The sequence below is a fragment of the Polypterus senegalus genome, chromosome 1 (genome assembly GCF_016835505.1).
Source record: "Polypterus senegalus isolate Bchr_013 chromosome 1, ASM1683550v1, whole genome shotgun sequence".
Taxonomy (NCBI): domain Eukaryota; kingdom Metazoa; phylum Chordata; class Cladistia; order Polypteriformes; family Polypteridae; genus Polypterus; species Polypterus senegalus.
Genome location: NC_053154.1, coordinates 142,298,870 through 142,443,048, shown reverse-complemented (window position 1 = coordinate 142,443,048; position 144,179 = coordinate 142,298,870). Strand labels below are relative to the sequence as shown.

The window sequence follows — 144,179 nt, the reverse complement described above, 5'->3', positions numbered from 1 at the left end:
ATGCTAAATTAGTATTTTCACAGGAATTTCACTTAATTACAATTATGTATCAAATGCAAAGAGATTGGATCAGCCAAATGTTTCATTCTAAGTATGAAAAGAAAATCACAGGTGTGGGAATTTTAATACATAAGGTGATCTCATTTGTAGCATTAGACATATCCAACACTGAAGACCACTATGTCATGGTGTTGGGTAATTTATTCAGTTTTAATATAATTATAACATATTGGCATCTGTTCCTCATAAAATTATAATGACTGGAGATTTTAATTGTGTTTTATATTCAGACCTGGACAGATAGATAGATAAAACTATGGTGATGATGACATCTAATACAGCAACGACAATCACATATTGGGTCATAAATTATTGAACCCATGGATTTTCTTAAATCCAAATCAAAGAGAATATTCTTTCTTCTCCCCAGTACATTGTAGTCACTCAAGAATTGATCATTTCTTCAATAATCAATAATAATGTATTAACCACTATAATATCCTGTAAGTACAATGCTATTTTTATCTCCTATCATGTTTATCTTATCTTCGAACTCGAATCATTAGGCCCCACACACTCATCTCGTAACTGGTGTCTTAACCCACTTTCGTTAGCAGATGTGAATTTTACAGAATGTATCTCTAAACTGGTGATTCAATTTGATTTTTTAGGGGGCAATTCAAGAATTTAGGTACATTAAACAATTTATAAAATGAAAAAATAGAAATTCACTGTTAAAAATGATAGAAACAAATACACAAATAATTTTTATTTTTTACAGAGACATTTATATATTTATATAAACATAGAAGGGATGGTAAAGAACCCTTTAATTTATGATTTTACAACCGGCTTGGGTTTTTCTACCATTACCATTAAGATAATATGAATTGTAACAATGATTATAAAATTTTGCAATATAACAAAAATATAAAATGATCAAAATATTACAGAAAAAGCTGTCATTAAAGTTACTTAATATTTATGAATATGACATCTCTTATTAGATGTTTTCAAAACTGTATTTGCCCTATTTTCATATTGCTTCATATTATATACTAGCCAACCCACGGCGTACCATACGCCGCATAATCAGGCCGGTTTTTTAATGATTTTTAAGCACAGGGAGAAATTTAACATTTGAAAAATCAGTAATGTAATAAATCAGCAAGAAAAGCAACATTGTAACAATGCATGGAACAAACCAGCACACAATCGTCCGTGACTGAAAATTGGCGCACCGTCCTCGTGCCTTCTCCTGCCAGACGGAGTGATGGGGGTGCACGGCGCGGAGTGTGGAACGGGAGGAAAGGAGAATGACGTCCATTCAGCTCCGTCCGTCATGCTAGTCTGCTGATTTCTCGTTCAGTATGCACTGCCCGCTCATGTGCCTACCTCCAACTCGTCACTTGAGTCGCCGTCTTTACACAGTCCAGATGTACCTGTGAGTAACGTAGACTTTTCATTGCTCTGTGCAGTTTTGGCTGCTATTCTATATATAATCCACCAAGACACCCGACCACGGTAGTAGCGAGGTGGGAGAGGGGTGTGTACAAAGGGTTGGGATGCAACCAGTGGGAGCGTATGAGTCGCACTTAGTGGGAATTCCATGGTTTGCAGCCCGAATGGGGTTCAGCGGCTTACCCACGCTGGGTAGACACACGCTCAATGTCATGCATAACTATTTATTGAATGCTAAACACTTTGTCTACTAAACAAACGGTTGTCTAAAACGGGTTGGTGTGAGAATACAACAGTAAGCGAATGAAAAGATGGAACTCTGGAGAGAGCAAAATACAACACAATAGTGAACCCGCGGCATAACAAACAACGCATAATTATTTATTGATGTTTGAACACTTCTGGAAAGACACAGTTGTCTAAAATGGGAGGGTTTGAAGATACAACAGAAAGAGAATGAAAAGATGGAACTCTAGACTTTTCATTGCTCTGTGCGGTTTTGGCTGCCTTTCTATATATTAGTGATGGGTCGTTCTTGAACGATTCGTTCATTTTGAATCTTTAATGTGACTCGGGAAGAACGAGTTGTCTCGTGGGAGTGATTCGTTCAGTCGCGCATGCGCATTTGCGCAACTTCCTATAGTTTCTGTATTGGAATTGATTCACCTGTTTCGAGTCTTCGGGTTTTTCGAGTTGTTCGTTCATCACGTGACAGCGCCAGAAGCTTAACCAACTCAGTCTGAGCCAGAAACAAAATTGATTAGTTCATCTCTCGAGTCTTCGGGTTTGAGTCGTTCGTTCATCATGTGTCAGCCCCATAAGCTTAACCTATGCAGTCTGAGCCGGAAAGAGAATTGAACAAAATGACTCGAAAAATTATTCAGTCATTTTGCTGAACAAAACTCAAAGGTCCGAGTCGGTAAAATGATCCGAACTTCCCATCACTACTATATATAATCCAACCAAGACACCCGATCACAGTAGTAGCGAGGTGGGAGGGGGGTGTGAACAAAGTGCAGGAGCATCTAAGAAGACGCATATTTGTCGCGGAAGCGAATTGCTACATGTAGCGTGTAAAACAGTTTGTTATGGTGCATGTGGTCGTGCGTTGTAACCGAAAACTCGGTTTTTAAAGACTGCCTACTTCATTGTGTTTTAACCTCAGTTGTAAAGGAATGTTTATACAACAGTAAGTGAATGAAAAGATGGAACTCTGGAGAGAGCAAATTACAACACAATAGTGAACCCGTGGCATAACAAACGCTGCGTGGCTCAGACGTGCATGCGGACTCATACCACAGACGAAAGGGACTAATTGGGTGGTCGGTGAGTTTTTGCGTCCGGGCAAATGGGCAGACAGTGTGAATGCCTAGAGAGTGAGTGTAGACTCCGGACGGTGAAAAAGGAGCGTTAGTGGGCAGGAAAACGTCTTCTGTGTTCCTGCAGGAGCGTCTAAGAAGACGCATGTTTGTCGCGGAAGCGAATAGCTGTATGTAGCGTGTAGAACAGTTTGCTCTGGTGCACACGGTCATGCGTCATAACCGAAAAGTTGGTTTTTAAAGACTGCTTACTTCATTGTGCTTCAACCTCAGTTGTAAAGGCCCTTCCGGCGTGCTTTCCATGGTTGTCTTGCCTTAGTTTATTATATATATAGATTTTTTAACAATTTCTTAATGATTTCTTTGTCAGTACTTCAACTATCCTTTCCCTCTTTTGTTTCCATGTTCTTTGGAAGCTTGTTTAGACCAAATTAATGACATTATGGGCTTCCTCATCGTGAGTAGGAGTTCACTTTTTGAATAGGTAATAATAAGAATAAGGTATATGCTACAGTGGAGGACATCATGATTTTAGAGAGGCCTAGGTGGGGCATGGCCAAAAAAGTTTGGGAACCACTGCTCTAAACAAATCAGTTATTTTTCTAGAATTTAACACATTCTGATAGGTTTCCATAGGAACACTTGAAAAAACGTTGAAGGTGTTTTTAGGACACATTATTTCATATCCCTCTCAGAAAAATAAATTGGAGACTACAAAGTTGTCAGAGTTAATTATCAGCATTTCCAGAATAGGTCATGAATACGCCAGGTCTACAAAATCAGCACTTTACAGTAAAAGACAGGCACTGCAATCAAAATTTCCTGACAACAAAAGAAACTAAAGAACTTATCTGTAAATCTTGACATTATTAATATGAACACGGATAAAAGATTAATAAGAGTTCAACTAATTTATAAGCAGTAAATTACCAACTCAACTGGAGATAAAATCAGGGACCACAAAAACAAAAATCCCACATTCAAGGAAACTATAAGCCTCACATTCCTTGCCTTTAAAAAAGACAAGATGCAACCTAAGGGTTTTTTACTGCTATACAAAAAAACACAGCTGAATACTTTTATCAGAAAAACACTTTCTCAGAACTACAGGATATTAAAAACTCACCCCAAAGTGGAAAAGCAGTAGTCCCCAATGGCTACCTAGAATTTTATTAAACATTTTCAACTAAGTTAGATTCATTATTGTTAACAGCATTCAGATTGGGTAGACAACATTAAATATTACTTCAAACTTTCCATCAAGTATAATATCTCTAAAGAAAAGTAAGGACATACTACAATGAGCATCATAGAGACTAATTTCACATCTCAGTAATGATGTCAAGATACCCTCCAAAGCTAGAAGGACTGAGAAAGTGCTTTCTTCTTTAATACTGTATCATAAGACCAGGCAGAGTTTATTAAAGGCAGACCCTTAGACTCAAACTTTCAATGTCTGTTTAATGTAATATACAGACCAGAACTCTTATTATCCTTGGACACAGAAAAAAAAACATTGAAGGAGTCGAACAGGACTAATAAATATTGTGCAAAGAAAATATCCTCCACACCATTACATCATAAACTAGCTTGAACTGTTGATAAAAGGCTTTCAAGTAGTTGATGCCACATTTTTACGCTACCATCTGAATGTCACAGCAGAAATCGAGATTTATCAGTCCAGGCAAAGTTTTTCCAATCTTCTAATGTCAATTTCAAGATTCAAGATTCAAGATTCAATTTTGGTGAGCCCGTGCGAATTATAGCCTTGGTTGCCTGCTCTTAGCAGGACAGGAATGGCACTCGGTGTGGTCTACTGCTGTTGTAGCCCATCTGCTTCAAGATTCAAAGTGTTGTGTATTCAGAGGTGCTGTTCTGCATACCCTGGTTGTAACAAGTGATTATTTGAGTTACTGTTGCCTTTCTATGGTCACGATATACTCTGGCCATTGTCCTCTGACCTCTGGCATTAACAAGGTATTTTCACTCAGAGGACTGCCACTCACTGGATAGTTTCCCTTTTTGGACCATTCTCTCTAAACCCTTGAGATGGTTGTGTGTGAAAATCCCAGTATTTCTGCAGTTTCTGAAATACTCAGGGCAGCTCGTCTGGATGCAACAACTATACAATGTTCAAAATAACTTAAACCACCTTTCTTCCGCATTCTGATGTTTGGTTTGAACATCAGCAGGTCGTCATGACAATGTCTACATGCTACATGCATTGAGTTGTTGCCATGTGATTGGCTGATTGGGTATTTGTGTGAAGAAGCAGTTGAACAGGTGAACCTAATAAAGTGACTGGTGAGTGCAGAGCATCCCTTTATACATCAACAAATCATTGTTTATGAAACTACATTCAATTATAACCTCATTTATCTGAAATTTGAGATGACAATACATTCAAAAGGTGACTCTGCAAAGATCTAAAGCTCTTGGTATTACCTACCCTTCAATTTGATTACTGAGTGGCAAATGTGCACATTATAAAGACTGAAACTGCCACAAATTATTGAATTTACACTCACCTGTCCAGCAATGGAAATCCAGACTTGCTTCATTTCATCTTTTTATTCACTATTTTGTGCCCCAGTAAATACTAACTTTCATCAGTATACTAGTATTCCAGCCATCTACCAAACTATGGAACCAATGCAGGATACACTTCAAAGAAGAAAAAAACTTTTATCTGCTGATTCTCTACATGATAATCACCTTTTCAACGTGCATAGGGACAAAATGATTATAATACAGTAACCTATACCTAAACACTAGCATGTAGTCATCTTGTTTTACCTTTTGTAACTCAGTGAGTAACTGATATACTGCATTGTATCATTTGAAATTAGAAAAAAAAATCAAAATTGTGCTTAGAGGGTCTGTCCAATCTTTCTAACACAATGCATGACTTATTTAAAAAAAATAGATTAAGCATTCATGTGGGGGAAAACTGTGGGATTTTTTTTTCTTTTGACTCTCCTCAGTTTGTCTTTCTCTCATGTGGGTGTTGCATTCTTGTTTTGTTAGGTTTTGGTTTTTCTCTGTTTTTTTATTTTTCGTGTTCTTTCTAGAATGGGTTTGAAATAATTTGTTGTGTAAGTTCCACAAATTGTACCTGCTTGAATTGTACACTATGTCACTTTGTTGAAATACAATTAATAAAAAATAAAATGAAAATGATCTACATGTCTTTGGCCTAGGTTGCTATAGACTGAAGCCAATCTTAGACAGCAACAGCTGTGATATAAGAACAATCAATTTAAGGACTACTGATTCATACTTACATTCTGTCAATAATATTCTACAAACTGCTAGGCCAAAACTAGAGTCAGAAAAGAAAAAATAAAAATAAAAACAAAGTCTAGATTTTATAGATCCTAACCAGACACATGTCTTATGTGATGCTGACTCTGAAACTAAGAAAATTAGCAGTACATGTGTATGAAGTGGGAATTATTTGTAATACATTGATTGATAATTTTGTTAACTATTAATATAGACTCTGTTTTAATGGTTAAGCAGAGCTGTGCTTTGATCTTGTTATGGCCATCTGTGAAGTGTATTCTGGGTATCATGCAAAGATAAAAAATACTTTGAAAGAAAAAATGTGTTTTATACGGACATTCACCTTTAATAATGATTTGTTCTGTATTTCTGTTTTCAGTTCTGTTAGGACCAAGTTCTCCAAGAAGTATTATTTGTGTTACTATTTAACATTTTAAATGTTTAAATTAGCTGTACAGTAGAGTATAAATTTATATGTAAAGTTTAAAAAAGAACAAGCATAGCAAAGCACCAGTTTATTAAAATGGACACAATCCTACAATGGTAAGTCTGTCTATTTCAGTTGTGTTATGCATTTATGAACCTCTGTTCACGAGATGTGTTAGCCCTTACATCCCTCTTTTCTGTGCTTTTTTTCTTGCACTTGTTTGACAGGATCTAGCTGGCTGTCTAGATCTGGCTCTAAAGGAGTACCCAGGTTATCTGACTTTCCTTCCCAGGCTAAGAGGTGAGAGATGTGGTGACAATGGTGACCTTAAGGTGTTTGAAGATTCACCCTGTAGTCCCACATTTCTGATCCCTGCACCTGTTGTAGAGACTTTAACAAGTTTGTTTACCTGTTGCAGGCCATTTTTTTTTAAAAAAGCACTTAGTGTATTTATTAAAGCACAAAGATAAAACACAAAGCTTAAAAGACAAAATGAAAAATCTACTTAATAGAAAAATATATTTTACAGCATTTTAGCAGTGATGACACAGATTCAGACCTTCCTCTCTATCTCCAAAATGATTCTTCCTTATTACAAATCTCATTCTGTTCATATAAGAAATATTTTGTGCTGAGATCCTACCATTTCTTGATTCATTTTTCTTTCACCCTGAACTTCCCCTTCTGATATGGTGTAATACTTCCCCTTTAAAAATAAAGTTTCTTTATGAGTAATGTAATGTTTCCTTATTCTATTTTCCCTTATTTCTTTCTTAAAATTATTGAAACACATTATTGTAAGTAAATATTCAGTTAGTTATCTCATGTTACAGTTCAAGAGATTAGCTTCCAGCCCTGAATTTGTCGGAGGTAAAACAACAGTTCAAAAGGTCAATTCTCTGTGCTGTAGTGCACAACATGATGTGCCGTTTAACTGACATTGTAACCCTCATGTTCAGATGAATTACCAAGTTAACAGCCACATAATTATAATACAATTTTAGTATTTTGTTATCTTAGTTTCTCCAGTCAATCTCTGACCCTATCCAGTTTTTAGGCCGAGCTTTTGCTAGTGGGATAGGCTGGCCTGGTTTCACAACACGGCAAAACACCTGCAGTTGTGAGCGTTGAAATACAATTAATTGCAGGATACAGGATGGGGGCTGAATCTGGTGTAGGCAGAATTAGATAAGTAAGTAATTCCATATATGAAAAGTATGATATTAGAAGTGTATGTATTTATTCAATTCACTAATAATAATATTCTTTATTTGTTCAATATGACAGTAATGATATTTACTTATTCCTCACTGCACAAGGTAATTATCATCCCTTAATGTACAAAAGCTGGGACACTTCCACTATGTTGTGGAAGCCGGCCCGGACTCAGACAGGCGGACATGTTCAGATAACCCACAACACATTTATTATACTGTACATACTATTATTGCACAAGTGCACACAAACCCCAAAAGTCCCCAAAGTCCCAGCCAACTCAAATGCCTTTTTTCTCTTCAGGCCACCACCTTGCCTCCTCCAAGACCTTGTCCTTCCATCTCTCCTGACTCCAGCCATCGAATTTTATGCACACCCGGATGTGCTCCAGGTGCCTCCCAGCAATCTTCCACCGACACTCCCCAGTGTGGCGGAAGTACTGGCTCTGCATCCGGAAGCAACCTGGGTGTCCTTGATCCTCTTCCCCCCAACACTTCCGGGTGTGGCGGAAGTGCTGAGGTCCAGGGCTCCATAGGCATCATGACCACGGGCCCCTACAGGGCTAAGCTTCAAAGCTCTGTACCTGTGGTCCCCAAAGCCACCAGGGCGGTCGCCCCCTCATGGTCTGGAGGAGGCGCAACTCCTCCTCCGGTCCTCCTGGGCGTCCTGGCTGAGTAGCAGCTCCAGCCACTTGCCACAATGTTAACAGCCTGGCTCCTGCTCTTGTCTCATTTGCTGCAGTGGTATCTTGTGCAAGCCTCAGTCACAGTAACTCACTTCTTCTGCTACATGAAACCGAAGTGGATAAATGACATGATGTTCATGTTCATATCAATAAAAATAAAAATAAAAGCAACTTAACTTATGTGAAATGTATGGAAGATCGCTCAGGGACATTTTATGCTAAATGTGTACTCACTTTAATTGATCAGCAAAGAGCCACAAAGATGTGCCATCATGTTTGGATGCAGCCAACAATTTTAGCTTGAGACTAGCACAGATTTTAAACTTCCATTGGGTATATCTTTAAAAACTTTTATGTTTCATTAGATTGAACTACAATTTTCACAGACCATCCATAGCTAACTACTAGCAATAGCACATAAATCTTCACATCACTTGAATTGGAATCTGCTGTCTATGAAATTAATTTCAGCCACTTGATAATGTAAAATGGTATTGGAAACATTTTATGTACACTACTAGTACATGCATGTAAATTCTATTATCACCATTATTTTTAAATATAACTCACTGTTACAAAATATCTTTTCCATTCTTTGTTTTTCTGTTTCTCTTTGTGAGCCAGTGCCCACACCAAGCAAATAATTTATCCTGAATTGGAAGGAGTTTTTCCTGATGTGACCACTAGAAGTGAACAGGTGGATCTTCTTCCACCTCTGCCTATCATCCAGCCAAATGGGTAACATGGTTGGAGGAGATGGTCCTATTAGATTGTTCTGGTGACCACATGTGGGAGATCCTGTCTCCTTGACTTTCTTGGACATGGTTGTTTCCAGCATACTCCTGGCTCTGACTTGAAAAAGGAGACAACACTCATTAAACGGTATTCATAGCTCTTCAACTAGTGTGTAGTGGTGTTCCATGTCCTTCTATGTCAGGGTGTGATAAGTGGTCCGTGGCTTTGAGCTAATTTTAAATAAGTAATCGTGCTAATTACCCAAAAGTGCAAGGCTGAATCGGGTATAGGTGAGAGCATGAACACACTCTGCTCTGGGGATGGATGGGGTGCCCCCCAGATTGTGAAGTGCAAGTGTGTGCATCAGTCAGATGCCTCATTAATTCCTTGGAGGGCGTGGTGCGTTCACTATCAGTATAAGAGAAGAGAGAAGGGTTGGAACGGGAGAGAGCCAGTGTTTGAGCGAGTAAATGAGTGAGTGAGTGAGTGAGTGAGTGAGTGAGTGAGTGAGTGAGTGAGTGAGTGAGTGAGTGAGTGAGTGAGTGAATGAGTGAGTGAGAGATAGAGAAGGCAGACAGCCAGGAGGTTAACTCCTGAAGGGAGCATGTGGCAATTGCTCAGGGGCTGAAGAAGGCCACTCCAGATGAGCAGCTCAGGGAGCTGGAGTGACCCTACATTGTGCAAACAAGTCTCCATGGAATCCAGGAATTCATTGAGAGTCGGAGAGGGGAGGCTTGGATTGGAAGCCCTGCTGGAGGACCTTGGACAGTAGGGATCTGTGCCTGAGCTCGGATGGGGAGTCCTGCTGTTGAGCCATGAGCAGCAAGGACTCGGGCCATTTTAAGAAGGATGGCTGTGACAGTTGGTTGGTTGTCTCCTCCTTCTGCAGATCCGAACGGGATAAGGGGAGGAGATGCCGAGGTAAAAGGGATGTACCAGGGACACAAAATTAAAGGAGAGTTTCCTGTCTTAGGATTTTAACTTCACTTTTATTGATATTTATGTGAATTGTTTTTAACCTCCTTCATTTTATTAGATTATTTATTTATTGAAGACTTTTGAGCACTGCATTTTTGAACACTGTTATTGGATTAATTTTAATAAAAGCACTTGCTCACTTTTGCAACTACCCCTGGTCTGGATGTATGTGTCCTCATTTGAATGGCTCATCTTGGTTTCATGACTATCGACGATGGGGGGTTCAAGAGGCTCCTAAAGATGAGTGGCCAACCCGCACCATCAGACAGGGAGGCAGAATAAACTATAACATGATCAATTTAAATTTTTATAATTTCATATTTTTTAAATTTTTATTTACTAAGCCCATATAACATCACTTGGTACCTGTAAACAAAACCCTATAAAAACAATATACAATAAATAAGCAATATGGGGATGCAATGATACCACAAAATTAAACTAACAATAATAATAACAAATTATAATGCCAGAAAATTCATAAAACAACCATTTGTAATCTGGAACTCTTTTCCGATAGCTGCAGCCGAGGCTGCTCATATTGCTTATTTGGTATTTCTGTCAGTTGTTTTGATTAACTGTTCCTAAGCCTTTCCATTTCCCTCTTAATTTAAGTTTTTTTTATGGTAGACTCAATGTAATTTTTATCAAATGATCCTAATTGATGTTGCAGAAGTGGATATTTTGCCACGAAAGACATAAATTGTAATATCTTTTTTAGTATTATTGTAACTTAGCTGCATTGTGGTAGAGAAAGTGACCTAGGGCATGAAATCTGTGAAGAACTTTTGACACTTAAGAAAGCCTAGTTGTGTTTAAAAAAAAAAGATTTAACATACAAGTATATATTTTTCTCATAACATATTGCATGGTGTTTTTGTTAACATTGTATGTTTTAAGTTTTTAATGCTTTGTTCATAAGAGAATGGCGCAGTTGCATAGTTTTAGCGCTGCCTCCTCATGGATTTAGCATCCTGGGTTTAAATCCCTTGCCTGGTTGTTGACTGTGTCGCCCCATATAGGTTTGTAATAGTGTATTATTCACTGGGACGTGAAGTGGAAGAATACTTTATAACAATGTATTGATTTGAATTATTTTTTGTGTTGTGAGCATTATGAAAGTATTTACAAAGTAAATAATTAATTTACTAAATTGAATGGAATCTTTCAAAGTTAGTAAATTCAATAACCTTTATTATGGAAGCATTTCATAATGAACATTAATGCAAAGTGACTTCTGCAAAAATCACCTAACCACTCAGCCAGGTTTTATTTTTGCAAAATGCTTTTCATAGTGAGTTAATAACAATACCACAAATTTTTCATTTTTTCATCTTTCAGTTCCAGTTATTCTCATACATTGTCACAGGGAGTTGGTACCCAATTCAGGTAGCATCAGAATCAGCCTTAGAATGGGTGTCGGTGCCATCATGTGGCATACTCATTCCTATTTAGATTTGTTAACATACCTAAGAAATATTGTCCTGCGGTGGGTTGGCATCCTGCCCAGGATTGGTTCCTACTTTGTGCCCTGTGTTGGCTGGGATTGGCTCCAGCAGACCCCCGTGACCCTATGTTTGGATTCAGCGGGTTGGAAAATGGATGGATGAAGAAATATTGTCTGGAATGTGGGAGAAAGACTAGAATATTTTCTGGATTTAACTTATTTGTTACCTTTTGAGTGTTACCGAATTCTTCTGAGCATCCTCCTTTCTCAAAATGTGTGCAAATGCTTCATTAGGCATTCTGAATGATTTATCCATCTTGGAGTTTGTGTTATATTAGCTCATACCACAGTTCAGAAGCATTAGTTTTCTTTTGTACTGCATTCTTGGATGTTTAGCCTTTACAGAAATACATTTCAAATAAATTTTATATCAAAAGACAGCACAACTGCACCATGGTTAGTTCTATTGCCTCAAATTATCCTAATGGAAGATCTAAAGATAAGTAACAATCTCCTCTAGATTTTTCTAGGTGTCCTCTACTTGCCTTTATGTAATAGTAAAATATTAGTACTTACTGCATCTATACTAATAAAAGGCAAAGCCCTCACTCACTCACTCACTCATTCACTCACTCACTCACTCACTCACTCACTGACTCATCACTAATTCTCCAACTTCCCGTGTAGGTAGAAGGCTGAAATTTGGCAGGCTCATTCCTTACAGCTTACTTACAAAAGTTGGGCAGGTTTCATTTCGAAATTCTACGCCTAATGGTCATAACTGGAAGGTATTTTTCTCCATTAACTGTAATGGAGTTGAGCTGGAATGACGTGGGGGGGCGGAGTTGTGTGACATCATCACGCCTCCCACGTAATCACGTGAACTGACTGTCAACGCAGTGCGTAGAAAACCAGGAAGACCTCCAAAAAGCGCTTAAGAAAACATGCATTTTATAATTGAGAAGGCAGCGAAACAATAAGAAGTGAGCGAGTGACATACAGTGGTGTGAAAAACTATTTGCCCCCTTCCTGATTTCTTATTCTTTTGCATGTTTGTCACACAAAATGTTTCTGATCATCAAACACATTTAACCATTAGTCAAATATAACACAAGTAAAAACAAAATGCAGTTTTTAAATGATGGTTTTATTATTTAGGAGAAAAAAATCCAAACCTACATGGCCCTGTGTGAAAAAGTAATTGCCCCCTTGTTCAAAAGAACCTAACTGTGGTGTATCACACCTGAGTTCAATTTCCGTAGCCACCCCCAGGCCTGATTACTGCCACATCTGTTTCAATCAAGAAATCACTTAAATAGGAGCTGCCTGACACAGAGAAGTAGACCAAAAGCACCTCAAAAGCTAGACATCATGCCAAGATCCAAAGAAATTCAGGAACAAATGAGAACAGAAGTAATTGAGATCTATCAGTCTGGTAAAGGTTATAAAGCCATTTCTAAAGCTTTGGGACTCCAGCCAACCACAGTGAAAGCCATTATCCACAAATGGCAAAACATGGAACAGTGGTGAACCTTCCCAGGAGTGGCCGCCAACCAAAATTACCCCAAGAGCGCAGAGACGACTCATCTGAGAGGTCACAAAAGACCCCAGGACAACGCCTAAAGAACTGCAGGCCTCACTTGCCTCAATTAAGGTCAGTGTTAACGACTCCACCATAAGAAAGAAACTGGGCAAAAATGGCTTGCATGGCAGATTTCCAAGACGCAAACCACTGTTAAGCAAAAAGAACATTAGGGCATGTCTCAATTTTGCTAAGAAACATCTCAATGATTGCCAAGACTTTTGGGAAAATACCTTGTGGACTGATGAGACAAAAGTTGAACTTTTTGGAAGGCAAATGTCCCGTTACATCTGGCGTAAAAGGAACACCGCATTTCAGAAAAGAACATCATACAAACAGTAAAATATGGTGGTGGTAGTGTGATGGTCTGGGGTTGTTTTGCTGCTTCAGGACCTGGAAGGCTTGCTGTGATAGATGGAACCATGAATTCTGCTGTCTACCAAAAAATCCTGAAGGAGAATGTCCGGCCATCTGTTCGTCAACTCAAGCTGAAGCGATCTTGGGTACTGCAACAGTACAATGACCCAAAACACACCAGCAAATCCACCTCTGAATGGCTGAAGAAAAACAAAATGAAGACTTTGGAGTGGCCTAGTCAAATTCCTGACCTGAATCCAATTGAGATGCTATGGCGTGACCTTAAAAAGGTGGTTCATGCTAGAAAACCCTCAAATAAAGCTGAATTACAACAATTCTGCAAAGATGAGTGGGCCAAAAGTCCTCCAGAGCGCTGTAAAAGACTCATTGCAAGTTATCGCAAACGCTTGATTGCAGTTATTGCTGCCAAGGGTGGCCCAACCAGCTATTAGGTTCTGGGGGCAATTACTTTTTCACACAGGGCCATGTAGGTTTGGATTTTTTTTTCTCCCTAAATAATAAAAACCATAATTTAAAAACTGCATTTTGTGTTTACTTGTGTTATATTTGACTAATGGTTAAATGTGTTTGATTATCAGAAACATTTTGTGTGACAAACATGCAAAAGAATAAGAAATCAGGAAGGGGGCAAATAGTTTTTCACACCACTGTATACTACCATATTCATGAGTGTTGCCAGCTCGGAAAGAAAGCAAGGTGTAAACCTAAACTTTAAATTAAGTTCATAGACAGGCTACCGCTGGCATTTCACATACCCACAGGTAATGCGGGATACAAGTTTAATGAGAGGATGCAGGATATAAACGAGAGTTTTGATCACTTTGTAACTAAGTTAAAATTGTAGGTGAAGGGGTGTGCTTATGCAAATTCCGAGACTGTGTTTGTGGGGGATTGACAGTTAAGGCGGGTGGGGGAGTCACGTCATCATCACCCCTCCCATTCATCTCATTTTGCTCTGAGCTGAGCTCAGCTACGCCGTCTTCCGAAGCAACTTCGTCAGACTGCCACCAAATACTCACAGAAAAATCCACAAGTTAATACACACGCTCTCTCTAGAGTTTCTACACACTGAATCCTCCAGGCACTACTTACAAAAGGTCACATTGACAATCGTGTTACGTTATTTTTAAAATCTTTCCTTTTCTTAGCACAAGCACAGCCGAGAAGCTTCGATGCATGTGCTCCATAACGCTAAAAATAATGCATTTAATCACACTTTGCATTACAAGCAAAGGGAGCTTTTGTCAATGCATGATTTCCTGGTACACGGATTACATTGATCAGCGCATCACGATTCATTTTACCCTCGCACCACCTTAGTTTGAGAAGAAGTATGAAAAAATATGAGTTTAACACAGAAAAACAGATCACCAATTCAAGCTTTATGAATAATCGATTCGCCATCAATAATTGTTTTGGTAAAGCCATCCTCCTTCCATTTTATAATTTTTCCGCCACTAGCCATGATTAAATGAACGGTAAAAAGTAAGAGCAAAGCGAGGGTGACTTATTTAGGCAGGCATATATATGACAGCAACACTCATGACAATGTCAATCATGTTACGTTATTATTAAAATGTTTCCTTTTCTTTTCATTACTTCTTTAACACACTACTTCTCAGTGCGAGGCGCGGGTATTTTGCTATATATATATATGAATGACCTCCAAAGAGCGCTGAGACTTTTGATATCATGAACGTGTGTACAAAAGGGGTCTCCTGCCCAGCAAAAGTCGAGCAGCCAGCGCGCGTGCATAGCTGTGCCGGCCTTTGAGATGCTGACTGCGCTTCTGCCTTAAGTCAAAGTGAGCACTTTTAATTTTTTCATCCTCCCCCTGCGCTATAGCCCAGACAAGTGCAAACACGGGACCCCTTTTCTACACCACGGCAAAATAATATTAAGGCGATTCACACTTTCTTTTGCACGTATACGATTATCAGGTCCTCACCTCGAATTATGAAGACACGCACACGAGTGCAGGACTGACAGTGCCATCACAGCCGATTAATGGCGGGACGTCTCACCAGTCTACACAAGACCCACCGCGACTGTCCCCAAAAGGCGATCATAACGCCAGCAAACACATCTCTATACTATATAAAAGAAAAGGCAACTTTCCTTTCTTTACACCTTTTTCCTTTTATCCCAAACCAAAGCCTTTCTCTCTTAACACTGCAGAGGACACAAAACTAATTTTCTTTAAATGCCGGTAAGGCACATTACCAGAGGCACAAATTTGAACGTTCACATAGAAAATGTAATTTCAATGTACCTGTACTTCTTAAAACGTTAATGTTTTACTGTTTAATAACTTATAGACTATAATTTATTATTTTTCCCTTGCACTCAGTGACCAAACCTATACACACACATATAGACACATACAAACATACACACAAGTATATGTATGTGTATATATATATATACACACATACATACATACATACATACATACATACATACATACACACATATATATAATTTGTGTGTGTGTATGTATGTATGTGTGTGTATATATGATGTAGATAGGTATGTATGTATATATATATGTGTGTATATGTAGATATGTATATAGATATGTAGATATGTATGTGTATATATGTATATATATATATATATATGTATGTATGTATGTATGTATGTATGTATATATGTATGTATGTGTGTGTGTGTGTGTGTGTGTATATATATGACAGCAGCAATCCAAGCTGTGAGAAAACAGTAAAAAGGAGGCATGTCAGACGTCGTGGTACATTTTCTGATGCAGCTGCCGAAAACAACTTCGTGACGCTGCCGCCAAATACACAAAACAATTACTTTGACAATCATGTTACATTATTTTTAAAATGTTTCCTTTTCTTTTCATAACTTCTTTAACACATGACATCGCTGTGAAGCGCGGGTATTTTGCTATATAAATATATATCACAGCGACACTCATAACAGTGACAAAACAATTACATTGACAATCATGTTACGTTATTTTCAAAATGTTTCCTTTTCTTTCTCTTTTCTTCTTTAACACACTACTTCTCCGCTGCCAAGCGGGTATATATATATATATAGATAGATAGATATATATATATATAGATAGATATGAGAACAACATATATATATATATAGATACATAGATATATATATATATATATAGATAGATATGAGAACAACACTCATATCAATGACAAAACAATTACATTAACAACCATGTTACGTTATTTTAAAATTTTTCCTTTTCTTTTTCGTACCTTCTTTAACACACTACTTCTCCGCTGCGAAGCGCGGGTATTCTGCTAGTATATATATATATAGATAGATAGATATGAGAACAACACTCATATCAATGACAAAACAATTACATTAACAACCATGTTACGTTATTTTAAAAATTTTTCCTTTTCTTTTTCGTACCTTCTTTAACACACTACTTCTCCGCTGCGAAGCGTGGGTATTCTGCTAGTAATAAATATAAATAACATGCTTCTTGGTCAGTATTGTGATATGTTTAATGTGCTCTCTGCATATTTTCCAGGGGCCCCATGTATAAACGGTGCGTATGCACAGAAATGTTGCGTAAGAACTTTTCCACGTTCAAATCGCGATGTATAAAACCTACACTTGGCGTAAAGCCACGCACTTTTCCACGGTACCTCATGCCTTGTCGTACGCAAGTTCTCCGCTCAGTTTTGCAAACTGGCAGCACCCAGCGTCAAAGCAATGGTACTGTTCTTGTGTGATTACTCATTATTTTCATGACGCGGCTTTATAAATACACAGAAACTAACCGCATATTGTTTATTAGTGTAATGCATCTGATTGTAATTAACTCGTAACAATATAATGGTCCAGGGAACAGCCATAGTATTCCAAATACCATAACTGCTTTAGCGTTGTTACTCTCACTTCTTCTTCTTCTTCTTCTTCTTCTTCTTCTTCTTCTTCTTCTTCTTCTACTTCTTCTTTCAGCTCCTCCCGTTAGGAGTTGCCACAGCGGATCATCTTTTTTTTATTTCTCTCACTGCACGACTCGGAGTATTTATATCACTGTATCTGAGTGTGAATCACAGCAGCAGCTGATCGGAAAGAGAATTATCGGTAGACAGCTTTAAGGACACGCTGTCTCAGCCACTGCAAACCGTTTTAAAGCCTTTCCTGTACAGACCTCGTGGTTCAGAAACAGTTTAATCCCAAGAACTTTAAATGCACTCAATCAATTGCTCCTTGTAGAACGGTTTGTACTTATAAGTACAATCACCCCACTGTAAACTTGCACTACAGTTATAATATCTCACAACCTGAGCCACTTTATAAAGCACGAATTTACATATGATGATGATATCATTTTTAAAGTGAAATGCGGCAAAATATGTTTGTTAAATTATACACATAAAACTTTAACTTCATTTAAATAATCTATATTCTTCACTGGGAGTGTCGTGAAGGATAGAATAATTAAACATGTACTACGAAGATATTTCAATGTTCTTTAAACGTTTTGAAGAATCGGCGCTAAGCTTACAGATGGCTTAACGTCTATTACAGAGCTGATTGTGTGGCGATCGGTTACTTGGGGAAAGAAAAGCACTGACTGCAGTGACGGCTACGCCAATATATATTGAATATAAAACAGAAAGATAAAATAACAACACAGCTAAAAACGCAGCGACAAATTTCGACAATAAATTATTTCATCGAAGTGAAACACATGTTTAATAACGTGCTTTAACTCCTATCATCATGAAAATGACATCACGTATACATCTCAGTATTTTAGTTATTCAGAGAGCTGTAATATCACGAATGTAATGGATTCTGTGTCCAGTTGGAAGAAGAGAGCCAGTTTAAGAAGCAAGTAGTGATTCACACACATAGAGCACATACGAGTAGAAGATCAAATACAAAACAAAGCATTTATTGTGCTACTTTAATTACGATGTGATTTGAGAAACTGGTTAAACGATTTTAAGATGAAGTTTATAATGTTCTACTAAATGACAAAATAAACTACGTGATTAAAGTGGAAATGTCGAGATTGAAGTTGACATTTCGTGCTTTTTCCCCACCGTGTGCCTTTTTTCTCTGTACCCTAATAAACTTTCATATGACACTCAGACAGTGGGCTTACAACTCTTCTTTTCACGGCAACTTTGATATGTGACTTCTTTTTTATTTCCGGCACTGTGCGATTTTGTGAATGTGAGCTTTCAAGTTTCTCCAACACGCTATGTCACTCGATCAGCTTCCTTTTGTTGATTATACCACGGTTCAAATAAACAAATAATATGTTTTTCCTTTGCCTCCACTTGGTATTCGCTGAAATTCTTATATTTTCCCTGTGCTTTTCCCATTGTCTTTTCACAGAAGGCTGCGCTTAAGGGCGATTTATATTGATTTGCATATTCAAATAGGCGTAATTCTGGGAGGATTTGGGGTGTTACATAATGCGCGTGCACGAGCGTTAGTTTTCACGCTGATCGGGATTTATGTAGCGGAAGAACGTGGAAATTGGAGTACGCACAGATTCCTGCATCTGGATTTTTCTGTGCGTAAGCACATTTCGGCTTTTGTGCTTACGCCATGTTATAGTGCGAGTTCTACGCACGGCGTTATACATGAGGCCCCAGGTGTTCTTGAAAGTTTCCTCTGTTAGGGTCAAAATAGGAAATATTAGGTCCAAAGGAATTTGGTTTAAAAACCTGGAAAATAATCCATTCATCAAGGGAAAAAGAAGATAACACCTGCAAATAGATAGGGATCACTAATAACAAGAAAAACTTGAAACTCTGAGTGTCAAAGTTTAAAACAAAAGCTAAAGCTCATTCTAAAAAAGAGAAGTGCCAAAATTTCCTAATCTATCTGTTATCCTTTCCCTAACTAATCTTTCATCAGGGAATATTGTATTTAAACTGATCCAAAATCAGGATATGAGTTGAAACAAGCCTCCATTTCTTACATAGTATGGGACGTGCAATGAAATCAGGTATCGCTAACTGTTCAACTGGCGATGGGGTCATTACTACAAATAATATGGCAGCACCCATAAAAACACAACACAAAATGGTGATACACAAACAAAAACAGTAAATAACATGATGACACAATAACATAACAAATAACGGTAAAATTTAATAAGAATGCAAATAATAACATTAAAAGAGGAAAAACATTATATTGTCTCCTCCTCATAATTCAAAACAAATAAAAATGAATTACTAAATAGAGAAGTGCTTTGTCCTTAAAACCACCAAATTTATTTTTTTCCTAATTTTCTCTGTGCAATTAAGCCTATTTTTTCTGCTTCTTCTGAAGTCTAAGTGTCTAAGTGGCTGTATCTAGTTTTGTATTCTCTGGAACTTCTTGGTTTGTGTATTTTTATTCATAATGAACAGCAGCAATTATAAAACTGAGCTTTGTGTTATGCCACATTTTACATCATTGTTGAAAACAGTGATAATCATTTTTATTTAAAACCTAAATGTGTATCCACTTACACACTTGCCTTTGTACTCTCAATGATTTGGGCTTTAAAATTATTCTTTCTTAAGACGCTTTGCGAATGCCTTTTGAAAATCTTTGTCAATGATGTCAAAGGCTTTTCTGCAGTCTAATTGAACCATTACTTATTCAAAAAGTTAATTAAAGTACTAAGACACAAGTGTTCTTTAGAAATGCCACAGTTTCAGTCCTTTCGAATATTGGTGCCTTATAAAAACATCTTGACTTCACCCATAATTAATGTGTCTGTTATCTTGCATGAAATGCAACTAAGACTAATTAGTCTGCAACAGCCTGCGTCCATTTTCTCTTCCTTGTGAAACGAAGGATAACGTTTGCAATTTGCTGGGATGTTAAACAGCACTGCCTTTACTGAATTATTATTTGGAATATTAACATTGCTTTGGATTTTCTTAATAAGAGGAAACTCCCGTTAAAAGTATTAAGTCGTTCAGAGAGCTAATTTCTGACCTTACTTTGCTCTAAGTGATGCAAAACATTTTTAATTAATATACCCTGTCATGCAGTCAACAGGTGCACTTATATCTTTCCCCTCGTAAGTGGACAGGTTCAGTTAAATTAAACATTTGCTAATAAAAACATTTTACTTAGTAGGGATAAAAAGAAAAATGCAATGGCATTCCTCCTCTTTGGTAAGCCCTTCACCAAGGACAAGGTCAAAGTGTGCTCTAGAAATAGTGGCCAATGCTACAACTTGAGTCCATCATTGAGCATTGACATGTGCAGAAAATGTAAAATTCTTCCTAAGAAAAATATGTTAAAATTTACAGTCACCAATGAAATACACACATTTCAAAATGTAATAAAAAATCATTATGATTGCAGGAATAATTCAGCTAGAGGGCAACAAGCTCCTGCTTTTCAGCTCCTGGGATCAGGATAGAATTGCTAGACCAGTCATTGTCACTTTGGAGATTGCATTTTCTCCCCATGCTGTTTTCCATCCCTAAAATATGTGCATTAGGTGTCAAATATGTGCAAGTAGTAAGTAGCTACAGAGTTTGTTTATGGGTGGGAGTAAATCCAGTTCAGTGACCTCAACACTGAATTTCTGCTTTTTGCAATTGATATGATCCTGTTGACTCTATTGGGTAGTGACCTCAAGAGTGCACTGGGATGGTTTGTGGCCTAAATATGAAGTGGTTGGGATCTGGGGTCATGGTTTTCATCCAGGAAAAGCTGGAGTGGCTTCTCCAGGTTGGGAAATAGGTGCTACCTCAATTGGAAGAGTTTAAGTATCTCAGGGTCTTGTTTACAAGTGAGGGAAAAAGGGACTGAGAGACCCACACATGCTTTGAAATGGTACTGGTCAGTAATGGTAAAGAGAGAACTCTGAAAATCTCAGAGTTTTGGGTAGTGACCAAAAGAACTAGATTGCAGATATAAGCAGAAGAAATTAGGTTCCTTTGTAGGGTGTCTGGGTTCAGACTTAGAGATTAGATGAGGAGCACAGATATTCATCAAGAACTAAAATATTGAAAAGAGCCAGTTGAGGTAGATTGGACACCTGATTAGAATGCCTCCTGAATGCCTCCCTGAGGAGGTGTTTTGAGCATGTCTAAACAGGATAAGACTTTGAGACAGAACCAAAAAATGCTGGGGAGATTATATATTTCAGCTGCCATGAGAATACATCATTATCCCCCAGAGGTTTTGGAGAAGGTAGTAAGAAAAAGGGAGGTTTTGGCATCTTTGCTTAGACTGCTTCCTCTGTGACTGGGGCCTGGATAAACTGTAGAAAATGGAAGAATGGATGGATGGATGAACTGTAACTACCTCACTTCAGAAATTCTCAATACCTTATCTGAATTGCCTAACTTACTTCAAAACAAAAATCTCACTTTCCATTTCCCGAACCACAAAGTCCATTACAAGGTCATGAAGATCTGAAGCCTGTTTTGACATCATTGTCCACAAGACAGAAAATTATCATGGGTGAGACACAAGTCTATCATGTGGTATACTGACACACTTAATCAAGGTGGACCTAATAAGAATTACCAATTCACTCTACATAAACATCATATATGGAAGGAAAATGGAATAACTGAAGAAATGCTACCTGGACACATCCACTCAGACAGTGAGCCAGTCAAGTATTAAACCCATGTCCTTAAAGTTTTGAGCCTGCAGTTTTAACTAATGTAGCACCATGTTACCTTAAACAATGAAAAGTTTCAAAGCCAGAAGACAAACACAAAGCTGCAAAACATGTATCTGCTACAATGTCAGACCCTGCAAGAAAAAATTCTTCCACAAAACAAAAGAGCCTCTACACCGATTGTCACAGACGGTATACATTTTAGCAAAACATATTTATCAGTTTTTTTCTTTGTTAACAATGCCATAGGCAACATTACCATAACAATAATGAATGTTTTTAAAGAAACCTTGAAAAATAAAAGAATTGCCGAGTTACATCTTGTAAAAATACAGACAAACAATGCTGGACACTTTTGTCAATAAAGATGTAAAAATACTTTTTAAGCCTGGGGACAATCTGGTATTACATTGGTACAAGAATGAAGTTATACTAATGAGGAAAAAAGAAACAGATGAAAGTGAACCTAAACATGAACAAATACACACACATATAAGAGAGTATATACCTCTGTGAATGCAAACTCTTATTAAATAAAATCAGGACAATAAATTTTAATATGTCACCAAATAAATCCGACAACCCTGACTCTAATAAGTTATTTAATCCAAAAAGGTATTGCAGGATAAACATAATCAGCTAATTTATGTTTAAAGATTCTATACCTGGTTGACATCTCTTCAAAAGAAGATAAAAAGATTACAAACAAGAGTAGACAATTAAGTTGGCTTATCTTATCCAAAAGCTCAATTAATATTCATGCATCTCATTGACTTTTTTAAAAGCAAAAGGGCAGTTTGATCGACTAAAGAAAACAGAATAATTCTCTACTCTGCACTACATCAGTGCTTTTGTGTTCATGGTTCACTGATGAGTTGGAAGAAGTAAGCATCTACAGATTTTGTTTGGGTCAATTTCATAAGCAATAACAGATTATACTTTGTACATGATCATAATACCTAGCTTATTAGGAAGATCATTCTAGAATAAGGCCATATCTTCAATTTACTAAAACCCTAAGAAATGTAATCTCAATGCTGAGGTTTCCAACTTACACTCAGTCAGAGTTCACAATCATATCCTATTTTAAATCCTTATTATCTGAAACCATGCAGAAAAATATCAGAATTTGAACTGCATTAATATTATTAGGTTATTAATTAAACAAATAACTCCAAATATATCTTTTGTGATTAACCTTGAACTTACTGGTGCTTGTGAAAATTACAGTATTGTACATAAATAACTCCGTCACAAAGTACAGTCAGAATGAGAACAAATTTAGCCAGGTGGCACTAGATTTTCACATCTGACAAAAGATTACAATGCAAAAAAGCCAACTTTATTTTTGATTATAATAAACATGCCACTTCAGTGGGCTGGCGCTCTGCCTGGGGCTTTGTTCCTGCCTTGCGCCCTGTGTTGGCTGGGATTGGCTCCGGCAGTGAACATAGACAGGTAAGATGGCATGAGCAAGCACTTGTGTTTGAGCTCATAGACACAGAAAACCAAAAGACAAACCTGAATATACAGTTCTGTGCAACTAAAGATCATAAAATTCAAATAAAGAAAAAGAACATATAAAAATTAAAGATTGTCTCTCCTGTAGCTTATTATACCATCCAATGCATGGTTAATACCAGCTAAAGTTAAAAAAAAAACTTGATGGAAAGGTTGGTAGTCACAATGATTAAGTCAAGTGTAAAATGTTTAGCAATTTGATGTGTACCTTTCTCTGTTCATGTTTCACAAAGGCAACTTTATGTGCTCTGTCTGATATTGTGTTCAATGTGACACTTACATACAGTACTTATGCAAGGAAATTATTACCACAAAATTGAAAGAAAACATACAAGACTACATCAGATTAAATAGTTATTGCTTTTCATGTGCTTATTTTAATATTTGTTACAATTTCCTTTGTAATTTTACTCCCTCTACTGAATAAGGTCTTAACTGGCACAACCAGCATCTACAGTAACGCTTTCCTTATCTTCTTTTCTTCCACTTTTAAATCAGAGTATAGCATCAAGTCAATGAAACTTCTGGGATATTGATCTAGTCAGTTAAGTAGCAGAGGGGGTTGTTAATCAGTTTCAGCTGCTTTGTTGTTAATGAAATTAACAACAGGTGCACTAGAGGGGCAACAATGAGATGACCCCCAAAACAGGAATGGTTTAAAAGATGGAGGCCACTAACATTTTTCCCTCCTCGTCTTTTCTGAATGTTTTTTTCACTAGTTTTGCATTTGGCTATGGTCAGTTTCACTGCTGGTAGCATGAGGTGATACCCAGACCCTACAGAGGTTTCGCAGGTAGTTCAACTTCTCCAGGATGGCACATCACTACGTACCATTGCCAGAAGGTTTGCTGTGTCTCTCAGCACAGTTTCAAGGACATGGAGGAGATTCCAGGAAACAGGCAGTTACTCTAGGAAAGCTGGGCATGGCCATAGAAGGTCCTTAACCCATCAGCAGTAACAGGATGAGCTCTGTCAGAGCCCTACAAAATGACCTCCAGCAGGTTACTGGAGTGAATGTCTCTGACCAAACAATCAGAAAAAGACTACATGAGGGTGACCTGAGGGCATGAGGGCCCAACGTCCTCTAGTGGGCCCTGTGCTCACTGCCCAGCACCGTGGAGCTTGATTGACATTTGCCATAGAATACCGGAATTGGCAAGTCCACCACTGGCGCCCTGTGCTTTTCACAGATCACCCTGAGCACATGTGACAGACATGAAACGGTCTGGAGAAGCTGTGGAGAACGTTATGCTGCCTATAACATCGTTTAGCATGACCGGTTTGGTGGTGGGTCAGTGATGGTCTGAGGACACACAAACCTGTACATGCTGGACAACAGCAGCTTGACTGCCATTAGGTATCGGGATGAAATCCTTGGACCCATTGTAATACCCTATGCTGGTGCAGTGGGTCCTGGGCTCCTCCTGGTGCATGACAATGCCCAGCCTCATGTGGCGAGAGTATGTAGGCAGTTCCTGGAGGATGAAGGAATTGAAACCATTGACTGGCCCCCATGCTCGCCTGACTTAAAACCAATAGAACACCTCTGGGACATTATGTTTCGGTACATCCGATGCCGCCAGGTTGCACCTCAGACTGTCAAGGAGCTCAGTGATGCCTTGGTCCAGATCTGGGAGGAGATTCCCCCGGACACCATCCATTGTTTCATTAGGTGCATGCCCCAATGCTGTCAGGCATGCAAACAAGCAGATGGGGCCCATACAAACTACTGAGTATGATTTTGAGTTGTTGCAATGAAATTTTGACAAAACAGACTCGCCTGCCGTATCAGTTTTTCACTTTGATTTTCAGCCCTTTGTAGGTTGATAATTTTCATTTCCATCAAACGATGTGGCATCCTTTCATTCCTAACACATTACCCAGTCCATATCAGTATGGATATCCAGCATGATTTTTTCCCATTGAGATCTGATGTGTGTTAAAAGTGTTCCTTTAATTTTTAGGACCTGTGGCTGTGAGCTAAAGTGTTGCTTTACTAGAAGAAGCGAAAAGGTAGGGAGAGAGAAGTGGTGTCCTCAGAACCAAGACAAGCCAGGACCAATGGTATTAGTTTAAACTTAACAAGTACCTCCACAAGTTACTCCATTGTGATATACATTCACTTCTATGGACTTTGAAAGGGGACCCCCACCCCACCCTCCAAAATCATTTAATATACATTTGTATCTGCAGACTTTAAAGGGGAATCACATACAACTAATGAAAAATACAAACAGAAATACTTGAGTGAATGGTGTAAACAAATTAAAATCATAAACATCTAACAATGATAATAACGTATACTCACATTATTATTCACATTATCCCTACTAAATACCCATTTTGATTCAAAAGAATACATTTTTCTGTAAAACTGTGATTTGCAATCAGGAAAAGACAACTCACTAGACAAAGTAGGAACTGATTTAACGCAGGAATGTTCATTGACAATTGTATGTAGCATGTTCAAGATGAAGCTGCTCCCATGACCTAATAACATTTTTACTTGTAATACTGTAAGAGCCATTTGCTAGTTATTAAGGTTATATTAAGCTGATAGAAGTATTTTCTTAGTTATGTTAAATGTTTGCCTATAAATTAATGCAAGTATATGGGAGGTTCTAATAACCCCCATAAGCTGAATTGAATTGGTATATTCTAACTATTTCCTGTCCCGCTGACTACAGATTACTCTCAGTTAGTGACCTGCCTTGCCACAAGTAAGGCATGGAGGGCACACTATTTGAAACCGTGCCTTAACGTGCCCAGTTGTATGTAGCGCAATATGCTCTATTGAATGTGCAGCGCCGTATGTTCAAAATGTACTGAAAGTGAAGTAAAGCATAGCAAAATAACTCATGTTTAAGTATAGAAAACAACACAAGTTTAACAAGAAAAAGTTAAGTTTAAAGAAGAAACTTTTTTTCCTTTTTTGCTTTTTATTCAGTGTATTAATAACTTTTCTCCATTTTTGTATGAACTGTTTGCTTTGAATTTTAATTAAAACTTTTTAAAACAAACTTTTTTGGACTGAGAATTTTCTTTTGGTGTGTGTTTGACTCATGCTTGATCCTGCCTTACCTACAAGCAGCTACAAACACCTTTATCCAAGGCAATTTACAACATATGAAATACAATTAGTTACATTTCTTTTGTTTTTCCATTTAGAGCACAAGGCAGGTGCTCTAAATATACTGTGGAATAGCTGGCTCACGGCTCAACATTTTAGTGATCCCATTTTTAAATAAATAGCTAATTAAATTGCTGACTAAGTCTCCGTAGGTAGGCATGCTTGTGCATCTGCAGTAGGTTGGTGAGGATATTGGGGTAAGATGCACCTGCAACTGAGGGTGCAGTCTGTCTCATTTGCTTCATTGGCCTTCTGTGGTATGAGATTGAGGTGCTGTGCCCACGGAGGCATATGAGGGGAAGCCATCACAAGAAAGAGAATATCAGAAAAAAAATGTCAAGGGGAAAAAAGAGGAGGTTAAAGGAAGGAGAGAAGAAGGCAGGAGGTGGAGGAAGCTTGTGTGGGTGAACAAGAGAGAGAGAAGGCAGGCCCGGGTGGAAGTCCCTTGGGGAGCATGCAGCTGATTCTGAGGGGCTGAAAGAGCTCATGCTGGCTGTGCAATCTGGGAGCTGCTCAGTTGGAGGGACCAAAAAGAGACCATACTGCTGCAGGGGAACTGGAAGGCTCAATAAAGCATCCTGCAGGGGAGCCATGGACTGCAGGGGTGCGAACCTGGCAGCGGGAGTCACAGGCTTGGCATAGTGCCCTGCCAGAAACACAGACAGCAGCAGGGGTCCGAGTCTATGGGCAGGTGCAGAAGGTGGGCCATTTCCACCAATAACAGATCTTATTTAATATCACAGCTTATTAGTGTTTTAGTTCTACTGTGTCAATTCATTCTTAAATCATAGACTTTTTTCAGTTCTAATGATACATGTATCATCCAAGTGATTTGAAGCCTAAACCAGAGGAATAATTTTCAGTTCTTCACTTTCTTGTTTTCCTTCTGAGTTCTTAATTAAACTAAATAGTGAATGATGAATGGACATGGGTGGACATGGAGACATGCTCGATATCGAAATGCTGTTTTTTTGTCATTTTCCATTTATAACTAATAAGGAGCAGTTAAAAAAATGAATACAGCTGTTTAAGACTAAAATGAGAAATTAAGAGTTCAAAATCTTAACAAGCGAGACAACTAAAATGAAGTAGAAAAATACTACTTGAGCAATAACTGATTCCTCAGCAAAGATGGACAAAATCCTGAAGCCACTGTGATCCTCCAGGACTGATGTTCAGCCTTGATATAAAGAGTCTGAGTCTTAAATAGGCACTAAACTGAATTAAGCTAATTAGTAGCAAAACTAGTCAATAATTAGATATTAGATATAATGGTTAGAATGAAAATCTGTAGCCACTGTGGCTCTCTAGGGTTGGAGTTGGCCACAAATTGGAAATGGGAAGAAATCCTGATAGGAAAAGATCTGGCAGATCCTAAGTCACAACCCAATCAGAAGATAAGTTTCTGAAGGTCACAAAGGAAGGGAGCTCTATTTCGTCAGGCTCCAGCCTTTCCCAGAAGTGCTGTTGGGACACAGCTTTGGGACACCAGAAGCACTTCTGGGCTTTATATACGAGGGTAGCCAAGCTAAAGTTAGAAAATGGGGTTTATTAGAAAATAAAACGAGCCTTAACAAAACTGTTAATGTAATTTCCCAATGTAGTCTCCACCCTTCTCAATGCCCTTGCACCACCTGTCTGGAAGTGCCTGGATTCCAGCAGAATAAAAGGTTTTGTCTTGTCCTTGTAACCACTTGTGCACTGCTTTCTTAATGTCGTCATCTGTCTTGAATCGATGACCACTCAGATGTTTTTTTTAGTGGTCCAAAAAGGTGGAAATCACACGGTGCCAAATCTGGCAAAAAAGGAGGCTGTAACAATACTTCAAACTCCAGTTTCTCCTGACAAGCCTTGGTGTTCTTAGCAGTATGTGGGCGAGCAGGCGGGCATTGTCTTGCAGCAAAAGGACTCCTTGAAACAGCAGTCCCTGGCACTTAGATCGAATAGCAGGCTTCATATTAGCCTCCACCAAGTCACAGTAACTTACGCTAGTGACTGTAGTACTCCTCAGTATGCAGTGTTCAGCAATAACTTGGGTGCACGAGTGGTTGTGAGGGCAAGACAAAACCTTTTATTCTGCTGGAATCCAGGCACCTCCAGGCAGGTGGTGCAAGTGCATTGAGAAGGGTGGAGACTACACTGAGAAACAACATTATCAGTTTTGTTTAGGTTCATTCCATTTTCTAAAAGATTACATTTTCTAACTTTAGCTTGACTACCCCTCATGAAAGAAGCTGCCTGGCTCAACTTGGAATGCCAGAGTCAGGTGGAAGGAGGACAAAGCTTGCAACAGGAGTGGAGGAGGAGACACAGTGCTTAAGAAAGCGAGAATTGCAGAGCAGAGTTGTGGGATGTTAAACTATTATTTGTAAGAGTTTCTCTCAATAAAACCCTTTGCTAACAGAGGAACTTGTGTCCCAGCCTTTGTGCCAGGCGTTTGGGAAGCTGCATCGCACCCTGGTGACCACTATATATATATATATATATATATATGTATATATATATATATATATGTGTGTGTGTGTGTGTGTATGTGTATATATGTATGTATGTATGTACTGTATATATAGTGCCCTCCATGATGTTTGGGACTAAGAAACATTTTTCCTTGATTTACCCCTCTGCTCTGTAGTTTAAAATTACAAATCTTCAATTCAGATGTGATTAAAGTGCACATTGCATATTTTAATTTATGGGTATTTGCATATATTTCATGTAGAAATGACATGGGATTTTTTGGATTACAAAAAGTATGGCACCACAGAAAAATGCCTGGAAAACACCGCTCTGACAACACATTTGCTCCTGGCATGCTAAAAAAGAACTCTGTAGATGCTGTCTCACTAAAAAACTGACACTGTGCATTACATGGGTAGTTCTATTTTGTTCTTTGCATAAATTAACCTCCTCCTTGAACCGTCACCTTATCATGGTGGAGGGGTTTGTGTGTCCCAATGATCCTAGGAGCTATGTTGTCCGGGGCTTTATGCCCCTGGTAGGGCCACCCAAGGCAAACTGGTCCTAGGTGAGGGATGAGACAAAGAGCGGTTCAATAAACCTCTAATGAAGAATAAAAACCTTGGACAACGCTTTCCCTTGCCGACGCTGGTCACGGGGCCCCTCTGGAGCCAGGCCTGGAGGTGGGGCTCGATTGCGAGCGCCTGGTGGCCGGGCCTGCACCCATGGGGCTCGGCCGGGCACAGCCCGAAGAGGTAACGTGGATCCTCCTCCCCATGGGCTCACCACCTATGGGAGGGGCCAAGGAGGTTGGGTGCAGTGTGAGTTAGGACGTGGAATGTCACCTCTCTGAAGGGGAAGGAGCCTGAGCTAGTGCGCGAGGTCGAGAGGTTCCGGCTAGATATAGTCGGACTCACCTCGACGCACAGCTTGGACTCTGGAACCAATCTTCTTGAGAGGGGCTGGACTCTCTACCACTCTGGAGTTGCCCCGGTGAGAGGCGCCGAGCAGGTGTGGGCATACTTATTGCCCCCACTGGAGCCTGTGCATTGGGGTTTACCCCGGTGGATGAGAGGGTGGCCTCCCTCCGCCTTCGGGTGGGGGGAAGGGTCCTGACTGTTGTTTGTGCGTATGCGCAACAGCAGTTTGGAGTATCCACCCTTTTGGAGTCTCTGGAGGGGTTGCTAGAGGGCATACCTTCTGGGGATTCCCTCGTTTTGCTGGGAGACTTCAATGCTCACGTGGGCAATGACAGTGAGACCTGGAAGGGCGTGATTGGGAGGAATGGCCCCCCCGATCTGAACCCGAGCGGTGTTTTGTTATTGGACTTCTGTGCTCGCCATGGATTGTCCATAACGAACACCATGTTCAAGCATAAGGGTGTTCATATGTGCACTTGGCACCAGGACACCCTAGGCCTCAGGTCATGATCGACTTTGTGGTCGTGTCCGGACTTGCGCCATATGTCTTGGACACTCGGGTGAAGAGAGGGGCGGAGCTGTCAACTGATCACCACCTGGTGGTGAGTTGGCTTCGATGGTGGGGGAAGATGCCGTTCAGACCTGGTAGGCCCAAACGTGTTGTGAGGGTCTGCTGGGAACGGCTGGCAGAGTCCCCTGTCAGAAGTAGCTTCAACTCCCACCTCCGCAGAACTTCAACCACGCCCCGAGGGAGGTGGGGACATTGAGTCGCATGGGCCATGTTCCGTGCCTCTATTGTTGAGGCGGCTGACCGGAGCTGTGGCCACAAGGTGGTCGGTGCCTGTCGTGGCGGCAATCCCCAACCCGCTGGTGGACACCGCGTGAGGGATGCCGTCAAGCTGAAGAAGGAGTCCTATAGGACTTTTTGTCCTGTGGGTCTCTGGAGGCAGCTGATAGGTACCGCAGGCCAAGCGAACGCTGCTTCGTTGTTGCTGAGGCAAAAACTCGGGCATGGGAGGAGTTTGGAGAGGCCATGGAGAACGACTTTGGACGGCTTCGAGGAGATTCTGGTCCACCGTCCGGCGTCTCAGGAGGGAAGCAGTGCAGTGTCAACACCGTATATAGTGGGATGGTGCGCTGCTGACCTCACTCGACGCTAGGGTCGGTGGGAGGAGTACTTCGAAGACCTCCTCAATCCCACTAACATGCCTTCCAATGAGGAAGCAGAGCCTGGGGACTCTGAGGTGGGCTCTCCCATCTCTGGGACTGAAGTCACCGAGGTGGTCAAAAAACTCCTTGGTGGCAGGGCCCCGGGGTGGATGAGATACCGAGTTCCTTAAGGCTCTGGATGTTGTAGGACTGTCTTGGTTGACACGTCTCTGCAACATCGCATGGACATCGGGGACAGTGCCTCTGGATTGGCAGACCAGGGTGGTGGTCCCCCTCTTTAAAAAGGGGGACCGGAGGGTGTGTTCCAACTATAGAGGGATCACACTCCTCAGCCTCCCTGGAAAAGTCTATTCGGGGGTTCTGGAGAGGAGGGTCCGTCGGATAGTCGAACCTCGGATTCAGGAGGAACAGTGTGGTTTTCGTCCTGGTCGTGGAACAGTGGACCAGCTCTTCACCCTTAGCAGAGTCCTGGAGGGTGCATGGGAGTTTGCCCGACCGGTCTACATGTGTTTTGTGGACTTGGAAAAGGCATTCGACCGTGTCCCTCGGGGAATCCTGTGGGGGGTGCTCCGGGAGTATGGGGTACCGGACCCCCTGATAAGAGCTGTTCGGTCTCTGTACAACCGGTGTCAGAGCTTGGTCCGCATTGCCGGCAGTAAGTCGAGCCCGTTTCCAGTGAAAGTTGGACTCCGCCAGGGCTGCCCTTTGTCACCGATTCTGTTCATAACTTTTATGGACTGGTTTCTAGTTATGTGTATCGAGTTACATATTTCAGTAATTTCTGTTTATCCTGGCACTGAAGAATGACAATGTTACATGCTTAGACATGCAAGTAAACGTTTCACTGTACATATAACAATAAATATACATTTTATTTGTATCACACCTTTCTCATGCTCAACACTCTTCACAGAAATTCAGAAAGAACAGGGAAACATCGAATACAAATAATATCTGAATAAAACATTAAATAATGATAAATAAAGGATATACAATGCACTGAAATAGTATAAGAGACAATAAACGGGAACAAAAAAGAAATACTACAAGAAAACCCTGAACAGTTTGTCATACAAACACAAATTTTCCTGGACATCTGGAAAAAGATCTTAAAGTCAGTATGTTATACAAATGAGTTTTAAGTTGTTTGTTGAAGGACTAGTACTAGTACTAGTACTGCATGGGTTAAGATTTTGGTGGAAGTTATTTGGCACCCACATGTGTATCCATTAAAAAAATGTAACCTTATTTTTATATAATTATTAATCTCATCTATGTATGTCAATTATTTCCTGTAGATACTATTTGAAATGTAAAGTGATTTTATAACTAGCAGCTTAATGTGTCATACAAACAGGATGGTAATCAACAGCACCAAATAAGGACGCACTGTACAATAGTTAAATTCCAACGTGGCCACAAGAGACCGGTTTCAATTTTAAAATACCCCTAATGTACAATACATTCACACGTCTAATTTCCAATGGGGAAAAGTAATGCCTCTCGGTTATTCATAGAGACAATACATCGGAACAGACGTCTGTAATATTCCAAAACCAGCACTCGCATATCGCTAGACTGTATGCTTTAGTTTTTAAGAAACAACCACGACGAAAAAATATGTGTGACTAAGTTGCACTGCGCTCTAACGCACCCGCTGATCTCTTTTCTGTAACTTTCCAGAACCTCTTCCCAGCGTCCCCTGCGCGCCCAACATGGAGGAACTGACGGTGGAGGTTCGTAGCTCTAACGGAGCATATTACAAGGTATATACATCATACATGCTGGTAACAGATAATTTACAAAACCAGACGCTTAGAAGAAGTTTAATTCTGTTATAACACATATTTCTTTACTCATAGGATCGTACTTGTAGGATCTTAACTTTAAATGTTTTACCGGAAAATGTATCCTTGCTGGAATGCTTAGAACGATTTGTTTTGTTTGTTTGAGGAAGCAATCATTATTTGCGCATAATAAGTCTTGTGTTTCTTTTCTGTGCTGTCCAATAAATATATCCTTGAGCCAGTAACCTATTTATGTGGACCAGTGATAGCGTGCTGCTTAGATTTCGGCCTGGTGCCTTTCTGAGTGTGTTTTGTTTTGATCACACGCACCTTTCCCGCGGGCTTAAACAAAACGTCATTTCCAGTTCATATTAGAAGTTACTGTAAAAAATACAAGATTATATTAAATATAAAATGTGTGACTGTGTGTTTTGTTCCCTAATGGTCATAACATGAGTTAGAATTACTCCTAGTGTTGATATAAAGAACGAACCACGGAGCAGACTTTTCAAATGGGGTGCATTTACATTCTTTAATGTGATATTGATGTTTCAAGGAACTTTGGTTCGAAATAACGGACTTTTTTTGCATAAAAGATTATATATATTCTGTATATAACATAATTACATTATATTATATAATTATAGTTACGCACTTGATTTTATTACCCGCACATCAGGTATTTCACTATTAAGCAACCCACTTGCTTTATTTTTTGTATTACATTTATGTCTCTGTTAAGGATAGGAATATAAAATTGACTTGGATTTTGAAATTAGCTGATAAAATTTAATTTTTTTCTCCGTGAAACAATTTTTTTTTTATAAGGACACATTTACATTGTCATGTCACTTTTATTGAAGTTGTGCATAATATTTGAAAGTAGCAAGGCCATTGCAATATAAAAAATTAAGTGGAGACTTATACAACCTCAAGTAAAGATTTCTACTTTACAGTGCCACGATATTTCTACCCACAATTTACTGAAACAAAATGCTGTACCGATTTAAGAGGCAACCAACATTATTTTTGATTAATTGTAGACATTAGAGACCCCTTTAATTGACAGTATACAATACTCACAGGACGTCTTTTATCCAGATAAACAAATTGACCACAACAAGAAAGCATTTTTACCACACAATGTTTCATGAAGAATTACACTCAGATTTTGAGACCTGAAAAGTTATAAAATCAGTGAATAAATATCAGTCTGTTAAAATGTTAACCTAGGTGTTTTGGGTGAAAATAACTTTTTAACACATACAATCAATCATCCAATTAAAGTGTTGCTTATCTGTAATTTGTATGAGAATGAAATTAAGTTCTCTGTTACACTATTGGTCATCATAGTTAAAATATTTATTGAATGCGTCATATCTTAAGAGGGCATACAGTGCATAGCTGTCTCTTGTCAATTTCAAATTGTTGGCAGGTTCAAAGGATAGTGTTACTCTCTTAGTTTTATTTTTAACTCACTTCGGGCATGTGGGCAGTAAAATGAAAGAGAAGTCCTTTGTTTTTTTTAAAAGAAATATTTTGGCAAATGAGTTCAAAGTATAACTACATGAATCTCAGATATTTATTTCAGTTATCATTTTTCATTCAGTCATTAATTTTGTTTTTTCAGTTTTTTATTTATCTTGTTAGTTTACTCATACCACATATATTATGCACATTTTCTATTTATGATTTTTACATAGGGTTGTCACAGTTGTACTGCAATTTATGCTGCTGCTACAGTGCCTAGGCTGGACTTCTAGCTTGGTCACTGTTTGAGGAGTTTACTTGATTTTCATGTATCTAGGGTGTTTATTTTCTTTAGGGAGGTTTTATTTTTCTTCCATGTCTTAAAGGATTCAGGTTAAGTTAACTAGCAAATCAAAATTTTCTTGGTTAAGTTTGTATAATGTGTATAATGTATAATGGTGCTGGCTGAATATGATCTGGCATTCTGTGGTTTTTGGATTGGCTTAAAAGGGAACATAGTCGATGGAAGGACAGATTGATTTTACATAAAATATTTGTCTTTGCATTTTGGAGTTTTCTCTCTTATCCAACTTAATGTTTAAAGTAGAAAGTTCACATAAAGATTACCCATTGTTATGGGGTGACATCTGCATTTATTTATTGACTTAAACTTTTTTCATTTAATTCATATATACGTGTATGGACATCATTGATTTTTTAATATGTGTGTACCTTTTCTTTTAACAATATAATTAAAGATACAAAGAAAAGCCACTTTGAAAAATGTTAGTTTTGAAAACTGAAAGTAAAACATTAATATGATGTCCGCTTAGTGATAGCGTGTGTTGCTATTCATCATCTGTCCATCCATTCATTTTTGCAGCCTTTTTACAAAGTATATGCACAGTTGAAAGCCTCCTTTCAATTTTCTGCACTCACTTATGTAGCATCCATGTCTTATTTGAAACATGGAATATATTTATCACAAAATACATAAGTCATATTATTTGAGGACTTGCATGTACATTCCATAACCATACTCTGAAACTGTTTATAAAGAAAAAATGGAGGTGTTGATGTGTTGGTGTTGTTTATATAGCACTGAAGAAGAAAGATGTAAAGCAAACCTTGTGATTTGAGTGGTCACTGTTGAAAAGAACCTGTTATAGCTTACTGATAACTGTATTGAAAGGGATGGTTACCTTGGTGGTTGTTGCATTTAATTATATTGCCTGCTTGTCCTAGCTTTTTCTTTAAGTGTGTAGATCCATTGCTAAATCAAAATGTTATAAAGGGAAAGTAAACATACTATACTGTGCCTTCATTGACATTCCTGTACCAGCACTGACTAAAACAGATGAGAATTTTTTTTTTTTTTTAATAGAATGCTGTAGTTCAGACTAATAGACTGTAATTTTCTTTTCAGGAACATTTATTTATCCGGTTTGGGGATAGGGTGTGCTAAATATGTTTTCTTTAAGAGGTTGGAATTTTGTAGCAAAAAACTGAAATTCTTAAATATTTCTGGATTCAATATAAATTGCTGATTAGTTATTTGAAGACTGACAGATTCATAATCAGTTTATCATCTGTCAAAGAAATCAGAGATCTGAATTAGGTATATAAATGACAATTGGAACACTTAAGTTTCTGTCCTGCTAATAGGTTATGTATTCTATTTACATCCTGGGGTTGTGTAGAGGGGGATGTCTTTTGAAATCCACAACCATTTCAGCAGTTTTCATATATAATTTCCCCATTGCTCTGGACTGGCAGAGTTATCTGCACCCATGCATTATGGCATCTCATGTTTGTCGGTGAAATAGTCAGTCAATATGGTGTCCACAGTTTTACATACATATCACTCGAGGTTCAGTCATTAATGTGGAGTGGAGATTGAGTACAAAGATGATCTAGGAATATGTTCTGATTTGGGGGTTTGGTGGCATCTGTTTGACTGATATTTAACTGTACATCTGATATCAGTTCCACAGAAAGTCAGGCATTTAGGAGCTTGTAGTATTTTTCATGTTTTTATGCAGCTCTTATAATTCTTTTAATTGTTGAACTAACGTCCATGAACACAATCTTGACTTTAAAGTCTAAATTCTGTAAAATTAGTAGCATTTCCTAGTGATGTTTTGGTGATATGCAACTGAACAGGATAAGGAAGACAATAAATAACAAACATTAGATCTTATTTGTACTGAGGCAAAGGGCAACTTGTAAGTAAACGCTAGGGCATGAAAGTATTTTTAGGTATTTTGTCATAGAATCACACCACAATCCATCACAGTTTCATCATTTCCACTGCGATAACTGCAGATGGCTGGGCATTAACCTTTGACTTCTTTGGTAAGTAGGATCTAGGAAACTTTTAAAGGTTAATTTAACGATTTTAATTGATTTTAAGCATAGTATAATGGCTTACCTCACAGTGATGAAACATGAGCACATAAATGTGTGCACTTGCTTAGTATATTAATTACCAGTTAAGCAGCAGTGTATAGTTAGCGACAGCAATTGGAATAAAGATAAATAAAAGGGAGCGGGTTAGTTCTGGTAGAGAGAATTGTGAATTTCCCCTTGGGATTAATAAAGCTATCTATCTATCTATCTATCTATCTATCTATCTATCTATCTATCTATCTATCTATCTATCTATCTATCTATCTATCTATCTATCTATCTATCTATCTATCTATCTATCTATCTATCTATCTATCTATCTATCTATCTGAGAGGTATCTGAAGTAGAGACAGAGCGGACTGTATTGGGCAATATTGGCTCTATTGACCAGTTTAAGAGAGCAGAACTGAGGGCCATGGGAGAAGTTCTATGTTGTGGTTGGGATCGACTCTGTTGAATACATAGGAGCTTATTGAAGACAGGATGATCCAAGCTGTGGCAAATCCAATTGCTAATGGTAGTGCAGCAGAGTGAGCTGCAGTCACCAATTGAGGTGGCAGTTCAGGTCTACAGGGCATTCATTGGCTGTTGTGGCTGACCAGGATGCAGTGGGCTACATACTTTGGATTCCTGGTGTCCTGATTTGAATGAAAAAATGAGAATACCTCTCTATCACTTGATGAAATTTGCAGAGATTTTTAATATATTTAATTATTTATTGGAGCAAGTTAACACTGTTTCAGCGGCACAATTTGTTTTTAAAGAAGAATGATATTGTGATTGCAATTTTAGACACTTTCATTTTTTGTTTATAATGAATGTCTTCATTACTTAGGCAAAAAAATGCTTGTCTGTCTACTCTCTTGCCCTGGTCCACCTTGGTACATGACTACTACTGATGACTGTGTTAAGGTTGGTGCCTGTTGTCTCTGGGCACAAGACATTTCAGTGTCTAGATTACAAAGGCCCTCATAAAAGTTATTTACAGAGTAAGCTAATAGAACTCTTCTGCTTGTGTGCGCAGGGGTTACCTCTAAGCACTGCAAGCAGAGTGCTTCCTGGTTGACGTCAGCTGAGTTCTCTGTTATTCCCCCCCCCATCCTTTTACTAGGCACCAACATTACAGGTGCATCTCAATAAATTAGAATATCATCGAAAAGTTAATTTATTTCAGTAATTCAATTCAAAAAGTCAAACTCATATATAGATGCATTACACACAGAATGATATATTTCAAGCGTTTCTTTTCATTTTGCTGATTATGGCTTGCAGGTAAAGAAAACACCAATTCAGTATCTCCGAAAATTAGGATATTACAAAAGACAAATAAAAAAATGATTTTAATACAGAAATGTTGGCTTACTGAAAAGTATGTCCATGTACGCATTCAATACTTGGTCAGGACTCCTTTTGCATTAATTACTGCATCAATGCAGCGTGGCATGGTGGCGATTAGCCTGTGGCACTGCTGAAGAGTTGTGGAAGCTCAGGATGCTTTGATAGCGGGGTTCAGCTCGTCTACATTGTTGGGTCTGTAGTGTTCTCCCCAGAAATTTTTTCCGGCAGGGTGGCATGAAAAAGTAGCTGGGAGGGATGGGGAAATTTGGTGCTGGGGAAAATTAAATGTGCACTATTTTTATAAGTTAATTATTAATTATTATTATTATTAATTATTTTTCAATGCTCAATATGACTTCCCTTTTTTAAGGTTTGACACTTGTGCCAGAATATTGTTTATTAAATTTAAGAAGTATCCAATTCAGGATGCTGCAATCCTAATAAAAATTTTAAATAACAATTGTTATGACATAAACCAAGTGGCACAAGTATTGTCGCTGTTGGGAAAAAAAGTGAAAACAATGAAAAAAAGTATGGGAAACCTAATGAAGAAAAATGAAAAAATATTCTTCAAAGCCAACTTGCATATGCAGAAGGTGTCTTCAGTTAAATACTTATTCTTCTCTTCTTCCTAGAGGCCCAGTTGTCTGCAGCTTTCCCATAATCAAAGTCCTCGGGATCTGGGCTCTCCAAGGAGATCAGCATGAGATTATTTAGCGTGCTTTGATTCATGCATGCAATCTCTCAAACATGTCTTGATTCTTTTAAGGGCAAAAAAACCCCTTTCACATTAAGCTGTGCTCACTGGGATCACTAGCCCAATATGAGCTAGTCTGGCTAAATTTGGAAACAACTCTTTGAGCTCTAATGTTGTTGCCATTTTTAGTAAAATCTATTTTGGACCGAAGTCTTTGTATGCTTGACTTCTGAGCATTTTTCACACAACTGTCCATTCTTGCCTGCTACTTTCATATTTTAAAATTGGAAGGCTACCATTTTTGGAGTAACGATCAAAAATAATTTCAGCAGACTCACTTGAATCATGAGTTTCTGCATTGAAAACTTTTGAAAAGCTGGAAATAATTGGCATGTCAGGGAATCTTTCATCTAGGTGCTTGACAACTGTCTCTAGATATTTATCATTTATTGCAGTTTTGAATGACATTACTGTGTATAAACAATGTGGAGATCTGACCATTCTTCTGCCAGATGATGAAGGCTTTGAAAATATCTTTCAGGAGTGTCTTCCAACTCTATGATGGACAATTTTGCGGCAAGCAAAATTGGCTCAATTTCGGTAAGATTGACATCTTGCCTTTGCCAAGCCTTAGATAAGTTGGACAACAAAGGTAATACATCTGAAAGCATTATTAGAGAGAAAACAAAACTGTACATTTTAATACATCTGCTTAATCCTTCAGCTGTGATGTCATTTCGTTCAGTGGCCTCTCTTTCCAGCGTAGCTACGACACTCATCATACACTGTCGTAGTGACTGTACTGCAAAGTCATGAGGCAGCCATCTAGTGTCACTGGCCATTTTCAGCTTAATCTGGGAAATGTTCAGAATATTTTGAATTTCCAATACACCAGCCATCCTAACTGAAGAATTTTGGAAGAAATAGAACAGCTGCCTTAAGATGTCATTGTTTTGTTAAATAAGGTACAGCAGCTGCTGCTTGGGCACATGCAAGGGCCAATCGGTGGTTTACACAGTGGCAGTTGACCAAGAGTCCAGATGTTTTATCTTTAACCAGTTTTGCCACACCTTTCTGTTTCCCAATCATAACAGCCGCTCCATCTGACCCTAGTACAACCAGATTAGCAGTTTTCAAGCCTAGAGTGTCCATAGTATCACTCAGTGTGTTGGTTATAATCTCCGCTTTGCCATCAATCATATTGCGGGTTGATGCAAAATTAATTCTGACCTCTTTAGTGACCAGGCAAACATTTAATGTAAATAATTAACAAATAAATAATTGTGGTTTCATCACACAGAATACTGAAAACAATTTCAACGTGTACAGGTGTTGGTCATAAAATTAGAATATCATGACAAAGTTGATTTATTTCAGTAATTACATTCAAATAGTGAAACTTGTGTATTAGATTCATTCATTGCACATAGACTGATGTATTTCAAATGTTTATTTCTTTTAATTTTGATGATTATAACTGACAACTAATGAAAGACCCAAATTCAGTATCTCGGAAAATTAGAATATTGTGAAAAGGTTCAATATTGAAGACACCTGGTGCCACACTCTAATCAGCTAATTAACTCAAAACACTTTAAATGGTCTCTCAGTCTAGTTCTGTAGGCTACACAATCATGGGGAAGACTACTGACTTGACAGTTGTCCAAAAGACGACCATTGACACCTTGCACAAGGAGGGCAAGACACAAAAGGTCATTGCTAAAGAGGCTGGCTGTTCACAGAGCTCTGTGTCCAAGCACATTAATAGAGAGGTGAAGGGAAGGACAAGATGTGGTAGAAAAAATGTACAAGCAATAGGGAAACTGCACCCTGGAGAGGATTGCGAAACAAAACCCATTCAAAACTGTGGGGGAGATTCACAAAGAGTGGACTGCAGCTGGAGTCAGTGCTTCAAGAACCACCATGCACAGACGTATGCAAGACATGGGTTTCAGCTGTCGCAATCCTTGTGTCAAGCCACTGTTGAACAAGAGGCAGCGTCAGAAGCGTCTCGCCAGGGCTAACGACAAAACTGCTGCTGAGTGGTCCAAAGTTATGTTCTCTGATGGAAGTAAATTTTGCATTTTTCTGGAGGAAGAGAGGAGAGGCACAGAATCCACGTTGCTTGAGGTCCAATGTAAAGTTTCCACAGTCAGTGATGGTTTGGGGTGCCATGTCATCTGCTGGTGTTGGTCCATTGTGTTTTCTGAGGTCCAAGGTCAACGCAGCCGTCTACCAGGAAGTTTTAGAGCACTTCATGCTTCCTGCTGCTGACGAACTTTATGAAGATGCAGATTTCATTTTCCAACAGGACCTGGCACCTGAACAAAGTGCCAAAACTACCAGTACCTGGTTTAAAGACCATGGTATCCCTGTTCTTGATTGGCCAGCAAACTCGCCTGACCTTAACCCCATAGAAAATCTATTGGGTATTGTGAAGAGGAAGATGCAATATGCCAGACCCAACAATTCAGAAGAGCTGAAGGCCACTATCAGAGCAACATGGGCTCTCATAACACCCGAGCAGTGCCACAGTTTGATCGACTCCATACCACGCCGCATTGCTGCAGTAATCCATGCCAAAGGAGTCCCAACTAAATATTGAGTGCTGTACTTGCTCATACTTTTCATGTTAATACCTTTCAGTTGGCCAACATTTCTAAAAATCCTTTTTTTGCATTGGTCTTAATTGATATTCTAATTTTCCGAGATACTGAATTTGGGACTTTCATTAGTTGTCAGTTATAATCATCAAAATTAAAAGAAATAAACATTTGAAATACATCAGTCTGTGTGTAATGAATGAATCTAATATACAAGTTTCACTTTTTGAATGGAATTACTAAAATAAATCAACTTTGTCATGATATTCTAATTTTATGACCGGCACCTGTATATTTTTCAGTATGTTAGATTTTATTTCAGATGCTAAGCCATCCAGCAGCTCTTTCATTACTCTTTCAGAGGTGTAACGTGCATTTTTAACAACATTGAGATGTTGTATAAAGGAACAACCCATTTCTTTACAGTGTTCCAACAGCTTTTCAAACAATATTGTATGTGGTAACTCATTTTTTGCCAACCAATACATGGATCTTAAAGCTCCCACAAAGGCATCTCTCTGTAAGTTATTTAACACAGATGCAGATCTTTCAATTTGACAGATTCCAGTTTGCTCTAGTATACGTTTTCCTAAAAGGTCAGCAGAAGATTCAATGTGCGTTTTACTTTTTTCATGGTCCAGCAAGCTTTCTTTTCGAATTCTTGTGCATGGCATGTTTACCCAAGGTAGCTCCCCCCTTGGGGGATGTTTGTTTGAATATTTCACGCACAGTGAGCACCACATACCATTTTCTTTGACCATTAGCTAATCAAAATCTTTAAACCATTCTTTGTTTATGCCGGATAAGCAGTGCTTAGATTTATCAATTGGCAGAGTGTTAGCTGAAGAGATTTCCCTTGATGGACCAGTCTCTGCAATGTCTTTGTCTGAAATTGCCACATGAGGAGTTGACGATGCACATTCATTAGTTTGTGGCATCTCTTTTCTGAAATAACTGAGCAGTGTTGTATTCTGAACACTTTTTTTACTCATGTTGGTAAAACATTTGGAAAAAATTAAAAGTACCTATGAATAAGACTTTTGAGTGGGAAAGTGAGAGCCTGTTGGATATTCAGTGCACGCTTGCACTACAGCAGGGCAAGATATGAACAAAAAAGGAATGGCAGATAGGTCACTTTAACAAAACTACGGAAATGTATTAGGGCCCTGGTGAAAAAAAAAATACAGGCACAGTGAAGAAAAAAAAAAAAACTATATTTCAACATGCCGACTTTATTCTCAACATTTCCACTTTATTCTCATAGTTTATTTTGTCATTAAAGTAAAATGTAAACTAAACTTCATCTTAAAATCAATGTTTAATTTACTAGATTTTCTCAAACCCCGTCATAAGGTAATGTAGTACATTAAATGCTTTGTGTTGAGTGTTCCCCGACCAAGTTGTTAATCACTACACGCTTCTTAAACAGACTTCCTCTTACACTGAGGAGGCACTGGGAGGGATCACCGCACAGAATGCAGTCACTTGATGTTATTCCTGCTCTCTGAACATTTACAATGCTAAGATAAATAATTGATATCATTTTCATGATAAAATGCATTAAAGCATGTATTAAACATGCACGGTAGTGTGGCTGTTGAGCTGCTTCCTCGCATTAAGGGGTCCCCAGGTGTATGTTCAGTTTAGAGAACTTTATGGCAGGTGTGACAAAAACTGGATGTATGACTTATGTATGGTTTAACTTAAATATTGTGTAAATGTTGGGTTTGTGATCTAGTGGTCGGAGACACAAACACAGAATTCAGTGGATGTTCTTCTGAGCGGGCTTTCTTTATTGCATGTTTTCTGTCTCTATCTGACGTACCAAATTCATATCCTTACTTTTTCTTTTCCACATAACCATTCACCACATGATAACACAAAGCTTTTCATGCGCTACATAATTTATGACGAGGTTTGAGAAAATCTAGTAAATTAAATATTCATTTTAAGATGAAGTTTAGTTTACGATGTTCTACTTTAATGACAAACTACGAGAATAAAGTCAACATGTCGACTTTAATCTCGAGATTAACGGTGAGAATAAAGTAGAAATGTCAAGAATAAAGTGGAAATGTCGACTTTATTCTCGACATAAGCTTAGCTCCACTACACAGACTGCACTGACACTGAGAACAGAGATGTCGCTTCCTGACACCCTTTTTCTGATATCTGACAGGCTGGTTCCACTAGACTTTTTTTAATTTTATTAATCCTCCTCTTGCCCACCCACCTCCACATCTCTGTTTGTGAAGTGCCGCTGCGCTCCCGCTATTAGCATGTACAGCCTCCTCTCCCCCACCCACCTCTCCACTCCATATTCCTTGTTACTGTAATTAAGCTGCTCCGCCCCCGATATTAGCATGTACACCCCCCTCTCAAAAGCCCACCTACCCATACTTTTTGCTTGTGAACTCCGCTCCGCCTCGCCTCCGCTATTAGCTTTAGCATCGAGTGATCGGCAACATCCCGTCCCAAGCCTCTCCCCTCGCAACTTGCGATCCTGCTTCTAAAATATTTGCCCACCTGCCCGCTTGTCCCCAGCCATCTCTGCAGATTATTAGATCTCTCACAATCTCATGCGAGATGACAGTTGGGTGCTCAACTAAATTAGCGGAGCGCCCAGAGATAAAAGATGCTAGGGAGAACACTGGGTCTGGTGTCTCTCTTGACAATACCCCTTAGATTCTCTATGGGGTTTAGGTCAGGCGAGTTTGCTGGCCAGTCAAGCAACTTGGATTCTGTGCCTCTCCACTGTTCCTCCAGACTCTGGAACCTTGATTTCCAAATAAAATGCAAAATTTACTTTCATCTAAAAAGAGGACTTTGGACCACTGAGCAACAATCCAGTTTGTTTTCTCCTTAGCCCATGTATGATGGTTCTGACGTTGTCTCTGCTTCAGGAGTAGCTTGACACAAGGAATGCGACAGTTGTAGCCCAAGTCCCAGATATGTCTGTCTGTGGTGGCTCTTGAAGCACTGACTCCAGCCACAGTCCACTCCTTGTGAATCTCCCCCAAATTCTTGAATAGGCTGTGCTTCATAATCCTCTCAAGGCTCTGGTTATCCCTGTTGCTTGTGCACCTTTTTCTGCTACATTTCTTCCTTCCTCTGAACTTTCCATTAATATGCTTGGATACAGCACTCTGTGAACAGCCAGCTTCTTTAGCAGTGACTTTTTATGACTGTTTTTTGGACAACTGTCAAGTTAGTAGCCTTTCCCATGATTTTGCGACCTACTGAACCAGACTGAGAGACCATTTAAAGACTCAAGACACCTACAATATTGAACTTTTTCACAATTTTCTAATTTCCTGAGATACTGAGTTTTGGGTTTTCATTAGCTACATATAAGCCATAATCAGCAAAATGAAAAGAAATAAACACTTGAAATATATCACTCTGTGTGTAATGAATCTATATAATATGAGTTTCACTTTTTGAATTGAATTACTGAAATAAATTAACTTTTCAATGATATTCTAATTTATTAATATGCACCTGTACATTGGAGATAAGTGCTGAAAATCTTAAAACGGAAATGGCAGAAAGGTTGTACAACCTGTAACCTTTTACCTTTCTCAATGTCCATATTATGTACCCTGCGTATTCAATTTTTGGACTGTCTATCATCAGGCTGCTCGCTCACTGGGACTGTATTTTATTTTCTCTACATTACCTCAGTCCAGTGTTCCACCAATAGAGGACTTTACAAAACATCCTTAGTACCTTTAAGCAACTGCATGTAGTCAAGGAACGATCAATCATAGCATTTGGCAATGCTGATAGCATCAGACAGACACTTTGAAATTAAGCTTTTACTTAAAATTATATTTATTTGTATAATAGCCAGTAGCGGTAAATATAAGCAATAGAAAGAATAGGGGTGGGCAATATTGGCAAAAAATTACATCTTGATATTTTCTGGGACTTTGACAATAAAGATAATTAGATGATATTTTGCATCCTGTAAAAACATGTTTATAAAAGTCTTACTGATGTAGCTTGTTCTTGATAATAGGATATTAATTATGGCTTACTTATGAAATTAATGGAAACAACAGTTAAGGAAACCAGGTCTTACATATTTACTTAAAACTAAAGTAAAAAACACAAAAGCATTACAATCACCATTCAATGTAGTACTGAGTCAAATAGTGCAAGTATGAGTAAATCATTTCAAAGTGGCCTACATGATTTACAAAACAAAATTACACTAAGACAAACAGAACTATTATTATGAGAGCATTTTTAACAGACATTTGATAAGAATCCAAAGGAAATAAAATACTAATCATAAGGTCAATTGGGCAGCATACAAGCAAAAACAAAAATCAAGCATACTATACTATAGTGTAAAAATCCGGAGTTCTGCCAAACACTGTACAGGAAAAAATATCTATTGCGTTTGTAAACAAGCTCTGTCCAATATTGCACAAAGATATCAGAAAAAAATAAAACATTTGTAAAATTCTGTTGTGGAAACTTCAAGTTGTATGACAGAAACACCAGTCTGTGCATAGCATCTGGCTTCAGAGCAGCACGGTTACTGGTGCTGAAAGCCCTCTCAGAATGGCTGCTTGAGATAGGCATGCAGAGGCACTTTTTTTTGCAAATTTCCCCAATTAGGGGAGATGTACTTTTTATGTTTTCCACCAGTCAAGTGGATTTACATTACTGTCCACCTCAGGTATCATCAAGTAGCTCTTTCAATGGCAGTGTGCAGAGACTTGCCTCCTCTGAATTCCTGTGTTTTATTGTTTTTTTTTAAATAGCTGCTAAAATACTTTTTTTTTTTTTTCCTTCTTACTCCCTCCCATGTGTCATCACATGTGTCACACAATGGACACAGGAATTTGTATGAGTGTTTTACATAATGAAAGAAAAAAATGTGCTTTGGAATCGATGACCCCCACCCTAGCCAAGACGGCTCGCAAAATAAAATGTGGACAATAGGTATATGCTTCTTAACGTAAATATAATTAATCTGTTTGAAGGAATTACACAATTTGGTTGAATGGATTAACAACTTGTTGGAATTTAATTTTTTCCCTGACACCTACAAGGCTCTTTGCTAGATCACTTTCACTTTTCAGATGGTGAAACAAGTTAAATGTTGAGATGTCTTTAATGGTAAACAGTTTCAATCTGTTCAAAATCGAACCATCGCCATGCGAATGAGAATGAGCAGTGTCTTCCAGTTAAATCTAATGATATAGATTATGAGGCTGTTTATCCCCTGATGCTGTTTGGTCAATCAGTTTTAGGCAGCTACGCTAGTTTCACTTTCGGTGTGCTGACCATGCACACATGCACAGTAGTCTATCCTTTTAGGTTACATGTGACAGTGAATACATGGACTCTCAATGTGTGTTTTGGAATGTGTTTATAAAGTGTATGACATACTCAATTTAACCTCTCCCGTCTTTAACATTTAAGATATTATTAGATGATCCATATCGGACACTCCTAAGGAATAATTGTACTGACTGGGTTCATGCAGTGTTCATTCTGTCCCAAATGCCATTTGCTAGATGTTCCAGTTCCTTAATTTCAAATTATTTGTCCTTAATCGAAAAATAAAAGAAGTTTTTGCTGGAGACAAAGCTTAATGGAAAGTGTCCAACGGTAAACAATTTCCATTTAAATGACCATGTTTGCAACTGAGCTGAAATCTTTTCTGAAAAGCATCTGAACAGTATGCTTCATTTTTGCAACAAAGCAACAACTAAGTTAAAAATGGATCTGAAAAAAGACAACCACTTACTCTTTCTCCTTCTAACCCAAATTAAATGCATGCACCTGTGGCCTCATGCATAATACCATGCGTAGAATTCACACTAAAACATGGCATGTGGACAAAAGCAGAAATGTGTGTACGCACAAAAAAATCCATATACATAAAGCTGTGTTTATGCCAATTTCCAAGTTCTTCGTCGTGAAATGCAATGCACGTGCACTTGCCTGCCACCCCACCCCAACTCCTCCCAGAATTACGCCTCTTTGAATTTGGAAATCAATATAAACAGCCCCTTATGTTTTGCATTCTGTGAAAAGACAATGGCAAAAGCATGTGGGAAATACCAAGTAGAGGCAAGGAAAAACATACTATTTGTTTGTTTAAGCAATGGTATAAACAACAAAAGGAAGTTGATGGAGTGACAGAGAGTGGTGGAGAAACTTGGAAGTTCAAGCTTAGAAAGTCGCACAGTGCTCAAAATAAAAAGAAGTGGTCAGATATTACAAAGTCGGCGTGAAAATGTGAGTTGTAGCCCACTGAGGCACAGTGGCTTATTATTGACGAGCTGGCGCCCCTTCCAGACATTGTTCCTGCCTCCCGCAAGATTCTTGCTGCACAGTATACAACCCTCAATAAAATAATTTATTGCAGCAGTACTGTCTCTTTCAAACATATTAACCCCTAATTCCTGCCTTTCCTTTCTCCAAGTAACCAATCGCCACACAATCAGCTCTTTAATAGATATCAAGCCATCTGTAAATTTAGAATGGCGATTCTTCAAAACTTTTAAGGAACATTGAAATATCTTCATAGTACACGTTTAATTATTCTATCCATCCATGGTTGCCCCTGTCCCAACAAACATCATACAGCACGGGGCGCCAGTTCAGTACCACTACTACTGTCCACCGTGTTCATACATTTAATTATTAACAGTATACATTATTTAAATGAGTTAAAAATGTATCTGTAAAATGTAATATATATTTTTCACTGCATTTCATCTTTAAAATGATATCAAGAGCTCCTAGAAGATAGCACCTGGAAATCTAAATCGACTTAGAAACCAGTCGTCGTCATCTGTAAATACACGTTCTCTTTTGTTGAATTGAGTTTCTTTATTGTTGTTGTATGGTACAATGAGATTCAATATGCAAATCTATACTAATAAAAGGCAAAGCCCTCACTCACTCACTTACTCACTGACTCATCACTAATTCTCCAACTTCCCGTGTAGGTAGAAGGCTGAAATTTGGCAGGCTCATTCCTTACAGCTTACTTACAAAAGTTGGGCAGGTTTCATTTCAAATTCTACGCCTAATGGTCATAACTGGAAGGTATTTTTCTCCATTAACTGTAATGGAGTTGAGCTGGAATGACGTGGGGGGCGGAGTTGTGTGACATCATCACGCCTCCCACGTAATCACGTGAACTGACTGTCAACGCAGTGCGTAGAAAACCAGGAAGACCTCCAAAAAGCGCTTAAGAAAACATGCATTTTATACAGTAATTGAGAAGGCAGTGAAACAATAAGAAGTGAGCGAGTGACATATACTACCATATTCATGAGTGTTGCCAGCTCGGAAAGAAAGCAAGGTGTAAACCTAAACTTTAAATTAAGTTCATAGACAGGCTACCGCTGGCGTTTCACATACCCACAGGTAATGCGGGATACAAGTTTAATGAGAGGACGCAGGATATAAACGAGAGTTTTGATCACTTTGTAACTAAGTTAAAATTGTAGGTGAAGGGGTGTGCTTATGCAAATTCCGAGACTGTGTTTGTGGGGATTGACAGTTAAGGCGGGTGGGGAGTCACGTCATCATCTCCCTCCCACCTCATTTTGCTCTGAGCTGAGCTCATGCTAACGCTGTCTTCCGAAGCAACTTCGTCAGACTGCCACCAAATACTCACAGAAAAATCCACAAGTTAATACACACGCTGTCTCTAGAGTTTCTACACACTGAATCCTCCAGGCACTACTTACAAAAGGTCACATTGACAATCGTGTTACGTTATTTTTAAAATCTTTCTTTTCTTAGCACAAGCACAGCTGAGAAGCTTGATGCATGTGCTCCATAACGCGTTAAAAATAATGCATTTAATCACACTTTGCATTACAAGCAAAGGGGAGCTTTTGTCAATGCATGATTTCCTGGTACACGATTACATTGATCAGCGCATCCGATTCATTTTACCCTCGCACCACCTTAGTTTGAGAAGAAGTATGAAAAATATGAGGTTAACACAGAAAAACAGATCACCAATTCAAGCTTTATGAATAATCGATTCGCCATCAATAATTGTTTTGGTAAAGCCATCCTCCTTCCATTTTATAATTTTTCCGCCACTAGCCATGATTAAATGAACGGTAAAAAGTAAGAGCAAAGCAGGGTGACTTATTTAGGCAGGCATATATATGACAGCAACACTCATGACAATGTCAATCATGTTACGTTATTATTAAAATGTTTCCTTTTCTTTTCATTACTTCTTTAACACACTACTTCTCCAGTGCGGTGGCGGGTATTTTGCTATATATATATATATATGAATGACCTCCAAAGAGCGCTGAGACTTTTGATATCATGAACGTGTCTGCAAACTGGGGTCTCCTGCCCAGCAAAGTCGAGCAGCCAGCGCGCGCATAGCTGTGCCGCCTTTGAGACGCTGACTGCGCTTCTGCCTTAAGTCAAAGTGAGCACTTTTAATTTTTTTCATCCTCCCCCTGCGCTATAGCCCAGACAAGTGCAAACACGGGACCCCTTTTCTACACCACGGCAAAATAATATTAAGGCGATTCACACTTTCTTTTGCACGATATCGATTATCAGGTCCTCACCTCGAATTATGAAGACACGCACGAGTGCAGGACTGACAGTGCCATCACAGCCGATTAATGGGGGGACGCCTCACCAGTCTACACAAGACCCACCGCGACTGTCGCCAAAAGGCGATCATAACGTCAGCCAACACATCTCTCTATACTATATAAAAGAAAAGGCAACTTTCCTTTCTTTACACCTTTTTTCCTTTTATCCCAAACCAAAGCCTTTCTCTCTTAACACTGCAGAGGACACAAAACTAATTTTCTTTAAATGCCGGTAAGGCACATTACCAGAGGCACAAATTTGAGCGTTCACATAGAAAATGTAATTTCAATGTACCTGTACTTCTTAAAACGTTAATGTTTTACTGTTTAATAACTTATAGACTATAATTTATTATTTTTCCCTTGCACTCAGTGACCAAACCTATACACACACATATAGACACATACAAACATACACACAAGTATATGTATGTGTATATATATATATATATATATATATATATATATATATACACATACATACATACATACATACATACACACATATATATAATTTGTGTGTGTGTATGTATGTGTGTGTATATATGATGTAGATAGGTATGTATGTATATATATATATATATATGTATGTATGTATGTTTGTATGTATGTATGTATGTATGTATGTGTGTGTGTATATGACAGCAGCAATCCAAGCTGTGAGAAAACAGTCAAAAGGAGGCGTGTCAGACGTCGTGGTACATTTTCTGATGCAGCTGCCGAAAACAACTTTGTGACGCTGCCACCAAATACACAAAACAATTACTTTGACAATCATGTTACATTATTTTTAAAATGTTTCCTTTTCTTTTCATAACTTCTTTAACACATGACATCGCTGTGAAGCGCGGGTATTTTGCTATATATATATATATCACAGCGACACTCATAACAGTGACAAAACAATTACATTGACAATCATGTTACGTTATTTTCAAAATGTTTCCTTTTCTTTCTCTTTTCTTCTTTAACACACTACTTCTCCGCTGCCAAGCGCGGGTATATATATATACTAGCAAAATACCCACGCTTCGCAGCGGAGAAGTAGTGTGTTAAAGAAGCAATGAAAAAGAAAAGGAAACATTTTGAAAATAACGTAACATGATTGTCAATGTTATTGTTTTGTCACTGTTGTGAGTGATGAGTGTTGTTGTCATATATATATATATATATACTGTATATTTACACACACACAAACATATATATATATATACATATCTATACATATACACATACATATACATACACACATACATACACACACATATATACAAACAAATACATATATATATATACATACACACATACATACATACACACACATATACAGTGGTGTGCAAAACTATTTGCCCCCTTCCTGATTTCTTAGTCTTTTGCATTTTTGTCACACAAAATGTTTCTGATCATCAAACACATTTAACCATTAGTCAAATATAACACAAGTAAACACAAAATGCAGTTTTTAAATGATGGTTTTTATTATTTAGGGAGAAAAAATCCAAACCTACATGGCCCTGTGTGAAAAAGTAATTGCCCCTTGTTAAAAATAACCTAACTGTGGTGTATCACACCTGAGTTAAATTTCCATAGCCACCCCCAGGCCTGATTACTGCCACACCTGTTTCAATCAAGAAATCACTTAAATAGGAGCTGCCTGACACAGAGAAGTAGACCAAAAGCACCTCAAAAGCTAGACATCATGCCAAGATCCAAAGAAATTCAGGAACATGAATGAGAACAGAAGTAATTGAGATCTATCAGTCTGGTAAAGGTTATAAAGCCATTTCTAAAGCTTTGGGACTCCAGTGAACCACAGTGAGAGCCATTATTCACAAATCGCAAAAACATGGAACAGTGGTGAACCTTCCCAGGAGTGGCTTGCCGACCAAAATTACCCCAAGAGCGCAGAGACGACTCATCCGAGAGGTCACAAAGACCCCAGGACAACGTCTAAAGAACTGCAGGCCTCACTTGCCTCAATTAAGGTCAGTGTTCACGACTCCACCATAAGAAAGAGACTGGGCAAAACGGCCTGCATGGCAGATTTCCAAGACGCAAAACCACTGTTAAGCAAAAGAACATTAGGGCTCGTCTCAGTTTTGCTAAGAAATATCTCAATGATTGCCAAGACTTTTGGGAAAATACCTTGTGGACTGATGAGACAAAAGTTGAACTTTTTAGAAAGCAAATGTCCCTTTACATCTGGCGTAAAAGGAACACAGCATTTCAGAAAAAGAACATCATACCAACAGTAAAATATGGTGGTGGTAGTGTGATGGTCTGGGGTTGTTTTGGTGCTACCGGACCTGGAAGGCTTGCTGTGATAGATGGAACCATGAATTCTACTGTCTACCAAAAAATCCTGAAGGAGAATGTCCGCCATCTGTTCGTCAACTCAAGCTGAAGCGATCTTGGGTGCTGCAACAGGACAATGACCCAAAACACACCAGCAAATCCACCTCTGAATGGCTGAAGAAAAACAAAATGAAGACTTTGGAGTGGCCTAGTCAAAGTCCTGACCTGAATCCAATTGAGATGCTATGGCATGACCTTAAAAAGGCGGTTCATGCTAGAAAACCCTCAAATAAAGCTGAATTACAACAATTCTGCAAAGATGAGTGGGCCAAAATTCCTCCAGAGCTGTAAAGACTCATTGCAAGTTATCGCAAACGCTTGATTGCAGTTATTGCTGCTAAGGGTGGCCCAACCAGTTATTAGGTTCAGGGGGCAATTACTTTTTCACACAGGGCCATGTAGGTTTGGATTTTTTTTTCACCCTAAATAATAAATACCATCATTTAAAAACTGCATTTTGTGTTTACTTGTGTTATATTTGACTAATGGTTAAATGTGTTTGATGATCAGAAACATTTTGTGTGACAAACATGCAAAAGAATAAGAAATCAGGAAGGGGGCAAATAGTTTTGCACACCACTGTATACACACAAATACATATATATATATATACATACACACACACACACATATATAAACATATATATACATATACATACATATCTACATATATACACACACAGCTATTTCGTATCAGTGCAATACGCTGTTTGTTAAAACGGATGACACCCGCTCTTACGTGCAAGTCTGCGTGGATATTATGAACTATCGTATTTGTTCAAGTTCTATTTAAATTTTAAATAGAAGGAATTTTTATTTAGTTGACAGAAATATCTTTGGTAGGAATGGTAAAACAGACAGGAATATTATTCCTGAATAAATCAACTCAAACCTTAAACAACTTATAATATTTTGCTCTCCATAAAAATATATCCTGTCTAAATTATACAAGTTAGAAATAAAGTAAACATTAAAAGAACAAACATTCAAATTTCTTTACTCTTATGTAATTTTATATTTTATAAAAAATAAACTTAGATTTTAAATATCCCAAAAGATTTTGCTCTCCATAAAAATATATCCTGTGAAAATTATACAAATTCAAATATGAACATGCTGCATAACAAAACCTAGAAATATAAATTAAATGTGTTCCTTTCAGCAATAACAAATCAATACATACATATGTATACATACATACACACACACATATATAAACATATATATACATATACATACATATCTACATATATACACACACAGCTATTTCGTATCAGTGCAATACGCTGTTTGTTAAAACGGTTGACTCCGCCTTACGTGCAATAACAAATCAAATCATTCAGTTGTCTTTGCTCATATGTCATTTTAGAGCTGGACGCCTGGCATCTTTTTTTGGCAACAGGTTCGTTTATGTTTGGTGTGAGGTTCTGTGTTGTGGAGATTCTCAGGATGGATTGCAGGTGCTCATAAGTGAGGCGACTCCTGTGTGCTGTTTTGTTAGTCTTTATCACTGAGAAGAGCTTCTCACACAGATATGTGCTACCAAACATGCACAAGGTTCGAGCCGCATGTAGACGGACTTTTTTTGTTCTTCAAAGTCACCAAAGCGCCGTGCAAACTCAGTGCGCTCAGTTTATCAGCAAAGTGCGATTTGGGAACACCGTAGTGACGACTTGGTTTAACATTACTTGGTAATAGGGAAAGTGGGGCAAGTGGTTGTGTCTCCCATAAAAGCAGCCTCAATTGAAATCACTTTGTGATTGTGCACGGGTAAAACGTCCGCTGAAGTGTCAGATTCTTATTTAATTCTTCTGCTTTCTGTATCTTCTGCATTGCATTCAGGTCTTTCAGGTTACCCTGATGTTTTGTTTTATAGTGCCGTCTTAGATTAAATTCTGTAATTACAGCCACATTAGCTCCACAAATGAGACACACGGGTTCAGTAAACATATACTCAGCCTCCCATCGGTTTTAAAGGCTCTATTTTCAGAATCAACTTTTCTCTTCAGCATCGTGTGAGCTAGCTTCGCAATAACTTGCAGCATCTTAAGGTAGACTTGATTAACGCGTAACTGTTCGGCAAGGCAGCTGAAGCGCTGCATTATGGGATCTGTAGTTTATTGTGTTACCAGCGCTTCATATACCCGGCTTTAATAACAATAATACAGTATATAAAATGATCTCGCGGGCGGATATAATTACACGCCGGGCGGATGTGGCCCGCCCCCTTGAGTTTGACACATATGGACTAAATAGAACTTGAAAAGATATATTTTTTCAAATGTGATCGCAATTCAGATAGAGTTGACGCACTACAGCCTGCATGCCTCAATAAGTCATCCTCCCTTGCCCTTACTTTTTACCGCTCATCTAATGAATACACTGAGTATGGCTTTACCAAAACAATCACTGATGGCTAATAAAGTATCCATTATTCGAGTATGTAGATCGGGTTATATATATATACATATATATATATACCGCGTCGCAGCGGAGAAGTAGTGTGTTAAAAAGCTAGAAAAGAAAAGGGAACATTTTAAAACTAACGTAACATGACTGTCAATATACAGTATTTGTTTTGTGAGTGTTACTGAGTGTTGCTGTCATCAAGGATTTGATTATCATTATTTCTTTCAATCAGGTTCGTATTTGTAGGATGTGTTGTGTTCAAGTTACATTCCGTGTTTGTCAATCGCTGTAAAGATGACAGGTTTCATTCATCGATTCGCTTCTTACTGCATCAATAAACAGCTCGTCTTCTTCTTTATCTGAGACCTGACACACTGCATGCACGGGTTTTTTACACTGTCTTCCTTTAGCGGACATTGACTTTTTCCACGTGTGCTTTGTTTCCACAGTAGCTGGATTTATGAATATGCTTATCAGACGCTTCATATTTTTGCTGCCTTTTCAATTGTGTAATTCGGTTTTGTTCAGCTCTTTGGAACTGTTGCTTTTATCTGTGCACTGCGCCAGTTCACGTGAGCCACTCGTGTACATGCATCGAAGGTTCCCAGCTGTGCTGGTGCCATCTCGTGCTATGTCCATGGCTGTATTTAATGTTACCTTAGTCCTGGCACTTAAAACTTTCTCTCGCAGTTTCGCTGAGTTTGTGTCAAACACCACCCTGACCATCTCATCTTCCTCTCCATAAGCACAGTCCTTCACCCGTGAATATTTACCCGTGGCAGTTTGCTATTGGATTGCCGCTGACGGACGGCCTTATATGGGCAGGCACTAAATTACAAACGCCAGCGCAGCCTGTCTATGAACTTAATTTAAAGTGTAGGTTTACATCGTGCTTTGTTTCCTAAGTAGCAGAACTCATGAATATGGTTGTATATGTCACTCGCCGCTTCTTATTGTTTAGCTGCCTTCTCAATTATATAATGCATGTTTTCTTCAGCGCTTTTTGAGGTCTTCCTGGTTTTCTATGTACTGCGTGATTACGTGGGAGGCGTGATGATGTCACACTAAACTCCGCCCCACGGCGTTGAAGCTCATCTCCATTACAGTAAATGGAGAAAACTGCTTCCAGTTATGACCATTACGCGTAGAATTTCGATATAAAACCTGCCCAACTTTTGTAAGGAAGCTGTAAGGAATGAACCTGCCAAATTTCAGCCTTCCACCCACACGGGAAGTTGGAGAATTAGTGATGAGTCAGTGAGTGAGTGAGTGAGGGCTTTGCCTTTTATTAGTATATATATATATATATATATATATATATATATATATATATATATATATATATATATATATATATATATATATATATATATATATATAGATAGATAGATATATATATATATATATATATAGAGATAGATAGATATGAGAACAACACTCATATCAATGACAAAACAATTACATTAACAACCATGTTACGTTATTTTTAAAATTTTTCCTTTTCTTTTCGTACCTTCTTTAACACACTACTTCTCCACTGCGAAGCGCGGGTATTCTGCTAGTTATTTATAATCATTAAAATGGCTTCTGCTCAACCACATTTGGCTCGCTATCTGATCCTTTGTTTTACAGTCAACAGTATTAAATACCACATTACTTTTTTTTCTGGAATAAATTTAACCAATCTATAATTTTAAAAAACAGAAAAGCGTACTAGAGTAAAGAAATAAATAACCGTTTTTCTGGAGGGTTATCATTATTTTCTATTTTTTAAGCATGATGGGGAGGTTTTTCTTAACAAACAAGAGCATCTCTGCCTTGTTGCAGGAAATTCTGTTTCTCTTTTGTTGATCACATTAGAAGCCAAACTGAATAATCTCTCGCTGTCCACGACTTCGACTGGAAATTTTCTTTTGTCAATTGTTCAAATGGAGTAAGGAGTGTGATTATAGTCTCGATTAAACCCCACTGATTAGGCATTAGAGTTGCAGGTAACTCAAAATCGGAGGCATAAGCCCCAAGGGCTCTTTTCTGCTCCAGCAAGCTTTGCAGCATATAGAATGTGCTGTTCCATATAGTCGAAATGTCTTGCCGAAACATTTTCGGCTGCATACCAAGTTTAGTTTGTATAGTTTTGAGACGCGAGTTGGCCGATTGTGAATGCTTAAAGTGACTGACTATTTTTCTGCCGATCGCTATTGTATCTGAGATGCTGCGCTGGGATAGTAAGCCATCGTTCACGGCAAGCTGTAAAGTATGAGCTGTACATGGCAAACTTGAGATCCCACATTCCTCCATAGCCTTTGCAACGTTGCGTGCATTGTCTCGTAATACTACATGAACATTCTCTTTGGGTATTTTTCATGTTTAAAATATTATTTTAAACGCCACAGAGAGTGCAGCACCCGTGTGTGATCCAGAGCATTCTTGGGATTGCAAGATTGCTTTTTGCAATTGAAACTTGCAGTTGATCTACTGAGCAGTTAAACTAAGCATACTAATAGCACTTATATAAGATGTCCATATATTAGTGGTAAAGCTTATAGCTGTGACATCTTCAGCAAGGAGTTTGTGCATATGACTTTCCAAAATCTTATGTAACTCTGGAAGAGCTATGTCAGAAAAATAACGGCGACTGGGTATCTGTTAACAGGGCTCAAGATGCTCAAGCAGCCTTCGAAATCCAATATTTTCTACAACAGAAAATGGCTGATCGTCCAGAGCAATAAATTGCATCACCTTTGCAGTAATTGTTTGAGCTTTAGGGTTATATTTATCAAATTTCTTTGATTTTTCAAGTAACTGATCAACACGTTGTGCAACTGTGGTGCAGGATTCTCCTCTTTTGCTCTGAGGAATTCTGTGTATTTGTCAGGATGGCATGTCTTCAAGTGTGTAATTAAGTTGGTGGTATTGAAATTTCACACTTTGTTCCCTCCGTGCAAAACATTAGTTGAACAATTGTTGCAAATGGCATATTTTATGTTGCTCTCACTCAGACATTTCCGCACAGTAACCCAGCCTCGTCTAAACGTCTGGCACATCCGGAACACAGTGAATGCGTCATCAATATCGGTTCGAATTATCGGTTCAATTTAGTCATCGGTCCGATGCTGATAAAATTATTTTAACCCATTATCTGCCGATACAAATATAAATCTGATTTTATTGTGCATCCCTAATTTGATCTTCTATGTTCTCTATGTGTGTGAATCAGTATGTGCTTCTGGGCTTTCTCTTCCTCCGACAGGACACAGAATCCATTACATTCGTGATATTACAGCTCTCTGAATAATTAAAATACGTAATTTTAAGTATTTAAGATGTATACTTGATATAATTTTCATGATGATAGGAGTTAAGGCATGTTATTAAACATTGCAACACAGTGATTGTTCATCCCACACGCAAGATGCTTGCTGCTCCGTGTGCGACCTTCGATGAAATAATTTACTGCAGCAGTACTGTCTCTTTCAAACGAACTAACCCCCAATTCCTGTTCTTATTTTTCTTTCTCCAAATACCCAATCGCCACACAATCAGCTCTGTAATAGACGTTAAGCCATCTGTAAGCTTAGAACACCGATTCTTCAAAACTTTTAAGCAACATTGAAATCTCTTTGTAGTACATGTTTAATTATTCTATCCATCTATCCATGTGTCGCGCCAGTCCCAGCAAGAATACAGCGTGAGGCAGGAACAATCCGTGAACGAAGCGGCAGCTCCTTATCAGCGCTGCGGCACCGTGTCCTCACATGTTTAATCATTAACAATATGGATTATTTAAATTAAGTTAGTTTCATCTGTATAATGTAATAAACATATTTTGCTGCATTTCATCTTAAAAATGATATCGTCATCATATGTAAATACGCTCTTTATAAAGTGGCTCAGGTTGTGTAATATAACTGTATCGCAAGTTTACAGTGAGGTAATTGTACTTATAAGTACAAAGCTTTCTACAAGGAGCACTTGATGGACTGATTGAGTGCGTTTATAGTTGGATGGGATGAAACTGTTTCTGAACCACTATGTCCCTAGAGGAAAGGCTCTGAAGCGTTTGCCATATGAGAGTAGTTCAATAGACAGCATGGCTGTGGCAGCGTGTGCTAGATGCTGTATACCGATAATTCTCTTTCCAGTCAGCTGCTGTAGAGCAGTGATTCCCCCCTCGGATACAGTGATATAAAAACTCCAAGTGGTGCAGTGAGAGTAGTATGGAAAAAGATGATCCTTTGTGGCAGCACCTAACGGGAGCAGCTGAAAGACGAAGAAGGAGGTGCAGTGAGAGTAACAACGCAAAAACAGCTATAGAATTTAGAATAGTTTGACCAATCTTTGGACCATTATATTGTTACAGGTTAATTACAATCAGATGCATTAAACTAATAAACAGTATGCGTTTAAAAAGTGTATTTATAAAGCTGCGTCAGGGATGTGGATCTAAAAAAGAAAGGGAAACCGCACTGGAACAGTAGCACTACTTTGACGCTGGGTGCTGCCAGTTTGCAAAACCGAGTGGAGAACCTGCGTATGCAAGGGTTGGAGCTACCGTGAAAATGTGCGTGGCTTTATGCCAAGTTTAGGTTTTATACATTGCGATTTGAGCGTGAAAACGTTTGTACGCAACATTTTTGTGCATACACACTGTTTATACATGAGGCCCCTGTTCTGCCACAGTGATGATTCTGAGTCACTGGTGCTCTTCTAATCTGAAGATGTATGCGACAGCAGGATGATTGCCTGTGTCGAAGCTCCAGTCTTGCGCTGCAGCAACAGCTTCTATCTTGAGGCCATACCTATACAGTAATAAAGTACATGTATTTTCCTTGGAAACCTAGACTCGCATTTGTGTCTCTCATGGAACTTTTTTTTTTAATACAAGTATGAATCCAGAACAGTACAGTATCCACACACGACACAACTACCCACGTGGATACTTGGTGAAGCACTGACTAAGAACTCGACTATTAGTATATTGCGCTTAAACTCCAGCTGAGACTGAGCAAGACTAGAAATTTCGCAAAAGGCTGTCACTTTCTTTTTGTCTAAGAGATAGCCGTTGTAGGGTCCTCAAGAATCCGCGAAAAGAGAAGGAGTAGCATAGAAGAAGTAGTATTGCCTTCTTTACTTGGAAAAAAGTTTGTTATACTGAAATTTATATTTGTATTAAAGAAAATTTGTTAAACATGATGTTAATAATAATAATACTTCTTTGCATTTATGTAGCGCTTTTCTCACTTCTCAAAGCACTTCGCAATTGCAGGTTAAGGGCCTTGCTCAAGGGCCCAACAGAGCAGAGTCCCTTTTGCCATTTACGGGGTTCGATCCGGCAACCTTCCGATTGCCAGTGCAGATTCCTAGCCTCAGAGCCACTTATGTTTGTCCGGGAGATCAAAAAGTATTAATTATTCTGAAAATTTTGTTACTTCAGTATTCATTATAACGGGATTGATCTGTATTTTGTTATGAATAGTGATGATGTTGATCAAAATACATACTGTGAAAACTGTTGCAGGATTGCAGTGAATTGTTTGTACAATCATCTAAAATTTAACCACATCATCCAGTATATCAGTGAAAGCTAAGCATGCAGCACCAATGTGACACATTGTGATAGTGAAAATGTTATATAATTGATTGGAACGGAGGAAAATGGGATGCCATTGTCAGTTAAGAATAGTTACTTTAGGTATAGTCAGTCCACCTCAGTGGCTAATTCTGGATTAGTCTAAGCAAAAACAAACAGTCCAAGAAACAATAAATTTCAAATTAGTTCTGTCACATAATCAATATGTCAGGTATCCAGCTATATGCTCTAGGGAATTTTTTTTTTTTTAAGGGTGATACCTTACTGGATGTGATGATTCTGATACTGATTTTTTTTTTGTCTAGCTTTAAAGTGTAAAGTTTGTTATTTTTTTATGATTAAACTATAGACCACTGGTGTTAAACTGATCATATTTTATTAACAAAATGGTATTATGCAGGCTTATTAATAGGGCTGCAGTGATTAGTCGATGACATCGACTACATTAAATCGTCAACGCGGATTTTTTTATTGTCGACGCGTCATAAACAGAACCTTCAATAAAGGCTCCAGTTACAAAGAACCACATTGGTTTTTGTAACTGCAATGCACTACATGAACGTCTGGTGGCAGTATCGTTTGTTATTGTTTGTCAAGACTGCACACAGTCTTACTGAAGAAGAAGAATGTAGAGGAAAATAAACGTGGTTGCAATGGCGAGTCGGATAGAGTAAGGAGAAGGAGATGTAAAAAAACTGACAAAGAAACTTTCTAAGGTGTGGGAGCTCTTCACCGAAAAAGAAAAAAAGTTGAATGCAGATTATGCAAAGCGGAGCTTTCTTTTCGTGGCAGCATCATCGTGATGCATGAGCATCTGAAACAAAAGCATCCTGGAGATGTGATGCAGCCGTCTCTTGAGAATTTATGCTGGCGCTGTTAGTTAGTTAGGGTCAGATCAGGAGGGGAGGGAAGCGTGAATGAGACTGAGAAAATAAAAGTATAAAAAGCTTTTTCCCCCGGTGCTGTGCACTGACACCAGAAGGCGTGAGCTTATTCAATGCTAGCAGCAGCACACAGGTGGCCGGTTGCTTGTGCTTCATAACAAGCTTGACCTGTTGGTGATCAAAACACACATGCAAGGCATGTAAGCGGTCCACTGTGAAAAGAAGAGTGTTCATGGCTCACCTTGCCGAGGAACATTCTTTCCTCTGCATGTCCTGGAGTCCTGTGCAGACTGGGCAAAATCGGTTGGAACGCGGTCATTGATTACAACCGCAAAAAGGTACGCATATGAATAATGTTGCATCCGTGCCACAATGTTTTCTGAAATGTACTATAAGGTCAAAACATGAATAATTCCAAATATCAAATATACCTATGTCTCTGTTTTTTTGTCAGTGCGGCTTTGACATCACGGGCCTTAAGGTGAATACTAATTCAGCGTAAGCAGGAACACTCAATAAAACTGAATTAAAAAAAAATCCATCCAGATCCGAGAATTTCCAGTTTGATTGTCTCAAAACACCACTACAGTTATTCCCAGTTTCAGATAAAAAGTAACAGCATCAGATCCCTGGGGTAAGGCAGTAGTATGTATCGTGATCGTGACTGAGAGAATAAAAGTGAGAAAAAAAAGTTAACTTTTACAAGTATTATACATTTAATACAATGGCTGTTATAGACACAAATCAAATGTATGTGTTTATTGTGTAATATTAACAACTCAATACTCAAAACGGTAAATATACGAGGCAGTCAGGATCGAACCGAGGGACTCTTAATTAATTATAAGTCAGCAATTCCTACCACTGCACCACGGAAGCTATTGTATCATCCTTGAACCTTTTGTGAAAATGTTTATTTGATCTTTACACTTCAGGCTTTACACATTATATAGTTTGTCTACATTTTGTCATTTATTACTAAAATATGAAAAACATTTCAGTTTTAACAATGTAAATGCAATGTTAAATGCACTTTTTTTATTTAAAGACTGTGCACTTTAGTTTGCATTGTTTAATGTATTTCTTTTTTATTGTTATGGTCACACTAATATAAAAACATCTGATTATTTTCAAATTCATATGTTTCACTGGTTACTTTAGTTGATTATTATTTTTATCATGTTAATGCAGAGACATCAGAGTGACATTCACAGGTTGACAGACGTAAGTAGATGAGGTAAGACACACTGGCGCCCAGAACAGGATGTGCAACCACAGGTCGCAGGCATCAAAATAGTCAGGCATGAAATAATCATGACTGATCGAAAATAAATTGAACGATTTGTCGACTACCAAAATAATCATTAGTTGCAGCCCTGCTTGTTAATACAGCGACCATAAAAATACTACAATAAGTAAAATTGCCTTAAAGTAATACTTGAACTAATAAAATATGTACACACATATTTATCAATTTTACATATAGCATAAAGAAAATGTTTCTTATAATTCCAGTATTGTGGAATTTTGTCTGTAATGTACCTATCTGATAAAAAGCTTAATTAAAAAAAAAGTAGTTTTCACCATTCTCTAACAAATTGTATGTATATATATATACCCTTCCTTTCCCCTTTCATTTTCCCCTTCAACTTTTGAGCTCAGTATGTTTGAACTAGTCTGCTCACCACCGCTGCTGTGCACACTCATTTATCGCCCTCCAAAATACAATAAGAACTTTTTAGATGAATTTGCAGCTTTCCTGGCTGATATTACCTGCAGATATGATCGCTTCCTTTGTTTGGGTGATTTTAATGTCCATGTCTGCTGTCCCCTTAATCCTCTAGCAAAAGACTTTCTGGACATTATTGACTCCTTTGGTCTCTCTCAACTAGTGAACAGACCAACACATGGACAGGTTCACACACTGGACCTGGTTCTTTCTCGCGGTCTCAGAATCAGTGACTTGGACATTCTACCTCCCAGCTTTTCTGATCACTCGCCTGTTCTGTTTAATCTGGATTTGGTCTCTGTTGAGCATGGTAAATCCACCACCACTCGTCCCTCCCGTGTCATTCCCCCCTCTGCTGCTGAAGATTTTACAGCTGCTTTTTCACCAATCTCCACATCATGTGAATCCACGGATGCTGATGTTTTATTGCAAACTTTCCACACTTCCTGCTGTTCTGTGATGGATGTCGTAGCCCCACTCAAACGGAGACAATCCAAAGTCAAGCATGACCCATGGCTAAATGAACAAACTCGCTCCATCAGGCAAAACTGTAGGCGGCTAGAACGTAAATGGAGGAAAGATGGTCTCACTGTTACCTTCGACTGCATGAGTGACGCGTGGTCCCAATACCAGAGAGCGGTCAGAGGTGCAAGGAACCGTTTTTTCGCTGACATCATCTCAAAAAACTCTGGCGATCAACGTGTCTTATACAAAACACTAAATGCTGTCCTCTCTCCAGCCGTAACTGTTTTCTCTGCTGCCTCCACTGCTCTTTGTAATCAGATCCTCACGTTTTTTCTGGATAAGGTCACGAACATTAGATCCCAGATCTCCATTTCTTCTTCTGGCTCTGTTGATTTAGCCGCTCCTGCGCACGGTTCCCTCACCAGATTTGAACCTATTTCGCTCCCCCATCTGGAAAAAATCGTTGCCTCAATGAAGCCTTCGGGCTCTCCGGACGATGTGGTGCCGTCCAGACTGCTGAAAGATGTGTTTCCTGTGATTCGATATGATGTCCTAAAGATCATAACTAGTAGTCTATCCTCGGCTATAGTTCCTCATGCTTTCAAACACGCAGTTGTACATCCAATTGTGAAAAAACCTGATCTTGACCCTGCCATTCTTTCCAATCTTCGTCCAATCTCCAAGCTACCTTTCTTGTCAAAATACTAGAAAAGTAGTTTATGAGCAATTAACTCATCACCTACAGGACCATCAGGTAATGGATCTTTTTCAGTCAGGCTTTAGGCCCCAACACAGCACAGAAACCGCGCATTTACGTGTCCTAAATGACGTCCTTTTGGCATTGGACTCAGGATTCCACGTGGTTATGGTTCTTCTCGACTTATCTGCTGCTTTCGACACAATCGACCACGACATCATGATCTCCGACTCAATCCTGGGCTGGTGTATCTGGCTTAGCCCTCGACTGGTTCAGGTCATATTTCTGCAACAGGACTCTCAGAGTCATGCTAGACGATTTTTCATCTGAATCAGTCCCACTCCCATGTGGGTTCCCCAGGGTTCCATTTTAGGGCCACTACTTTTTCAATCTACATCCTGCCTTTAGGTGCAATTTTTAGAAAGCATGCAATTTCATATCACCTATATGCTGACGACTGCCAAATTTATTTCTCCCTCAAGCCAACTGACTCCACCAAACCTCTCCTCGACTGCCTATCTGACATTAAGGACTGGCTGGCTGTAAACTTCCTTCACCTGAACGATTCAAAAACCGAGGTCATTGTTTTAGTCCCGACTGCAAACAGGCTCCACCCCTTGGCCTCGTTTCTCTTCCCATTCCAGTAACTTCGTCTGTCTCCAATCTTGGAATCAAAATGGATACGTTCCTGAAAATGGATGCTCAAGTCAACAGCACAGTAAAATCCTGCTTTTTCCATCTAAGGCGAATCGCCAAACTCAAGCCTATTCTTTCTAACCACCTCCTGGAATCAGTAATTCATGCATTCATTACGTCCCGGCTTGACTACTCTAATTCCTGCCTTTTTGGTATCAGTAAAGCCACACTTTCTAGACTCCAACTGGCTCAAAATGCGGCTGCAAGGCTTCTAACTGGAAGTAGCAGAATCCAACACATTTCACCAATTTTGAAAACCCTTCACTGGCTGCCGGTTAGATTCAGAATCGATTTTAAGATTCTCCTCCTAACCTATAAGGCATTAAACGGTCTAGCCCCCGCCTATTTGAGTGTCTTGCTCCATTGTCACAATCCCCCTCGTGTTCTTAGATCCACAGATCAGCTGCTCCTAACCGTTCCCAAGGCACGTTTTAAAGCTCGTGGTGAAAGGGCTTTCTCCGTCTGTGCACCCAGGCTCTGGAACTCCCTGCCCTTAGTGGTTAGGCAAGCCGCTTCAGTCGCCACATTCAAATCTCTAAAACGCACTTCTTCACATTGGCTTTTAATTCTTAACCTGTTTCATTTTCCACTTGTCTTTTGCTATTTTCTCTATTTTATTTGGTCCCTTGACCTGTTTTTAGTATCTCTGTTTTAATTCTCTCTTAATGTTTATTTTTAATATTTTGCTTTTAGTCCTGCTTGTTGTAACTGTACAGCGCTTTGGTCAGTTGTAATGCTGTGTTTTTAAGCGCTCAACAAATAAATATGGTATGGTATGGTATATATACACACACACAGTGGTGTGAAAAACTATTTGCCCCCTTCCTGGTTTCTTTACACAGCGAAGCATGTTGATGCTGAATGAGCGAGACAAGACTACCTGGTTAACACCGCATTCAGCACACAGGAACTTAACTGCATGCTCTGATTGGTTAGATTCTCAGTCATCCGCCAATAGCGTCCCTTGTATGAAATCAACTGGGCAAACCAACTGAGGAAGCATGCAGGAAGTAAAAAGACCCATTGTTCGCAGAACCCGCGAAGCAGCGAAAAATCCGCGTTATATATTTAGTTATGCTTACATATAAAATCCACGATAGAGTGAAGCCGCGAAAGTTGAAGCGCGATATATTGAGAGATTACTGTATACATGTAGTTATAAGTTTTAGTAATTTTTAATCATTAATTGCACTGCAGCTATTTGCTGTTAAAATGTACGTTTACTATATTTATACAGGGTTTTTTTTCTCTTCAGTGTACTATCTAGACAACAATTCTTGAGGTGTATTTATAATTTTGGATTACCATTTTAATAATGCAGTGTTTGTTTCTTACCATAACTTATGCTGTATGACACAGATAAACAAATAATAAGCACAGTATAACTCTTTAAAAAACACAAATGTATCAAATGTTCATAAGATGTTTATCAAGAACTATCTGTCTGGCAAACTGCACTTTGTGAGACTCAAGAATTGTGTTTCTAATACCGATGTGAGCAACACTGGAGCACCACAAGCAGCAGCCTCTCTCCCTTTCTCTTTATTCTGTACACCTCCGACTATGAAAATAACATCAGGTCATGTCACTTTAGGGCTGTGCGATATGACCAAAATCTTATATCCCGATATTTCATTTCATATCCCGATATCACGATATAGTACATTTTCTTTGTATTCAGTGAATAGTTTATATAATCACCACTCCTTTTTTCATTTAAATTAAAAAATCAAAAATGAGAAGTACTCAACTTGTAATTATTTCTGTTCTTTTATTTAGAACATTTGAGCAAATGTTTGACTTAGAATGTAAACATAAAATGTTAATGTATCAAATATAAAACACTTTTCAAAAACAAATTACTAAAGGCCCAATATAAAATACTGCTATATAAAATGCCTGACAAAATGTGAACTGTAGCAGCAATAACTCTCACAACATATATTAAATATGAAAGGATCAAAGCACTAACAACTAAACTATATAAGGCCAATAAACCCTTTAAACAAAATAAATACAAGTCTAACATTAACTGTCAAAACCAAATGTAAACATTGTACTTCAAACTGTAGCAGCAATAAGGCTTACGACAAAAATATATTAAATATATAATATTAAATATAATATTTTTTAGGCTACATTCTAGTAAAATGTTAATTTGCACATCGTAGTGTGGCAAATCTCCGTTAATGAGTTACAGCTGATCGCCCGTGCGTGGGACTGGACGGTGCTAGCGTGTTGATGCCGTCCAGCCCCAAGCAGGGGCGATCCGCTGTAACTCATTAACGGAGATTTGCCGTGTTAATGCAGTTGTGGCGTAAACGTAATGTAGCGTTCTGTTCTTTATTGTAGAGTTCTGTTCTGCAGTTTGTGTTCTGTGATTTACATCCCTCTCAGTTATTTATTCTGTTGTCCCTGTTATTTCTGATGGACTGTAATAGAGTGGAAGGTAAAGGAGGTTCCGGGGTAAATGGAGGTTCCCTTAGGGGGTGAGCGCTGTGAAAAAGGAGGAGTTGACGACGATCTTGTCGCCCCTAGCTAAGAGAGTTTGTTTTTGGATTGCAGTCTGTTCGGCGTGGTTGTGGCCAACAGCAACCATTTTTTTTTGTTTGTGTTTAATAAAGAGGGAACTAACCAAGTGACCATCTCGGATCGTCATTACGTCTGGAAGACGCTACAGTAATTTTAACAAGATTAACGCTGACAGCAAACGCTGCAGGGAAAATTATGCCTTAAGCAAATTGTTTTGGTAGCAATTAATCTTCCAAGCTTTTAACATGCTCGTTTAAATAGTACCTTTACAACTGTAATATCCTATGTGGCCTGCCTCTCAGTTGTAAACTCTCTGCATGCTCGCTCACGTGCTTTTTGCGGAGGTGGTAGAAGAGGTTTGTCGTGTTGGAGTCTGTGGTAGTGATCGGTTTGCAGCATAATTTGCACAGTACCGTTTTCTGGTCCGTGTCAGACTCCTCTTCAAATCCAAACCATCTCCATACTACAGAGGTAGCCCCTCGTTTAGGAACAAGGTCCTTCTGTGTGGAGCTACCTGGTGTTGCCTCGTCTTCATCAGCCATGCTAGTGTGTCTGCATCCACGTGGTGGCCATCAAAACAATGAAAAAAATATTGCCGTAAACAGTTTATTTTTGCGACACCACGAAACAAACGATAGCGTAATGTGCAGCGATAGACGTTTTCATATTGTCATCCGATATATATCGTTATATCGAACAGCCCTATGTCACTTGCAGAAATTCTGAGATGATTCTGCACGTATGGAGTACAGACGTTAGATGGAGAGTTTTGTTTCTTGGTTTAAAGGGAATTTTCTGCATCTTAACATAAGCAAATATACCTCTATAATAACTCACTGTGACTGTAAATTCAGAAGTTTTGTTTGTTTTTAATTTTTTCTTCCTTTTTAGTCATCCTGGTGTATGCTCAGACTGTAGTGTATGTGTATATATTTATCTGTTTATGTATATATTTAAACAGCTTCTGTAAAAAAACAAATTTCATTTTGGGGGCAAATAAAGATCTGTCTCTCTGTCTGTGACACAAGGTTAACATGCTTAATAAGTTTATAAGTAAAAGATGGATTTTGCTGTTTCACTAACAAGCCTGTTGTTTACTAAACATATTAACAAATTCAGATAAACAGTGTTGGTTTTGATTAAAGGACAAAATAAAAAGGTCTGAATTTATTGAAGTATCTTTTCTTTCTATTTGTGTAATTGCACAGGGATGACTTCTCAGATTCATTTTTCTCAGTTTATTACTCCACTTTCTTTAACATAAAGGGTAATATTCCAATCTTCTCTTGCTCATTGGTAAAACATGCATTGACTTACTGCTGTTTGTTTGCACCACTGGAAATTTGCTGCAAATAAAAGGACACCTGCTGGCTCAACTACCATAGCACCTTAAGCAAAGGAGGACTGTAACTAATTTACCTTAAAGCTTAGAAAAACAAGGGCTCAAAAGATATTTTTTGTGATCATGCAATTTACAGAACACAAATTGAGTCTTTTGTAGTGAAAATCAACCGATTTAGATCGGTGACCAATCGAACACAGCATCCCTAGTATGTTCGCAACATCCCAGATATTTTTGTAAAAATATTGTTCAGTTTCCCACTTCTTTAAAATCTTCCTGTGAACAAAAGTGGAGCACCCTCAAAAGAGAACAACTTTTTGAATTGCAGACCCACTTCCTCCCTCATTCATTGGTCAAGAATCCTGCCCTATAATAGCTCATTCATTTCCTACCATTATGCTTCTTTTGATACCTACATTTAAAAGCAGTGTCTTAGAATATAGTTTTACATTAAAAGTGAAAGAAAACCAAAGCAAACCACTTTTCTTTACCAGAAGATTTTCTTTCCAAACATGGTTTATTTACCGATTGTTTAGTTTGGGTCTTTTTTTGTTTATAGTTTTCAGCATTGAATGACACTGGATTTAATTTGCATTTTTTGACACTGATAATCAGAAAAAGAGTTTTAAATGTCAAAGTGAAAACAAATTTCTTCCTAATGATCTAAATACACTATAATTACTATATTAAACACAAAATAATTTATTGCTTGAGTTTTAATTTTCTGCTATAGCACACCCAAAACATCACTGGTGCATCCAGTTGGTTTTAGATGTCACATAATTAGTTAAATGGAGGTTACCTGTTCATAATTTTATTATAAATATATCTGGTTAGTCACTTTCCTTGTTAAAATATGAGTATGAAAACAAAAGAGCACTCCAGACTATTCTGTGACAAATACTAGTCAGGGGATGGATAAAAGAAAATTTCCAAGTTACTGAGTAGCCTTCAGAGTACAATTTAGTCAGTTATTAAAAAATGTAAAGAATATGGCACAGATGAAAACATGCCTAGAGCAGGCCATTTTCAAACTTGAGTGACTGTGCAAGAAAGGCATTAATCAGGGCAGCCTCCAGGAAAGCTATGACAGATCTGAAGGAGTTACAGGCTTCCAAGGCTGAGATGGGGGAGACTGCATACAGTTTGACCAGGTGCTGTACCAGTTTCAGCTTTATGGGAGAGTGCCAAGGAGAATGCTACTGTTGGGAAGAAAACTCACATGATATTGGCAGGAGTTTACCAGAAAGTGTATGGTAGACTGTCAAATTATGCATAAGACAAAAATTGAGTCATCATAGTAAACTGCTTACACCATACACCACATATCGTCAAAAACACACCATCCTTACTGTCGAGCATAGTTGTGACAACATTATGCTGTTGGTGTTCTATACAGCAGCTCCTGGGCATATTGTGAAGGTAGAGTAAATAGAGGGAAATCCTGGAGGAAAACCTGCTGCATTCTACAATAGAAATGTGACTTGAGAGAGGATTTCATTTTCTAGCAAGTCAACAACCCTAAATGTAAAACCAGAGCTACACAAAAATGTTTTAAAACAACAGTGTTAATATTCTAGACTGCCTATGTCAGAGCTGAGGCCACAATACAAAAGAGAATATGTGACAGGACTGTAAAATAACTGGTTACTCATGGACTCCATACAATTTGACAGAGCTGGAAAATTTTTGCAAGGGAGATTAAAGAAAGAATGCAGATCTGTAAAGCAGAGTAACCTATCCACAAAGACTCAAGGCTGTAGTTTCTGACAGATCTGCCTACCTGGATGAATGCTTAACCAGTTAATTATATTGTGTAGTAATTGTAATAAACTTACATCAATTTATATCAACTTTGTTTTCATTTCACTGTTTAAGTCTCTTTTCTGATGAACGGCATTGAAGAATCCTCAATAAATTCATTGTAGTACAGTATTGGAAAATAATCAAGCATCAAAATGTGTGGGGGTTGTGATATTAAGTAATATTTGTAGGAATTGTACGTGTTTTTGGGATGTTAATAGCATGTAACTAACTTGAGTTTTTTCCATGACACATTTTGATGTTATTGGCGGTGTTTCAGCTGTGGCTCCTGTTGAAGCCCACTGTATCAGGAAGTTTGTAATCTCCATTTTCCATGAATATGTAATATTAAAAAACAAAAAAAAATCATCTTCTCCACTTTGGATTTAGATTTATTTTATAAAGTGTTAAGTGGTAAATCTTTAAAAAATACATTTTTGAATGTTGTTGTCATTATACAACCATACATTGTACAATCTTTCTGTATGACCAAATTTTGATATATTTTTTTCTTGCATGTACAGAATTTATATATCCTGTTCTTTTCCTCCTAGGGATTTGTTAAAGATGTCCATGAAGATTCCCTCACCATTGTTTTTGAAAACAAGTAAGTATACTCTATTATCTTATTTCAGACAGAACCTGTTATTATTTGTAGCTATTCTGTCAAGTTAAATTACTCATTTTAATATTAAGAAAATACCTAGAGATTATATAATAATACATTTACTTTCTCCTTTCTGCTACTGACCATTTCATTCAAAGGTCTGTATCTGATCTGTAATTGCTTTAGGTGGACTTTTAGGCATGAGAAGGTAAACTAGGCTTGGCATTAATAATGTTCAAATACAAAGTGTTTAGAGCAGCAGAATCAACAAGTACCAGTTACATATTAAATGAAAGAGCTATTAATACAAAACAATTTTTTCTTTAATTAATAAGCATCTCCTGAAAAATAATCGGTGTGTTTATTAAATATATTATACTGTCAGTATATTTTGGTATTAATTTTTACAGTATTAGAGAATTGTATATTTGATTTACTATGATAAACCTTTCTAAAACTAGTTTAGTTTGAATTAGTGCCACGAGAATATCCTACAATAGAGGGAGCCACATTGTTACCCATTAAAATGAGATTTTGCATCAGTTGTAGCCTTTGGTTTTTAGGGTGTAGGGATTCCCTCTTGGGAAAATGTCTGGGTTTTTTTTGGGTCACATGACCATTCCTGTTAATTTTTTTTGTCTCCACAATGACAGATTTGGTAGGTTAATTCTTACATATAGACTATTTTAAATAATTGACCAATTGCTTAATTTTTTATGATTATTACTATTATTTATAGTGCTAATCTGGATAGTAAAAAACAGAATTGAAGTGACTAATTTTATTTAACTGTTGTTTATTAATATTAAGTTAAATAAATAAATTCAAAAAGGAATTTAAGTGCTGTGAATAAATAATGATGAAATTAAAAATTTAAATATGACACTTAAAGATGAACATATTAACAAATAGATTATATACCAATAATAAATGAAATGTTTCTGCCACTACATGATACATAACACAGTTTTAATCTTTGGGTAACATCCAGGATTAAAACACTTGGAGAACTCTCCATTAATAATATATTTGCATCTTATGAACAATTACAACTCAGATTTAAGATCCCAGCATTTAAGTTTTTCCACTACTTTCCGCTACTTTCAAATCAGAAATGATGCTATAAAGGACTTAGTCAAGATCCTAGGGTACCGTGGGGAAAGGACATTTCACTTCATATCTCAGAGGAAAGGATGACAGCCGTGCATAGAATACACCCTAGCTCCATTTGCACAAAACATTCAATTATTCAACTTAAAATATTTAATGAATCACATTTATTTAGTTTAAAATTGTTAAAAATGTATAGCAGGGCAAGATCCAACCTGTGACCATTGCAGTCTAGCTCTATCACTACATGGACTTATCCTGCTTAACTGTAGGTCAGTGAGTAAATGATGTTCTATACTTTTTGAAATTGGAAAAAATCTAATTCTTTCTTAAGAGCATCTTTTCAAAACATTTTTAAAATATGGCAAAGACTAGTTAATAAAATTTTAAAATTTATAAAATAAGCATGTATATTGGGGGAAAAGGATATTCTCTCTTACCTGTTGTGTTTTTCATTTTTGCTCATGCTGTTGGCTCTTCTCTTTATCTGTCAGGTTGGGGGTGAATTCTATTTTGTTAAGTTTGACTTGATTGTATGGAATGTTTTTTCTTCAATAAATAAAACAAAATAAAAGGGAACAAATAAATGTAAACAAAAATTACAAGTCAAAAATAAATAAATAGATAAATAAGTGCAATTGTCTTCTGAGTCACTTCTCGTCACTCCTCACTGCTTTTCACTGGTGTCATTGCTTTTGTTTTGTTTTATTTTATCTCGTCAGATTTTTTTCTCCTTCATCTTCTGATTTGACTGCTCATTTCGAATTTAACTTGCTATTAGTGATTGCCCAGATATTGGCAGTGTCCACTGGTGTCTGGATAATTGTAGCCCTTTCTGTCTCTAGCTTGGAGTTGGGCTATGTGTTATTATTTCTACTTTTTTGGCAATGAAGCTCATATATTCTCCATCTGAACTTAAACATCTTAACTGTCGTCCACAATTGGTCTCCCTGACTTATAGTTTTTGCCAGTCGCTTGGAATTACATGGCGTCCTCGCTGTATTCACTGGTCTTAAAGAGACGATTTATGGCTTGGATATGTCCATTCCAACTATGTGAGCGTCTTACTGTGTTCACTGGTATAATGCTAGGGCCGTCCGAGGAATAAACATGGACCATCTTCGTCCTGTATGTGCCCTGCTCTCCTGACTGTTCCAACTTTAGGCTCACCCTACTGAATGCTTGTTAACAAACCTCGCTGATTAACAACCACATCTCCCAGAAGGAAGTGGACATATTTCTTCTTACAGAAACTTGGTGACTACAATGACTTACAATGACTTGGTGACTATTTACATTTAAAATTGCTGTCTCCTCCGGACTACAGCTACATATCTAATCCCAGGTTAACAAAAAAAGGGGGTGGCCTGGCTGTGGTTTATAGATGTACCTTAACAACGAAGGAACTCCTTTTTTGAAATCAGATCTTTTGAATATATTACTGTGAAACTGGTTTCCTCCCCTCCTGTTCTGCTGTTGTTAGTTTATCACCCTCCCAAATCTGTGGTGAACTTTCTGTCTGAATTTAATGAACTTCTAACTGTAATCTCATCACCCTGCTGTAATTGTACTTGGTAATTTTAATATTCATGTTGATGTCAACTGCTCTCTCGCAGCTGGATTAATCTCAAATTTGTGATGTTTTCGCTTGGCACAGCATGTTGATTTCCTCAGTCATACTCATGGTCGTATTCTTGATTTGTTTTGTTCAGATGGCTTGAATAATGTCTCTGTCTCAGGTTCACTCTCTACTTATGTTGAGAAAAAATCTGTCTCTTATCAACAACATTAGCTCTGTTAATTCTGATTTGTTTGCTGCTTCCCTTCTGTCCATGCGATCCTGTCCCTGGTACACCCATGTGCTTAGAGCTATGAAAGCCACTAGCCAGCATATTGAGTGGCTTTATAAGAAAACAGGCCTCATAGTTCATCTACAGCTTTACACTGAGCACATACAGTACTTAAATATTGGGATGCCCATAACACTGCTCGCTCCAACTATTATTCCTCTCTCATAAACGGTGCTAAGTCTAGGCCTAGAACTCTTTGTAGGTCTGTTGATAAACTCCTCCAGCACCCTCCTAACATGCCTCATCACAACTGAACAGTTTCAGGCTTTCTTACATTTTTTTGATACCAAAATTGATCAAATCTGTCACTGTTTTCCCTCCACTCCTCAATCACTCACTCATTCCGACCTGCCATCATCAAAACTCACTTGTTTCTCACCTGTTGACTGTCTTGCCATCTCTGAACTTATTAATAATAAGTTTAACTCCTCCTCCTGTCTGCTTGATCCTGCCCCCACTTATCTGCTTCAGACATGCTCATCCATAATTAGTATTCCTGTTGCCTCATTGATAAATGCATGTCTTGTTTCAGGTTCTGTCCCTACCGCCTTCAAAACTGCTGAAGTTACCCCAGTCCTTAAAAAACCTGACCTGGATCCTCCTCCTCTCTCCAGTTGCAAGCCTATCTCTAATCTCCCTTTTTTGGCTAAGGTGATGCAACGTGTGGTTGCTACATAACTCCATGCTTTTCTTCTAGACAATACACACTATGAGCCTTTTCAGTCTGGCTTTTATACACAGAACTTCTCCATGTAGTTAATGATCTTCTCCTGTCTGCAGATTGCGGTTCACTTAATATTCTCCTCCTTCTTGACTTAAGTGCAGCATTTGACACTGAATCCTCCTGTCACATCTATCCACTGTAGGGATCTCTGGCTTAGCCCTTCAGTGGTTCACATCATATCTTTCTTATTGGCAACAGTTTGTCACACTCAGGGGATATAAATCCTTCACCTCACCTGTTTCATGTTGTGTACCTCAGGGTTCAGTACTTGAACCATTACTCTTTCTACTTCATGTCCTTCCTTTGGGTCAGATTGTCCACAGACATGGCCTTAACTTCCACTGTTATGCAGACGATATACAATTATATCTTGGTACACACTTCCCTACAGACTCACTGATCTTAAGCTATGGATGGAAAATAAGTTTCTCAAACTTAATGGAAACTAAAATGTTACTGGTAGGCCCATACCCCCTACATTCTAAGGTATCCAACTTCTCTGTTTCTATTGATGGCACACTTGTCAAACTTGCCCCTGTTGTCAGAAATCTTGGTATTTTATTTGGTTCATCACTTAACATTGAGCTACACATTAGGTCTCTTTCCAAAATTTCATTCTATCATCTCCGTAACATTGCTCGCCTCTGTCCTTTATTGATGCTTAAACTCAGGTTCTTTATTTCATAATGTCTCGTATTGATTACTGTAATTCCCTCTTTATCAGCCTCCCTGCAAAATCTATGCAGAAGCTACAGTACATTCAGAACTCCGCAGCTAGAGTCCTTACCCACACAAAGTGTTTTGCTCATATATTCCCTGTTCTCTCCCAACTTCACTGGTTACCAGTTCCATCAAAGATTAAATTCAAGATTCAGCTTCTCACAACAACAAAAACAACAATTATTTTTATGGCACATTTTCATATAAACAATTTAGCTTAAAATGCTTTAAATGATGAAGAAAAAGAAAAAAGACAAAATAAATAAGAATTAAAATTAGGGAACACTAATTAACATAGAATAAAAGTAAGATCCGATGGCCAGGGAGGACAGGGGAAAAAAAAAAAACTCCAGACGAGTGGAGAAAAAAATAAAATCTGCAGGGGTTCCAGGCCACGAGACTTCCCAGCCTCCTCTAGACATTCTACCTAACATAAATTACCTCAATCAGTCCTCATTGTGTTCAGGGTTCTCATGGAAGAATTTGATGATGACAGTCATGTGGACTTATGGCCTTTAATCCATCAATGTACGGACATCACAAGTGCTCCACCGTAGTGCTGGGTGGTATGACCAAAATTCTATATCACAGTTTTTTCAAAATTGTACCGGTTTCATGGTATTCAACAGTATTTTTTTTTTCCATGCATGAGTTAATCACATTTTCCACTGCAATTACTGCAGTAGACTGGCTAAGAATAACCTATTCCACTGTCATGAGAATTGTACATTGTACAAAAAAACATTTTAATGTGCACACAAGTATTAAAACAGGTTTGCATGGCCCCATAAAGTGATTGTTTTCAAGGAGGGGGGCACTAATGAGGCACTAATGAAGAGAAGGAATCACATTGCATGACAGTTGCAGTCAAAATTTAGAACCTTTTTATTGAACAAATTTTGCAAACAACTTAAACTAAAATTTTGACAACATGTTGTCAACCATCCAAAGAGACATTTAGACTTACAAAAATATCCTTTGAACATGTCTTAGAAAAAGAATAAATAGTAAATATTTTTGTAAACCAACTACACTTAATGTTAACAATCTCTGTCCACTGACATGTTAAAGTGACTTTTTAAACAACTTTACCATCATTAAACTGCATAATATTTAAACTAATAAATAATAACAATAAAATAAATAATAGTGCAACTTCCAGTAATACTACTATTACATCAAAATGCATTTGCACGACCTAAAGGAGTTGATGAGGTGATTAGGGCAAGTTGCACCCAAACCTTCTCTGTTGCTTCATCAGCTTACTGTGGCATGTGAATAAGGCGCTGCACCCACGGAGATGTATATTTATGGTCCAGCAGGATAGGGGTAAGCAATGAAGAAAGATAGAACACAAGGAGGTTAAAGAAGGGAAAAGGCAGTCATGGGAGACGATACAGACACCAGGAAGGTGAAGGCAGCATGAGCTGGGGCTCCGTGAGGGAGCGCAGGCTGAGGCGATCTAGGGCTGGTTCATCCCACTGACTAAGCGTGTAGAGTGAGGCAAGCAAAATGTAAGAGCTCCCAATAGATCTGAGGAACGACGGAGTGAGCACGAAGGAAGACATGGAGGTGTGCTGACCTTTGATGGTCTGGCTGCGCGGTGTGGCTGCAGCCAAGACAGGAGTTGTCAGAAAGCAGTTTGTGCTGCAAATGCTCCGCCAGCAACGCCCGTAAAGGGTGAGCTGTGGAGACAGAAGGTAATGTGCTGCGATTGGGTGAGGAGAGAGACTGCATTTCAACCTCTATTTTAACGGATTTATTTATTATGGATTTTATCCCCACATTTCACTGGTTTTATGGATTTTCTATTTATTTGGGTACTTTATTTTTCTGAACTCTGCACAATGGACACTTTTGGTTTTACTTTTGACTGTTTTTAACAAAAGCACATGAGCACTTTCCACCATCCCCTGACTTCAATGAGATTTCTCAGCGCATCTTGGTCATAGCTACCAACGGTGTTGGTTCAACAGACTTCCATGTGAGAAGAGGGAGTCTGTAGGGGACCGGCATCGTCACACTATTACACAGTAACCAGGTACATTACACAGTATTGAAAAAAAAAAAATAAAACAAGTACATCTTGGCTTGCAGTATTATCCAGTAGTATAGAAACAGTATTCACACATTTGAACATAATGGTCCGCATCCAGATTTTTAAAACCAAAGTATCTTCAGACAACAGACACGACACCTTTTTTTCTTCAAAATTTCTTCTGTGTCATCATGTTCAACTTTATTGTCTAATACAGCTTCCATTTAGGAATGTTCTCTGTCCATTTTCACTACTCAATACCTCCACTAACGCATGTACTCTGTTGTATGCCTGTTTAGTGGTGCGGCAGTGAAAAAGGTCCCCCCTTAAACAATTTCCCGCTGCGCCACATTCCAAATGTTGTTTAGGCTATTTAAACTGGTGTTCCGGTATAAGAAAAATCCATATCATAACAAAAATAAAAAACGTTTTTTGGTATGAACCGGTATACCTCCCAGCACTACTCCACCGTATTAGCCAGGTTTTAGGTGCATAACAGCAGAAGGCCGCCTCACCACTTTTGAGTTTAGCTCTTGGAATTCTAAGTAGACACTCATTTGAAGATCTAAGTTTACGATTTGTAGTGTAAGGTGTAAGACATTCCGAAATATAAGATGGAGCGAGATTATTTAAGCCTTTGTAAACCATAAGCAATAGTTTAAAGTCAATTCTAAATGACACAGGTAACCAGTGTAGTGACATCAAAACTGGGGTGATGTGCTCGGATTTTCTTTTCTGATTAAGATTCTAGTAGCTGCATTCTGCACTAGTTGCCATCGATTGATGTCTTTTTTGGTTAGTCCTGAGAGGATTACGTTACAGTAATCTAGCCGACTGATGATAAAAGCGTGAACTAATTTTTCAGCATCTTGCAATGTTATAAGAGGTCTAACTTTTGGTATATTTCTTAAGTGAAAAAAATGCTGTTCTAGTAATCTGATTAATATGTTATTTAAAATTTAGGTCAGAGTCAATAGCTATCCCTAAATTATTTTCCTCCGTCTTGACTTTTAATCCTAATGCATCAATTTTATTTCTAATAACATCATTATATCCATTATTGCCAATCACTAAAATTTCTGTTTTCTCTTTATTTAGTTTGAAAAAAATTACTACTCTTCAATTTGGAAACACAAGTGAGACATTGTGTCAGTGAATCAAGAGTGTTGGGGTCGTCAGGTGCTATTGATAAATACAAAATACATCCACATTGAAGTATCAAAGGTTTCAAGTTAAGAAAATGTGCTTACTGCATTCTTAAAGGCATGCTTGTGACAACTGGAAATAATACATTTTATCAGAGGTTCTTGGTTCTGTTTCCTTGAGATAAGGATATGTTTCTTGCTCATTTATGTGCTTGCTCTGGCTGTTGTGTGTGAAGTTATGAGGAACTGGCCCAAATGTCTGTATGGTGCTTACCATCTGATAAATTTAGTGCCCTTTTCAGGTGGTGTTCCTGCCTTGCACCTGATGTTTGCTAGTGCAGGCTGCAGTTGCCCGTGCAATCCTGCAATACATAAGTGGGTTAGGAAGATGAATGGATAGATTATTATTATTAATAATAATGTGTCTGTAGTGGAGAAAACTATATAAATAGATTAATGGATTAAAAATATTAAGGACAGCAATTATGACGATGTAATGAGAACTTTAGAACATTTAATATATGTTAGAATGTTATTTAGGGCATCCACAAATTATTTTTTGTAAATGATTAATTGTTTAATGTCTCATTTTATGTACAGAATTTGAATCATTTTGTATACAGAATTTAAAAGCATCAGGTTATAAAAAAAAATAATAAAAACTTCAATAAGATAAAGTAGACACTACTGTTAACAGTAAAATACTTGGGTTAAAGTCTAAAAGTATAAAAAATAAAATTTGAATTAATAATGGACTTATTAACATTATTTGATTTCAGCAGTCCAGCATGAAACAAAACCAAATAATTGGGCTTTGGGCATGTTTTAGATCACAAAGTTACAATTCATCTGCTCTGTGACTCATTTCACATGTATTTATAAATATCCATCAATAATTTGAGATAGGTGTTAGCTGCTAGGCATATTTGGCATAAAGTGGCTTAATAATGTTTGTAAGGTATAAATGATACCAGCTGAAATCATAGTGCAAGAGACCGGCAACTAGAATCCTATGAAAAGTTAAGTAAAACCAATAATTTATAATTTTGCAGCCAAACAACATTAAATGATTATAAGTTCAACTTTTCAACACAGTTCATTTTTTCATATATATATATATATATATATATATATATATATATATATATATATATATATATATAAAATCCGTGAAATGCTTACTGTTGTATTTACATTGCTATTATAAAGAGCATGTTAGAACATGTTCAGAAATCTACAATAATTTCTTGCAGGTGGTCTAGCATGATTTCCACACATACATTCTCATGGCACTACAAACGTCATTTCCAGTGAAGCTCAGTGTCTGTGGGAGTAAATGGGGCAGTGGGCTGCCCAGAACACTGAACTGTTCCATGGTAATTGGAGGAACTGTCAAAGTGGCTGGACCTCTTTATGATTGACAGTGTTTTGGCATCAGAGCATATCAAATTCAGTCCCATATGAACTTTTGGCAAGTGAAGGTGTGAGACGAGCTGCTTCTCGTAGTGAGTTATTTGTTCACGGTTTTCATTTGTACATATCCTACTTTAAATTAAAACATAAATACTGCGTTCTTGAGTTTACTTCTTGTTTCAGTTTAGGAAAGTTTGTTTATTTTTTTTCAAACTAGGGTGCTTGGTGGGGAAAATTAGCCAGCCAGCCATCTAGTTAGTTAGCTAGCTGTGCATAGTGGCAGCCAGTGCTGATATTGCTGACTTGCTTTTAGTGCAGCCATTTAATAATCTTCCTCATGGGTGATATTCAGAATTAAACACCAGGACAGATCAGTACCCAAGACTGATTTGGTTCAAAAGTCAGGGAAAAATAACCCGTCTTTTCAGCTCTCTTAGTATGACAAGGTGAACTGGCTGAGTGGAAGTGCTGTGACAAAGAGAATGTCCTGTTGACCATGCCTCTTAATTAAACTCATTAATTAATCTCAGGTTGTTTGGTCAAAACTGGGTTTTGGGGATCTGGATAACTTTGACAGTGCATACAAAAGACATGAGAAAAACAATGAACATTCGAGTCGTGCACAGTTAAATTATCTTGGCAGGGTCAGACTAGATCAAGCGATTAATGATAACGATCATATGCTGGTGGCAAAATATGAAGAAACAATTAAAGAAAAACACGTCCTTTCTTAACTGCCTAATTCTTGTCCCTTTACTGCTTGATCGTCAACAACTGGCATTCAGAAGGCATGATGAGGGTAGTGAATCTGCTAACAAGGGGAATTAAAGAGAATTCATGAAAACATTATCCAAATGTGATTCTGTCTAAGCCACACACTTCCAGTTATCTTTTGTGTTTTCTGGTGTGTCCCATTCCATTCAAAATTATTTGATTTCTGCTATTGCAGTTACTGTTATTGATGAAGTCAGAGGTCAAGTTCAGACTGCTCCCTTTTGTTTATGTATATGTGTATTTTACCCCAATGGTATGATACGCTGAAGTGCAACTGCAGGCTCCCAGTGCTGTAGCAGCTCGCCGTAAAAGCAAATACGAAAAGATTGCAGTCCTGCTATATGTGCCGGTCGTCGATGGGTGTTGCAAGGAACAGTATTACTTGGCCACTAACCTGGCCACATCCCTGCCTGATTGCTGTGTCTTTTATAGGAGAGTGGTAGATCCTGCTACAATAAATAACCGCGTTGCTCCTGTTTCAATCTGACTAAAACCTGGTTTTGCTAAAGTACTGAGACTCCACCTTCTTTCATACTGTTGATTGTGGAGTCCAGAATCTTTTAAGATAGACTTGCAGTGCATCTAAGAAATTTTTTTCTCCACCCTTACTTAAGAATTGATTTATTTATAAAATGTGTTTTTTTCTTTGTGTTTGGGTTTTAAATATTTCTGCACTTTATATTTTATCTGAAGCTGGCAGCCAGAACGTCAGGTTCCATTCAGTGATGTACGATTGCCATCTCCACAAGATGCTAAAAAGGACATTGGTGAAGGAGAAGAAGTTGAGGTAAGATCTTCTTATATTGTACAATTCTAAATAAGGAAAGTTAATATTTGGAGGCAGGTCAGTGAGTGATGGTAATGTTTTATCTGTAACTGCATAATGTTAGTGGCTGAATTCATGTAGTTGACTGGTCCATAAGCATGTGTCACTGACAAGGAATTAACTGAGGGCGATTCGAGTCAGAAACGAATACTCCTTTGTTCAGTAGAAGAAGTGGGTCTGTTGCTTTTATCACAACAGAAAGAGTATAATATAACTCAATTACTGTCTCTTTGTCTCTCAGCCTTGCAGTTGCCTCCCTTCAGCATGTGTTTGTTCTGTAATAATAGAAGTATAGTTGGTATAACTTAATTGCCATGTTCTGCATATCCTTGTTTTTAAGTAATATAAACTGCAGTTAATAAACTGGAATGCATACATTATCTTGCAAACCTGCTATTGATCCTGTGCATCTGCAGTAAAATTTTAACAATATGCATAGATGGAGTGGCATAATAACGCAGTGGTTAGTGCTGCTGCTTTATAAATTTGTGAGTAATGGTCTTGGTTTAAATTCACCTCCAGGTATAGTTTGCACATTCTCCTAATTTCTGTTGGTAGAAAATTCTACCGACAGGGTTCCTTCTGTTCTTTTGGTTTTGGATACGGAGGTATGAAAAAGATCGAGGCAGACTTCTCACATACTGTATAGCCTGTTCTTCTCAGTCATTAAGTATGCTATGTATTAATAAGGATAAATCTTGCTTGGATGTGATTTTTGTGAAACAACACTCTAATTTTGACTGTACTGAATTTCTACAAGGTCCTGTGATTTTTCTCTATTAAAATCCCTAATTCAGAACCAGAGTTGCTCAAATACAGTAGTAAAGAAAAGCGTATACAGGTAGTCCCAGAGTTACGGACATTAGACATACAAACAACTCATACTTGCGAACGGGGCCGCAGCTGCTCCTTCATCTGTCTGGGGAACGCAACGCAGGTTGCTCAGTAACTGCCGCTCTGTCATCTTCAGCCTGGGGATGCTGCAAGTGGTGGCTGAAGGGTGGCGGTGTCACTGCTCACACTGTGTAGCGTCCCTCAGGTGGCTCCGGTTGATGGATGGAGCGGTGGGGTCCGCATCCCATTCATTCTAAGTGGGCGGCTGGGTGCGCGGCTACCACTTTGCCACCCCATATGTGTAACTATTAACAGTATTCATTATTTAAACAAATTTAATGATTTATGTGTAAAGTACAACATACATATTTAATGCATTTCATCATGAAAATGATATCAAGTATAAATCTAAGATTTTTAAATGTGCAAAGAGCTGGAATATCATAAATTTAGTGTGTTCTATGTGGCGAGCAGCTTTCTGCTGCTGTCAGGTCAGGAGGAAAAACCAGAAGCGAGTAGCGATTAACAACTGAGTCAGTTTTAAGATTACGTTTACGAGGTTAAAGTGGACATTTCGGGTTTAAAGCCGAAATATACACTTTAATCACAAAATAGACATTTTCATTATGTCCTTATTTTTTTTTTCTCTGTGGCTCAAATACGCTGCCGTACATTCTGATGGTACAAGGTGCAAAAAAAGACGGCACAGAAGATGGTATGTGAGACTTTTAAAATATATAGTGTCATTTCTTTGGGGAATATGTGACGCTTGAATATACCAGCACCACAAATGCATTTGTATGTTGGCATTTTGCTTCACCACATCGAACCATTCATCAAACATTGATGCACGCACATCGATCCTGTGGGATCCTAAAAGCGGCTGGGGTAGCAAGAAATTCAGGCTTGAATTCAGGGTTTGAATGTGGAGAGTTATGACGATATTCCAGAAGAATATTGTTGTACATGAATAAATATAAGATATCCTCTGAAAATAAGCCCTAGTGCAACTTTTGGAGCAAAAATGAGTATAAGACCGGGTCTTGTTTTTGGGGAAACACGGTACCGCTCATGTGCAGGAAGGAGGCTTGTTTGGGCGGTTCGCTGCCCGCCCACCACACCGCCGCAGCTACTGCTCCTGACTGGATGGATGCTGGATGGGGTAGTGGGGGGCGTTTCACTGCCAGCCCACCACACAGCCTTACAGTGTCCCTTGAATGGCTGCCCCGTTCGTTCTCGGTGGGCAGCTGGTGATGCTGCCAGCAGTGACCCGGTTGTGGCTGAATGGAGTCCATGGTGGGTGAATGGGGCTGCAGGGGGCAGCATTGTAGTGTGCCTTGGGTGGCTACCTGTTGAATGGGGGTGGCGATGGGCAATTCACTACCTGCCTTTGGCCGCACCCTGTTCGTTCTCAGTGGGCGGACGCTACAGGCAGCATACTGTATGCAAGTGGAAGTAAATGTGTAGTGGGCGGGTGGTGAACCGCCCCTCGTCACCCCCATTCATTCTCAATAGCAAGCCTGCTTGTACTATTATGTACATAGCAAAGATCTAACCAATGAAGACCTTATGGAACTAGAACAGCAGATGATGGCATTCAACGAAGAAAACCAGAACCTAGGGAATCCAACAAAAACGTTTTCTACAAAAGAGTTACGCTGATGCATTTTGTCTCATCGAAGCAGGAATGTCAAAATTAAAGGAGGAAGATCCTGATACAGAGGGGTTTACCGAACAGTCACAGAAGGCCTGAGTTGCTATAAAGATATTTATGATGAGAAAAAGAAAAGCTCCGTGCAAACCTCCTTTAATGCCATCTTTGAGACCAGTCCTGTCCTCTTCATCAAGTCTATCAAGTTCTACCAACATTGTTTAAGGCTGTACTGTATTTGAAAATGTTTAAGCATTTACTGTACCTGCACAGAAAGGTAAATATAAATAATATGTTGAGACAAACATATTTCCAAATTGCATTTATTAAAATAATGTACCTGTTCCAACTTACATACAACTTCAACTTAAGAACAAACCTATAGTTCCTATTTTGTATGTAACCCAGGGACTGCCTGTACATTGCATTGTAGATAAAAAATGGGTAAAATACTACATTGCTTTCTTATATGGTGTATGTTACTTTAGCATGGATGTCATTAAAATTGTGTTTTTTATTTTCATTTCTAACCCTTTCTGATTTTTAACATAATCATGCATTTCTCTCATTTCTCATCCCTGCAGGAACTCGCTTGTTATGAACAAGGGCAGAGCTCTTTATCCAACAGGGTGGCATTACACATTCTTTACACACTCAGAAATAAAATTAAAAATACATAGAGGATGGTTAAATATAAGAAAGTAAATAAGTAAAGACTGATAAACTTACAAAGTATTTGCATATCACGAGCGATTTAAATTGCAGCCATTGACATAGAAATGACACTGGGAAAGAAGACATTTTTCTGTTCATTGTTGCTTGAAAAAATTATTTCTGGATCTGTTACTGTTGTGAAAGAATTCTTCCAGTAATTTTGTACTGCAGTAATTAGAAATTAATAACAATAATTTGCCCTGAACAAGCATATAGCCAAAACATAGCACTAAAACAGGCACTCTAGGCATGCTAGGTGTTAGTGCTCCAGGCTCAGCTCCAAATATTACTTTTGCATCTGGATGGCTGAGGAACAGTATTCCATCTTCTTACTTGCTTACAAACACCCATTGAATAGCCTCTACTGACATACAAGAGCTTGCTCAAAACTTCAGGGCCATTCAGTGCACATGCTTTTATATGGAATTCGAGCCAAATTTATATATTAAACCAGTGTATCATAAATAAATGTTCTGCAGTTCAGTGACAGACTAAAAAGGACAGTGACATCAATAGAGCTCTCCCAGTGACATGACATACGCAAAGGAGTTAAATGTCTTAAAAAGTGCAGGTTCAGCATTTTCATATGAAGCTGAAACATCTTAATACCTACAATCAACTTGTAATAACTAAAGCCAGAAACAATTGTGTGCATCTGTAAAGTAATAAATTGCAAGGAAATGAATAGCTCTACTTTATAACATACAATTCTCTGCTGTGACACCGCACATACACAGGTGTGATATGTTGTTAGAAATAGTAAATTCTGTACTTTTTCATAGTTAAAGTGTCTTGACACAGTAATCTGTTTATAATGAAAAAAATTCAAAAGCGTTGTAAACATGGTGGCAGTGTTGGACTTTATACTCTCGATCAGATAGGTTTAAATGGTGTAATGCAGTTATTAGACAGAGACACTAATTTGCAAAAAGTATTGAACATTGTTGTTTCCCATTGTGGTGGAAAGATCCGCTTTAATCATAGGGGAGAGAAAAATAATTACATTATACGCCACTTTATGCATATATAAATGTTTGCCTCTTGCACTGTTTTCAGCCTTGAGATGAATGTGTCATGTACCACTTGAAAATATACCTTTTACTATAAAGATTTTTTTTAACTTATGCTACAATGTGCTGACAACAAATTTGTTTGGAGGCAGTCACCAAAAAAACATTTTTTTGATAGCCTAAGGTTTTTCATGATGCTATTATGCTTGATGTCATCATAGGTATACTTCTTCCTGTTATAGCAAACCCACCCAGAAAAACAGATTCAGACATCAGTTCTTCTATCATAAGTGGGAGCTGCATTTTCTCACCTAAGCAAATGAATAACCCCATTTTCTTATCTGTTGTGGCAACTGCTATCTCACAGGTCTGTCATTGTGGGTTCACATTCTGGTCTGGGGCCATTCTTTGGGTAATTTGTACATTCTGCCCATGTCTGATAAGTTTACATGGGGTGCTGTAGTATTCTTCCACATTCATTAGAGGTGTAAGATTGGTTTGTTTGTTTAGATTGGGCTGGAGTAGGTGTGCTGTGAAGTGTCCAGTGTAAGATCCTGTTTTGCATATGATGCCTTAAAATTCCCTTAATTTACAGTGCCAATAACAGCATAAGGAATGAATTTAAAAATAAATAAATACCCCAAGTCTATTGTTTTTATATTAGAGACACTGTTATTAACAGCATCAAAAACTGCAACATGTTCTAATACCTCATCATGGGCAGGGTAGAAACTAGATGGGTCTACAAAATACACACAGCATGATTATGAAAGATAGGGATGTGTTAGTGCCAAATTAAACAGATATGCCTCTCTGTTTTCTAGAATATACAAAAGCAAGAGATGCAGACTTAAACATTAAGGCATTTTAACCATGTTTTTCTTTCTGTGGTAGTACAACTTTGCTTAGCTTTTTGAAAAATTATTGAAATTAAATGTTTAGTTAAATTGTTTTTGTGAAATTATCAGATATTTTTAAGTAATAGAAGAAGCCCGACACACCACCTCTATATTAGTGATGCCTTGATCAGTTTTTTTTTTTTTGGGCTGATACTGATTACCTATTTCTTGGTACTGAATTGACTGATTCTGATACTTTTTTTTTTTTTAATATCCTTTTAAATACTTTTTACTTTAAACACTGTTAACTTTGGTATTTTTAAACTATAGACCACAGGTTACCTGTTCATTTTTTATTGACACAGTTACATTCTGTAGGCTTGATATTTAGTGACAGTATAAATACTGAAATAAATAAAATTACCTTAAAATACATAGTTTCACTATTTAAATGTGTACAGAAAATAATATATTTGCATAATATTTGACATAGGGCAGCACGGTGGCGCAGTGTTAGCGCTGCTGCCTCGCAGTTAGGAGACCTAGGTTCGCTTCCTGGGTCCTCCCTGCGTGGAGTTTGCATGTTCTCCCCGTGTCTGCATGGGTTTCCTCCGGGTACTCCGGTTTCCTCCCACAGTCCAAAGACATGCAGGTTAGGTGGATTGGTGATTCTAAATTGGCCCTAGTGTGTGCTTGGTGTGTTTGTGTGTGTCCTGCGGTGGGTTGGCACCCTGCCCGGGATTGGTTCCTGCCTTGTGCCCTGTGTTGGCTGGGATTGGCTCCAGCAGACCCCCGTGACCCTGTGTTCGGATTCAGTAGGTTGGAAGATGGATATTTGACATAAAGGAAAATAAAATGCTTCTTGCAATTATAAATTATCATGTTTTGTTTTAAATTGTCATGTTCTGTTTCTTCTGTAATGTTTTTATCTGAAACGAAGTTTAATTAAAAAAAAAAAGTAGTTTTTCACTTTTAAAAATAGCTCCAGATCTATCTTTTCAGCTAACAAGCCTATTGTTTACAAAGCAACTGTTCTTTTTCTAATTGAAAATGTGAGCTGCTGTACTAAATACAAGCTTGCTCACCATCCGATTCCAGACAAGCAGTGTTTGTTTTAATTAAAGGATAAAATAAAAAAGCCTAAATTCATTAAATTAGCTTTTCTTGCTCTTTGACTAATTGCGGTGGGCAGCTCCTTTGATTCATGTTTATCAGTTTATTACTTCACTTTCTTAGATGTAAAGGTAATATTCCAGTCTTTCTGGTAAAGTCTAACTTTCTGCTATCCATTTAGATAATAGATATACATTACGGTAACATCGTTGCATATACCTTAGAAAAGCTGATGCTTGTAAAAATCTTTTTTTGTTATCGGCCAATTTACCAATTGAATCTTTTGTACTGAAAATCGGTCGATTTAGATTTTCTGCAGATCGATGATAGCGTTACTAATTTATATTTAATCTTGTGCGTTTAATTGACTTTTGTACTATGTTTACTTACATTACATGAGCACTGGTACTAGTTTTGGTGTTTAAAACTTTGAGCTCTGAAGCATAGAGTACACTTTCAATGAAAGTGATCAAAGTATACGGAAAGTTAAATAATTCTCCTGTCTAGTTTTATGGTCTTTTACTTATTGTTATTTTTACGACTTGATTTCTCAGGAATATTTTCACAAAGAAAGCATTGATTCTGTGGAATAAAGTAACTGGGTTTATTATAATTTACTGTTATTGCCATGTAAATTTATGTAAAAATAATTTAAGTTCATGGATGCCTACCAACATATGCACTAACTGTACACCTGTAATATATTTTGCTGAACAGTACAATATAAGCTATTAGAATTTAAATTTGTATGGGGGTAGTATTAATTAAAAAAATAGACAGTAAAGAGGTGGAGGAAGTACTTCAGTAACACCTTTAGGGGAATGTACATATCTTTATACTTTTAAAATACAGGTAAAATTCCATTACAACGAATATCTTTACATCAAACTTTTCATTACAATGAATCATTTATATGGTCCCAACAGATTCCTCATATGACACAAGAGCATAGAAATCTTGTTACTACGAAATACATTCAGCAGATACTTTCATTACAACGAAGTGCCCTTGAAATGCCTGAATGAATCATCTGCAGAGCAGTTAGTTCTTTGGTCGCAGCTCAGTTGTGCGCAATGATCCCCAAACAGAAACATTGTAAAAAAAAAAATTCTTTCTTCAAACTTTACTCATACAATTTTTTTTTTGGCTGGTTTTGTTTTCTGTGGTTTTCAGTGATACCTTTTGCTTATTGCTCGTCAACGTTTGAAAAACATCCATTGGAATTTAACTCATTGTCACCCTCCTATACTAATGACAGACACGAAAAAACGTCAACAGTTCATATTAGAAAAAAAAAACGTCAAATTTTTGCGGCTTTTGATTCTGGCAAAAAGAAAAAAGACATTGCCAGTGAATTCGGAATTCCACCATCTTGAAAGACCGAGCAAAAAAAGAAAAATCTCGGGTTGCAAACATATGTGAACTGCTACATTTGAAAATGTCAAACAAGCAGTTTTTATGTGATTCAGTGATGCTCATTCAAGAAACATTCCTATTAATGCGGCACTCATTCAAGAAAACGTGAGATTTCTAAATTCTCTTAGGACCTCCCCCAACTGAACAATACACCGAAGAGTATCCCGAAGTGCAATCACCACATCTGTGGAAGACTGTTTATCCGTTGCTGGGGCAACAGCAGGCTCACAGCTCTTCTGCTGCTCGCCACTGAAGCAAACAGAAAAGATCTCGATGGGTAATTCAAGGAGCATTGTAAATGCAGGGAACAGTATTACTACAACCCTGCCTGACTGCTATGTCTGTTTGTAGGAGAGTGGTAGATCACGCTATAATAAATAACCCTTCTGTTCCTAACTGAATAAAGCTGGTTTTGCTGAAGTTCTGAGACTCAACCTCATGTTTTGGGGTGCAAGACAGGGACTTGTAGCGCAACCACGATCTTTTAGGATTTGCTTCTGTGGCACTTTGCTGTAGCGCTGTGAGCCTGCTGTTGCCTTGCTCCGGTAACTGACAATCTTCCACAGATGCGGCAATCGCGCTTCGGGACGCACTTTAGCATGTCATCCCGTTAGGTGGGGGGTGGGTCCCAAAAGAGTTTAGAAACCTCACAATATGAAGAAGAAGAAGAAAAGGATGATTTGGCTTCTGATTGATAACTGTGCTGCCCACAACATGCTTCCACATTTAGATAATGTTTGCGTTGAATTCCTCCCACCCAGTTGCACAGCAGTGCTTCAGCCATTGTATTTGGGCATCATTCGCAACCCTAAAAGTGTATTATCGCAACATTACTCATCAACATAACTTGTAGACAGGTGGAGATTAATATTAACACGAAAGAAACTATTGAAATGATTGCAAACACCTGGACGCAAGTTAAAGAAAGCACTATACTGACAAATACAGAATCTCATTGCAACAAAATATTTTTTTTTCCCCCTGGCAGTTTGTTGTAACAGAATTTTACCTGTACTTACTTCAGAATTGATGCAGCTTGATTCTATTATTAAACAGTCTGTTACATTGTTTTTTGTTCAATCTCACAGATTTACTCACGAGCTAATGATCAGGAACCCTGTGGTTGGTGGCTTGCCAAAGTGCGAATGATGAAGGGTGATGTATGTTCTAAAAATTACATTTATTATTGTCTGTTGAATAGCTAAGTTTTGTAATACTGTTCTAGATTTTTCTCATATAATTTTATTTTCTCTGCAGTTTTATGTTATTGAGTATGCTGCTTGTGATGCCACTTACAATGAAATAGTTACATTTGAACGCCTTCGACCTGTGAATCGTAATAAGCCTGTGACAGAGACAACCTTCTTCAAATGTATAGTTCCAGTTCCAGAGGAACTAAGAGATGCGTAAGTACAAGAGTTTTAAAGATAAGGATTTTCAAAAAATTTCCAGAAAAAAAAAACTGAATAAGGTACTGTTATATAAATTTGTGTCAGGTTGTTGATAAGTGAATGTAAAAATGTATGTCTTAACATTTCCCAGACATAAATTGTATATATCAAATTTGTATTCACTTTTTTTTTCTTTTTCAAACTCTGTTTTTGTTTTCTCATATCCTAAGCTTATCCATGTTTTACAGTTAAACAAATTAAAACTATATAAGAGTAAATTGGATATTTATTCCTCCATAAACCTTTACAGAAAAATGAATGAAATGTTCCCTGTTAACGTAGTTATTTTTAAGATTGTTTGCACATTATGCCCTTGTTAGGCAATTACTTGTTCTGTACGATACTGGTAAGAGATAAATAGATAATGAAGGTAAAACAACATAAAAATGCTTAGTGCAAAATGTAGTTTAGCAGCTTTATAGAAAAGTGATATTTCTTTATATTTTAACTTATAAATACTGTTCTGAAATAAAATTGATGCACATTTTGATTTGAAGTTTGATTGCCTTGTGCCACACTCTGTGTTTTTACAGTAAGTTATGGATCTTCTTTATATTTGCCATTTCTGTAATTTCTTTTTACTACATATGATACTGCTGTGTGTAGCTATGATGTTGGACCATTGTAGAAATGTGTCATGTGTACATTACCCACTGATTTTTAATCTGTTGTCTGAGCCTGCTGCATTTTTATCATCCAAATTAATGACACTTTATTGCTGCAGTTCCTTGTCCTGTGCCTCATGCAATAGTACAGTTGCACTGGTAGAGCAGTCTGCAAATTTAAATTCCAATATGACATGTTTACATTAGTGCTGGGTGAAATGGACAGAAATATAATCACAATATTTGTTTCTGTATTGATTGATTTCAAGAATTATCACAATACAATTTCAGATATGTATACATATACAGTGCAAATATTTTAAATTGGAAACCTATCACAATGAAAACCAAATCTGCATTACTAGCTGCAATAGATATCTACTTCTATTCTCTATCACTTAAAAATCTTGAATAGAGCAGTATCTAAAATAATTTGGGATCTTGTTTTATTTTATTTTCTTTGAATAAAAGCAGCACACATTTTATATTGTGAATTTTGCACCCTTCCTGTGGACAAGATTCATTGTCCACAGAAGGAGCTTGGACATAGTTTTCCAGTTATTGGTTTGTGAGTCCAGCTGCTGTAACAGAATCCTGTTTCTTGATTAAGCTGCCCAGTCTTCTGTTGTTTGGCTGGTGCTAGTGCTCTTTCCTCTGCTTCTGCTGTACTGGCAGACCTTTGAAGTCCAGTAGCTGATGTGCTCTGTTTTATTTGTATTATTTGAACCACAGCTCTGGCTTTCATGGCATTCACTTTCTCAGGTTTCACATAGCATGTTTTGAAATGAGGATTAAGAAGGGATGATATGTCCAGAAGGTCATCAATAGCAGTGTCATCATATTTGTTATTTAAGTAGCTGATGACAGTAGTTGTAATATTCTTTCTGAGTTCAGGGCCCTTATCCTCTGGCTGTTCATTGAGCAGGTGGAGCACAAGCTTCACATATGATACACTGACATATGATTCCCCTAACACTATATCTGTGAAACTAACCAGTGAATTTAAAGTCTTGTGGACAGGGTTGAGGATGTCCATGTCTTGCCACATGGGCAGGAGGTGTCTGGTTTTTTTTTTTTTGTTAGCAGATAGTATGTCTGTAAATGCCTTCTCCTGCTCCAGCACTGTCCGTACTGCAGATTAAACTCCTCTTGAGGTGCTGACAACTTTTTTTACAAAGACCTATAGCTTATTCAATTCTGCTCTTTCTGTAGCGATAAAAATAAATAAATAAATATATATATATATATATATATGTATACATTTATATATATATATATATATGTATGTGTGTGTGTGTGTGTATATATATATATATATATATATATATATATATATATATATATATATATATATATATATATATATATATATATATATATACTGCTCAAAAGGAACACTTTTAATCAGAGTATAGCATAAAGTCAATGAAACCTATGGGATATTAATCTGGTCAGTTAAGTAGCAGAGGGGTTGTTAATCAGTTTCAGCTGCTGTGGTGTTAATGAAATTAACAACAGATGCACTAGAGGGGCAACAATGAGATGACCCCCAAAACAGGAATGGTTTAACAGGTGGAGGCCACTGACATTTTTCCCTCCTAATCTTTTCTGACTGTTTCTTCACTAGTTTTGCATTTGGCTACAGTCAGTGTCACTACTGGTAGCATGAGGCGATACCTGGACCCTACAGAGTTTGTACAGGTAGTCCAACTTCTTCAGGATGGCACATCAATACGTGTCATTGCCAGAAGGTTTGCTGTGTCTCCCTGCACAGTCTCAAGGGCATGGAGGAGATTCTAGGAGACAAGCAGTTACTCTAGGAGAGCTGGAGAGGGCCATAGAAGGTCCATAACCCATCAGCAGGACCAGTATCTGCTCCTTTGGGCAAGGAGGAACAGGATGATATATAACCTGTTAGATAGATATAGATATATATATATAGATATATATATGTGTGTGTGTGTGTGTGTGTGCAGACGCCCAGGAGGACCAGAGGAGGGAGCGTCCGTTCTGGTTACGCTGGTGGCCTCGGGTAGGGGGCATGGAAGCCCAGCCCTATAGGGTGCTGTGGCCACCGCCAGGCGGCGCCCCACTCCCCGACCATCATCTGCCACATCCGGCCGAGGCAGGAGCCCGGCCGGGATGCCCAGGAGGACCGGAGGAGGGCCTGTACCTCCACCAGACCACGAGGGGGTGTCCGCCCTGGTTACGTTGGTGGCCTCGGGTAGGGGGCATGGAAGCCCAGCCCTGTAGGGCCCCGTGGCCACCGCCAGGCGGCGCCCCGCTGCCTGAACAGCCCTGGAACCCAGCACTTCCGCCACACCAGGAAATGCTGGGGGGAAGACTACAGGGGACACCTGGATGGCTTCCGGGTGCGGAGGAGTGCCGGGAAGCAGCTGGGGCCCATCCGGGTTCCCATAAAAGGGGCCGCCTCCCAGCAGTCGGGGCGAGAGTCGGGAGGAAGGAAGACAAAGCTGACGAGAGGACAGGAGGCGGCCAGAAAAGGACTGTGTAGCCTTGACTTTGGGGAATCGGTGCAAGAGGCACTGGGGTTTGTGAGAGCACGGTAACTTTGTAAATATTAGTCTGTAAATAAACGGTGTGTGGTGAAGAACAACATGTCTGTCTGTCTGTGTCCGGGCCAGCGTTCACAATATATATATATGTATATGTATGTGTGTATATGTATGTATGTATGTGTTCTCGTTTGATAGCCAAGATTCAGACCATCAACAGACTTTTGGACATAAATCCAGCATATGCAAACTTAAGAAGAACATGTTCATAATAAACAAAACTTTACCACCAATACCCCCTCTCCCTCCTGATCACACTGACTTAGCCCCACCCCAGCTCCGCGTAATTTTTGCTATATATTGCCTTTGATTCTTGTAAGTCTAAGCATTATCCTCTGATGACGGCTGAAAGCTCAGGAATAAAAACTACATTATGATATGTGATTCATTTTAATATTAGTGTAAGAGTTTTATAAAGAGATAAAGGAAAAGAAAATCGGTATTGAAATCAGCTGATCCAGTAACATAGTATTGAGCATAAAAATAAAAAACCTGATCACACCATCTCTACGATGCAGTAAAACATTTTTTTTATCCTTTTGTACATCTCATTTAAGAAAGCAAATTAAATCTTCACGCATGTTATAGCTGTATGACACAGTTAATGTATGTAGTGTATCAGTGCATATTTTCAGTATTCTTTTTATTAGTAACTAGAGAGCCAGTTATAGTGTAAGGGGTAAGTGTTTTGCTGTTTATAGTACAGGGTGAGCCAAAAAGAAGTACCTCATTTCAAATGTTTATTCTACAAAAATACTATAAAATGAAATAAATTTCATTATGACACAAGAAAGGGTATACAACTAGATTTTTTTCACTGTGTTTTAAAAATGATATATTGAAGGTGGTGGCCATCATTAGCAATACAGTCTTTGAGACAATTTCTGAATGCTCGTATGACTCATTCAGCCATTTCAAGCGGAATAGCGGCGATTTTGTGGCGAATGGCATCCTTGAGGGCTTCAAGGTCTTGACGTTGTTGTTTGTATACCTTTGACTTGAGAGAGTCCCACAAGAAGACATCGCACGGATCAAGATCAGGTCGAACGTGAAGGCCACCTGACATCGCTGCACAGGGAGATCAGCTTCTCCTGAAACATCTCCTGCAAAACTTGCATGGATCCTCTGCTCCATATGAGCTGTTTGCTACATCCTGTTGAAACCAAGCACGCACCAAATCCATTTCATCTAGCTGAATGTCTAGGAGACTGCAAAATTGATGCCCTTACAGCTTTGATGTTTTCAGGCGTTCATACAATCCGTGGATGGCTGGTGATTTTCTGTTTAATGTTGTACCCATTTGTCTAAATTTAGCCTCCCACTAAAGAATTGTTTTCTGATCTGGGACATCATTGTTAGGGGGAATGCTGAAGTACATTCGGAAAGTGCGTTGAAAACTGATGATGAATTCGTTGTTTTTGAAAGAACGCTTCAACAGCAAAAGCACAGTGCAACCTGGACAAAAGCATGTTGCTGACTGAAAACTATAAGAGGTCGCCTATCAAAGGACTCCCACCTCAATTTAACTTGGCTGCCTCTACCTCACGCAATGACCTTGAGAAATGTGGTACTTCAATTTGGCTCACCCTGTACACCATGGTATGCTTTACAAGTTGAAGTCTGTGTTCTTGTATTATCTGACTTAGTTTTGTGGCATGGGACTAAGTTTAAGAGTTGTGAACAGACATAGGTGGTTAAACTGTGTTCATGCAGTTGTGAATAGCCATGTGTCTAACTTTTGCCTACCATTTAACAACTTTAGAAACAAAAATCACTACTGATTGACTCACCTTTTAAAGATCCCTCTGTCTAATAACACTTTAATTCTGTGCACATTTTTCTTTAGAAAAATGAGCATTTCAGCTTTCTCAGCTGTCTGCCTAGTCCTTCTTTCATCAAATATATTATAGACAGTGCTGAAAAACCTTTCAGTCCCCACACCAGGATGTAATCAACCATATCACAGAGATTGTAAGGTGAAAAGTACAATAACTTAATTATAGCTTTTCTTTTATAGTTTGTTTTTAGTGGTTCACTTATGTGTGAGGTAGGTTCACAGAGGTCCCCGGAATGAAATGGCTTGGGCAGGAACATGAAGTCATGCTGCAGGTGGAAGTGCTGTTGGTTGATAAGTTTGGTAGTTAGGAGGCCTGTCGTGCTTATTTAAACATTTGTCTGTTAGCATACCAAAATCGGCGTATTATTTTGTGCCTGCTGAGAAGGATGTCCAATTAAGTCTGCCTGTGTTTTAGAGGGTTACCGAGATAGAACACATGTAACCCGGTTGTGGGGAAGAGAGGAGCCGTGAGAGTTAATGTGACTCAGAGATAGAGAGAGAAAAGGTGCAGTTTCCTTGAAAGTAGAGGTGCAAACAGCAGCAAAGCATGAGGTTTTCTGCTCGTGTCTTCATTTTGTCTTTTTGAGTTACTTTGCATTTCTGTTTTTCGGTTATCTCTGGGTTAATTTTTGAAGTGAATCATTGTTTGTCTTATGTTAATGTTTGTTTAATTGTGTGGTATGCCATCGTAATGTTGTGCTTTTCAAAAATTAAAATATGTTTTTTTATAAAAAAAAGTTCCAATACCTTTGCTGTATTTTTTACAGCACGCTCTTCTTCCTCTAATTCAAAACATGACCTGCTAATGTACATTTGTACTTTACCTGCTTTTTTATATTTATGCTGCTATTAATATTTTTGCTATTTTTCTTCAAGTGAGTTTGTAGAGCATAAAATACATATGACTCATACACTGTTACTTGAAAGAAGTTCATGGTGTCTCTCATAAATAAGACAATTGGAAACACAGCCCTTCACAAAATGGGATTCTCTGTGCGTAAAGTTATGTAATCTAAAAGAAAGCCGAATCAGTATTGCTCCATGCTGCCTATAAAGCCTGAAAGAAACCCAGAGGAAATAGCTCATGAGTGCTGAAACACATTCAACTCTAGTCATTGTTTTCCTTAAGCTGTCATTCATTTTGCTTTTAAAACTTTGTGTGACTGACCATGTCTCTCTTATATAAATTGTTGCGCTGTGTCTAAATGTTTCATAAGTGAAAATGATTGAATGTTGTAAATGTTGCATTATAATGATCTTTGAGTATTTCCTTCACATTATTTATTAGTCAGATGTTCTATTCACTGCTTAACAGAAATTCTTTAAAAGTGAATTTGAGTTTTTGTCTTAAAACTACTGTATTAACAAGCAATGCAAAGCTCAATGAGTTAAAGGAGATGGATAGGATGTGTAGCAGAGATCTGATGAGCAGCCTGTGAATGAATCTACATCTTGGCTGAAGTAACTAAATGAGCATTGCCTCTGAAAAATCTCTTTAAAATGAAGATCAAAGTACATCATAAATATGCCAGTTGTGTTCTGTTATCATTGATGAAAAACATAATCACATTTTCTTTTCTGCAATGGATGTTAATTGTTGACAGTAAAGCAGCAGTAAGTCATAGATCTCATGTTCAGGAGTGAGCCTGAATGAGATCAGGAGCAGAATGATATTAGGGTGCTAGGGAACTATTTAAAAATTTATGAGGCTGTATTTAATCTAACCATTAAAAATTATAAAAAAGCTTAATCTTGGAAGTTATGTGCAAAAACATCTATAAAATATAGCAAAACTGCATATTGTATCTGTAGTAACAGGATGACAAATTTAGCACAAGATAAAAACAACAGCTGTTTTTTTACATTTAAGTGTCAGTTTTTTGCTTCAGGAAAATCATTTCTGAAATACTTATAATGTGGTGGAAAAACGTACAGATTAATATAATGGAAAACTCAGTTGTTTTGTTTGTGAAGAACTTATGGGCTGTGTGTCTCAATTTATATACAAGAGAGGTGGACAGTTATGCTACATCTTTTGACCTTAAGAAGCATAAAAGGGGATAACTAGGGGAAAAACATTTGGGTTTCTAATGTGCAGTACTGGCAGTGCAAATTGTTCTTTGGTTCTGCTTTCTATTTGAACAAGTTATGTTGTGCAGATACAGTAACAAGTTCTTGTGAAGAGTCAAAATTTTTCTGGAGTCTTTTAAGCGAAACTGCCATGAGCCATAAGCACTTAATGCTTTACAAATGATCCATTAGGAAAAGGTAAAAATATGAATATAACAAAAACGTTATATTCATATGAATATTCAGAAATTAGCTTTTGGGAAAATGTGACAGTCTTATTTTACTGTTTGCTTAATTTGTAATATTCAATTAAACCACAAAAAAGAGATGTAATCATATATGACTGTCTTTATATCTTAGATCAAGCAGTATAATAGCTCTGTATCCATGTTAGTAAACTTTTGGCAAGTTTGGTAATCTTCATTGTCCTGATTGTTTTCTTGAGTAAAAAAAATGTTTTTTTTAGCACCCTAACTAATGGAATAACAGCTGAACATGCAGATGAAGAGCTCAGTTCCTCAGAAAGGGCTAAAATTGCAAAGGCCTTTTTTTAGTAGTGTCCATTTTTTTCTTTCAGTGTGCTGCTAAATATTCAAACAGTGGTTGGAGGCTGTTGATCATATAATACATACTATTCCACCTTGTAGGCAGGCTACTCGGTTTTACCTGAACGTACTTGAGGTTTAAAGCACTACACCATTTTCCTTCAGATAATAAGTGAATCACTAAAATTGCTGTCATGTGGCTTATGGTATCACATGACTTACTTTTTTAATAGTATGTTGAATTAAGCTTTGCCACACACATTTCTGTGATTTTTCAAGTTGGATATGTTGGGAAATTCTTACTTTGCTTTTTTGTGTCATAGATCTAAACTTAATGGGATGTGGTGCTGCCTGCTTAGCTTTTATTTACACACTCGACTATATGGTTGAATTTTAGATGAGTGAATGTTTCAGTATACTTAGAGGCCCAGTAATGGTTATGTGTGTCATATTTATAAAATTTCTTCTTTTATAATCTGAAATGATTCCTGAATTGGTGCCAATCACTTAAATGAACTACATTCCTAGAAATATATTTTATTCAATGTATTTTTAACTAAAGTAAAATCTGAGTAGCTTGAGTCACTACTCCGTATTCATGGTAAAATTACCTTAAACTTTATTATCATTAACTGTTACTCAACGTATGAGCATTTGTGTTAATATTCTTAAACTTAAAGATAATTAAATGGGCTGCCATTATTTTCAATCCAATCTTCTAAATTACTGATGGCATTAAATATACAAAATGTAAAAGTATTCAATATCTGAATGTAAAAATAAGTCTCCAATATACTTTTATCACAGTCCTTTTAACTGGTAAGTACATTGTTATAGTTTTGTTTTCACAATATTTACTTCTATTTTAACAATTTGTTTTTTGGCAAACTGGTCCTTAACATGGCTAGTACAATTACAGAAGACTGCCTTTTTATTTATTACCTCTCTTTTTCAACCATTTACAGTATATATAGTATAAAATGCACAATTTATTATAATAGTGTTGCACTGCATTTACATGGTGCCTCTTGGATTTATTTGAATAAAATAGATAATATAAGTTATCTTGTGCCATTTTAGATGTCAGAATGAACTTGCTCATAAAGATTTCAAAAAAGCAATTGGAGCTTGTCGTATCTTTTTCTGTACTGAAACGAAGCACTTGATAGTTTTGGTAAGCCAATAATTTGATTTTTTTTCCCCACTGCTTTATTATATTTACATTCGTTGTGTTATTAATATTATGCAAAATATATACTATAAGTAGGTAGGCCATTTAAAGGTTTTCATTTGTTGCAGGTATTGTACAGGAGGTGGCAGAATGTTGATTATTTTTCTAGCCTGTATTTTCATTACAAACTGTGCTCAAGAAAAAATATTTCTCGATTAAATTAATAACAGATCCTTAGTCAAATATTTAAATATGCTATGTGTACAAGTATTGTGACCCCACACGTATAAATTTGGTTGAATTACTTTTTTTTTTTTTTTTTGCATCAATATCTTTGTGTTTTGTGTGTGTGCCAGTATAATCACCAGCTTTTAAGTAATTGTTGCTCAGTTAGTATTTTAACAGATTAGCTGCAGCTCTATAAGATTTCTAGGGCATAAATTGTAGTCAGCCATATTTAAATTGTGTAACACATTCTCAATTGTTGTGAGGCTAGAGTCTAACTATTCTAAGGCATTCATCTTTTTGCTCTTGGGCCACTGCTGCTTTATGAGTTATTGGCCCGAAAGTCTGAATCCTCTCCAAAGCCGTAGTCCTTTTTAGCTAACGAAAAGAAGAGTTCTTTCAATATTGTGCAGAACTGTGCTCCATTCATTTTGTCCTCAGCCTCAGCAAGTGTCCCAGTCCTTGCTGATGAGACTCGAATGTTTCTTAGAATATTTTTTTGTCTAAACATGTTTTCTTCAAATTCACTGTGTGGCTAGTGTTTCTCTGCTAGGACAGCAGTTTGCGAAATGAAAAAAAAAAAATAGAACTTCTGGACTACAGGGTGTCTATATTCCATTTCAGATATCTGCCAGCAAATAATTTCTTTTTAAAAATTTGTCATCTTGAGCGTGAGAGTTTGCAATAAAAGTACAGACTGGAAAAAGATGCATGGGTAATGTTTGTGATCAAAACAGTTGAAAACAAATTTTGTATTTTTGCACAATATTGTAATTTTCATTAAAGAAGTTGCTAATCTTTAACCAGAGATTACCTTTTAGTTTTTACATTGTTGCTTCAATGTTTTTTTTTTTTTGTTTTGTTTTTTTACTGTGCCAGTTTTTAACTACTGATTCATATTGGATAATACACAAATTGAACACTTAATCAGATGACAAAAACTACCATATAATTAAACATTTGGAAGAACTCGCTTGCTCATTTTTCACTGCTCACTGGACTAACTGAGCTAATGGTTGATGAGTCTGCTTACGTATACTCTCAACAAGGATTTAGCCATACCGCAATGAAAGGATTGGCCCTATTACTAGCACAATGGTACTCAAATGTTCTTGAAGCAAAAGATAGTTAGAGCAGAGCCTGTAGAATGCTGTGCTGCTGAGCAGGTGCTCTCTTGTGGCCTGGTCACCACAAACTTTTGAGGCAAGGCCTCCCGACCACACACCACAATAAATAACAAAGTGAGGCTAACAAAGGCTTTTCTCGCAGTCTTAGAACCAAAAAAAAAAGATTTTTGACTATGTACATTTCTGCATAACCCAGAATATCTTGGAGTATAACTCAGGTTGATAAACACTGTTCTACATCCACTCTTTAAATTTCTAATGATGTTTACATTTTAGTGATTTTTGTAGATTTAGGAGAATACAGGGTGGGCCATTTATATGGATACACCTTAATAAAATGGGAATGGTTGGTGATATTAACTTCCTTTTTGTGGAACATTAGTATATGTGAGGGGGGAAACTTCAAGATAGGTGATGACCATGGTGGCCATTTTGAAGTCGGCCATTTTGGATCCAACTTTTGTTTTTTCAATAGGAAGAGGGTCATGTGACACATCAAACTTATTGGGAATTTCACAAGAAAAACAATGGTGTGCTTGGTTTTAACATAACTTTATTCTTTCATGAGTTATTTACAAGTTTCTCTTTGTTTACAACCATTGACATGTCGCAGAGGTTAACACGTGAGGAGCAGATAGAAATTGTGTTGATGTCTGGTGAACGCAGTAACCGGGTCATTGCAGCAGATTTCAATGCAAGACACCCTATGAGAGCACCCATCTCCCATGCTACAGTTAGCAAACTGCTTGCTAAGTTTCGTGAAACTGGTTCAGTGTTGGATTTGCCAAAATGTGGACGCATGAAAACTGTCACTAATGAAGAAACATCAGTGGCTGTCCTAGCTTCATTTAGCAAGAGCCCACAGCGTAGCACTCGCCTCATGTTACTGGAGAGTGGCATTAGTCGAACATCCCTTCGGTGGATATTAGCTACTCACAAATGGCACCCTTACAAACACCACCTACTGCAGCATCTCAACGAGGATGACCCAGATCGGCGCACTGAATCTGCAGAATGGGCAAAACAAAAATTGGAACAGGACCCTCAGTTTACGCAGAAGATTTTGTTCAGTGATGAGGCAAACTTTTATGTGAATGGTGAAGTTAACAAACAAAACCACCGCTATTGGTCTGACACTAACCCACATTGGATAGATTCCTCCAAGACTGTTGGAACAAAAAAATTCATGGTATGGTGTGCTATATGGGGTACAAAGATAGTGGGGCCATTCTTCATCAAAGGAAACCTCAAGGCCACTGGATATGCGAAATTGCTACATGATGATGTGTTTCCCTCTTTATGCACTGAAGCTGGCACGTTCCCTGAGTTTTTCCAGCAAGATGGTGCACCACCACATTGTGGGTGTCAGGTCCGAGCATTCCTAGATGAACAGTTTCCTGGAAAGTGGTTTTGTCGTCGTGGGCCAGTTAAATGGCCCCCAAGGTCTCCCGATCTGACCCCCTTAGACTTTTATCTTTAGGGTCATCTGAAGGCAATTGTCTATGCTGTGAAGATACGAGATGTGCAGCACCTGAAACTACGGATACTGGAAGCCTGTGCTAGCATTTCTCCTGCGGTGTTGCTATCAGTGTGTGAAGAGTGGGAGAAGAGGGTTGCATTGACAATCCAACACAATGGGCAGCACATTGAACACATTTTATAAGTGGTCAGAAACTTGTAAATAACTCATGAAAGAATAAAGTTACGTTAAAACCAAGCACACCATTGTTTTTCTTGTGAAATTCCCAATAAGTTTGATGTGTCACATTACCCTCTTCCTATTGAAAAAACAAAAGTTGGATCCAAAATGGCCACCATGGTCACCACCCATCTTGAAAAGTTTCCCCCCTCACATATACTAATGTGCCACAAACAGGAAGTTAATATCACCAACCATTCCCATTTTATTAAGGTGTATCCATATAAATGGCCCACCCTGTAGTTTCACACCAGTCTCTTAATCAGTGACGATTACATTTAAAATGTGAAAATGTTTTTTCATCATACAATTTTTCTTTTGTTTTGTAGTCTACAAATGAAGCGACTGTGAAGAGGGTCAAAATTTTGAGTGACATGCATTTACGCAGTATTCGCACAAAATTGATGCTAATGTCAAGGAATGAAGAAGCAACTAAACACTTAGAGGTATGCATTTAGAGGGACACAAGTTTGGAAATACAATTTAAGAGTTGTCTTGTACAGTGTGCCAAGTGTGATTGTTTTTTTAGATTTTTACAGCCTGTGTTGTGACAGAATTTAGAGAAAGAGATGGAAGAGTAACAAATGGGGCAGAGTGGTAACATTTAAGAGAGAAAAGTAGAAGTCCCCTTTTTTGTATTTAGAGGAAGGAAATTAATGCAGAAATGAAAATTATTGCAGTGAGTCACTTATTATTTCTGTTTCACAAAAAGTGCCTCTTATTCTGTCTCACAGCAGAGTTGCAAGAAGCAGTACACATGCACCTCCTTTACCCATGTTCTGTCTCATTCACATTGTTGCAAGTAGAAGTAAGACACACTTCTCTCCATATTCTTTATGTCTGAATCACCCTGTCATGCAGTGGCATGAGGAAGTGGGAGACATGTCTTCTGTATTCACATTTTCACACACTAACTTCTGCATACAATAGCCTGAAATAGAGGTAGAGATGCATCTTTTGTACTTGGTGTAACAAGGAAGAGCAAGACTCGCACGTACTGCACTTCCACTTTGTTGACTCATAAAGGTAAGCTGTAGAGCAAAAAAGAAGGAAACATTTGTCTCCCATACCCCCTCTAACTTTCTTACACTTATACTTTGGCATTGTGGCACAAGAAAGAGCAAAATGTGTTTCCCCTGTCCTGTTGCTTCCCGTCCTCCATGATGTCATGAGAAAAAGCAAGACTCCCTCCTCCTATACTGTTGCTCCGCTATGATCCCCTGGTATGTGTTTGAGCGAGATAGAGGGAGACGCTTGCCTCCCAAACTGTTGCTTTTACATTTTCACATCTTTTTAGGGAGGCATGTGAATGAGACGCCTGCTCCTCATATGGTCTTTTTTTTGCATCGCCACCCATGCAGAATATGGTGGGAGATGTGTGCCTCCCATATTCTTGCATTATCTTTGTCTTGATGCATGAGTCTGCTCCTGTATGGATTTCTTTTGGCTACCTGTATTTTTTGTGGGTAGCGCTGTATAGTAATTCTGGTAATATTACATTTGTACAAGGTGCTGTGTCTGCCTCTGAAATAATATTACTATTGACAGCTATATCTTATTTAAAGCTGTTGCTATACTTTTGCTCTTTAAAATATTTATGTACATACATGCATATTTTTAGGCAACAGACAAACTAATTTCGCTGTATTTTAATGACATGATACATGATTTTCCATTAAGTGTAGCTTCTACGAATCTTTCTTGTTAGACAAGTTTCCTCTGAAATACAGATGGATTGAAAACTTGCAGCAAGGAACAATTCACACACAGTTGTATACCTCTCAAAATAATGATTTTGTATTCCCTTTCAAGAGCACAAAGCAGTTAGCAGCAGCCTGTCATGAAGAATTTTCTGTTAGAGAGGATCTGATGGGTCTGGCAATTGGAACTCATGGAAGCAATATTCAGCAAGCAAGAAAAGTACCTGGAGTGACTGCAATTGAACTTGATGAAAATACTGGTACTTTCAGAATTTATGGTGAGGTGAGTTAATAGTACCATGTACATTTTTTTTCCTTTCGGCTCCACTAATTTCTATTTTAAGTTTTTGTTTTGTTTGAAATATAGGAGGGATAAGGAAAAGAATGGCTCTGTATATTTATACATTTGCAGCTGTACTTTCTTTAAAAGTTTTCTAAAATATTTGGACTTGTTACTTTCAAAGTTGCCAGTTAGAGTCACTGACAGGCTCATAGAGCAATCAAAATCACTTCAGTAATTCTCACATTTACTTTTTTCCTGAATAAATATCTTATTTGCTTTAGTGTCTATCTGCTGTAAGGTAAGTTGAGTAGTTGGTTTTGTAGGATTGACTGACAGTTATTACCCACACTGTCTACTTATAGTTGAATTGCCACCCTAATAGAACTGTTTTTAAAAAAAACAATTGAGATTTCTGCGCTGCCTATAGAGGAATGTTACCTGCATATTTAAGGAAAGCTATTTATGTAATAAAAGAGAAGATATCAAAATTAGCATTTAACAAAGGGTAAAAAGGGTTTATTTTCATTTATATTAAAATAAATGGGAAAAAGAAATGATTTTCAGAAAGCCGTAACTTAATAGTGTTTTGCAGTTGGGTATTGGTATAGGCAAACTGGTTGACTGCTTGCATATTATTATTTAGGAATCCTTTCCAAGCTATTAAATGTAAAAACCCAATCTGTCTTTGTCTGTTTTCTTGTATGGATGTAAAGGTAACATTCAAAGACATATAGAAAACACTGAATGCATTCTTGGACCTCACTTCACACATTCCTCTTGCTCTTAAGGACCAGCTAACCCTTCTTATCCACCCAGACTCTCCAAACTTTTATTGTTTTTTTTTTTGTTTATCATATTTCCATTCCCTCTCACCAGTATGTCTTAGCACCATACTCTAGTTTAGGCACATACCTGACAAAGAGCCAAGAGCCAAAACTATTGACCTGTAAAATCCTTTTATGTCCAAATACGTGACTGTTTAGGATTTTATGATAAACAAAATGCATATAACCTGTTAAGAAACACAATGTTCCAGTGCAGTTACAGTTCCTGTAAAAGGTATTTGCCCAGTTGGAAGTGTTTACACTATGTTGTTCAAAAACATTGAGTCACAGTGGATTTAAGTAGGCTTTTTTGACATTGTTCAACAGAAACGTCTAGAAAAGCTAAAATAAAATAGATCTTTGCAGAGTGTTCTAAATTAATTACAAACATACAACACAAGCATTTACCCCCTTAAATTCAGTATTTAATAGATGCACATTTGGTGACCATGGCAGTCTTGAATCTGTGCACAGGTCTGTTTTAGCTTTGCACATCTGGAAACTAAATTTTCCCAATTCTTTCATGCAGTCATGCTCTAGCTCTGTCAAGTTGCTTGGTGGTCATGATTGATCAGCCTTTTCAAGTCCAAGCAAAAACTCTCAATTAGATTGATATCTTAACTCTGACTTGACCATTCCAGGTTATTAGCATTGTTGTTTTTAAGCCATTAATGTGTTGCTTTTGTTTATTCTGGGGATGTTGTATTGCTGAAAAACAAATCTTCTAAGGTACAACATTCTTGTAGAGTGGAACAGGTTTTCATTCAGGATTTCTCAGTAGTTTACTGCATTCATTTTACCCTACTCCCTCACAAGCCATTCAGGGCCTTCTCTAGAGACTCATCCTGACAGAACGATGCTACCACCACAATGCTTCATGGTGGGGATGGGAGTTATCTGATAATATGCCATGTTTGGCATAATGTCAGATGATCAGGAAGCTCCATTTTGATATCACCACTGAACCACCTCCTGGCTGACTTCAGAGTCTCTCATGTGCCTTCCGGCAAGCTCCAGCCCAGATGTCCAGTTTTTTGTTTTCTAAATAGTGGCTTTCTCTTTGCCACTCCCCCATAAAGGGGTGAAGTTCTGAAGCAACAACTGTTGTCTCTTGGTGGCCTCCCTCACTAGTCATCATCTTGCAGCATTGCATCACAGTTTCTGGACTGCCGGCTCTAGGCAGATGTACAGGTGTGCCGTCTTTTTTCTGTGTCATAATGATTGCTTTAACTGTGTACCAGGGGATAGTGGTGACTTGGATAATTTCTTCTATCCATCCTCCGACTTGTGCTTTTCAATAACCTTTTCATGGAATTGCTTAAGAGTCTTCTTTTGTCTTCATTTTGTAGATTAGAACCTAATATTAACGTAGCACTAGCTCTCTCTTCCAGATAGAGATGCATTTATGCTACAATCCACTGAAACCCTTTGGCTACAGACAAGATGATATTCATTTAACTAATTATATGACTTCTGAAACCAACTGGCTGCATTAGTGGTTATTTAGGGGTATCATATTACAGTAAATCGTTACTTGTGTGAGCAATTATATTGTATTTTTATTTGTAATTATTTTAGATTACTTTGCAGAGATCTAAATCACTTTGAATATGAAGATCAGTGTTCAGTGTCACAACAAAAGCCAAATTAAATACACTGTGATTCAATTCATGGTGGCGCAGTGGTAGCGCTGCTGGTTCGCATTAAGGAGACCTGGGTTCACTTCCCGGGTCCACCTTGTGTGGAGTTTGCATGTTCTCCCTGTGTCTGCGTGGGTTTCCTCCCACAGTCCAAAGACATGCAGGTTAGGTGCATTGGCGATCCTAAATTGTCCCTAGTGTGTGTGTGTGTGTGTGTGTGTGTGGGTGGGCTGGCACCCTGCCCGGGGTTTGTTTCCTGCCTTGCATCCAGTGTTGGCTGGGATTGTCTCCAGCAGACTCCTGTGACCCTGTAGTTAGGATATAGAGGGTTGAATAATGGATGGATACATATGAATTATTCATACTTTCTTAAACTGCACCATCATCTTAAGTCATATTTTACAAATTGCTTTAAACATCGTTACATACTTTAGTGTTTTCTATGATTGCTGTAGTTTGTATTATTTTAGTAAAGGCAAACAAACTTGTACAGTTTCATTTATTTCTAATGAATTATCATCACGAGTCTTTATTATTATTACATACATACAAAAAAATTGAATGCTGACCTATTAGTGCAAAGCAAAAAGGGATTATAAAAACCATAAGAATATACTTAACATGCTACACTTACAAGACATTTATCACATTCTGCTGGTATTCATTCTTTGCCTAATTTAAGGATTCGTAATTTGAGCAGCATTTAGCACAGTAATGGCCTTTGAGTAAAACTGTTTTTTAAACTGTTCATGTATTGTCCTAAAATATTTGATGAGGGCAGCAGTTCAAACCGGGAGTGACCAGGATGGAATGGATCTTTAATTATGCTCTGAGCCTAATTATGGCCAGAGGGCATCTGATGATCTTCTGAGTAGTGTTGATGACCACCTAGAGCACTTTCCTCTCTGATACTGTGCAGCTGGCAAACCACACCCAGATGCAGTAAGTCAATATGCTCTCAACAGAGCAACTATAGAATGTCATAGGCAGTTTTTGAGTGATTATTTTTCCTGAGGAATCTCAGGAAATGGTGAAGTCTCTGCTGTGCCTTCTTTATCGGCTTTGTAGTGTTATTGCTCCACATCAGGTCTTACTTTGTGTGAACACCCAGGAACCTGAAGTCCAACACCCTTTTCACACAGTCTCCACCAGTGTATTTTTCCGGAAGACAATTACTCTGTCTTGATACATTTATTTTGTATAACTTGCAGCTGCAGCCAGTTCAGTATGTGCTGTAGATATACGATTATGTGAACTAATGACACGTGTTGCATTGAAGTTTAGTATTGGTTCCCATTAAGTATGATATTACTAACTTGAATTTATTCTTACAAATAGAACAGTGAAGCAGTTAAAAAAGCAAGAGGCTACCTTGAGTTCATTGAAGAATCTGTTCAGATTCCAAGAAATTTGGTTGGTAAGTTTATTTTAGTAGTGGTAAATTAATTATTTTTGTACACTACAGAAATACAGACAAAAGGTAGTCTGATATAACATCTTTTTAAAATTTAACAGGGAAAGTAATTGGCAAAAATGGAAAGGTAATACAGGAAATAGTGGATAAATCTGGAGTAGTTCGTGTTCGAATTGAAGGAGATAATGACTCCAAAATTCCACGAGATGAGGTAAATAAATGATTTTCCTTTTCTAACCTTATGTAAAATAGTACTTCTGACCTTGCCCTGCTTCTCCAAAAAGAGATGGAGTGATATATTTTTTCACTTTTCACTACAGGGAATGGTTCCTTTTACTTTCGTAGGCACAAAGGACAGCATTGGAAATGTTCAGGTTTTCCTGGAATATCACATAAGTTACTTACATGTAGGTATAAAGTACAGCATAATTTTATAGTTATATTCAATCAGATACATTTGTCTTGTTTTTGGGTTTGACTATTACATTTTTAATTGTATTAGAATTAGATTTTATTGTTTAGGGGGAAATAACCAAATCCTTGCCAATCTGTCTCTGTGAAACATTGTTTTTAAACATATGATTTTTTTTTTTATTCTAACGAGTTTGTGGGAAAATTACCCCTGAAGAACTAGGCCTTACCTGGATACAACTTTTATACCAAAGCATGATTATAATTACATTATCTGTTTCTACTCACATCATTAATTTTTTAACTCATTATGGTCCCTAAATTGCCCCACCTCAACTTTATTTGAAATGTGTTACAGGTCCTCAATAGCAAGAATGAATGTATATATACAAAAAAATAAAGCTGACCAGACTAAACATTAAATGTCTTTTACTGTTTGTGATGGTTTGGTTTACAAGTCAAAATAAATTTAGAAATCCCTGCTTTCTGTTTTTATTTGCTTTTTCCATATTTTTTCTGAGTTGGGGTTATAAGATTCACAATAGTATTTATTGATTTTTATTTTTGATCTAACATACTGATAGACAATTGTAATTTTAAACCCTTTTTAGTATTCTGAGAAGATAATTATTTAAACTAATGACCTCATTACATAATTTGGCATAACCTAAACATCCAGTTGTTTTGTTCACAGGAAGTTGAACAATTAAGAATGGAGCGACTTCAAATTGATGAACAGCTTCGGCAAATTGGGATGGGTTTCAGGCCTGCATCCAGCAGAGTAACCGAAAAAGATAAAGGTTACACTACAGATGAGAGCACATCTGCTTCTTCACTGCATGGCAGCAGGTCTTATAGTGGAAGAGGTCATGGCAGGAGAGGCCCTAATTATACTTCGGGTTATGGTATTGAGTGTTTAAAATTATTCTTCAGCACTAAGTCACAACATAATTTGCTAAAGTCTCAACACAGATTATATATACCAATATAAAATGAATGTAATGTAATTAATGAGGCCTGTATCAAAATAACTGGCCATTATCATTTGATAAAAATGTTAAGTGGTCATTTCACATTTGTACATTTACCTTTGCCAACAACATGCTAACTTGCTTTTATGTCTTGTCTTAATACATTTTTTTAAATTTTAATACTACTTCAAACACATTTTCAGGAAAATCTGCCAAATGTGATATTTTCAGTGGATATTACTTCAGATTAAATATTGATGATGATAATAATTATAATAATAATAGTGGGCGACACAGTGCTTAATGCTCATGGCACAATGCTCCAGTGTTCTTGTATTACATCCTGGCACTTCCACTATCTGTGTGGAGTTAGAATGTTATCCTTGATATATGCATGTGGTTTCTGAAGTTATTCAGATTTCCAGTAACATATTGAAGACCATATTAAGATGATCCTTGCCTAAATTGTCTCTGTTTGAATGATTATCAATTTTGGCTTGAATTTTTGATTGTAGGTTTTTTCTCCAAATAATCTTTACAGTAGGAGCCAGTTACTTCTGTTGAAGAAACAAGTAATTTAATTCCTGTCCTCATTATCTCTCTCATCCTACCTTGTCAGGCATTTAGGATATTGTACATTTCATAAAGCTTGAGGAAACCAAAAAATGTGTTTGATTTTGTACATCAGTTTCAGATGTAGATCACATCCTGCGCTCATAGAATGTGTATTTAAAGGTCCATCTACAGTACATGCACTATGGGACATGGCTGTTTCACATTACAACCAGAACTAGGAATAAAGGTGATCTTCCAAGGCAAAATCCTACAGGAATCAACTATTACTTGTGACTATTTGTGATTCAGATGTACAGATTGACTATTTTTCAACAAATAATCCAAACATGCTTATAACAATAAACAATATAATACAATTTATTTCTAACGTAAAGATAATAGAAGCTGGTTATATGTAAGAATATATGAAGGACAATGATGAATAACGTGAAACAGACTGTAAACAAAATAGAAGAAGGCATAGCACTTGTAAATTCTGTTTTTATAAAGAATTGCCTCAGAAAATAATATTTATCAGGATTGTATTTTAAGCATTCATATCAAACTTAAGATCTTTTAGCCAGTTAGATGGAACAGTCTTTATCTAGTTACCAGTAACGGCGTACTGCACGATAACGTGCAGTGAATACACTTGACTTGCGCATTCCTAGTTTTCATAGTCTTTCTCTGTCTCTGTTATGCATTCATTTGCTCAGAGGTTGATGCGCTTGCTGCTTCCTGAGCAGCTCTTCTTTTCTCCACCCTAGCAGCCCACTGGTTTTTCTTCTTTCGTTGGCATTTTTTCATGTTAAAACTGATTAAGTTAGTTTTTGTGTTGCAATTACTTAGTACGTTTTCTTTAATTTTTCACTTAAGCTGGCACTTAAGTCTTCAAGAATGATTAAAGATATGACTAGGTGGGGGAAGTAACCGCGAAAGTGGTAGGGAATGAGAACGGCACTGATACGCTTGTGCCGTACGGCCGCCCTGCTGCGCACTGCCGAGAGTTAATTCTACAATAAAATAAAAATTAAAAGAGTAATAAAAGTCATCACCCCGAAAGCGAACAGTAGATGTCACGTAGTATATGTACACCAAATTTCAAGTCAATAGGTGAAACGGTTTGCGAGCTACAGGTGATGTAAAATCCTGGACAGACAAACGAACAGCCACGGTAGCGTATTATATAAGAAGATAAAATTTCTTAGCACCTGCACTTTGGTTTCTTCCTAGCTCACCTGCACTTGCTTACCCACCACAGCTCCTCTGTGAGGATGTGTGTGCCACACACTTTGAAAACTGCTGCATGATTATCACTGCTCTGAATTAATTGAAGTCCTGTCCTGGAGTACAAAAAAAACAGCATACAGCAACATGCGGGGACTGGCAGGAACACTCAATAAAACTAAATAAAAAGAAAATCAAGTGACGGTGAGATACGAAGAAGGCAGCTTTGCCAGCGTTTGTGTGTCAGAACCCTTGGTTGGGTGCGTTAGTATGCATCGTGGTACAACGCAGAGCTATAGCGCGTCTGTATTCTGTTTCTTTTGTACTCCAGGGCATGCAGAAGAGAGAATGGTAAAGAGCAGTAACTTCGGCGCTATATGCAGTCATCAGACACTCCCCATCTGCCCGTTGTTTTGTTATACTTTTACACCAACTTATGTTCCTGTGTTTGAGCATGCTCAAACGGGCATGCTCATAAAATACACGTGTAATGCCACGCAAAGTGCACGCAGACACTTCATTTCGCAAACAAAACAAGTGCACTTTTATTCAAGACTACCTGTATAACTGAAGAAAAAAGAAAGCAAGTTACAGTAGGCGATTGATACAACAGCTTGCATGGTGCAATGCTAAGAAGTGCTGATTTTCATTTCGTGCTATATAAAATCACCACATTCAAATATTAACAGTTCCCACACACCCAAGGACTGTCCTTCCTACATTTACAACACGTGTACTTGTTGCAGTGCACACAACTCTCTGTGCTATGGTTCCTATTACACTGAATGAGCACCTGACACTGTACTTTCTTCCCTGGGGGAAGGTCCCGCATCAGAGAATTTCCAGTTCCTGCATAAATTCACACCCGATCTGACGCTGTTCGTTTTCAAATAATATTGCATTAGTGCGATGATATTTTCACATATATTGTCTCTTTCAGGTGTGTAATAGAAACCACAGCATAGAGAGAAGTGTGTACATTGCTTCTTACAGGAAAAGGCAATGGAAAAAGTGCACTTGAATAAAAGTGTACTTTTGTTATACTTTTACACCAACATATGTTCCTGTGTTTGAGCGACACGGGCAGATGGGGAGTGTCTGATTATTGCATATAGCGCCGAAGTTACTGCTCTTTACCATTCTTTCCTATGCATGTCCTGGAGTACAAAAGAAACAGCATACAGCAACATGTGGGGACTGGCAGGAACACTCAATAAAACTGAATAAAAAGAAAATCAAGTGACGGTGAGATACGAAGAAGGCAGCTTCGCCAGCGTTTGTGTGTCAGAACCCGTTTGGGGAAGTTGCGGGGGGGTTTGGTGGAGGGTGGCGTTAGTATGCATCGTGGTACACTGCAGAGCTATAGCGCGTCTTTAGTGAAAACAGCCGTGTCAGATGGGGTTGTATGGATTGATTCTGAACGCGACTGAGAGAATGAAAAGTGAATAAAAAAAAAGCTAACCTTTACAAGGATCATAAATTGCACGGGCTGTTACAGACTGAAATCAAATGTATGCTTTTATTCTAAAATAGTAAGACTAAGAGCAGTTTACTTCTCAAAATGGAGTGGTGCAGGATCGAACTCACGACCTTTTGATTCCAAGGAGAGAACTGATTCTATTGCACCACGGAGGCAGTTATAATAAACAGCTGTCAATGTCGCATATTAAGGCGGCTTTTTGTTTCTGCAGTTATATTTTTGAATAAAAGTGCAATTGTGTTATATTTGTACCTTTTGTGAAAATGTTTCTTTGATATTTGGACTTAAGGCTTCATACATTATATAGTTTATGCCTACATTTTGTCATCTACTACTAGAATATAAAAAACATTTCTGTTTTTTAACAATGTGTTGACACAGATTACTGTAGAAATGGAACAGACATGAAATGCGTGTGTTCCAAATAACGATCTATTATTTCCACTCTAAAACTCCACTTCACTCCCAGATACTCAGTCTAGGCATGAGCTGGGAGAAGTTCGTGCACGTTCTAAATTGGTGGGGGGATGGAATAGCCAGCTGCTCCTAGCTTCTCTTTATCAGCACATTTAGAGGACAAAGGACGCTGGCGGAGAGGTGTGAAGGGATTTAAGAAGCAATTTAAGGTGGGACGGAATTGCGAGTTTTTTCGTAGGCTCTGGTAATTCTAGTGTTAAGTAGTTTCCAACTGTGTTCCCATATTCTTGATGAACTCATTTTAAAATAAGTCTCAATACACTGTACTAATTTCTTTCATAAATTTTAACACTTGAATCATGTCTCATCTTAATCTTATTTAGTTTAAACTGAAAAGACTCTCTTCATCTCTCCCCATAATTCATTTCCGGAAGCCCTAGAATCAGCCTCGTCACTTTTCTCTGGACTTTTCCTAGCATTGCTATGTCCTTTTTTTTAAGCCTGGAGACCATAAACAGTACTCCACATAGGCCTCACCAGTGTGTTATATAGCTTGAGCATAACCTCTTTGGACTTGTACTCTACATATTTTGTTACAGTGGTGTGAAAAACTATTTGCCCCCTTCCTGATTTCTTATTCTTTTGCATGTTTGTCACACAAAATGTTTCTGATCATCAAACACATTTAACCATTAGTCAAATATAACACAAGTAAACACAAAATGCAGTATTTAAATGATGGTTTTTATTTAGGGAGAAAAAAAAATCCAAACCTACATGGCCCTGTGTTTACTGTTGGTATGATGTTCTTTTTCTGAAATGCTGTGTTCCTTTTACGCTAGATGTAACGGGACATGTGCCTTCCAAAAAGTTCAACTTTTGTCTCATCAGTCCACAAGGTATTTTCCCAAAAGTCTTTGCAATCATTGAGATGTTTCTTAGCAAAATTGAGACGAGCCCTAATGTTCTTTTTGCTTAACAGTGGTTTGTATCTTGGAAATCTGCCATGCAGGCCGTTTTTGCCCAGTCTCTTTCTTATGGTGGAGTCGTGAACACTGACCTTAATTGAGGCAAGTGAGGCCTACAGTTCTTTAGACGTTGTCCTGGGGTCTTTTGTGACCTCTCGGGTGAGTCGTCTCTGCGCTCTTGGGGTAATTTTGGTCGGCCGGCCACTCCTGGGAAGGTTCACCACTGTTCCATGTTTTTGCCATTTGTGGATAATGGCTCTCACTGTGGTTCGCTGGAGTCCCAAAGCTTTAGAAATGGCTTTATAACCATTACCAGACTGATAGATCTCAATTACTTCTGTTCTCATTTGTTCCTGAATTTCTTTGGATCTTGGCATGATGTCTAGCTTTTGAGGTGCTTTTGGTCTACTTCTCTGTGTCAGGCAGCTCCTATTTAAGTGAGTTTTTGATTGAAACATGTGTGGCAGTAATCAGGCCTGGGGGTGGCTACGGAAATTGAACTCGGGTGTGATACATAACAGTTAAGTTATTTTTTAACAAGGGGGCAATTACTTTTTCACACAGGGCCATGTAGGTTTGGATTTTTTTTCTCCCTAAATAATAAAACCATCATTTAAAAACTGCATTTTGTGTTTACTTGTGTTATATTTGACTAATGGTTAAATGTGTTTGATGATCAGAAACATTTTGTGTAACAAACATGCAAAAGAATAAGAAATCAGGAAGGGGGCAAATAGTTTTTCACACCACTGTATGTAACCTATCATTCTGTTACCCTTCTTATTGGTTTCTGAACACTGTTGGGAAGTCGATAGTTTAGAGTCCACTATGACTCCTAAATCCTTCACATAAGGTGTACTTTCAATTCTCAGGCCTCCCATTGTATATTGAAACTAACATTTTTGCTTCCTACATTTAATATTTTACATGTACTGAAATTAATTTTCATCTGCAACAAATCTACCCAAGCCTGTATACTGTCCCTAGTCCATTTGTAATGGTTCAATGGATTCCTGATTATCTTCCAGTCCACCTATCTTGGTATCATCTTAAAACTTAATCAGCTTAATGCTTCTATTCCTTTTCAAAACATTCATATGTATTAAAAGTAGCAGCAGCATTACCACTGACCACTGTGGAATACCACTTTAAATGTCAGACAATTGTGATAGGTTTCCTCACATCATATCGCTCTGCTTCCTCTGTGTGAGCCAAACAGACAGTTATCATCTTTTGCTAACATAAAAGTTACATCTGATGGGCAGTTGGTGACCAGTAAATAGCTTTCAAGATAGTCATGTTGCTTGTATGTGTGTTTCTCTTGCATGCGCACCTTGCTGTATTTAGTGAGGCTGGATTTAGTACAATACCTTGTCCATAACTTTTATAGACTCTTCGGTACACACAAGCCCAAACTTTTGCTGATAGGTACATAGTAGATCATGCTTGGCAGTAGTTGAGGTATGGCATTTGTTTACTGACCAAGTGCAGCAAAACAGTGCAATACTGTCCTCACCATTAACAGTATAATTCAGCTGCAGTTGATGTGGTCTTGCCAGGTGGTAGACTGAGATGATGCTTTCCAAGAGGTCCAGTGCAGCATCAATGAAACTTGTGTGAATGTGAAACGTCAGTGAAGAGGGAGCTGGAGATGCAAAATTTTATTTTTCATGCTATAGAAAAGGGGGCAGTGCCACATTGACATAGATCATACTGACAGCGATCCTTAAATTGATAGAATTTGGCCATCATAAAATGAAATAACACTGCTGGATGAACAGCTCTGTTACAGAGAAATTATCTTAATCTGTATAAAAACTATTATAAAGCCATTGGAGAAAACCTAAACACAAACTCCAAACTGAAAATACTGTAGTGCTCAAGCATACTGCGAATAATCTGTTATGAGTAACTAAATTTCATCCTTTGAATTTGAACAGCTCATTATGTGTGTTTTCTTTGTCCGGCCTACAATAATATTATGAAATCCAGTTAAAGATGATGCAGATATGTTTGTTAATGCTCTGTTTTCTGATGATGCATTAGTCTTTATTCCTTGCCTGAATTTTCTTTTTATTTTTGTGTTTTAATTTTTATTTGTAATAGGGACAAACTCTGAGCAGTCAAATGCCTCTGAAACAGAATCTGATCGAAAAGATGAACTAAGTGATTGGTCACTTGCTGGGGAGGACCATGATCGGGTACCACGGCAACATCGTGATAGCAGGAGACGTCCAGGACCTGGAAGAGGGCGTGGAGGGTCTGGATCCAGGGGCAGTGGATTAACACGAGGGAGTGGCACTTCCTCCATCACTGCTGGTACTGTTAATGTTAATTTTACATTAAAGCTGTGTGTTTAATCAGGTTAATTGTAATTACCAGTTCAGTGGTAGATCCTGAACTGCATTGATAGGTAAAACAATGAATGTTTTTAATGTTGACGAAGAGAGTACTAGCAGTGTTACTAGATAGGTTGAAAACTAAGTAATTGAAGTAGATTACAGCTTTAATGATTGCAGTGCAAGGCAATTTTTATGTCTACGTTATATGACAATCATCTACTAACACCCATGTGTGCTAGATGATTTGTTCAAGTGCTTCCCATTGGCCACTTTACCATTCCCTGGCAGCATGGACTAATTAAACTGAGGGTACCCTGATGCCTGTCCACTTGTACTTTTTTATTTCTCCATATTTTCTACTCTGTCCCTGTATTTAGTTATTATTTCACTTGGTAAGTACATGGTTGTTCACCTAATGTGTATATCTCTACCTTTGTAAATGTTGCTGATTGCATAATCCGACAATTTCTTTGTCAATTAATTTATGTCAGCATGTGCTTGTCAAAAAAATTAACAATATGTTTTCATTATGAAAGTCACTGGTAAATATTAGTTCAGTATAACAGAAATCATTAGTCTCTTTTTTTTTCTCAAATGAGCATTGGCATATTGCTGGAACAAACAAATTGTGAGTAATCAAAATAAGAATCTTGTGCTGTGAGACTTTAGCTGTTGTTCAAAGAAATGAATCTATATAAAGTTGAAGATTTAATCCATTATTTGTGAATTTGTGTAAAACAGCCTTAGTTGTGGTGGTTTTGGGGAGCTACATGATTACTGATAAGATTGTTAAAGCTTAGCTTGTATATTAATTTTTGAATTAGGCACTGAATTGACTGTGCCTGCAGTGATTACTTAACGCTAGAGACAGCATTCAGTTCTCTAATATTTTGGGTCACATGATTTGACTATATTTGTCACATTTTAGTCGTTATACTAATAAATAGAAGCTTCTAGGAGTCAGATGTTTTTCAGTGACTGATTTCATGTTAGTTGAACTGGCCAATTCTGATACCAATTGTTCTTTATTCTTTTAAAAATTGTTTTACACTAAGCTTCTTTATAACCAGCGGCATAGTAGCCTAATGTTTAAGCAAATTTTATTTGTAAAGCATATGTAAAAATAATATTGTGTTAGCTAAAGTACTTTACCTATTAGATGTAAAAGACCAGGAAAAGGACAGCAAAGTTACAAACCATATGATTGTTAACATAAACACATTAACACTAGAATTACCAGAGCCTACGAAAAAACTTGTAGATCCGTCCCACCTTAAATCAATTCTTAAATTCGTTCACACCTCTCCGCCGGCGTCTTTTGTCATCTAAATGTGCTGATAAAGACAAGCTGCAAGCAGCCAGCTATTCCATCCCCCCACCGACTTAGAACGTGCACGAACTTCTCCCAGCTCCTGCCTTGATTGATTATCTGGGTGTGACGTGGAGTCTTAGAGTGGAAATAATAGATTGTTATTTGGAACACACGCATTTCATGTGTGTTCCGTTTCTACAGTAATCTGTGTAAACACATTGTTAAAACAGAAACTTTTTCATATTTAAAGTCAGTGTTGGAATACGGTATATAAAGTCATTACCAAATATATAATGTATGCATCGGAATATATAACGTCATTCCTGAATATATAAATTTAAAGTCAGATTATATTGATATTGATTACATTAATACAATGTAATGAACTAAGTTAACAAAAACATCTTCAGAAAAATATAAAAAAAAACAAAAAAAAAAAAACAGTTCAGTTAATTCATTCAAAATGATATATGTGCCCGGCATTTTGAACACTATATTTATTCTTTTTGTATGGGCGCATTTTTGGACGAACCTCACAAGCCCGAACGACTCTGAGTGGCTTCTGTTGAAGTTTACCTTTCACTAGTACAAGTGAAGTGACAAGCATGGAAATTTTATATATTTGGGAATATTTTTATATATTCCAACGCTGACTTTACATATTCAAAAATGAGTTTATATATTCCGACGCTGACTCTTAAGTAACAGCTCAAGTACAGACGCAAACCAAGTGTAATCAAGAGTCCCTGGTTCGATCCCCACTCACTCCTATATTTGCCATTTTCAGTAGTAAGCTACTCTTTTTGTTAATATTATACAGTACACACATACACTTGGTTTGTGTCTGTACTTGCGTTGTTACTTAGTCAGATCTTTTTTTCCTTTCAGTACATGTGTCTTCCCTGTTTGTTTATATATCTAATGACTTCTCTGCCTGTGTGTCTCTCTATTACGCAGTGCTCTGTCTGTCAATGTGATATTGATCTTAAAAATAACCGTTATAAGGACACTTGTTCATGTTAATTGCAGTCTCAATTGTTAAAAAATGAAAATATAATGATCTCATTAACTGACAGTGCATTCCAATTTATAAATTTTATGTTCGTTTGAGGTTAAAAAGAAAAATAAAAATAACACTTTCTCCCCAACGGGGAATCGAACTCGGGTCTTTGAGGATGGCAAGCCTACTGCCCTCTGAGTCAGCAAATCGTACCGTTGTTGTATCGTTCTTGAATCTTTTGTGAAAGTGTTTATTTGATGTTTGGATTTCATGCTTCACACATTCTATAGTTATGCCTACATTTTGTAACATCTATTACTAAAATATGAAAAAGTTTCTGTTTTAACAATGTGTTTACACAGATTACTGTAGAAACAGAATACACATGAAATGCGTGTGTTCCAAATAACAATCTATTATTTCCACTCTAAAACTCACTTCACAGTCGGCGGAGGGATGGAATAGCCGGTTGCTTACAGCTTGTCTTTATCGGCACATTTACATAACAAAGGATGTTGGCTTAGAGGTGTGATGAGATTTAACGTGGACCGGATCTACGAGTTTTTTCGTAAGTTCTGGTAATTCTAGTGTTAAGGAAAAAAAGAAAAAGTATAAAAAACATGCACAAAAATTAACCTTCATACATATGGCATAAAAGAAAATGAAATGCTTGTGATAATCATAAGGCAGAATTCTAATATGCTTAAGAAATTTACATCTAAAATAGACAAATTTGACTTGAGCTAACAAGCCTTTTATTTAATAGGAAGTGCAGGCAAATTCTTTTTTGTTCTTTTTCTAATTCAAGTTCTGAGCTACTGTGCTAAACACAAGCTCACTGTCAACATTCAGATTGGTAGTGTCCATTTTAATTAAAGGACACAAATAAAAATGTCTGAGCTCATTAAAACAGCATCTTTTTAAATTTCTAATGAAGACATACTTCTCTGTCAGTACGTGTTCAGCTGGACAGCACATACAGTAGTGGCCAAAAGTTTTGGCAGTGACACAAATGTTGTGTTTTGCAAACTTTTCTGCTTCCTAATTTTCATCTTATTTATTTATTTATTTATTTTTTTTACATGTTTCTATGGTATACTGAAGAACAATTATAAACATTACATTAGTTTCAAAGGCTTTTTATTGTCAAATACATCAAATTTATGTAAAAAGTCAGTAACTTCTGCAATTCACTCTGCCATGCTGGATGGATATCAGCGTCTGGGCCAAATCCTGACTGATAGTGATGCATTCTTGGTTTTTTAGTGCTTGGAGTTGATCACAATTTGTAGACTTCTGCTTGTCCACCCGCTTTTTGAGAATTCAGCACAGGTTGTCAATGGGATTAAGAGTTTTCTGGCCATGGGTCCAAACTTTCAATGTTATGATCTCCTAAGACACTTCATTATCACTTTTTCCTTGTGGCATGGTGCTCCATCATGCTGGAAAATAAACAGATCATCACCTTATTGCACTTGTATTGTTGGAAGAAGTTGCTCTTGTAGAACGTTTTGATACCATTCTTTATTTATGGCAGTGTTCTTGGGTAGAATTGTGAGTGGACCCTCTTCCTTAGGTGAGAAGCAACCCTACACATGGATTTTCTCAGGATATTTCACTGCTGTCACAACACATGACTCATGGTAGCATCCACCTTTTCCTTCTCCAGACAATCAAATTTCCAGATATCCCAAACAGTCAAAAGGATGATTCATTCGAAAAAATAACTTTGTACCAGTCTTCTTCTGTCCAGTCCTTGTACTTCCTGCAGAATTTCAGTCTGTCCTTGATCTTTTTGTTGGAAAGAAGTGGCTTCTTTTCTGCCTTTCTTGACACAAGGTGGCTGTTCAAAAGTCTTTGCCTGACTGTGCTTGCAGATGCACTCACACCAATCTGCTGCCAATGTTGAGCAAATTCTGCATGGGTGACAATATGATTCTGTAGCTGACTTCTCCGGAGGAGACAGTCCTGGCGCTTGCTGTATGCTTTTAGCTGATCATTTTGTGCCAGTGCCAAAATAAATGAAAGTTTTGTTTGTGATAAAGTTCACTTTTTATGCTAATAAAGCTCTTTGCAATGAATTAATATGCATTTATACACTCTGCCCAATAATATAAAAACAATGTGTATTGCCACCACAAAATCTGAAGTTGCAAATTTTGCAAAACACTGCAATTTCTCTCTAGGCACAGGATGTCTCTCTGTCCATCCGTCCGTCCATCCACATACTTGGGGGTTAATGCACCCCTGGATGCCAAATACTTTTTAGCTGCAGTTTTTAAATAAAGAAAATGTGAAATTGTAATGGAACACATTTTTTTTTAATGCAAAGAGCATCACAATTACTGCAACACTGATCATTTTGCACACTGCAAATGAACTGTAAAAACTATATAAAAAAAAAAAAAGTACTGCAACAATCAAATGCAACTGACGCTTTGAAAATTAAGTAAATCACTGAGCCAACTGTGCTTGAACTGTCAGCATGCAAGCACACAGAGGTAAACGCTCATGATTGCAGTCTAGTGCAGCGACTGAATCCCAGAGACAGTGGTGCTGTAGTTCTGCCGGGGCCTGCAGTGGTCGTGAGCTAGCTGCTCAACGAATATACGGCGCTGACTGATCAGCTCCGGTGTGCTGGCAAATTGCTCTGTGAAGCAAATATAGCCAGTTGCAGGGTTCGATGAATGTACGTCGCCGAATATACTCGCCCTCTGTGTGCTGGCAAATTACACTGAGACATGACTATAGCCGGTTGCAGCATTCAATGAATATACATCACCGAATATACTCGGCTCCGGCCTGCTGGCAAATTGCACTGAGAAACAACTTTAGCCAGTTGTGGAGTTCAATGAATGTGCGTCGCCGAATGTATGTCGCCACATATACTCGGCTTCGGCATGCTTCCAAGTTGCACTGGAAACTGACTCTAACCGGTTGCGGCGTTCAACAAATGTGCTGTTCCGAATATACTTGGCTTCGGCGTGCTGGCAGTAATTAGCTTGTTACATATTTTAGTCTGTTATTTTTTTATTTTGGCATAATATAGTACATGATGTGATAAACTACAGCACTTTTCCTTCAGAGTGTGATGTTTAAAACATCTTTCTCTGTCTGCAAAACCATTCTTGTGTAGTCCTGCTACCTCTACTCCCTCTGAGCGTCTCTTCTCAGCAGCTGGGAACATTGTCGCAAAGAAGAGAGGCAGCCTCACACCAGAGCATGTTGAAATGTGCACATTCCTGCACTGCAATCAGGAATATATGAACTGAATCTTTTATAAACTGTACATTATTGTACATTATTTTATTTTAATTGAAGCTTTATTTAAACTTTTGGACTTTTAACTCTTTTAGGGCAAATGTTTTTTTTTGTTTCTTATCTCCCAGGGCTGAATATTTTTCCAAAAACTAACATTTTTTAAAAAAGAACACAAAGCAATTGTTTAACATATCTAATCAACAAAAAATATTTACTTTTGACAAATTTTACTGTCTTGCATGTTGTATAAGCCTGCATATTGTATGATTTCACAAACATATCACATAAATTTTACACAGCAAAGTCCTGCAAAGTCTGATCTCGCTCAAAGCAGCCAATTTGAGTCATTGCCACATTGCACTGCTTACAATACGTGTTTGCTTTGGTGGCTACTTTTCAGTTGTCTGTTGCTGCACTTTCTCACATATATTGTTAGTGTGTACTGTAGAGAGACAAGTCACCCTTTTGCCATTGTGCCATTCCACTGCCACCAAGTTTTCTGCCTGCATGAAAACCGTATTGTCTCCTCTTTTCATCTTCTGAAACTTTATGAACGGCATTATAGCCTGGCTCTCCCCATGGGATTTGCTTCTGTTTATTACAGAAGTGAATAAAACTTTGCAGCAGCACGTACCTATCACCATGCTGCATAACCTGTCCAAAGCCACCAGGGGACAAAGCACGTTTGGACCAATGCTCCCTGAAGTTATATCACCAGTTCTGTTCCATCTCTATTTGTAATACCACAGCACGCTTCATCTCGTCTTTTGTTGTGGGTTTACACTTTGAAAAACGAGAATGCGATGCAAACGCAGCCTGCGATTCAAAAAATTTCTCTGCCTACCTGTTTATCTCGTCTGACGGTAGCTGAAAAGCAGCATCAGGAGAGAGCAGCAGCAGCTGGTGATCTGTCGTGTCCAACAGCAAGTCATGCCGTCTTGTGAAGTCCAGCAGCCAGATCGGCTCTCAACGGATCAATGTCTGTGTATTTATCCCACGCGAACCTTGCCATAGATGCATTGGCTGCACGAAGCGCTCAACTGGCAGCAGATCTGCTGGCGCGGCATCGGCTGGTGCCGGCTTCTCACTCACTTGCTCGATCTCCTGATCACTGTCAATAAAATCCGATTCTGAAAAATCAGAGTCCGACTCCCGCGATAATGCGCAAAACTTTGTCTGCCGAGTGTTTTCTTTTCTGCACTCACTTTGCTCCCTTGTCACATGTCGATGCCATCTTGCCATTGTTTACATTTCGCAACTCACGCACACGCTAGGATTAGTTGCAGAGTCAACGAGTCTAGCATTCCTCCAAGCACAGAGGGAATGCCTGTGACGTGACAGTGAGATTTGTCGCCATTAACAGCTGATTATCGCCCTCTATCCCTGGATGTCGACTTTAGTCGACATGCGCCCTCAACCCAAACCCCCAACCGTCGACAAAAGTCAAAATCCGCCCTAAAAGAGTTAAGACGCACCAGTGGCAATTTTTGGTTAAGTTAAATGCACTTTGTTTGTTTAAAGACTATGTGCACTTTAGTTTGTATTGTTTAATGTATTTCTTTTTTATTGTGATGGTCACACTAATATAAAACATCTGATTATTTTCAAATGTATGTGTTTCACTGGTTGTTATTTTAATTTGATTATTAGTAATTTTAATCGTGTTAATGCAGAGACATCAGGGTAACATTCAGAGGTGGACAGACGTGAGCAGATGAGTTAAGACATGCACTGGAGCCCAGAACAGGATGTGCAACCAGAGTTCACAGGCATCAAAATAGTCAGACATGACTAATCGGGGAAAAAAAACAAAAATGAACAATTAGTCGACTACCAAAATAATCATTAGTTGCAGCCGTAAGTACTGTGAAGCTTAGAAAAGCAGATCAGTTTTTGATGTCAACCAAATTACAGATCACTTACGCAAAATGTCGTGTGTAGAATTCACACTAAAACATGGCGTACAGAAAAAAGTCAGAATGTGCACACACACAAAAAACTTCAGATGCAGAAAACCAACTTCCACACACTTCCGCTACATACATTTTATCCAGACCGGGATTTGTCGCTTGTGCACGTGCCTGCCACCCCTCCCAGACTCCTCCCAAAATTACACCTGAATATGCAAATCAATGTAAATATTCCCTTGTTCAGCATTCTGTGAAAAGACAATGGCAAAAGCACGGGGAAAAATGAATATCAGCGAATGCCGCATTGAGGCAAGGAAAAATGTACTGTTTGTTTGTTTAAGAAGTTGTATAAATAGCAAAAGGAATATGATCAAAGGTTCAAGTTCAGAATGTCACACAGTTCCCGAAATAAAAAAGAAGTGGTCAGATATCAAAGTCGCCGTGAAAAGGCAAGTCATAGCCCACCAGCTGAGCGTCATATGGAAGCTTATTAGGGTACAGAGAAAAGAAAAAAAATAGGGACACAGTGGGGGAAAAAAAGCTTGAAATGTGAGCTTTAATCTCGAAGTTTCCATCTTAATCACGTAGTTTATTTTGTCATTTAAAGCAGAATGTCATAAAATTAATCTTAAAATCTTTTAATAGTTCCTTAAATCCCATCATAACTAAAGTAGCATGTTAAATGCTTTGTATTCTGTGTTTTCTTCTAGGTGCTCTATGTGTGTGAATTACTACTTGCTTCTTAAACAGGCTTTCTCTTACACCAACAGGACACAGAATATATTACGTTCATGATATTACATCTACCTGAACAATTGAAATACTAAGATATATACTTGATATCATTTTCATGATGAAATGAATTAAAGCATGTATTAAACATGGGGCCTCTGTGATGCAATGGTAGCGATGAGCTGGCGCTCCGTCCACAGATTTTTCCTGCCTCCCACAAGATGCTTGCTGCGCCATGATCGACCCTGGATGAAATAATTTATTGCAGCATTACTGTCTCTTTCAAACATACTATCCCCCAGTTCCAGTCCTCCTTTTTCTTTCTCCAAGTAACCAAGCCACACAATCACCATTTTAATAAATGTCAAGCCATCTGTAAGCTTGAAACTTTTAAGGAACATTGAAATATCTTCATAGTACATGTTCAATTATTCCATCCATTTATTTATCCAGGGTCACGCCAGTCCTAGCAAGCAGAACAATCCCTGAACGGAGCGCCAGTTCATCGCTACCGCTGTCCACCGTGTCTACATGTTTAATAACAGTGTATACATTATTTCAATGAAGTTAAAAATGTATCTGTTTAATGTAACATATATACCTTACTACATTTCATCTGAAAAATTATATCAAGAGTTCCAAGAAGATAGCGTCTGGAAATCTAAATCAACTTAGAAGCCAGTCGTCATCATCTGTAAATACACGCTCTTTTCTATTGAATTCAATTCAGTTCCTTTATTGTTATTGTATGGTACAATGAGATTCAGTATGCAAATCTTGAACAAAATTGTTGTTCTACCATTTAATAGGAAAATAATAATAATACAATAAAAAAATGAAAAATATACAATATGAAAGCATAAGTTGCTCAGGTTGTGCAATATTACAACTGTAATGCAAGTTTACAGTGAGGTAATTGTACAAACTGTTCTACCACGAGCACTTGATGGACTGATTGAGTGTGTTTATATATCTTGGGATGAAACTGTTTCTGAATTGCGAGGTTCATGCAGGAAAGGCTCTGAAGCTTTTGCCGAATGGAAGAAGTTCAAATAGACTGTGCGCATGGCTGAGGCAGCGTGTGCAAGATTCTGTACCCTAAGAATTCTCTCTGCTCTTGACACAGTCTGCAGTAGAGCTTTTCAAACAGCTGCTGTAGAGCTGTGATTCCACTCTCAGATATGTTGGTTTAAAATACTTAGTGGTACACTGAGAGTAACAATGCTAACGCAGTTGTAGTATTTGGAATAGTTTGGCTGTTTCTTGCACCATTATATGGTTAGAGGCTGATTATAATCAGATGCCTTAAACTAAAAATCAATATGCGGTTAATGTCAGTGTGTTTGATAAAGCCCCATCAGAAATGTGAATCTAAAAATTAAAGGAAAGCTACCCAGGAACAGTAGCACCGCTTTGACGCTGGATGCTGCCAGTTTGCAAAACCGAGCCAAAAACTTGTGTATGCTATGGTTTGAGCTGGCATGAAAATGTGCATGGGTTTAGGCCAAGTTTAGTTTTTATACATCGCGATGTGAGCATGGAAACGGGTGTACGCACCATTTTTGTGCATACTCCATTTATATATGAGGCCCCTGGAGTGGAAATCAACTGATTTAGATTGGCGGCTGATCCTTGGAGCATCAGTGCAGACTAATTCTTGTTGTGGCATCAGAAAACCAATAAATTACACAAATGTACTTTTTATACCAATTATTAAAGTACAGTGGAACCTTGGTATACGTCCTTAATTTGTTTCAAACCTTTGACTTATACCAAACAGGACGTATACCAAACAAATTTTTCCCATAAGAAATAATGGGAAAATGATTAATCCGTTCCCATGAAAAAAAAAATCCTATTGATATTGGCATATTATACATTGATGGGGTTGTATAAAATAATTTAAACACTGCTTAATACTAAAATACATAAATACAAAAGCAATTAGATGAAATAAATGAAATTTTTACCTCACTTTACTTTTTAATAACATCTTTGTTTTTCACAATCGTAGATACAGTCGTTCTCGGCAAACGGTATGCAACAGCCATGTCCCAGATACGCATGCCACCTTCATACTTTTCAACAATCAATTAAAATTTACATGAAAAAAACACAAAATCACATTGTGACGATGCAGGTTTGCTGTATGCTCCCATCTGCTGCCGGGGAGCCCTTGAACCCTACACCGTCGGTAATGTGCCTCACTGCTAACCTCATCGGTAAAGCAAGGGGATGGTGAAAAAGTGCAAAGTGCTTTTATTAAAACAATTAACAAAACAAGGTGTTCAAATTAAAGTGCAGTCTCCAAAGTTCCAAAAAATAATCCATAAAATCAGAAGTGAAACGTGGAGGTTAAAAACAATAGAAAAAAATCTTCTTAAAAACAACGAAGTTAAAATACAGCAGGAAGCATTCTTTAATTCTCTCACGCTTCTGTTTATCAAGATAAGCAGCCCCAGGAACAATCATGAATGCGGATGGTCCCTCACAAGTGCACTTTGGTGAGAAACGCCCACATTGCGAATCGCCCTGACAACCTTCAGCCACATAACCACCACGCCCCCTCACCAAGCTGCAAGCGCGGTTATTATTTATTTTAAAGCTGGACTTTGACAGGAGCTGTGGACCCGCTATATCACACACGTGAAAGTTCAAAGAGAGTTATAGCGCGGGTTGTTCACTAAATGCTAGCAACTGGCGCACTAACGCTCGTGGGCAGTCGTGGCTTTGTCTCGAGAGAGGTAGACAAGGTTAGCACGCGAGTCGTATTCCAAACAAAGGTCGTATACCAAGCAAAATTTTTCGTGTCCAAACAGGACGTATACCAAGTTGGACTTATTCCAAAGCAGACGTATACCAAGGTACCACTGTATACTGTTTCAACAGCCTCATTTACTGCTTGTCTTTGTGGTTATGTACTTCACTTTCTGTTTTCTAGATTAAATTTTCAGAGTAGTCTGCCTTGTGCTTAAGAGCATTATGACCTCAGCCACACTCAGCCAGTGTAAATGTTTTGATAAACTAAAAAATGTATTTTGGAATGAACCAATCGAATAGTTATTTTTGTCAGTTTTTAGACTATTCAGAGGCATAGATAAGCCATTTTGAAAATGGTTGGGTGGGTGGTTGGATGAAAAATGTGTGGCCATGTCCATTACATTCAGAGAATAAATGCAGAGCCTGTATTCATTTATTTATCAGGGCAGTGTATGGTGCTGCAATTAAAAGGGACTAATTTTGCTCTCCTTTGTAACTTCTATGGTGCAAGTAAAGTAGTGCTGTTGAAACAAACTTAAATCATGCATTTTATTTCAGAATGAATTCCATAATGAAGTAAATAGTGAAGTAAATAACAGTATGCCGATCACAAAAACTCTTTTCACTTTGAAAAGCAATGCCATTTTAACTTTTAAGTTAAACCATGTGAAATTTTTAATTAGTAGGCATGATAGCTGCAATCATGCCCTGGAATTCAAGCACTATCTAATCAAAGCCACAAACCTGGAATGAATTATGAATTCTATTCTGTCCTGTGTCTTGTGTATGCATTATTCAGTATGTTGGAGATAAATAACCGTGCATATTCTTTAGTCAGTTTTGTGAGAGTTGCTAGCAGCTTTTTTTTTTTTTTCCCCTTAAGAGTTATTCTTTATTTTGCATCATATCATGTTTGGCTAGAATTGAGAAATCTATGAAAACATTTTTTGCTTAGGGAATTATTTTATTACTTTATCATTTCAGTTTTTAAAGATCCAGACAGCAATCCTTACAGTGTATTGGATAACACAGAGACTGATCAGACTGCAGATACGGATGCCAGTGATTCTCACCAGAATGCCGGCCGGCGACGCAGATCACGTCGCCGCCGAACTGATGAAGATGCAAGTCTCATTGATGGAATGACAGAGTCAGATAGCGCTTCAGTTAATGAGAATGGCATAGGTAAGTAAACAATTGAAAAATAAATACTATGGCTGTAATTATATTATGCATATTTTAGTTTACTGTAATTTTTCTGTTTATAATCTAGCTTTGTTCATGGAATAAACTCTTAAAAGTTAATTTTTATTTACTTATTTATTATAAGTTATATAATCATTGTTTAGTTGATAATGAGGACCTATAGGAGCAGTGCAGAATGAATTTGAAAGTTTTGCACTTCCTGAAAACGTGGGATGTTAAAATGAACAGTAAAACCTATAAAAAAGAAATCAGTCTTATAAAATATATAACCAAAGTAGAGGTTTGCATGAATTTCCTTTTTTTAGATTATTTGGAAGAAAAATCCCAGCGGCGTAATCGTAGCCGTAGGCGACGTATGCGCAGTCAGGCAGAAGACAGGCAGCCAGGTAACTAAGGAAGAAGACACACAGCACCTTAAAATAGAGAGTGTCCATTGATGTTTTAGTACAACTTTTCCAATACTGAAAAAACTAACCATGTGTGCATTTGGTTTTTGCAAACTAAAAATTTAACAGTTTAATTAACCCTACTCAAGATTTCAGCACAGTTCGGTTTATTTCAGGCACTGGTTTTACTATCAGTTTCATAATCACTAAAATGTGTTTTTAACTTTCATACTAAATGTCTCTTATAAAAGAATATTTTTAATTTCAGCTGTCATATATTCACCTCCCTTTTAATAAAGATTAAAGTAACATTTTTTTTAATTCGTACATTTATAAAAATGTAAGTGTTAGGCTTAATTATGTATTATAAAACATGAAACTAACTGGTTAAGATTTTGGTGAAAGAATCGAAAGTAGCATTAAAAACTAAAAAACTCTTTTTGGGCCAAATGGCCAAATGAAAGAGAGTTCATCTTTTTCTACGGTCATCCTTTCAGTGATACCTGGAAATATTGCTATAGAAGTGTTAAAAAAAATTACAGTAGGCTTTACAAGAGGGCTAAGTAACACTGTATATGTACTTGTGGGGAGTCTGAAATATACTTTAGCATACACAAATAACAGTGGCCTACTAGTGAGTCAATTGAAAAATTTTAATTCCTTTTTCCATATTGTCTACAAAGAGTAATTTTCCTTCTAAGTGGTCTAGAGAAAAAGGTGAGGTATTATGGGAAATTCAAATATTGTAGATTTGCTGGTGTTTCCTGCATTTTGCAAGGATTAAGCAAAAAAGGTCACAAAATTTAAATATTTTTGTGTATTTGCTTTTTTGGTGAAAAACTTAATCTTCAGTTTAGCATTTCCTACTGCTTAGAAAATATATTTCATTAATAATAAAAATACCTTTTTCAAAAAACTATACATTTCACTGTAAGCAGCATTATCATGAAGTTAAACACGGTGATAGTTTATTTTGCCTATTATTTTTAAATTGTTCACGTTTATCCACAACTTATACATTGTAATACAGGACTGGTGAAAGAGAAGATCACTAATCTTGACTGGTTTTCTCTTTAAAGAAAACTGAAACAAAAATGATTGCTAATTACAAAATGTAATTTTCTTAACCAAAACAAAAATAAAAACAGACCTGTCTAATAGATGGAAGAAAACAAAATCAGGAAAATAAACAATCGTCTTTGGTAACTTATACCAGAAGGACTGAAAGCAAGAATTATGTGGTGTTGACTGGTGAAGTCTGTCCCGTTAGATAACCAGCAGCATGCTGCAGAGGATCTATTGTGTTGTGTGAAGAGGACTCATGCCCCATGTTAGCTTATTTTTTGTTATTTGAAGCTTCTTTGTTATGTTATAAATGACCTGGCAAATTGTGGGATATTGGTTTATTTCAATAGGTAAAGCCTGATTTTGTGAAATTGTTAGCAATTATTTAAAATTTTGCAAAGTTGCAGATTTGCCAACCAAATAGCAGACGGGTTAAGGAGATCATGGTTACAAGTAAAACAACTGCGCTGCAGTAATGCTAAAGGACATAAGTACCATCTCACAGTTCTACTAGCATAAAAATATACATAAAGAGAGGGGTACCAAGCCTGCAATGATGGGGGGAGGAATTGGAGAAACTGGCAAAAAGGTCAGATGGGTCCAATACGTCTTTGACATAATTTTTTGAAGTGTCACTGTTTCAGTCACAGCGGTCACAAAAGTGTGCCTAACCTTGAAGCGGTGTCTGCACACTCACACACAGACTTAAATAAATAACCACCACCAAAGAGGAATTCCAAGCAATTACAGGTAGGACAATTGCATTTAAACTACTGTAGCATTTCTGAGCAATAAGAAATAAGAGACTGACTGGTGGGACAAGTTGCCCAACTTTATCCCTTCTTCGAACCCTCACCTTTTAAAGAGAATATTCTGAACACTCCCCTCTTTGAATGTTGCCTATACCTAATATGCTTTTACCGCAGTTTTGATTCAGGGGTTGTTAATGTAATAAAGCAACTGTATTACTTTTATATATTTTTATTTATTTGGCACATGACTTTTACAACCTCGCATGTATAGTAAATACTCAATACAAATATCAATGTGTTGTCTTATCCATTCATATAATAATATGAGATGTCATGCACTTAATTACAGATGTGGGCAAATTTACCTTTCACAGAATGAGTATTGTGAGTCTATACTCTGATTCTAGATTTGTACATGAAAGTAATTGACCTTAGGTATCATTTTGGCTTGTAATTACAGCACAATACAGGGTTAACCGTGAATAGAATAACATTTGTTATCTCAGCGTCATGAGTCTTGGATTTTTTTTGGAATCATTAATACTGCAAAAACGGAATACAGTGTCTAATTGAAAGGCACATAAAGTTTCAAGTAAAGTAATACTGTAAGGATACATTTTGTTTTATAAAACAGCAAAGTTTACATGATTTCATATATTAACTCTTTTAGGTATTCATTCTTTCAGTGATATTCCACCACACCATCTCCATGTTCATAACAGCTTCAGCTACTATATTGTGTGAGCCAACTGAAATCCAGTGTTCTAGAATCATCTAATCCGCTGGTGTGAAATCTTGCTATTACAAGCCATAATTCATTCCAAGATCCAGAATTATGATCTCCCTCATTCTGGAACAAGGCACCAGCTCAGTTACTGACCTTTATTTTATCCCTGAACTCTTAAAATGTTTTCAGAATTAAATTTAGGGTGGGGTATTTTCCTACAAAGCTATAAGGATAACAAATGTTTAAATGATGGCAAATAATCTTAGTTGTGGCATACAAACAGACATCTTAAAATTTTCAAAATAGTGAAGAGAGAAACTATATTATTAATTTCAGCTGCTTCTGCCAAAGCATATTGACAGCTTTGCTTTTGAAAGATGGGGCGAAGATGAAACCACACCATGTAATCAGTATTTGTTAATGATGAGCAGAGCATAGAAAACAAGCCATTAAAATGATTGTGTTAGTATTTGCAGTAGTAAATAATGAAGAAAAGCTAATGCAAAGTATAAATATTTGACAGCATAGTTTAACTGCAAAATACAAAGGTTGATACCACTAAAATTTGGTTTTACTTCCTTAAATTATAGTAGTAGAACTGAAATATTTATGTATAAAATGAAATGTTGAACACATATTAATATAATGTAATACTGCTTTCCGTTTAACACATGTGGGTAAAGTTAAACTGGTGGTGATTTTTTTTTTTAATTTGAAACTGAATTGTAACAATATCAGAAGTGAGGTTTGTGAAAGAAATTGAATATAACAACGTAAGAGCAGGTAATTCTTAAATGTGGTCCTGCTGCAGTTCTTTGGTTGCAGATTTTTGGTCCAGCCTTTTTCTACTTACTTTTTTTTCCAATTATACCAGTTATTTGTTTTTAATAGATGAGTTTATTTAAATAATACTTAAGCTTACTGCTACTGAATCTGTAGAGTCAGAAATGCCAACATATGTGATTGTTAATGAAAGTCTCCCCCACCCCCAGTTATTTCACTAGGTTTAAATTCATTTACTTTTTAAGGGTTTTCCCTGCTATGCTTAAATCCAACACAGAATATCCAATTGTGGGAGCACAATTTTTTTTGGTACTGAGTTTAAGACAGCAAAATTCTTTTTGTTTTTTATAAATTAAATCTTGGGCTTTTTTTTCTACATTTCTGACTCTATATCAAGATCAGAAGTAAGACAACTTAAATATAAGGAGTTCAGTTAAAATCAGGAATTTTCCTCTAATTAGGAAAGTTACTGGAGCAAAAACCAACAGCTGTCAAGAGCCTCCAGGACCACGCTTAAGAAGCAGTGCTCAGCTAGGAGACTTAGGCATTCACTTCCTTTTCAGCATCTTGATTATGTGTGAGTCGTTTTATAGCTTGGATGCAAGAGGTGGGTCCATTTACTTGAGACTTTTCTTAAGATACTTTTCTCACGCATGCTTGTGCATGTAGCATTCTTAGAAGTTAACTAATTTATTTTAAAGCTGTAATTTTATGCATACTGTTTGATAACACTTAATTTACTGAGTAATGTTAAAAAATCAGCATTTATGTGAGTAGTCAATACAGTCTTAAATTCTTTTTTTTATGTTTTAGTGACGGTAGCTGATTACATATCACGTGCTGAATCACAGAGTAGACAGCGAAACACGGTGAAGGAAAATTTAACAAAAAAGTTGGTAAGACTTTTAAACAAATCTAAACAGTAAATAGAGCAACTGAAAAAATGTCAACATTTGAATAAACCCTTTGGAGTATTTCTGATATTTCTGCATTGTCTGAGCTATTTTAAATCTTTTACTTTAGATGTTCCATTCTCTGAGTACAGCATTAATAGTTTCTGGTGGCATAAATGCTATTCAAACCTGAATGATAAGAGTAGATTTTCTTTGAATTATTTAGCGCATGCCACTAATGCTAGTTTATTGTGGTTAATTTTATTTTCATCTGCTCATTAAAATGTTTTTATTTAAGTAGCACCTGAGTCCAAAGCAATTTACAAAGTACAGTTTATATAACTTCACCTTGTGGTTTTTGTAAGGGAAACAGTAAATCAGTGTTTGGGACCAGCACCAGAAACCTTGTTTTTTTAACGTCATGGATTTGTTTTTTAGTTTTCAATTTGTATTTCCGAATTAGGCACAAGGTGATTTAATTGAAGAACATAGTTCCTCAGGAGCACCCATAAATGGCCCTGGCAACAATTCTGGTGATGAAAATGAAGAGCTTCAGCACACATCCTCAGAAGGAGGCCACAAAGTGGATTTGCAGGATGATGGAAGTACATCACAACCTGTTCTGAATGGAATTTCCTAAACTCCTATTTTTTAAATACATTTCACTCTTCACAATAGTGCTTGTACAAGCTTGCCAAAGATAGAAATATGAACTGCCAGATTTTATACTGCACTTTTTAGTTCCTTCATTGTGGAACAAAATAAGGGGATACATTTTTAATAACATATTACATCTAGTATGTTTATAAAAACATTATCAGATGTTGTGCCTTTGGAATGTTAAGTGAAGGTTAAAGAAATGCTGGATATAGGTTTTTTTGTTTGTTTGTCTATTTTTTGTATTTTGAATAATTTAAAGTTGGGAATGATCCCCTGATACTCTAATGTGGTATGAGAAGCATTAATGGCTTTTATTAAATTGTAATATGCAACCACTTCTTCATATGAGGAAATTTATGAAATGCAGTCTTGGAAAAAAAATATATATTTGCACTGAACTGTAACTTTCCCTTTAGAATGTTTAGTCTAGATACAGGTCTATTTTACAGAAACTTTATTGTCATTTTTTAAATGCTGTATGTAAGGAAAAATTGCAGAAAAACTGGAAACTCTGTAGTAGATTAACATTGGCAGTGACTGTTTTGATAAGATACTTTGGGGTTATTTATTTAAATATGTACAGTATTTAAAAATAAAACGTAGCTTTTCAAATGTTCAAACACTATGTTTCAAGACAGATTCAATCAAACTACTGACAAAATCAATTTCCAGGTATGTGTATTGTTTTGTTTTTTTTAACCTTTTTTTTTCTTTTGTGTAAACTACATTTAAATTCTTTTACTTTTAAGATTTATTTTCATTTGGTTGTTTGATGTGCAATATGTTTTGTATGCAGGTAGTTCTAAAATAAATTTTGATCTTCCAATTTTTGATGTAAATTGTATGTCTCTTTCAGTTTCCTTTTAAATAGATTTGGTTAAATCAGTATCACCGATTTAACTTCCAACTTTTTCAATTGCAGAATTGGGTGCTTACCTCTGGTGCATCGATTGTTTAGTAGGAACCAGTTGTGGGTGGGCCTCCTGTCCATCATAAGGTGTACTCATATACACACTGGCACTGATTTGTACAGAAGCGATTTAAAGTCAAAATTAATTTAAGTACTAGGAGAAAGCCCATGTGAATACATTGAGAATATTTGAAATCTGCAGAAGAGTGGTGGAGGTGTACAAGTGTTGAATACCCAAATTAACTCCCATCTACTTTCCTTTGTTTACAGATGGATCCCTTTAAACATGACCTAATTCATTAGGCACAGCATGGACTATATTAGCTTAAACAACAAGGTGATGGTGTGATATTTTCATGTTAGCACTGATAAATGACAGTTCATTGTGAAGGGGACTATCCCTTTGCATTACAGTGAAAATATATTAATATTGCAGGAGTACAGCAGAGTGGAATTGGAGTCATTACTGGGGCAAGTGAGTATGGGATGAAGTCACTGCAGTCCAAATGTCTTCTAGAGTGTTTGTTCCTTGGAGGAAACTTGGTATGCTTCCCATGCCTCAGGTCATCAGAATAGCCGCTTTCAACCATGCATTCTCAGAATGTTGATAATTTTTCAGATAAATTTCTAATATCACGAATGTATATCCAAATATCACATTTTCCAGATGCTTATTCTTGATACTGAGTTAAGCCCTATTAAAAACCTACAGCTTTATGGGGCAAAGAAAATTTATAGTGGTCTAGGTTTCATTTTTTTTGTTTACGTATTAATATACCTGAAGTACACATATTGATGCATTACAGCATGATTTTGGACAAAACTTACTTTCACACAGTCCTATTAAAAATGAATTCTAACACAACTACAATACTTGTGTTTAGTTTAATAATTGTATGTGCAATATGCAGTGCACAGTATATATAAGCCTTTGCATAAATTATACTTTGGGATTTTAGGCTAGGCCTATTTACATATTGACTATACCGTTCTATTAGTCATTCTAATGGTTCATATGTGTTCAGATATTTGTCATAAAATATTAACGATTAAGATAACAAATATTCAAGAAACAAAAATGGGCATGATAGAAAAAAAACCTAAGTGGTGACCACTCTCCCTCTGGACAAAGCTTACTGAAGGAAAACTGAATACCATGTATTGTTCTGAGGACTTGAGAGTAAAACAATAGCAATTAGAGAAATTATTAACTATTTCTAGAAGCTCATGTAAGCTGCTGTGTTTTTATACTGTTGTAGGTGTTCCATATTCAGGAAAGGTTTGGTTGATATTGATAAAGCAGTATGCTGAACATGGTGGATGCACATGATAATATTCCACCTTTCGCCAAGAGCAGAAAACCAAGACACATCATCCATTCCGCAGTTGCTAAGTTACAAACGCAGCACCCTGAGGCACTTGTGCTAATCGCTGGAGACTTTAACCATGTAACGCTGTCTTTGCTTGGGTCACATAGTGCAGCTGGATGAAAATTGGACTGGACTGCCAATACTGATGCTCTATGTAAGAAAGGTCAGAGCAGACTATACTTTCTGAGAAGGTTGGCATCCTTCAACATCTGCAGTAAGATGCTGCAGATGTTCTACCAGACGGTTGTGGCGAGTGCCCTCTTCTACGCGGTGGTGTGCTGGGGTGGCAGCATAAAGATGAAAGACGCCTCACGCCTGGACAAACTTGTTAAGAAGGCAGGCTGTATTGTAGGAGTAAAGTTGGACAGTTTAACATCTGTGGCAGAGCGACGGGCACTAAGCAAACTCCTGTCAATCATGAAGAATCCACTGCATCCACTGAACAGTGTCATCTCCAGGCAGAGGAGTAGCTTCAGTGACAGACTTTTGTCACCGTCTTGCTCCACTGACAGACTGAGGAGATCGTTTCTCCCCCACACTATGCAACTCTTCAATTCCACCCGGGGGAGTAAATGCTAACATTACTCAAAAGTTATTGTCTGCTTTTTTATTTTTATTTTTTTCATTTTTATTACTATTTAATTTAATATTGTTTTTTGTATCAGTATACTGAGAAACTGTCATCATCTCCTTGTTCTACCCCTAAGGCATGAGCGAGTCTAATGTTTTTCATCTACCAGGGACATGCAAGTCAAGTATTTTCATTACACAAGTGGTGTAATTTCTGATATTACAGATTCTGTCTCATTGGAGGTTTTCAGAAGTCACTTTTTCTTGGATATATTGGGAGCCGCAACCTTTTATCTGCAGCATTAGCTAAAAAAGTAGAATCAGCATTAGCAGATATAAAACAAAGGCATACAATAAAATTGCAAAGATAGAAGCTCAAAAAGTTACCAACAAAAGCAAGAATATATTTTTGGGTAAATGGTGTGATCAGTCTGTGCGTTTACATGCACTTTAACAGCTCTGTTATTCACAGGAATGTGGCTTCTAAAATACTATGTAAACTCTTATTCTGGTTAGAGAAACCAAGATGTTGGTCAGTGAGAAATAAGGTTAACACACAGATTTCACTGCAGGTAATCCCATTATTTAGTCACTTAAACTTTTAACTGGGTTACAGTTAAGAATTTTGTAATCTGTGCATGTTTGCTGGTCTCTGCCTACTTAGCTTCTCACATGCTTCAGGCAATTAATGGGTAGAAAACAGTAGAAGTGTCAACGAAAAGAAATTTCCTGAGGCAAAGGCTTAGATGATAACCTCATTCCTTCTGGTTGAAATATGTCTCAGTACTTCCAATATTGCTAAATTTACATACAGTGCATCACTTTTTCCACATTTTGCTATGTTACAGCCTTATTCCAAAATGGATTAAATTCTTTTTTTTCCTCAGAATTCTACACACAACACCCCATAATGACTCGTGAAAAATGTTTACTTGAGGTTTTTGCAAATTTATTAAAAAATAAAAAAAATGAGAAAGCACATGCACATAAGTATTCACAGCCTTTGCCATGAAGCTCAAAATTAAGCTCAGGTGCATCCTGTTTCCCCTGATCATCCTTGAGATGTTTCTGCAGCTTAATTGGAGTCCACCTGTGGTAAATTCAGCTGATTGGACATGATTTGGAAAGGCACACACTTGTCTATATAAGGTCTCACAGTTGACAGTTCATGTCAGAGCACAAACCAAGCATGAAGTCAAAGGAACTGTCTGTAGACCTCCGAGACAGGATTGTCTTGAGGCACAAATCTGGGGTAGGTTACAGAAAAATTTCTGCTGCTTTGAATGCCCCAATGAGCACAGTGGCCTCCATCATCTGTAAGTGGAAGAAGTTTGAGCTCTAGGACTCTTCCTAGAGCTGGCCGGCCATCAAAACTGAGCGATCAGGGGAGAAGGTCCTTAGAGAGGTGACCAAGAACCCGATGGTCACTCTGTCAGAGCTCCAGAGGTCCTCTGTGGAGAGAGGAGAACCTTCCAGAAGGACAACCATCTCTGCAGCAATCCACCAATCAGGCCTGTAAGGTAGAGTGGCCAGACGGAAGCCACTCCTTAGTAAAAGGCACATGGCAGCCCACCTGGAGTTTGCCAAAAGGCACCTGAAGGACTCTCAGACCATGAGAAACAAAATTCTCTGGTCTGATGAGACAAAAATTGAACTCTTTGGTGTGAAAGCCAGGCATCACGTTTGGAGGAAACCAGGCCAATACCATCCCTACAGTGAAGCATGGTGGTGGCAGCATCTTGCTGTGGGGATGTTTTTCAGCGGCAGGAACTGGGCGACTAGTCAGGATAAAGGATAAGATGACTGCAGCAATGTACAGAGACATCCTGGATGAAAACCTGGTCCAGAGCGCTCTTGACCTCAGACTGGGGTGACGGTTCATTTTTCAGCAGGACAACGACCCTAAGCATACAGCCAAGATATCAAAGGAGTGGCTTCAGGACATCTCTGTGAATGTCCTTGAGTGGCCCAGCCAGAGCCCAGACTTGAATCCGATTGAAATCTCTGGAGAGATCTTAAAATGGCTGTGCACTGACACTTCCCATCCAACCTGATGGGGCTTGAGAGGTGCTGCAAAGAGGAATGGGCGAAACTGGCCAAGGATAGGTGTGCCAAGCTTGTGGCATCATATTCAAAAAGACTTGAGGCTGTAATTGCTGCCAAAGGTGCATCAACAAAGTATTGAGCAAAGGCTGTGAATACTTATGTACATGTAATTTCTCAGTGTTTTTATATTTAATAGATTTGCAAAAAACTCAAGTAAACTTTTTTCACATCATTATGGGGTTTTGTGTGTAGAATTCTGAGGAAAAAAAAGAATTGAATTCATTTTGGAATAAGGCTAACATAACAAAATTTGGAAAAAGTGATGCGCTGTGAATACTTTCCGGATGATTTTTTTCTTCACTTTCTACTGACAGTGGATCATTTTGCGAATTCCTTTAGATTAATTGCACAGGTAAATATTGTTTTTTTAAGAAACCAGGTTTCTGCCTTAACCATATCCTGGTTTTGTGTGTGCATGTAAGCACATTGTGTATTTTTGTTATTTTTACTAGAGATTAGTTGTGTTTTTTGGTGTTTTTATTATTATTATTATTATTATTATTATTATTATATATAAATATGATTTGGAGAATTGGTTTATGTTAAAAAGTAGTCCAGTTGAACTGCTTAGTCACAATATCACCCAGAAAAATCGGGCGCTTTAAACCAACAAGTACATATACAATAACTCTCAATATCATACATAACATGTACAATGTTATCTAAACTCACTTAAACCAATTATGAGTTTGTGGGTGATTAAAAAATAGCTTTTACCAATAATATACTCATTTTCAGTAAAATGCTAGTATTTTGTATCAATACAGTATACCATGCTTGTAAAATCCTGTCAAATTTCAGCTCAAATTGGCTTAAAAGTTTGGTTATGCTGCCTCTCATCCCTAGAGAACTTCATTCCTATGACCACCCAATCATTTTTTTCTGCTTCTCTAGTTGGATCTCTCAGAAATATTTGCTATGTAAATCGGGGTCTTTATATTACTCTGTTTGGGCAAGTGGGCATGTATTCCTGGCAGCACTGTAGCATTTAAAACTTACAAATTGGGCTATCTACCTCAAGAAACAGGTTTTCAGGAATTTGTCATGATGGTAAATTAAATCTAATTTAAGTCTGCATAAATATGACTTTTGCATATTTAGAGAAAAAGACATGGGGGGATAATTACATGCAAGTTTATTCTTTTTTGTTAAGATCTCCCACACGTTTCAGTGACTTTACATAAATTCAGTAGATGAGCTCATTTTCTTACAGATTCACATTGTACATCTCATTTTTCCTCATTTATTCAATAAGGTTTTCATGGCATGTGCAGGCAGAAAATAACTGAAACCGCAACTGTACAAGAAAATGTTTAAGACATCAATGATATTGTCATGGAAGTGCAGTATATTCAGAGAGTATTCAGACTCCTTCATTTAATGCATGTTTTGTTATGTTGCAGCCTTTTTCTAAAATGATTTTTGTTTTCTTTTATCCTTAATACCCCAGAATGGCATAGTGAAAGCACGAATTTAGAATATTTACAAATGTATTTAAAAAAATAAATAAACTGAAATCACATTAACACAAGCATCAAGACCCTTTACTCTGTACTTGGTTGAAGCAGCTTTGGCAGTGAGTACAGCCTGGAGTTGCCTTTTCTCCTCTGCAGATCCTCTCACGCTCTGTCAGGTGGGCTGGAGATCATTGGTGGACAGCTACTGTATGTTCAGGTCTCTCCAGAGATGTTCCATTGGGTATGATCCTGAGCTCCAGTTGGGCCACATGCACACATTCACAGAGCTGACTCTCGGACGCTTCTCTGATGTCTTTGCTTCGTGTTTTGGGTGACAGCACACACACACACACACACACACACACAGAGTAGGTGCTGACCTGCCAACTACTATGTGGCGTTACAGGAAGCCAATTAAAAAGATACATGACATTTGCCCACCTGTAATAAATACGCAAGCAACATTTTTTCAGTTATTTTTTGACTATTTATTTTGGCTTTAAAAAGTGTTGGAACAAAAGATTTGGTCTCGTCCGTTGCGAGAGATGGACATATGAAGCGGCACTCTGCTAACAGCGGTGTTTTTTTATATTATCTTCTTATTATCCTGACATATCCTGTATTTATCCAATCTGAGGGGCACTACTACAGTACATGCAAGCATATATAAACATGGTCAACAAGAAAGGGGTTCAGAAAAAAAAGAAAGCTAAAACTACATCCAAGCTCAGATCGGCAAGCCCAAAGTTCAAGGTCAAGATAGGGCCTTTTAGAGACTGACTTGGATCAGATGGATGAAAGTCCAGACTCCTCGGGACCACAGTCCGCTACATCGTCTCCGGCTGAGAGCGAAATGGGGAGCGAATGTACGAGTGCGAGTGACGCAGGTCACGATAGCTGACCGACTGGAGAAGATCATCTGAAACTGGAAAAGGACAGTCCGCGCTCTCAACTACTTCAAGTGATCCGGGAACACCGGCTGCAATAGAGTCTACAGCCTCACCTACGGTGCACAAAAGCAGAAATGATCTTTCTGAATTGAAGGTGATGATCACTGAGCTCCAGCAAGACCTAAAGAAAGATATAAAGAAAAACGAGAAGGCAAGGGAAAAAGCAAATCAGGAGCTGCAACAGACGCGGCAGCAGGATAATAAAAACTTGGGAGGAACGCATATGTATTCCCTTTGAGGCAGTCGTTAAAGATATGGTGGGTAAAATTGAAGAGCACATTCAGGAAACCTCGTCTAAACTGAGCACACTTGCTGATCAACTGGAGGATGTCAAGAAGACATTCATTCCTCGGATTGAATCAGCCGAAAATCTAGCTGCCAGTGCTGAAGAAAAAACAACAAATGTCTGCTCCGAATGCAAAAAACTCAGAGACAGACTTGCTGCTTTGGAAGATGGAAGCAGAAGGAATAATATTAGAATCGAGAAAGTCCAAACCCAGTGAAATTCGCAGCTGAACTATTTTCTAAAATAATTGGAGAGGACTTTAAAGCAGATTCTGAGATAGCAGCGGCTTCTCGCGTACGTGGATCAAATACCGTTAGACCTAGATCTTTTATTATTTGCTTCGAGAGATTATTATTTAAGGTAGAGGTGATGGCACTCCTCAGACACAAGCAAGAGATTATATATAAAAATAACCACATTCATATCTTCCTTGATTTATCTCCAGCAACAGCTACTAAACGTGCAGCCTTCTATAACATCAAACAGCAGTTACGGCAAGCCAATGTCAAATACAGCCTCTTGTATCCTGCCAAACTGAAAGTGGAATTGCACGGTCAATTTTAAGTCTTCGTCAGCAAGGAAGAAGCAGAAAAGGAATTAAGAAAGCTGATCCCGACACTATTCTGAAATACAATAGTGAGTCATTGCCTGTCATGACATGGCAAGGATAAATAACCTACTGTCTGATCTATTTGTTAAAATACGAGTTTTTATCATTATATATCCTCTTTATTACTCGGACACTATCTGTTTATGTTTTAATTCCGGTTATAGACGTTAGTGCTTAATTCTTATTTATTTTTTTTCTACCCTAAAGGAGACTGTTTAACATCATACCCTTGGTTTATTGTTGTTGCTATTATTGCAACTATACTTACTATGCTTATTCTGGACCACTTTCTAACACCATTCCCCGGGTTTATTATCTTAATACATTAAGACTGCTGAAAATTATATATTTTAAGTTCATAGTTTGTTAATGATTATATTTTAGGCATATAGTATTTAGACTATATTGGCAAAAGATATCTCTATTTTTATCCTAAAACGTCTGCGTGGGGGCTTGTTTTGCTTTGGACGTGCTCTGTCTCTGGGTATGTCAGAGGACCTGGACTGTGTGAAGCGGGTCCAGCCTCAAGTGGGGAGGCAAAATGGGAGGGTGGGGGGCGAGAAAGAGAGCAGGCTATATCTATATCTAATCTATCCTTTTAACCTTTATAATTATAACTACCAACGTAACAATAGGCTGCATGGCAATAACTCTTGGGGAAATAGGAAATTAAGGTTAAAGCTGTCTCGCTTCCAGTTAAGACTATAAAATGACATCAAAATTCAGAATCAATGTCTCCATGATGGGACAGTTAACTTTGTGAGCTGGAATGTTAAAGGCCTGAATCACGAATTAAAGAGAAAGAAAGTATTCTCTCACCTAACAGGTTTAAACTAAAATAGTATTTTTACAGGAGACCCACTTACTAAGCAAGGATCAGTTCCGGCTGCAAAAGGACTGGACTGGCCAAATGTTCCATTCTAGCTTTACAAAGAAAACTAGAGGTGTGGGAATTCTCATACATAGAACAGTCTCATTTGTAGCATCAGATGTAGTATTGGATCCTGAAGGGAGATATGTGATGGTCATGGGAACTTATCTAACTGTAAAATGATTTTGATAAATGTTTATGCACCTAATGTTGATGATAAGGAATTTATACAAAATTTATTTGCATCCATTCCCAATCTGAACACTCATAAAATTATAATGGCTGGGGACTTTAATTGTGTTTTAAATCCACTCTTAGATAGGACTTCTACCACAGGGGGGATGACATCTAACACTGCAAAGATAATTACAAAGTTTATAACTGATCACAACTTATCAGACCCTGGAGGTTTTAAACCCAAACTCAAGAACATATTCTTTCTACTCACCAGTACATCATTGCTACTCAAGAATTGATTATTTCTTTATAGATAATAATTTCTTGCCTATGATTAAATCTTGCAAATACGATGCTATT

The 144,179-nt window shown here is 37.7% G+C and overlaps 1 protein-coding gene across 3 annotated transcripts; it reads left to right on the top strand.

The window, feature by feature from the left end:
• Positions 1–32,856: 32,856 nt before the first annotated feature.
• fxr1 (fragile X mental retardation, autosomal homolog 1) lies at positions 32,857–135,351 on the top strand. Of its 3 annotated transcripts, XM_039759440.1 has the most exons (17): positions 32,858–33,090; positions 71,298–71,350; positions 81,818–81,911; positions 90,616–90,687; positions 90,785–90,933; positions 99,692–99,785; positions 103,163–103,279; positions 104,646–104,816; positions 108,619–108,697; positions 108,796–108,905; positions 109,015–109,101; positions 109,800–110,010; positions 116,830–117,042; positions 129,025–129,225; positions 129,552–129,632; positions 133,773–133,855; positions 134,316–135,351. In XM_039759440.1, exons 1-17 carry the CDS (start codon positions 33,040–33,042, stop codon positions 134,490–134,492), a joined length of 2,043 nt encoding a protein of 680 aa, XP_039615374.1. In that variant the 5' UTR covers positions 32,858–33,039; the 3' UTR covers positions 134,493–135,351. The 3 variants fall into 3 exon arrangements, with proteins under 3 accessions (XP_039615395.1, XP_039615374.1, XP_039615385.1); XM_039759451.1 differs by lacking the exon at positions 129,552–129,632; XM_039759461.1 differs by lacking the exons at positions 108,619–108,697; positions 108,796–108,905; positions 109,015–109,101 and having other exon boundaries at positions 32,857–33,090.
• The last annotated feature ends 8,828 nt before the right edge of the window (positions 135,352–144,179 follow it).

Coding starts and splice junctions, on each gene's coding strand:
- fxr1 (XM_039759440.1), top strand. CDS start 33,040: ATGGAGGAACTGACGGTGGAGGTTCGTAGCTCTAACGGAGCATATTAC. Junction 99,786..103,162: donor CGAAGCACTTGATAGTTTTG/GTAAGCCAATAA, acceptor TTTGTTTTGTAG/TCTACAAATGAAGCGACTGT. Junction 108,906..109,014: donor CCAAAATTCCACGAGATGAG/GTAAATAAATGA, acceptor TTTTCACTACAG/GGAATGGTTCCTTTTACTTT.